A 141,171-nucleotide genomic window follows, 5' to 3' on the forward strand; every position below is an offset into this window, starting at 1 on the left:
GGCAGGGCACTCCTTGCGCGCATCAGCACTGCGCATGGGTCAGCTTCGCACGGGTCAAGGAGGCCCCGGGTTTGAACCGCGGACCTCCCATGTGGTAGACGGACTCCCTAACCACTGGGCCAAGTCCATTTCCCTAAAAGCAACTTTAAAAAAGAAAATGAGAGTACCTCTTTTGAGAGACTTCTTGTTAAAAATGGAACTGCAATTTTAAAAAATTTATCTGATCTGTTACTGCTTCTAATAATGGCTGCATATTACTGAGCACTTACTATGTAGAAACCCTTAGAATATATAATCTAATTTTATTAATATATTATCTAATTTAACAACCTTATGAGGTAGATTTATTACCAATTTACAGATTAGATAATTGAGGCTTAGAGAATTAAAGTAGCTTGTCGAAAGTCACTCACCTTGAAAATGCTTGAAATAGAAGTCAAACACAGGTTAGTCTGACTCTTAAATCTCTGCTTTTAACTATTATTGTATACTGCCTCTAAGGCACTTCTTATGAAACATACTTGCAGGGATGCTTTTTCTTCTGCAATTTAATTTGGCAAATGACATGTTTCCAAAGAATCAGCATTAATTGGTCTTTCCTGAGCTTCTGAGGCCCATTTTGCAGGCATTTGGAAGCTGCCACAATAAGACTATAATTCCAAAGAGGATTTTTACTTTTTTAAAGTTTAGAATTTGTCAATCTTATTTAAAATGTGTGCTTTTTGTAACAAAATAAGACTATAATTCCAAAGAGGATTTTTACTTTTTTAAAGTTTAGAATTTGTCAATCTTATTTAAAATGTGTGCTTTTTGTAACAAAAATAAACAATACAATTTTCCTCCCCAAATACATCTTTCCTCCCCAAAATGCCAAGTTTAAAAATATGCTAGCTTTCTAAAAATTCTTTTAGAAGGCCATTTGAGATGGAATTGACATTGGTAAGAATGACAAGTCTATTGCACAGCACTTAAAAGAGTACAGCTCTGAAGTCAAGCAGCCTTGGTGCAAATTCTGGCTTTGCTCCTTTCTAGCAATGAAACCTTTGGTCAAATAATTTTCCTTTGTGCCTTAACTACCTCACCTTTAAAATCAGGGTTAATAATGGTACCTATCTCAGAGAATTATTGTGAGGATTGCATTTTAAGTGTTCATTAAAAAGAATACACAGGAAGTATAATGACAAATGCTGAATTTGAATCCAGTCTCTTCCACTTGCTGGCTGTGTGAATTTGACCAAGTTGCTTAACTTCTTTAGTTATCTGGATTGTTGTAAAGGATTAGAGACAACATGTAAAGTCCATGGCACAAAATAAGCTCTCGAAGATTATTGTTGGGGAGCGGGTGTAGCTCAGTGGTGGAGCACCTGCTTCCCATTTAAGAGGTCCCTAGTTCGATTTCTGGTACCTCCTAAAAAATATATATTGTTAGCCTTTATAGTAGACATAGAGGCTTAATATGGGTGAGATTGAGGCAGGTATATGGGATAAAATCAAGAACTGCTGATTCAAATATGCTCTGTAAAATTGATGTTTGACATGGGAGAACTACCAAGAAAGTCAGAAGATGAAATTTTTTTTTTTTTGTAAGATTTATTTATTTATTTAATTTCCCCCCCTCCCCTGGTTGTCTGTTCTTGGTGTCTATTTGCTGCGTCTTGTTTCTTTGTCCGCTTCTGTTGTCGTCAGCGGCACGGGAAGTGTGGGCGGCGCCACTCCTGGGCAGGCTGCACTTTCTTTTCACGCTGGGCGGCTTTTCCTCACGGGCGCACTCCTTGCGCATGGGGCTCCCCCACGCAGGGGACACCCTTGCGTGGCACGGCACTCCTTGCGCGCATCAGCACTGCGCATGGCCAGCTCCACACGGGTCAAGGAGGCCCGGGATTTGAACCGCGGACCTCCCATATGGTAGACGGACGCCCTAACCACTGGGCCAAAGTCCGTTTCCCAGAAGATGAAATTTTGAGTCCTGGTTCCATTATATACTGGAACCTGGGTAAATTGCTTAAATGTGTACCATTTTCTTCATCTGCAAGATGAACATCAGCACAATAACTGCCCTGCTACCTGCACACAGAGTAATTCACTTAGTATGTAATTCACAAACCATAAAATTCACCCTTTACAATGTACAGCTCAGTGGTTTTTAGTATATTCACAAAGTTGTGCAACCATCACCACTAATTCCAGAATATTTTTATCACTCCAAATCAAACCTTATACCTATTAGCAGGCACTCCTCATTTCTCTCCTCCCAGTACCTGGTAACCACTTATATACTTTCTCTCTGAATTTGCCTATTCTGGACATTTTATATGAATGGAACCATATAAAATGTGATCTTTTGTGCCTGGCTTCTTTCGCATAATGTTTTCAAGGTTCATCTGTGTCATAGCTTGTTATCAGTACTTCATTCTTTTTTATGGCTGAATAATACCCATTATATGGATATACCACAGTTTGTTTATCCATTCATCAGTTGATGGATATTTGGATCGTTTTCACTTTTAATAATTATGAATAATGCTGCTATGCACATTCATGTACAAATTTTTGAGTGGGCACACATTTTCAATTCTCTTGGTTATATATACCTAAGAATGGAATTGCTGGGCCATATGGTAAATCTATGTTTGACTTTTTGAGTAATTGTTTTCCAAAGCTGCTGCACTTTTATAGTTCCATCATGAGGGTTTGCATTTCTCCATCTCCTTGTCAGCACTTGTTATTATCTTTTTAATTCTTGCCATCCTAGTGGGTGAAATGGTATCTCTTGGTTTTGATTTGCATCTCCCAAATGATTATGGATGTTGAGTATCTTTTCATGTGCTAATTGCCATTTGTATATCTTCTTTGGAGAAACAGCCTATCAAATCCTTTGCTCACTTTTAAAAATTGGGCCATTTATCTTTTCATTATTACTGAGTTGTAAGAGTTCTCTATATATTCTGGCTACTAGTCCCTTACGGACACGGGTTATTTTGACTATTATATGATATAGTAGGTGTGGAAGAGGATTTAAAAGTTGTAAGAGGTGACACAAAAAAATAAAATAAAATAAAGGCGACGATAAACAGCGAAGAGAAGGAACTATGAAGACCCCCGTCTGGAGCAAGCCGGCTAACGCGTCCCTGGCACCGCAAGCGCAGCCGGGTACCCTCAAGTTCCCACCCCGACTCCACCGCGCCCCGCCCTCCGCCCTTTGACCCGCACAGTTTCCGGTTGGGGACGTGGCTCGGGGCCGCCATCTTGGCAGGAGGCAAAGCGGCAGCGGCTCCTGTCAGGGGGGCGGCAGGTCCGGAGCGGCCGGTGCTCCCCTTCCCCTGACCCCAGCCCTAGCCCCAGTGGAGCCGGAGCGCGAGGGCGCCCCCCACCACCACCCTAACCATGGTAAGATCCGAGCCGGACCCGAACTCCTGGGACCGGGCCTCGCTCGCTCCCTGTCCCTGCCGGACGGCTTGATCCTGGGTCCAGGGGAGCCCCGCCCCAGGGCCTCGAGCCAGGTGCTTCTCTGGTCTCGGGGAGTCGTGTGGCTTCTCCCCGTCCTGCGCTCGGCCTCCTGGGAGACCCGACTCCATTCCCTCTGTGGTTGCGCCCACCCGCCGGCCCTACCGGCTGGATTCCCTCCTCTGTCCCTACGCGACTCCTAGGACGGGGCTGGGGCTGGGGCTGGGGTCTTAGCTCTGCCAGAACCTCGTCGAGGATGTCGCGGACCTTGGCGCTAATGTTCAGCCGGTTCCGTGAGCGCTTCAGCTCAGCAGGATGGGTTTCTTTTCATGGGGTTCCCTTCCTTCTGTATTCTGACATCCTGGGTGTTGGGGAGACCTTTGGTGTTCGAAATCGACATCCGTGTTGGGCAGGACTTTTTCTTTTGTTTGTTCGAAAGGGGGAAATGGAGGCTTAGAGCCGAGAAGAGTAACTTCCAACACTAATTTTAGGACCCAAGCGTCCTGAAATCTGCTTCGGTAGTACTTGCGTGTTATCTAATCGTCAGTTTTGAGTGTACGCTGTGTACAGGGCATTGGGAAGATGTGAGCGAGCTATGGAAGAGACAGGGTTTCTGACTACAAGGAACTTCTTGTTCAGGTGAGGTAAAATGTGTGTGTGGCGTATCGTAATGAGATGTGTCCTAGGAGGACAGGTAAAAAGAGTGGGTCGTACTCTGAGACCTCTTACATTGCCTTCAGATGCATTTCTTTGTGGTTGCATTCATTGTGGCGATGGGAAAAATTAATGCAGGTGAGGCCAAAACACAGAATTGCTGCTGACTCCACTAAATGTTACTTTACCACTACCAATTCGTGAACGTTCCTGAAGTAGGAAAAAACTGTCCTTTTCAAAGGAGCTAATAATACATTTTTTAGTGCACCTTATGCCTTTCAGTCTTTTGAATAATGTTCTTCTTTTTTATTTTATTTTTGCCAATAGATTAATAATTTGATTAAACGTTTTCCTATTTGCTTAGAAGATGATAATGTAATTTGATGCCAATCATTTTAAATGTGGTTGACAACCTTTTGGATGAGAACTTCGATGGTGGAGGCATTTAAACCAATAAAAATTGTTTTTTTTCCAGTTTCAGATATATAAACTGCATCAAGTGGTGTGCCTTTTGCAACTTTAGTGTTAGAAATAAACTTTCCAGAAACTTACTTTTTCAATTCTGCTAGGAGGCATTTCGATAGTGATTTTTAACACCTTTACCTTTTACACACTGGAAGTATCCTTAGGGCATCTTAGAACATCATTTTGAAAAATAACTGTTTACTTTGTTAAGGAAGTTGTGGGTTTACAGAACAGTCATGCATAAAATATAGGATTCCCATATACCACTCAGTACCAACACTTTGCATTGGTGTGGAACATTTGCCACAATTGATTATAGCACCTTTTTATAATTGTACTATTAATTAAAGTCCATGGTTTAACTTAGGGTTCACTGTGTAGTGTAGTTCCATGGATATATTTTTTTTAATTTTTAGTGTTAGTTATATGACCATATAGACAATCTATCATTTCTCCTTTTAATTGTACTCAGATATATATTTCAGTGCTGTTAATTGCATTCACTATGTGCTGCCATCACTACCATCCATTATCAAAACATTTCTATCATCCCAAATAGGAACCTTAACTTCTCATTCCCTATCCCCACCCAATCCCCTGGTAACCTATATTCTAGATTCTGACTCTATGAGTTTGCTTATTCTAATTGTTTCAAATCAGTGAAATCATACACTATTTCTCCTTTGTGTCTGGCCTATTTCACTCAGCATCATGTCTTCAAGGTTCATCATTGTCCCATGTATCAGGACTTCATTTCCTTTTTATGTCTGAATAATATCCCATTGTATATATATACCACATTTTATTTATCCACTTATCAGACACTTGGTTGTTTCCATATGTTGGCCATTGTGAATAATGCTTCTGCCATGACTGTGGGTGGACAAATATTTGTTCGAGTCCATGCTGTCAATTCCTTTGGATATATGTCGAGTTATATAGTAGTTCTATGCTTATTGTTCTGAGGAACCACCAAACTGTTTTCCACAGCAGCTGTACCATTTTACATTGCCAGCAATGAATGAATCTTCCTGTTTCTGAGTTCTCTCCAACTCTTGTTATTATTATTTTTTTAATAGCAACCATTTCAATGGGTGTGAAAAGAGCATATCATTTTATTAGCAAAAGTAAAGTATAGTATTATATAAGCCAAATACAGGTAATCTTCATAAAAACTTCGCTAAAAGATTCTTGGATCTTTTTATATATATATAAAGATTTATTTTATTTTATTTATTTCTCAGCCCCCACCCCACCACCCCATTCCCCCCATTGTCTGCTCTCTGTGTCCATTCATTGTGTGTTCTTCCGTGTCTGCTTTTATTCTCATTAAGGAGCCCCAGGAACTGATCCTAGGACCTTCCTGAGTGGGAGAGAGGCGATTACTCTCTTGTACCACCTCACCTCCTTGTTCTGCTATGTCTTCTTATTTTCTCTCCTCTGTATCTCTTGTTGTGTCATCTTGCTGTGCCAGCTCTCTGTGTCGGCCAGCACTCCTGCCTGGGATGGCTTTCCCATGCAGGGTGGCATTCCACGCAGGGCGACACTCCTGCACAGGGTGACATTCCCACGTGGACCAGCTTGCCCTCATCATCAAGCTCTGGACCTCCTTATATGTAGACGGGAGCCCAATTGGTTGCGCCACATCCATTTTTCCCAGAACTTAAGTATTTTTAATTCATCGATAACTGAGGGATGGCAAGGCCCTTATTGAGTGATGCTTTTGTTGTTTTGACCTATGTACATATATACAGTTATATCATGTTTAAGTATGTATATATTTCTCACTTATTTGGGACTTGGCATAATAAAGATACCCACAGATTTGTGTATTCTGGAGAACAACTTAACTCAGTACACCTTACTCTGTAGAGTATAAAACATTGGTACTATTTCTGTGTAATGTTTTGGTGCCCAACCTCTTTACAGAGGGATCCCTGGAGAGTCAAAATGTCCAAATAGGGTGAAATTTTTGTTAGACTTCTTTGGTCTAAAAGTTGTATCAAACTTCTAAAAGTTTAATTGTGAGACAATAAATTTCTGTTGCTTAAAAATAAAGGAGGGAAGCAGACTTGGTCCAATGGATAGGGCATCCGCCTACCGCATGGGAGGACCGTGGTTCAAATCCCAGGCCTCCGTCCCATGTGGGGCTGGCCTGTGCGCAGTGCTGATGCGCACAAGGAGTGCCATGCCATGCAGGAGTGTCCCCCACGTAGGGGAGCCCCATGCGCAGGGGAGCCCCATGCGCAAGGAGTGCACCCTGTAAGTAGAGCCACTCAGCGCGAAAGAAAGTGCAGCCTGCCCAGGAATGGCACACACGGAGAGCTGACACAACAAGATGATGCAACAAAAAGAAACACAGATTTCCGGTGACGCTGATAAGGATAGAAGCAGTCACAGAAGAACGCACAGTGAATGGACACAGAGAGCAGACAACTGGGGGTGGTGGGTAGAAGGGGAGGGAAATAAATAAAAAATAAATCTAAAAAGAATAAATAAATGAAGGAAAGAAAAATACAAAAAAAAAAAAAAAAGAAGGGAAAACACTTCCAAAAGCTGTTTTTTTCCTCAACAATGTATTATAGAATTTTCAAATATATAAAAAAGTTGAGAGAACTTTACAGTGAACATCCAAATAGCCACCAGCTATATTCTATAATTAGTTGTTGTTTTTGTTTGTTTTTGTTTTGAGGTACCAGGGACTAGGGATTGAACCTGGACCTCATATGTGGGAAGCCAGCATTAAACCACTGAACCACATTGGCTCCCCCGAGTTGGTTTTTTCGTTTGTTTTGCATGTTGTTTGTCCTTGTTGTTTTTTTAGGAGGCACAGAGAACTGAACCCTGGACCTCCCCTGTGGGAAGCAGGTGCTCAACTGCTCCAGCTACATCCGCTCCCCCTATAATTAATGTTTTGCTAGTTTTTTTCACACATCTACTCTTTCTGTTTTTTGTTTTGTTTTTTCCTTAGTTTTTTTTTTTTAATTTTCTTTTTTTAAATTGTCTTCTCTTTTTTTGATGAATTACAAATTAAGTTGCAGATATCAGTACATGAAAGTTGATTTTGAAATATAGATGTTCCATTTGCCTTTAGTTACAGAAGTAAACTCAAAATGTCCTAGGCTATGTGGTCCCAATGGATAAATGAACAAATGCAAATGGGCCTTAAGATGACTTCGTTATAGAATGAAGTACCAAAAAATGGTGTGTTTTGAATTGAACTTTTTCTTAGTATTCTGCAAATTAAAGAGAAAATATTTTTAACATTTGTCTGATGTTATAGTCGGTTCTTTTTCTAAATAAACTTAGGTTTTGAATGTGTAAGCTTGATATTCTGTAAAATCTACTTATTTACAGTGCACTGTTCTTTTCTTACTAAGAATAGGCAATAAGTAAACTTAGTCACATTAAGTATAAATGATCACAGTAAATTCAGTTCCAAAAGACATTAGTTATTGGAAAGCTAGATTTGGACCTTGTATGGCTAATCTTACATGTGCTGGAGGAGAAACTGAAATCCTACACAGTAATAACAGGTCCCAGTAGAGGGATTATTATTACATCTTTGTTTTTTCTCCCTTTTCATATTCAAAACAAGATCTACCACAAATACTGTATTTTTTTTATGTATCTGTTTTTGATTGTTGTTTAGAGGACAACAAAGAATGAAAACAATTTTCTTGAGTTAACATTGTTTTGCCATCTGCTTATATCTCTAAAAAGGAACTTTACTGCAGAAAACTGAGAACAATGATGTCATCTTTTTTTTTTTTTGAGCACTTGTGGGTTTACAGAAAAATTATGCAGAATTGTGATAACTTTTCATTTTTGCTTCAGTTTCAAAATAAATGGCTTTGAGATCTTTAGAGCATAAAGAGGCAAGAACGAACATTCTGCCTAAGATTCAGTCCTTACCTTTATCCAGTCTTGTTTGTTCATGATAAACTTTTGTTTTAGAACAGAAGCTTGTGTGGGCTTTAAAACCCTCACTTAAAAAAAAAAAGAAAAAGAGAAAAAAATAGAAATAAAAATAAAATTAAAAACAAAGGAAAAAAAAGAACAGAAAAGGGGGGAAACCCCCTCAATACATTTTTCTTCCAAGTTTCAGGTTTGTTTGTGGACTATACTCTTCTCTCTGATTTTATCTGTAATTACTTCATATAAATAAAAAAGACAAAATAATCCTCTGACAGTTGTAAAAACTAGTCTTCATATGACCATGAATGCTATGTATATCATCATTATGAAGAAGAAAGTAACTGGTTCATTCTAGAAGGGAAGAATACTGAACCATTTAGAGGTTCAAGGGAGACCTTGACTTTTTTCTTTAGAGAATTGTGCACATGTATGCTGAATTACCACCTGTCATTCTTAAATCTCTCTCTTACGCATATGAACACACAATTTGTTTTGGTTAGGCGATTTGCCTTCCAGCAGTTTAAAATGTGAAAATATGGTTCCAAAGTAGATGTAAGCCATATTAGAGTAGTAGCTTTGAAATGAAAGTATTTTGTATTTTCTGTTGCTGTGAAGTTTTCAGAGAATTATAAAATCTTTTTTTTATTTTAAAAACAATTTATGTCATTCATACATGAACATAAGTATATAGTAAAAATTATGAATTTACAAAACAGACATGCATAACATCATATAGACTTCCATCCCCACCACCAATACCTTGTATTGTTGTGAAACATTTGTAACAAATTATGATAGAGCATCTTCAAATATTAGTACTAACTATAGTCCATATCTAACATTTGGTGTATTTTTCCCTCAACCCACCTTGCAAAGGTACTTTTGTTTCATATAAACTAAGTGGATATTTTAAGAAGCAGTTAAGTAACTTACCTAAGATCCCATAATTAATGGCAGAGGCAGGACAGAAATCTAATTCTCTAGGCTTCTTTACCCAAGGAACTTGCTGATCTATGTGGTTAAATCTGAGTAGAGACGGTTATTTAATTCAAAAACATGGCTCAAACTATGGTAAGTATTATTAAGAGAAAAGTTGTTAGACAAATTTCATCTTAATGGTGGGTTTATTTTTATTTCTTTAAATCTTCAAGAGATCATCTAACTTTCCTCAGTTTTCACGTCTATGAAAAAATCAGGGCCTCCTGAAAACTCTTTTTAGGTCTAAAATGTTCTTTTTCAAAATTAAAATTGAATTGAAACAACTTTGTAGAAGTCATACTTAATCTTTCCCAAAGAAAATCACATGAAAATACAGTAGGGAAAATTGTTTAACTTACCTTTTTATTGTGCACTAAATTTTTTTGTTTTTTTTCCCTCTCCCTTCCCACAGCCCCCTCCCCCCATTTGTCTGCTCTCTGTCCATTCGCTGTGTGTTCTTCTCTGTCCGCTTGTGTCAGCGGCACCCGGGATCTGTCTCTTTTTGTTGCGTCATCTTGCTGTGTCAGCTCTCCCTGTGTGCGGCTCCACTCCTGGGCGGGCTGCACTTTTTTTTGCGCTGGGCAGTTCTCCTTACGGGGCACACTCCTTGCATGTGGGGCTCCCCTATGTGGGGGCCATCCTGAGTGACAGGGCATTCCTTGCATGCATCAGCACTGCATGTGGGCCAGCTCCACATGGATCAGAAGGCCCTGGGTATAGAACCCTGGACCTCTCATGTGGTAGGTGGATGCCTTATCCATTGGGCCAAATCTGCTTCCCACTACATTTTAATAATTTAAACATTGGTAAACATAGATATAAATATAAAGAGAAACTATTATTTTGAGTCTTTTAAGAAAGTCATGTTATTTTAGGATAGGATAAGTTTTTGTTATTCAGAAGTGACTAGACTTTCCAACCATGTTATTAACTGTAACATAGTGAATAGAGAGCTCTATCAGCTGCATGGACTGTGATGATTGTGGTGTCCTGGGGTTTTGAGGTTTAGAGCCAGGCTTTATTTTTCTTTTCTCATTTTATTTTTTTTTTAATTTTTTTTTCATGTATATAAATTTTTTTTTTATTTTCTTTTAAATGTTACATTCAAAAAATGTGAGGTCCCCCTATACCCCCCACCCCACCCACGCCACCCCTCCCACATCAACAAACTCTTCCATCATTGTGGCACATCCACTGCACCTGGCGAATACATTCTGGAGAACCGCTGCATGGACAGTGGTCCACTTTGTAGTCCACACTCTCCCCCAGTCCAGCCAGTGGGCCATGACAGGACATGCAATGCCCAGCATCCGTCCCTGCAGCACCACCTAGGACAACTCCAAATGCTGAAAATGCCCCAACACCATATTTCTTCTTCCCTCTCCCGACTATCAGCAGCAACCATGTCCACCCTCTACACATCTCTACTACAATTTCTTCTCTTACTAATCACAGTATTTTCCCAGCAGAACACCAGTAAGTCCATTCTAATCCATACTCTATTCCTCCATCTTGTGGACCTGGGATGGCTATGTCCAGTCCCCCTCTACATCAAGAGGGGGTTTATATTCCACATGGATAATGGATGCAATTCTCCTGCTTGCAACTGTAGTTACTCTTGGCTCCCTGATGTGATGGTTGACCCTCTTCACCTCCCTCTCAGCTGGTAAGCAGGGTAAGTCCAAGAAACCAGAGGGTAGGAACTCCAAGTCTGCTGAGGCCCAGGGCCTGGCCGTCACATGAACAGTTAGTTCAGAGATTCAGGTCTCCTGAGTATACACCAACCCAAACACCAACCAAAGGTCCAGTAAAAGTAACAGAAGAGGCATGTGTGAAAGGTTATATCTGAGTCCAACTCCATCACACTCAGGAACACAAACTCCAAAGTAGGGCCAACTAACATGGCCCTGAACTCCAGAGCCATCTGCTTTGACCATAAACCTGTGGGTCTCTGCAGCCCTCAGGAGAATCAGCACCTGGGTTTCCATCTACCTTGGCTGTCTCTGGTACCCTACTGAGGCATGCATAAGCATCACCCCCTGATGACCTCCTGACTCTTTTTTGGAGAGAGCCAGGCTTAATGTATGACACTTTGGTCCTACCTGGGAGCTTTATTTTGCTTGAATCTGGGTAAAGGAACGACTCACACAGTCAACAATATAAAAAAGACCTGATCACTTTACCAGTCTCTGAGTCCTGAATATTTAATTTAAATATTACCCATGCATGTATACATATAGTTGCTGCTGTTCCTTTCTTTTTCTAGATAACTTTTGCTCTTGAATATTCTATTTACTTTTTACCTACAGCATGAGAACTTCTGGATCTAGGAGCATTGTTATTACTTCTCATTTCTCTCATCCCACTTTATCATTTTGTCCATGGGGCTTTTGTAATTATCCAGGTAGTCAGTCTCCTCTTAGTCCAACTTCCTTCTTCAGGCCCAATTTATGGCTGATCTCAGATGCATTTAGGAATCAGATAAGCTTAGGGCTACTGTTAGTTCTCTTTGTTTGTTAAAGGATTTCAACGTATATAGAGCCTAAACTGGAAATCCATCAATGTTTTTTTTTTAAGATTTATTTTTATTTATTCCCCTCCCCCCTTTGTATGCTCTCGTGTCTGTTAGCTGAGTGTTCTTCTGTGCCCTCTTGCACCCTCGGTGGCACCAGGAAACTGCATCTCTTTTTTGTTACCTCATCTTGCTGTGTCACTTCTCCATGTATGCAGCGCCTCTCTGGGCAGGCTGCGCCTTTTTCACGTGGGGCAGCTCTCCTTGCAGGGCACACTCCTTGCGTATGGGGCACCCCCACGTGGGGGCGCCCCTACATGGCACAGCACTCCATGCGCGTGCGACAGCTCTGCCCGTGGGCCAGCTCGCCACAGGGGTCAGGACAGCCTGGGGATCGAACCCTGGACCCTCCCATATGGTAAGGGGATGCTCTGTCAGCTGAGCCACATCCACATTCCTCCAATCAATGTTTAATATTCTTATTTCTTTAAGGAGATGCACTGCAAAAGACTATCCCTTGCTGCCAACATGTTGTTCCCGGGTCTTTTTTTTTTTTTTTTTTAAGATTTATTTGTTTATTTTATTTTATTTCTCTCCCCTTCTCCGCCCCCCCAGTTGTCTGTTCTCTGTGTCTATTTGCTGCGTGTTCTTTGTCCACTTCTTTTGTTGTCACCGGCACCAGAATCTGTGTTTCTTTTTGTTGCGTCATCTTGTTGTGTCAGCTCTCCGTGTGTGTGGCACCATTCCTGGGCAGGCTGCACTTTCTTTTGTGCTGGGTGGCTCTCCTTATGGGGTGCACTCCTTGCGCATGGGGCTCCCATATGCGGGGACATCCCTGCGTGGCATGGCACTCCTTGCACGCATCAGCACTGCGTGTGGGCCAGCTCCACACGGGTCAAGGAGGCCCAGGGTTTAAACTGCGGACCTCCCATGTGGTAGACCAACACCCTAACCACTGGGCCAAGTCTGCTTCCCTGTTCCCAGGTCTTTTGATTCAGTATCTTACATATCTTACTCCTTCCTATCTGTTGTACTGCCCAGAAAAACTACTTAAGTGATTTCTGGGCTTCCAGTCTCTTCATATCCCTGTGGCAGATGCATTGCTGTCAGAATGGTCTTCCAAAAACAGCACTGATCATGTCTCTTTGTTACTGTACTCCTCACTCACTGGCTCCCCACTCCCTGTAGGATAGAATTCAGCTGTGCTAAAGATTTCTCTGTATCTCATACAGGCTCATGTTTTCTTGCTTGGGAACCTACTATTTTACCCTACTGTTGCTTTATCTACATAGTCAGTTCCTCCAATTCATCAAGCGTAATTCAGATGCCATTTTTTCCATCAACTCATCCCTGAGTAAGTTTTGGTCTTTTGAGGAAACACTCTGGCTTGCTGATAATTCCAGGACAATTTCATCTCTGAAGGGCTTGTGGTATTATTATTTGTGTACCAAAAATTACAGGAGACCTTGTCCTTATTTGAATAAATTTTTTTTTCATCTCATGCTGTTATTTTTTTAATGAGATAATTGTGAGCTTACAAAACACATAATGTACAGAATTCCCATACATTACCCCACCACCAACACCTTGCATTGTTGTGGAACATTTGTTACAAATTACAAAAGAACATCATCAAACTATTATTTCTCAGTGTCACTGGGCCCCAGAACCTTGGAGTCATATCTCCCAGGCACAGTTTCCACCCACCACCCGCAATGTAATTGTCTTAACATTTTTTATTTGAGGCTGTTCATCAGGAAGCCCCATAATTCTGACCTTTAAATGGAAGAAAGGGAAGAAGGTCCAGATAGGAGGACTCTTCCTCTGAAGGCATCCAAATATTGAAGCCATACTAAAACAGATAGTGCTGCTAAAATCCCCAGGGACGTGGGTTATAGTGTTGTTATCTGAAGCGGGGCTAAGACGGTATACCAATTTACTTGCTGATCCTATTTTAACTATAAACAAGGGGGATACAGGGTCTCCTAAATTAATACATATAGTATTGCTAACTGTGGTCTATTGCTTATATTTTTCCATAAACCACCCTATTATTAAGACCACACATTAGTACTGTATATTTGTTATAGTTTATGAGAGAATGCGCTCATATTTGTGTTATTAACCACAGTCCATTATCCACCACATGGTTCACTGTGGTATACATTCCCATGTCTTGTACACTCCAGAGTGTACACTCAGTGGCTCTTATTTGTCATCACAGAGTTGTACTCGGTAAATTTTAGAGAATTTTCCTTACTCTGATAGAAAAAAATCCCATACCCCCCTGATATTGACCCTTAGCATTGACATATTACCTTCTTTGACAGTCATGCAAGAATATTATAATATTGTTGTTAACTGTAGTCCCTAAGTTACATTAATTGTATTTTCCCCATGTATCACCACATTCTTAACACCTTGTAATAGTGATATACATTTGTTCTAATTCACGAAAGAACATTCTTCTAGTATTTTTACTATAAACCACAATCCTTATCTACCACCAAATTCACTTTATTACACAGTTGCTAGATTATTCTCTAGCTTTCTTTCAAATGATGTTTACATCCCTAGACTACCCCTTTCAACCACAGTCACAATTATAAATCAGCATTGTTAGTTATACTCACTATAATATCACACTCTTTAAAAAACAGGGAGTCAGGGATTTCTTCTGAGAAATAAGGATTATAACTTTTCTATATCCTTATTCTTTTCCTTAGATCCTTTACTATCTTCAGTAGAGCTTTTTGACTCATGCTTGGATGATGGTGAAAGAGTCATTTCTTAAGTACAAAAATATTTTTAAAAGCATTTTGATTGTATTTGGATTATTTAACCTAGCTCATTTGCAACTCTAAAAACTGTCAACTCTGATAATTGTTAATGCTTTATACTTCTCTGAATGTCTAAATATTTTCTCATCTTTCGTAAGGGGAAAAAAACAAGATTCTTCCCAAGAGTATTTATGATTTAGGACTACTTAAAAAAAAATCACAAAATTTTTAATTATATACAATATAAAAGTTGACTTCAAGCTAGGATAATGAAGGTAAATCTCAGTGTAGAGTGAAAAGATAGGATCTCAATAGAATCAGAAACATAAACAGAATTTTTATTACTCCTTTAAATCTGCTTTTTTCTGAACTTAGTGTTAGATTTGGGAAATGGAGCTGGTAATAGTATTCTCTCTTGAAATTTCCCATGAGAACACTGTCTCATGTTCATTGAAAGTAAACGAAAGTAAACTGGTCAGTAAAAATATGTTCAATAGAGGCAATTTTTTGTGCAAAGTATAAAGTAAACATTTTTCTCATGTAAATTGTTTTACCTCACTTTTTATAGGAAATAAGGCTGATGGTAACTGTCTCCCAGACACCTTCATTACCTATTCTTTTTTTTTTTAAACAGATTTATTTATTTTATTTCTCTCTCCTTCTCCCCCCCCCCCCCCCGCCCGCCCCAGTCGTCTGTTCCCTGTGTCCATCTGCTGCGTGTTCTTTGTCTGCTTCTGTTGTTGTCAGCGGCACAGGAATCTGTGTTTCTTTTTGTTGCGTCATCTTGTCGTGCCAGCTCTCTGTGTGTGTGACACCATTCCTGGGCAGGCTGCACTTTCTTTCACGCTGGTCGGCTCTCCTTACAGGGCGCACTCCTTGCGCGTGGGGCTCCCCTGTGCGGGGACACCCCTATGTGGCAGGGCACTCTGCGCGCATCAACACTGCGCATGGGCCAGGTCCACACGGGTCAAGGAGGCCCGGGGTTTGAACCGCGGACCTCCCATGTGGTAGATGGATGCCCTAACCACTGGGCCAAGTCCACTTCCCCTTCATTACCTATTCTTGATGGATAAGGAAATTGATTTCATGTTCTCCTATAATTACTATAAAACTGAACTTGTTTTTTTTCTTCAGGCTTCTCCCCCAAACTGCTCATGAGTAGGGGGATAAGTATTATTGTTTCTGTAAAGATGAGAAGCCTGATCAGCTGGAGGTTGATATTTCAGACATTGTATTCAGCATTGTGATTTCTAAAATGTGTAAATAATCTTTTTTCTAATTGTACTTGTGAACTCTTGCATCCCTGCACTGAAGAAACTGTTAACACTGTACTTAATTCCCTTACTTCTAAGCTAATGGCATATGAGATCCCCCTTCTTCCTTTGGTGCTTTATTTATTTTGTTCAGTGAAATGCCAGACTCTGAAAGAAGGCTGTGGGGTCTTGATCACTGTCCACTGTCAAAAAACCTGTGTGCCACATTAGCTCAGTTAGATTTTTATCTTATAGATTGTTTGCATATCTAGGGTAGAATAATGCAGAACGGTAAGGTTAATCAGAGAGGAGAAGATAAGTTTAAATGTACTAGCTTGATTCCATATTCTAGGTGGAAAGGAAAGGCTAAGGGCTTCTTATAAACCTTTAATCTGTCTGGTCAGAGCTCTGTTTTGGCTGTGGAAATCTTTGTTCTTTTTTTTTTTTTTTTAAAGTTTAAATTATTCTTTACGGGTATGCCAAACAAGAAGTAGCCCAGTTCTGAGTCAAAGGAGACCAATCAATGTACGTGCGGGAAGCACATGTGGCTCAAGTGATAGGGCTTCTGCCTACTGTATGGGAAGACCCAGGTTCAATTCCTGGGGCCTCCTGGTGAAAAAGAAGGAGAAAAAGCTTGCCTGTGCAGTGAGCCAGTGCCTGCGTGGCAAGCCAAGTGTTTGTGTAGTGAAACGAGCGTTGTGCGGCAAGCCAAGTGCCCGTGCAAGGGCACACATGGTGAGCTGAGTGCCTGCATGGTGATCCAGTGCCTGCGTGGTGAGCTGAGTGCCCGCACGGCAAGCTGAGTGCCCGCACAGTGAGCCAGGGCCTGCCCAAGTGAGTCATGCAGCAAGATGATGACGCAACAAAAGAGAGACAAAGTGGAGAGTCAAGGTGAAGCACAGCAGAAACCAGGAACTGAGGTTGCGCAGCTGACAGCAAACCTCTCTCCACATCAGAAGTCCCCAGGATCAAATCCTAGAGGAGAAAAAATGAGAAGAGAAGACAAAAAGAGAAGTAGATATAGAAAATCACACAGCGAATGGACACAGACAGCAAAAACAGTAGGGCAGGGAGAGCAGGAGAGGAAAAATAAATAAATGAATAAATCTTAAAAAAAAAAAAAAGTATGTGTAAATTCGGGGGAAAATAAATTTCTTTATTTTCCAAAACATGTTATTAGAAAACTTGTTTTCAAAAAAAAAAAACCTTTTTCTTTAGGTAGATTATCGAGAAATAAAAATAATGTCTTCATTTTCCTCAACTTTACTTTAGCTTTGTCTTGTGAATTACGTATTATAATTAAAAGCAGTGAAATAGAGTTTGAAAGTCAGCATTCTGTAGCCATGTCACTAAATAATTGGACTGTCATTCTATGAAGTATAATATCCCTTTCTCCTGGGCTGTTGGGAAAACAGATGTGAAAAAGTGATTAATTACTACTTATTTATACGTAATGTTCCTGGCAGGTGCTGTTGGCAGCAGCGGTCTGCACAAAAGCAGGAAAGGCTATTGTTTCTCGACAGTTTGTAGAGATGACCCGAACTCGGATTGAGGGCTTGTTAGCAGCTTTTCCAAAGCTTATGAACACTGGAAAACAGCATACGTTTGTTGAAACAGAGAGCGTAAGATATGTCTACCAGCCTATGGAGAAACTATACATGGTCCTGATCACTACCAAAAACAGCAACATTTTAGAAGACCTGGAGACCCTAAGACTTTTCTCAAGAGTGGTAAGAGTCCTTTAATAGGTTCTAGTTTTTTGTTTAATGGTTTTACATTTTTTGCATGAAACACTTTTTCCCTTAAAGCAACTGATGCTTCTTTGTTTGCAGGCTTCTCCCCATCCCAGCAACTTATTGCTACTGTTCCTCATTCATCCAGCAAACATTTATTGCATGTCCTCCTAGACTATAAGCATCCCTAAAGAGCATATGGATACTACTCTTTCATTTTCTAGTTCTTTCATAGTTATTCTCATATACCTCTGTGGTTCTGATACTTGTTTGGTCATGTGTTTTAGATAACATAGTCAAGGGCTTACTGATACAGACACACATACACACACACACACACACACACACACAGGACTTTATGCCAGTGAGAATTATCTTGCTTAGAATTAAAACTCCAAAGACCTAAAAAAGGGATTCAGATTTAATGGAATTTGTGGTACTTTAAAGGATAAGACTTGAAAACATAGCTGTTGATAAATTCTGTTCTTTTCCATTTCTGTCCATGATTAGATCCCTGAATATTGCCGAGCCTTAGAAGAGAATGAAATATCTGAACACTGCTTTGATTTGATTTTTGCTTTTGATGAAATTGTCGCCCTGGGATACCGGGAGAATGTTAACCTGGCACAGATCAGAACCTTTACAGAAATGGATTCTCATGAGGAGAAGGTGTTCAGAGCAGTCAGAGAGGTAAATAGGGTTTTCTTTGGGACTACTGCTATTTGCATCCTTCTTTTAGGCTTTACTAGTCTGATTTCCCTGTTTGTACTTGTTAATGTAGACTGTCCTCAAAGCCTCATCCACGTATGTCTCTTCTCGTAGACTCAAGAACGTGAAGCCAAGGCTGAGATGCGGCGTAAAGCAAAAGAATTACAACAGGCTCGAAGAGATGCAGAGAGACAAGGCAAGAAAGCACCAGGATTTGGAGGATTTGGAAGCTCTGCAGTATCTGGAGGCAGTACAGCTGCCATGATCACAGAGACCATCATTGAAACTGACAAACCAAAAGTGGCACCTGCACCAGCCAGGTATATTCTAGTGTTTTACAGGGAACCCTGGATGCCAGATGAAAGCTGTAAGCTTGTGTCTTTGGAGTGATACCTGATTTCTGGGCAAGCTGTAAATGAGTGGCTTTATGAAGTAAGATGCAAAATTAAATTTGGCCACATGGGGATAAAGGAGATCTCTGAATGTGGTTGTTTTTCCTCTTATATAAAAGAGATTTCTTCTACAAACTATGCCACGACCTCAATTTCCTGAGAGTTGCCTTTTTTGGGGAAGAGGAGAGGATATTTAACTGTTTATGGAACATGGATTTTTAATCTTGGTATTCATAGATGGATTTCAGAGAGAATCTGTGAAAACCTGAAATTATATGCAAAACTTTGTTTGTACATGGGCACATGTAACTGACTGGAAGGTACAAAGTTTTCATCAGATTATGCATGCTTAAAGTATACCTTTGGTCTTTCGGTACTCGAAGCTTACATGTTGATAGTGACAGTCAGCTGGCAGTTTGGACAGGATTATATATTTGGCTATGACAGCCTGATTATCCTCCAAACACTAGGAACCTTAGGTTCTTCTCCTTCATATTTTTCATAAAGAATAGCTTTAGGGAAAGCTTCAAGGATATAGGGTCATTAATCATTGTTTTTTGTTTGTTTGTTTATTTTAATTGTGTCATGTATATTTTCTTATTTTGTATTCTTTAATTAGGCCTTCAGGCCCCAGCAAGGCTTTGAAACTTGGAGCCAAAGGAAAGGAAGTAGATAACTTTGTGGACAAATTGAAATCTGAGGGTGAAACAATCATGTCCTCCAGTATGGGAAAGCGTACCTCTGAAGCAACCAAAGTACATACTCCACCTATTAATATGGAAAGGTAAGTAATAGCTTTCTCAGTAAGAACAGAGCAGATAATTTTTTAAAAATCTTATTTCAGTGTGCTATGAATTCTTTCTGTATATTTTCATTTAACCTATATTGCTTTAAAAGAATTATTCATGGCTAATAGGTATGGCTTAAGCAATTGGGCTCCTGTCAACCATATAGGAGGTCCAGGGTTCAATACCCAGGGCCTTCTTGGGAAGGCAAGCTGACCCATGTGGCGAGGTGGCCCACACAGAATGCTGCCCCACGCAAGGAGTGCTGCCCTGTACAGGAGTGCTGGCCCATGTGGACAGCTGATGCAGCAAGATGATGCAACAAAAGAGACAAAGAGGAGAGATAATAAGAGACACAGCAGACCAGGGAGCTGAGGCGGCTCAAGAGATTGAGCACCTCTCTCCCACTCTGGAAGGTCCTAGGATCGGTTCCCAGAGCCACCTAATGAGAATACAGGCAGACACAGAAGAACACACAGCAAATGGACACAGAGCAGGCAGTGGCGGGGGGGGGATAAATAAATATGTCTTTAAGAAAAGAAAAGACTTATTCAGAATATATTCTAGTATTAACATAGATCCTTTTTTTAGAGCTTGCCCTTTATCAGGTCTCTGCTGGCTTAAACAAAAATAACTTGTCTTTATGCCTAGTTTATACCTTGTCCTTTAAAGTAGACTTGAATTAGGGGCTGGAGCTATGATAACAGCCCTACTCCACCCCACCCCCAATATTATGGCATGCCTTTTTCTACCCTTCTAATTAAACTTCAAGAAGAACCAATCTACTCCAAAATTTATAAATATCACTAATAGCAAATTAACATTATCTTTTGCCTTTTAAGTATTTGAACTCAGTGTAGAATATTTTTGATTTGGCTTTTATCTCAGGGCTGTGTTGCTGGTTGGTAACATTGTTAAGTTGTAGTTATCAGGTTCACATATTCATGACTCAGATTTCTTGTCTGGAAGCCCAGACCTTCTATTGTTTCTCATGGTTTTGAGGTCAATGAAAGATGAGTCTGGAAGAATACCTCTATCAGATGAGCTTGAGCATAAAAGAGGAGTTTTTACTGTTTGTTTATCCTGTTTTGTATGAAATGAACAGGGTTACATCAGGATAAATCTCTTGAATTGCTAAAGCTCCTGTGCTATTTATTCCTAATGACTGCTTTGAGTAAGAAAGAGACTTGAAGCTGTTGTACAAAGATGCTGGAGACCATCACATATTAGGGAGAGCTTGAGACTCTCTCTAAATGATGAAATACCTGTTGAACACAGACCAAACTCGTGAATGCAAAATGGGACCCTGCATTGCTTTAAGATATACTCCTTTGTGGTGTATCTTGTCTGATGCTCCCCTTTCTGGGAATACCTAAAAGGTTGGAACAGAGAACAGTAGAATGCCAGAATATTCTTTGCAGCATTGCAGTTCACACACCTAAAAATAGTTTTAATATAAGACAGGTCAGAGTGAAAATGTGGATATCTTGTATTAATGATTGCCCATAGCAGCAAGACTTTTTATTTTACTTTTATTATTAAGTTATGTATGCATACTTCAAATTTCAAAAGGTTCAGGAAAAAGGACAGTGAAGTCTTCTTCCCATCCCTGTTCTCTAGACATTGAGTTTCTCTCTCTGGAGGCAAACAATATTAATCTTTTGTGTGTGTGTATACTTCCAGAGGAGATAATCTGTGCATAGACAAGTGAAAGCATGTATACATATTCTGTTTTTCCCCTTTTTATGCAGAAATGGGTAGCATACTAGACAATTCTCCAGTTGCTTTTTCACTTATTTTACAGATAAGATTTTCCTTATTTGATGTTATAGAGGTATGACGTGTAAATGCAGTATTTAATCCTAGTCTGGATCCTGTAATACTATAACAGACATTATTGGCTAAGCTGACACTGTTGGTAGAGTAAAGTATTGTATTGGTGTAAATTTATGAAGTTGATAACTACTGACTTTCAAATGGTTCAGGAAAAATATTCATACATGTATTATAGAGAGAGAATGTGCATGCAAATGATAAGACAAATGGGATACAATTTTAACAATAGGTAAATCTGGATGACAGTTATACATGTATTCCTTGTATAATTTTTTAGGTTTTGGTTGTTTTAGTTTGAAATCATTTCTCTCACATACACATACCCTCTTTTAAACTGTTCCCTAGGGAAGCGGACTTGGCCCAATGGATAGGGCATCCGCTTACCACATGGGAGGTCCGCGGTTCAAACCCCAGGCCTCCTTGATGCATGTGGAGCTGGCCCATGCGCAGTTCTGATGCGCAAGGAGTGCCCTGCCACACAGGGGTGTCCCCCGTGTAGGGGAGTCCCACGCGCAAGGAGTGTGCCCCGAAAGGAGAGCCGCCCAGTGTGAAAGATGGTGCAGCCTACCCAGGAATGGCGCTGCACACGGAGAGCTGACACAACAAGATGATGCAACAAAAAGAAACACAGATTCCTGGTGCTGCTGATAAGGATAGAAGCAGTCACAGAAGAACACACAGCAAATGGACACAGAGAGCAGACAAGTGGGGGAGGAGAGGAGAAAAAAAACAAAAACCAAACAGTTGCCTAGTATACAATTGTTTGGGTGTACCTTTATCTATTTAAGTAGCTCCCTATTGATGAATGTTTAGGTTGTTCCCAAACTTTTGCTTCACCAACTATTCTTCATTAAAATAATTTAGTATATTACTTTGCACATTTGAGCATTTATCTTTAGGATAAATTCTAGAAAAGAATTGCTGGATGAAGGGTCTAATACTTTATATTTTGATAGATATAGCTAGAGCAGCTTTTTTAAAAAGTAAATTGTTCATAGTTAATCTACCATTAAACCCTGGAGAAAGGGAATTCTGGTTTCTCTCTTTTTAAACAAATGTATTACTTTTTCCCTACAGTGTGCATATGAAGATTGAGGAAAAGATCACATTAACCTGTGGGCGAGATGGAGGATTACAGAATATGGAGTTGCATGGCATGATCATGCTTAGGATCTCAGATGATAAATTTGGACGAATTCGTCTTCATGTGGAAAATGAAGATAAGAAGGGAGTGCAGCTACAAGTATGTAGAGGCTTTTTTTTTTTTTTTTAAGGTACCGGAACCTGGGGGTTGAACTGGGACCTCATGTGGGAAGCTGCTGTTCAACCACTGAGCCACATTGGCTTCCCTGAGTTGGTTTTTGTTTTGTTTTGCTTGTTTTTTTAGATTATTTATTTATTTCTCCCCCCACCCCCCTTTGTCTGCTCTCTGTGTCTACTTGCTGTGTGTTCTTCTGTGTCTGCTTGTATTCTCTTTAGGCAGCACCAGGAACCAATTCTGGAACCTTCTGGAGTGGGAGAGTGGTGCTCAGTCTCTTGTGCCACCTCAGCTCCCGGGTCTGCTGTGTCTCTTATTATCTCTCCTCTTTGTCTCTTTTTGTTGCATCATCTTGCTGTGCCAGCTCTCTGCTTGGGCCAGCTCACTGTGCGGGCCACCCTGGACCTACCATATGGTAGGTAGAAGCCCAATCACTTAAGCCACATCTGCCTCCCCCTGAGTTGGTTTTTTCATTTGTTTTGCTTGTTATTTGCTTTAGTTTTGTTCAGGAGGCACTGGGAACCGAACCTGGGACCTCCCATGTAGGAGGCTGGTGCTCAAGGGCTTGAGTCGCATCTACTTCATGTATTGAGGCTTTTGCTGAGGGAGTGTTAAGATTTTTCATTTACCTAGTATAGTCTTTCTTAACTGGAGTTCCTCAGATGAACCACAGAATACAAAATTTTTTAAGTTATGACTAGTGTCATTCTAGATGCATAGGAAAGAAGTCAATTTATTACCTACAATAGAAGCCTGGAAGCATTAATTCTCCTCCCAAGCCTGGTTGATAGCAGCAGTATGAGAATGGCCTTCCTCCTGCCCCCCAAAACCCTCTCCCAAAGTGTCCCAAAGGTAGACACTGTAATATTCTATACCACATTTATTTTCATTATGGCACCCCCTAGGGAGCCATTTTTTCCTAAACACCTCCCCATGAAATTTCTTTTTCCCCTTGAAATTTTAATACCATGAGTATACAGTACATAATTATGTACCATATGGATGTCTTTGCTTTATATATTAAAACATCAGTGGTTGGTTTTTTTTCCCACACACACTTCCAAGAACCAATTTCCATCCCCATTGAGAATGCGTGCTCTACTACCATCCGTCCATTAGTTTTCTTGTTCTTGAGTTTCATATAAATGGAATTATACAGTATGGACTTATCTGGCTTCATTTGTTTAACACTGCTGACATTCAAATTGTTGAATGTAGCAGCAGATTTTTTGTGGACTGGGGGAGAAGGAGGGCAGTTAGGTTTTTTTTAAATTTTTATTCTGGTAACATATATACAATATAGTATTTCCTATTTTAACCACAATTCTGGGGGCCAGTTACATTCACAATGTTGTGTTACCATTATAGAATGGCATTTTAATACTTTTTTTTCCTAAAGGAAGTACTGGGGCTTGAACCCAGGGCCTCTTATATGGGAAGCAGGTGCTCAACCACTGAGCTACACCTACTCCCCTTTTTAATACTTTTGATGCTGGAATTTAATGAAAGCTCGTTTTGAAATCTAATAAGTGATTTCATATTTACAACAAAAGATGCAGAGAGATGTTTGTCTTTTTTACAAAGAGTGAAATAATTCATTTAGGATATTGCTTGAAAAATAGTTTTTAAAACAACAGGTGGGGAGCAGGTAGCTTAGTGGTTGAGCACCTCCTTCCCACATACAAGGTTCAATCCCCGGTACCTCTTAAAACAAACAAACAAATGAAAAACTCTGCTGTCATTGGAGAGCAGACGTAGCTCAGTGGTTGAGCACCTGCTTACCAAGTATGAGATCCCGGGTTCAATCCCTGGTACCTCCTTAAAAAAACAAGGGAGTAGATTAGCTCAGTGGTTGAGTTCCTGCTTCCCATGTATAAAGTCCTAGTTTCAATTACCGGTACTTCCTTTAAAACAAAAAGTTTTTAAATTTAATGAGGGGGGCATTTTATTTTATTCTTATCACCTAATTTTTGTTTTTCAGTGTACTTTTATTTTAAAAGGATTATGACACTAAATTTGCCCATTCTACTACTGGTTAAACTAACAGTTATTTGTTTTGTTAACTGAAGGGTAGTAGCTACTGATAAATTTGAAAAGTGCATAAAATCCTTACAAAGTAAATATATATGTTCCAACTATTTGGATATATATGAGCCCTCCTTATCTTTATATTTTGTCACATTTTATGTAGTTGGTTAATATTATACCTCTTGTCACAGGTACATAGGGAAGAGTTTTAAGAGTGTCGCATCTTTTTCAGAAGACTTTGAAGAAAGGAATTCTTTATTCAAAATCAAGAAGAATTGAAATTTTTTTGGTATTCTATTTCAGATGTTTAGATCATGCTTTGGGCCGTTTAAGACCAAAGGGGATTTATTTCCTGTCCTATTGTTTCTGAACTTCAGAAGTTACTTTCCTTTCCCAATCTCATTTCAGACCCATCCAAATGTGGATAAAAAACTTTTCACTGCAGAATCTCTAATTGGCCTAAAGAATCCAGAGAAATCATTTCCAGTCAACAGTGATGTAGGGGTGCTAAAGTGGAGACTACAAACCACAGAAGAATCTTTTATTCCACTGACGAGTAAGTGTGTCTGGTCAGGTCCACTAAGCTAGTCTGCACTGACAACTAGAAAAACTGACTCGTAAGCTCTTATCTCCATTGCCACAGCAAAATTATTTTTGGCAAAATTACTTTCTTTTAAAATGGACTCGGTGCTGCATTTTTAATATTTTAATCATTAGCTTTAATTTTTAATGGCTTTAATTTTGACGTTATTTTTAATATAGTTTACATTAGCATGTTTACAGCCTGCAGCTATCAGCATCAGTTTACCATCTTAACTTTACTCCCCTCATTTTCTAACATTCTAGTGTACCTGCTTTGCTTTTCTCCTCAGTTAATTGCTGGCCTTCGGAAAGTGGAAATGGCTGTGATGTCAACATAGAATATGAACTACAAGAAGATAATTTAGAACTGAATGACGTTGTTATCACCATCCCACTCCCGTAAGTGGTGTCCTTACATAATCCCTTTCCCTACATTGGGCCTATAGAACTGGTCTTTTGGAACTTGTTTTGGAGGCAGCATCTAGCTGCAATCAATGCTAAGAGATTTGCTCTTTAAAAGCCATTTGTGAAAGAAGCAAACACAAAGGCTTATATAACTATGTTATTCCATTATGTGACATTCTTGAAAAGATAAAACTATATGACCAGAAGCAAATCAGTAGTTGCCAGGACTCACGAAATGCAATGGATGTATCATGATGATGGGGGAGAGTGTTGCTGTGGGGGGAGTGGTGGGGTGGGGGCGGTGGGGGTGAATGGGGACCTCATATTTTTTTAATGTAATATTTTTTAAAAAATGAATTAAAAAAAAAAAAAGTAGTTGCCAGGAGGTGGAGAGGAAGACATTTGGCGGCAAAGAGGGTAATGGAAATGTTCTATGTGGTGGTGCTTAAAGTCTGCATACATTTGCCAAAATGCATTGAACTGTGTACTTTAAAAGAGGTGGATTATGACATAAAAATCAAACCAAACAAAAAAATCAGTTATCATTCTGGAGCTGTGTTTACAGATTTTGGTCCTAAATTCATTCATGTAGTAATGAAGAGTTCCTGAAGGAGGAGCTACTTCTCAGTCAAACTTTGTTTTGTTTTATAACTCAAAGAAATTGAGTCTGTCAGGCTGTGAATATTTCTTCTTCAGTTTACTCTCTAAAAACTTTCAGTTAAAGATGATAGTATGTTTTCAGGGCAACTATCGATTCTTGCTTTGAAACAAGATATCTACATTAGTTGCAGTAAGGTTTTTTTGTATTTTTTTTCCTTATTCGTTTTTGTTGCAGTAAATTTCATAAGTTTTATTGAGGTGTAATTGACATATAAAAGGCTATACATATTTAATTTGTACAATTTTATAAGATTTTTATTTATATACGCCTATGAAGCCGTCACCACAGTCCAGGTAATGAACATATCCGTCACCCGCAAAAGTTTAGTTTTAATAAGTTTTTATTGTACACTTAAATGGTCTACTTACTAGGAGGACGTGGAAATACTCTCTACCTTAAGTTTATCTCCTGAGTAGCATTTCCGGTGCGTGTTCACCACTGTTACTTCACCAGTGAATCCTAGCTCCTCCCCTCCAACTCCCTCCCGTGATCATTATGTATAGAGTTTAATTATGAATGCCACCAGTAAGCATATTCTTTGTGGATCGTCACTGTTATATTGCTCAGCTATTATTGCAGGGAGGATGGTACTAATTTAATTTGTAGTTTTGTTCCCTTTTTGATAATTCAGGCCTTTATATGGCCAGGTCTGATTTTAGCTATTCTTATTTCCACTTTTAAAAATATGCCTAATTCATTATGTCTTTTCATGGAATGATCATCTTATTCATCACAGTTTGGTTATTCTTTTAGAACAATAGATGGCTACCTTGAACTATTGTAGGACTTGGGCATTGGTGACAGGTGTAGACTTTGTCAAGATTTATTTTACCAGACTATTTTTAGGATACCACAAATTATTGGCCTCTTCATCTACCCTATAATTATGGTTTATAGTGGTTTCCTGTGTCTTAGTTCAGTTTTACAGTAGACTCTAGAAGAGACCCTAAGACCTAAGACAACATTTTGGTCCATCATCTAGAATTGATAAAATTGGAAGGGATCAGAATCAGAATTAGAGCAGAGAAGGAACATATATAGAACAGAGACCATAAAACTGATGGGAAAGAGTTAATAGCCTTATATCACCCTTAAATTTTTCTTTATCTCCTTTATTTACTCTGTTCCTAATACAAGCATTGACTGTCACTGGTAAATTAAAAGATGGTAAATTTAGAATGTGTAGGAGTAGGTGACACTGCCTGTCAGCTGTGTGTGGGGTGCAAAGTACATCCTAACTAGCCCTGGTTGTCTTGTAGATTAAGGATAACTACATTTCTCTCTTACCATCATTTTCTCATTTTACTCAGGGATAGTTGTGCTTTCACTTACCAAATGAAAGTCCACCTGTTGGAGTGTAAATAAAATCCACTGGGGTCAACTACAATAAGTTTTGAAACATTCTAAAAATCTTCTGAAAACAAATCCTCTCAAAAGCCTAAATTCACCTCCATTCTAATCACTGAATAATATACAAAATCCCCCCTACACACACACAGTTATCAGCCTGCTTTTTTCCCATTGTCACCTGGAAAAAGAGCTCTTTTGAAGTTAAAAATTCCTTTTTGACAGGGAAACCCAGCAGTACACTACTGGTGCAGGGTTTGTGGAAACACATCCTGCTTCACAGACTTGTCATTCTCAGTCCCCTGCTAGTGTCCACATCTAGTCCATAAGTTGCAGCAGCTCACAGGAATATCTTCCAAGTACCTACTGTTGCATGTGTATATATCTAACCAAATGTTAGGAGTTTGATCCATGAAGTTACTGGGAAGCCTAATTTTTTCTAAGACTGTTGAACAGTGGACAGAATTTTAGAGGAGCAATCAAAATTTGGAGCTGGTTTTCCTGTGTGGAGTTCTTCTATTTCTAGATGTTTCTCATGCCAGGTCTGGTGTTGGTGCACCTGTGATTGGTGAGATCGATGGCGAGTATCGACATGACAGTCGACGAAATACCTTGGAGTGGTGCCTGCCAGTGATTGATGCCAAAAATAAGAGTGGCAGCCTGGAGTTCAGCATTACCGGGCAGCCCAATGACTTCTTCCCTGTTCACGTTTCCTTCATCTCCAAAAAAAATTACTGCAATATACAGGTACCCCATTTTAATAGAGAGCATATATGGGGCAAGTAGGAGGACAGATGACAAGTAGAAGCATGGCTTTTGATCAGAGCAAAAATCAGAAAAGCTGATATCCCCTGTGGATTCCATCTGTAACTCATTGTATAATCTTGGTCAAATCCCTCATGCTTTACCTCAATTTTCCTCTCTAGATCAGAGTGAAGAAATTGAATATAAGTACATGTAAAAGTACTTAAGAATTATGCAAGTTTCATATACTCTTAGTTACTTATTTTTTGTTTTTTTTAAAAGATTTATTCCCCCCACCCGTTGTCTGCTCTCTGTGTCCACTCACTGTGTATTATTCTTCTGTGTCCGCTTGCACCCTTGCTGGCACTGGGAAACTGTGTCTCTTTTTTTGTTGTGTCATTTTGCTGCGTCAGTTCTCTGTGTGTGTGGCGCCACTCCTGGGCAGGCTGCACTTTTTTTACATGGGGCGGCTCTCCTTGCGGGGCACACTCCTTGCATGTGGGGTAACCCTATGCGGGGGTGCCCCTGAATGGCACAGCACTCCTTGCATGCAGCAGCTCTGATCATGGGCCAGCTCACTACATGGGTCAGGAGGCCCTGGGTATCAAACCCTGGACCCTCCATATGGTAGGCGGACACTCTTACCAGTTGAGCCACGTCCACTTCCTACCTATTTTTTTTAATCTCGTATATTTTTAAAATTTATTGCCAAAACACCAAACACAAGATTTTATAATACCTTGTCACTTAGTTTGTACCCAAGGAGTGAACAGAAGTTTTTAATTAGAAGGCAAAATTAAGTGCAAATAAATCCACAACAAACATGACATTCCAGTACAAATGGAAACGAATTTTGGATTATTTATGTCACAGCTTCCCTTCATTAGTACAGATAATCATGAGCCAGTTCTATTGTAAGCCTTGTCCTTTACACGGGCAAAGCAGTGAAATGTGTGAACTGTTCCTTTGGCTCATTTTTTAACTCACTGTTCCTTCCGTTTTTGAAGTTATATTACCAAAACCCAGCTTACATTGTTGTCTTCTTCTCTCATTTTTGATTTGCTTGTTATTCAGGCACCATCTTGTCTTGCAGATGGTCTCTGTCTTCCCCATTAAGTGATTGGAAAGTGTCAGCTTCCTCCACTGGATAATTCCAAAGAGCAGTTTTCTCTCTGTCCTTCCAGTTATTGGCATAACCCCATCAGTATTGGGAGTCATATTGTTGAACCCAAGGCATTTGGTAGAAATGGATACAATTTCCTGTTTGGGACCATTCCAAGAGTAGGAATTTTGCTTTCTCAAAACCTTGTTATGGCTCTCTGCCTAGGGAACCCGCAGCAAATCTTGGTGTATATTTCTGTCTTTCTCTCCCTTTTCTCAGCAAGCTCAAAAATACAGATCAGGGATTGGGAACAGAGGTAGCTCAAGTGATGAGGTGCTTCTCTCCCACATGGGTGTCCCTGGGTTTGTTTCTCGGTGCCTCCTGAAAAAAGAAGACGAGCAGACAGCAAGTGCAAACAATGAGGGGGTGGGGGACAAATAAATAAATCTTTAAAAAAATATGTCGCTCAGTGGTTCAAGTGTTGCACTGGTGCCTTTACAGGCACTACATGGCTGTTCACATTATATAGACTAATTAATTAAAATGGATTTATTTCATGTTTTTAAAAAAGCTTTGTAAGTATAAAGAAATGACTTATACCTAGGAAGTGTTTATGATAGAGCAGCTTAGTGGGGCATTGGACAAGACACTGAGAGCAAATCAGACAAATAATGTTGAAGAATTATTGAACATTGTATTTTGGGTCAAAATGTTATTGATCATCCTGACAGGTAAGAGTATCTGTATTTTGTAGATATTCTAGGGCAGGGCCTGAGCTCTGGCCACTCATTCTGGACCTTTTACTTAATATTAACAATATTAATATTAGTACTCTCGGCATTTCATCTCTCAGCAAGTTTTGTTTTGTTTTTTTAAAGATTTATTTTTTTTATTTATTTCTCTCCCCTTCCCTCCCACCCCCCTGCCCCGGTTGTCTGTTCTCTGTGTCTGTTTGCTGCATCTTCTTTGTCCCCTTCTGTTGTCAGCGGCATGGGAATCTGTGTTTCTTTTTGTTGTGTCATCTCTCCAGTGTGGGCGGCGCCATTCTTAGGCAGGCTGCACTTCTCTTACACGCTGGGCGGCTCTCCTTACGGGGCGCACTCCTTGCGCATGGGGCTCCCCTACGTGGGGGACACCCCTTCTTGGCACGGCACTCCTTGCGCGCATCAGCACTGCACATGGGCCAGTTTCACACGGGTCAGGGAGGCCCGGGCTTTGAACCGCAGATATCCCATGTGGTAGATGGACGCCCTAACTGCTGGGCCAAGTCTGCTTCCCTCTCAGCAAGTTTTGTTCTGAAGTTTTAACCCATTTAACAGTTGTCTTTTCTGTCTAGTGAGCACATTAATCATGCGGGTAAGGAAAGAGTGATGCTCTGTGAGTTGCAGTTCAGAATTGCAGGCTGGGGAACAGTAAAAATTGGCATTCTCCCTTAGGTTTTCTGTATTTCTTTACCTCTCCGTCCCACTGACACTGGAAACATTGATTTCTTAAGCCTAAAAGTTAAGCTTAGATATTTTTTAGTATTTTTTAGTTACTTTTAATACTGTTTTCAGGGAATTTGATCTATTCTGTAATGAGAACTTAGCATTTTGGAGACTCATTCTCCATCTGGTTTTAACTTATTCTTTGTATGTTTTCCTAGGTTACCAAAGTGACCCAGGTAGATGGAAACAGCCCTGTAAGGTTTTCCACGGAGACCACTTTCCTAGTGGATAAGTATGAAATCCTGTAATACCAAGAAGGGGAGCCGAAAAGGAAAAATTTCAAATTAATAAAGAAGAAGCCAACAGTGGCTGAAGAGTTTTTTCCAAATCTACAAGCCATTGGAGACCCTTTTTTTCTGATACTGTGCACGTTTCTCTACGCGCAAGAACCCTCAACTCACCCCCAGTGTTTCAGTGTCATAGAGACATTCTTTGGCAAAGAAATGACACAAGCATAAAGGGAAAGGCTGCTGATTTCTTTGGCAGATTTTACTGGCCAGTGAAAGAAAGCGAGCTCTCCAGAGAATGACCCGGGTTAAATATCTTCTCTGCCTTTGCCTAAGCTGCCCTATATTTTAATCCCTAAATATAGTTATACTTTCTTTGTTTAAAAAAAAAAAGTTTACTCTGCAGAAGATTTTAAATTTCTAGATTTCTTTCTTTTACCTTCTTTTTTTTTTTTTCCTATATTTTTAAACAAGCACTGGGATCACCTATATAGAAGCATTGCATTTGTTTGGCATTCCTGGCACGAGTTGATCTAATCCATCCTTGATTTTTGGACTAGACAAGTGGACTCCCTAGAGGGTAGGGGCATCAAGAATTTAAAAGATAAGGATGTCTTAGGACCTTTCCCATACCCTTTCTTTTCCTTGGCCAAGTTGTTTTCCTTTCAGGCCTGTTCCTCCAGTTAGAACATCACTGTGAATTCTACTTGTGTCTAGGAATTAAAGACAGCTGAGAAGCAGCTGTCAAATGGCACAACCCCCATTTCAAGATGCCTGGGAGGAGAATCGTCTGGTTAGGATTGTCACATCCACAGATAATCGTGTCTGCTACTGGTGCTATCCAAGCTTCCAGTTCTCCACATTTTGGGTACTTCATCTAAAACAATAGCTCACGGTCTTTGTGATCCATTCACATTCCTTGAATTCACCAGCTCCTTTTTTTCTGGTTACACTATATATTATCATTCCTGTCCTTTTTAGCAGAGACAGGATTATGATTTTGGAGCCTGTGGGTTAGTGAGTCTTTTTGCCAATCCCATTGGTCTGAATTATTGAGGAGATTCCATTTCTACTACTAGGTTTTTAGCCAGCCCAGCATTGCACTAAATAGGGTTGGTGAAAAGTTGCTGCCAGGCTACAAGCCACGTCAGTAAGAAGAGGCAGACAACAATAAAGGTATAAAGGACCTCCTGTGCCTATAGCTGGTTGGAGAGTACCACTCCCATTCTGAACAACATCTGGCCTTCCCTGCAAAGAGTATATTGTACTTGAAGCAAAACAGTCACTCCCTACTGGCCGTTGATGGAATTGTTTGCCAAAGAAATTTCTGGCCTTTCCCTTTCCCTTAACTCCCATCAGGGAAGAATCCTTATCTCTAGCTAGGTTCCATGTGAGGTTTTTTTGAAGAAGGGGGCTAGGACAAGAAATCTGTCATGTAGTTAACTAGGCAAGAAATATTAATCCAGTTTTTGAGAGTTACTTGTCCATATGATTTTTTAAAAGTTCAAGTTTAGTTTCACAAAAACTTTTTTTTCCTGAAATTACTTTTGGGGTAATATTTAAAAAATGAGAGACGTTTTGTAACCCTGTAAAATACATAGGGAATATAACATTCCAGTGTACACAAAGAAGGCAAATTCTTTAATCAAATAAAGAGTATTATAAAATGAGATGTTTGTAAGACTGTTGACTCATACCTTGGTGTCTGCTTGCTGATTCAGGATGATGTAACGGGATCTAAGATTAAAAATTAATGGTAAGGTTTTTTTAAAGAGCAAATAATCTCTGTCAGAGTATTCATTGCCTTTCCCCATACTATAGGTATTGTGCCTCCTAGTGCATTTTTCTACTTTAAGCTGTCGCTGATGGCATAGATGTAGAATTTGACACTACTTAGGACATTTTAGTGGATTGTTATAGTTTGGAGTCATAATTTTTTCAGGGGCAGTTATGCAATCAGAAAAATGAGGCTTCATCTTTAAAAAATAACAGTTGTAGGTGTTACCTTCGAGCAGGAGTTCTTAAACTTTTTTTTCCACAGACCCCTTTGCCAGTCAGTTAAAAACCATGGACCCCTTACTAAGACCATGCTATACTGTGTATTTAATAAATATATCACACCTGTACCAAAACATCCCCACAAGATAATGTTTTTTTGAATTTCAGTTCAAGCTCATGGACCCCTTGTTAAGAACCCTTGCCTTAGAGCCTACTCTTCCCCAGTAAGTTAGTGATCCCCCAGGCGTGAGTGATGTATATCTTTGGAATTGATTAACCTCTCAGAAAAGTCGTCTTCCTCCCCTTTTTATGCTTCTTTATTTAACTTGAAAAACTTGAATGTTACAAATTGGGAAGCAAACTAACTCCAATGAATAGTACATGTTTGAAATGAAGTTTTTATTTTAATGGTGAAAGCAAAGATTTTGTTTGTTCTTTTAAGAGAACTAGAAAGTAGCTAGTGTAAAGTTGCCAAAGTGGCTCACCTTTCTGAGGCTGTAACCTTAATCCAATGAAATGAAGTACACCAAAACCACTTTGCCACACCTCCTGACTAGATGCTAATTCCTCCAGGGCATCAAGTGGGCCTTTTGTTGGCCTCTTGGGAGTAAGAGTAGCAGAATAGCCAGATCTGACAGAGCATCCTGTTTAATGTAGGGGGCTGTGGTTCCTGCACTCTATTAATTCCACATATAGAAGGTCAGGAACAGACCTCCTCTGTGGAAGTTGCTTTTTTAAAAAAAAAGATTTGTTCACCTAGTCACAGTAGTTTCAAACCCCAAATCTATCAACCATGTATCTCTGGCAAGAGAAACTGCCCTCCAATTAACTTAAAATTGTTCATACTGGGTAGGATGTGGGAGATTTCCTGGGGTCATATAGCATAGCCTTACAAGAATCGCCACATCTGCCAGGGCTCATAGGAGGAAGATAGAAAAAGCCCTCATCTTCAAGAAGATTAAAGTCCAAGCAATGACTATACCTGCCTACAAAGCCTTTTAACCTAAGGTAGACAACTACAACCAGTGATAACTCAACATGGGTCTTAATGAGAATGGGGAATGGGTTTCTGACTTGTGGGCACTGGAGGAAACTCGAAGCAAAAACTCAGTTGATTCCCCTTTACTAAGCACATCTCTCCAATTCCAAGCATTCACTCCTCCACATTCTATCTCTTCTTGCCCCCTTTGACAAATAGTTCATATTTGAATTCTAGAGCTGCTTTGAAATTCCTAGATAATCTACCTGTAGGTTTGTTCCTGTGTATTGCTATTACCTGAGGGCAGACAGCATCTAACATCTTAACATGGGGAGTTAATGACTGATGTGGAGGTAGGCCCTTTCGACACCGAGCTGTTTCCCTACTCCTACAAACTAGAGGCCAGTCTATCAGGCAGTTTTTAGAAGCATGGGCCAATCCCTCCTTCCCCTGCCCCACCAAAATAAGAAAGGTGTTTTGTCCCGCTGTTCATAGAGCAGGGGCTAGTGTTTATTTGGGGCTTAGTCCAATTCTGGAAATCTTACAATGACATCTTCTGTACTCTGTGTGATCTGGGTGACCAGGAGATAGGCAGTTTCAAAAATGGAAAGTTTGGTGATGGTGGCACAACAATGCAAATGTAATTAATACCACTTAATGTATGTTTAAAAATGGTTCAAACGGGAAATTTTGTGTTGTGGCCACAATAATTAAAAAAATACATTAAAAAAAAAAATTACAAATTCAAGGCAATGAGAGAAATGGAAATAAGTCTTGTTTCCTATTCTTTTGCTCAAATGGATGTCTGTTCTTTTCAGCTCATAGGAAGATCCTGAGCCAGGCGGGTAGACAAGACCAGTTTTCTGTCCTACTCAAATTTCCTACTCAGCTTAAACGCATCTTAGCTTTGGGTGGGGGTGTGGATTGTATGATTTCTAAGACAAGTTGAGAAGACAGCTTCTGTTCCCTTGTGGCTGCTGAAGCAAGGTTTGAACTTTTTCCCAAGTTGGATGCAGTAAGGAATTACTTGGCACCGTTGGCTGCCTCCACACCTATACTAATGGTGCCTGAGCCCAGAAGCCAGAGGCCAGAAAGGGATAGCTTGTATGAGCAATAGTCCCCTCTTCCTAGAGCTGGAAGGAGTACACTTTGAGAAGGACAGAGGTGAGAAATGTGCCAGGGCAAAAGCAGGAGGGGTGTGGAAATCTACTGACATTCAGAGCCAAGGGCAGAGAGCCTTAAAAAAAAATCACTCTTCCTTCCACACCCAGTCTTTGCCCTCTCCCCCCTGCTTCCACTTCGGAAAGTCTGAAGCATGCCTGCAAAGCTGTTTTCTGCTTTCTTCCCTTCTCTTCCTCCCCCTTTCCTGAGCTCCCAGCTGCTCGACCTCTTGCGTAACTGTGAGAGAGCACTGAATTTTTTGATGGGCTCCAGATGTGGAGCTGGGTGGGGGTGGGTGGGGGCGGTAGGTCTTTAGTCCCTTGAGTGCGCTAACTGTGGGAACACAGAGCCCGGACTCAGCGGGAGAGAGGACACTGCACAGAGCCTTTGTCATGGGGTCAGCTGGTCCCTGGGTTGGAGGACAGTGAGAAGCTGGGTGCTGTTTCAGCTCCTTACCTCAGCATCAGCTGCCTTGTAGCAGACTTGGCTATTCCCTGAAATTTCTCCTGACCAAGAAGGAAAAGAGGAGCTGGGGGTTGTGGAACAGATGTATGTGAAAAATATTGGGCTGGGATGTACCCCAATCTGAGCCTCTCCACTCAAGTGTTGGGACTTGGCACATAGGATACAACAGTTTGTTTATTAGAAGAGACTGAAAATTACTGTGAACTGCCTCATGAAAGGTGGCCAGAGTTAAAATATGCTCATGAGCCTCAAACAGTATGAAGAGAAGGCATTGAGACTGCTTTCCCCTAAACCCTGTGTTTCCTGGCACACACACCGTAAGCTGGAGTCTGATTGTTTGACCTCTGTCAGCTTCAGCAGGTAGCAAAGAGTACCCTTTCCCTTCCCCCTTCTTGCCCACTGCCTAGCTCCAGCCGTGGGAGGCCCCTTGCTTTATGCTGGCTCTGTCAATGAGTGACCAAAGATTCCAGCAGTTCAGCCTCCTGCTGTTCCTGGGTTAGGGAAAGAGGACACAAATTAAAGCCACTGAATCAGAACAGGACTCGTCCATCCCAAAGAGGACAAATTATTTTCTGCTATTCACCCCAGTTGAAATTTCTCCCAGCCTGGGGGTCTTTCTGCACCTTCCTTAAATGAGGAAGTCTCAGGGGTCCCTGTAGAGCAGGTTAAAGAGGTCCAGTCTAGCTGAGTTCAGCTCCCTAGAGCCTTCCCATTCCGTCTCCCCGGGGAAGAGCTGGCTTTGCAAGGTAAGGATCCACTGTCAGCATTGGATTTCGGGGGTTGACATGGAGAATGATTTCAACCAGGGTCAGTCTCTAGGCTGCTTTTGGGTTTTTAGACTCCCTTATCTTCCTTATTATCCTCTACTCCTACAGAGACCCAAACTACTATAGGATGGTGTGCTCAACTGTATATCATGTGGCTGTTTTCTACCTCCCAATCTGTAATCCAGCAGGTCTTTGGTGTGGGTGGAACTACAAGGGGACAAGATGATAATTCCATCCAGCATTCCTGGGTGTTAGAGTTTGCATGGCATTTTTTACATGTCTTCTTATATGTGCCAATCCTTAGAAAATCTGGGAAACTTGGTGTGTAGGATTATCAACCCTGTTTACAGATCTTCATGGTAGGGTTTGGAATAGGGTAAGAAGGGATGACAGCGGAAAGACCTGGAGCTCCTCAGTAGATGTTCTGGAGGGAATGGTTGAGAAGAGCATGTTGTAGGGACTGTGACTAGAGGGTTCGCTGGGAGCTGATAGAGGATTCAAGCATCTAAGATTTTAAAAAGAGCGAGAGGGGCTGTCAAAAACACCCTCTTGGAAGAGTGTTAAAGCTGGGGGTGGAGGGTGGTCTAGGAGAGTCCGAAGGGGAGGCCGGAGTGGGATGGCAGTGGAGAGCCCAGCTGCAGAGATGAACAAAGCAGGCGCTGTGCAGGCGGGGGGAGGTGCTGCTGTCGGAAAGGGTGGGTGGGGGGACCTTGGGCTCCAGCCCCACAAGGGCGTCTTCTCTAGCTGGCCCAGCCGACGGGACCGGGAATGGGGGCGGGGACTAGCGGGGACGGGGGGGCGGGGAGGCGGGACCGGCTCGCTCTCCTCCTCCTCAGCGGGCTCCCAGGGAAAAGCCACAGTGTCCTGCGAGCCTGAGGCCGCGGCGGCGGAGGCGGGCGAAAGGACCGGCGCCTCCTCCCCGGCTCCCACCCGAGGTAAGAGCGCCCTCTCCCACGACGCCCGCACGTCTTCTTGGCTGCGTGGCTGGGACTAGGTAAGGGGACGTTCCAGGGGCCTAGCGGGAGCCCCCAGATCAGCTCTGGGCAAGGGAGACCGGAAGAAACCCATGGAGGAGGAGAGGGCGCCGCAGGTGGGTGCGTGGGACCCGAGGGGCTTCGTCGGGAGTCGGCTCGTCGGCTTCCTGCGAGCTGCTTGCCTGTGCCCTCGGCTGCACCGCCGCCAGAGGGGGCTGTCGCGCTCTCCCCCGGAGGGGCGCCAATCCTTGTCTCACCAAGACGCTCGTGCCCCTCCGGGACCCAGACAGCCGGGAGGACACTCGCGGGTCCTTGGCCCGCGCCCCACATCTCCCCCCCTCCCGCCGACGGCAGGGCGGAGAGCCCGGAAAGGAGAGGGGATCCCGTGGGGCGCCAGGAAGGGATGCAAAGTCCGGCTGACTCGGAAGCGTGGGTGCCGGGGAAGGGCCCTTGGGGTCCAGGAGCTGGGAGGAACATTGGGGGCCACTCGGGCGCCCTCCTCCAAGGCCCCGCGTCTTTAGGAGTGAGGGAGGCGGAAGGAGAGAACCTGGAGGAGGGAGCCCAGGCTCTCGCCCCGCCCGCGCGGTGCGGATTCGAATTCCTTGCGGAGTTCCCCCGGGCGGGGGCTGGGCCGAGTCAGCGGGGCTCCCCCGGCCTGGGGAAGTGCGCGCGGGCGGCGGCGGCGGCGCGGGGTTTCGGCGGCGCCCGCAGACGCTTCCGCCGAGGCTGAGGCGGGCGCGAGCGGGGCTCGGCCCGGCGGGGAACCAGGGCGCCGGGGCGGAGCTGCATTCTGGGCCCGTTAGCTCAGCGGTCCCGGAGGCTCCCCGAGGCTGACTCACCCGCCGGCTTCCCCCCCGCCCCGCAGTTACACGCAGGCACAACCTCCCCACACACGTCAGGCATCCCACACGGAAGCCACGCACAGAACCCCCCTCCACCACCCACGCACGCCCCATAACGCCTCCCGCACATGCATCCCCGACACACCGCTACGCGCCACCCGTGTGAAAGGCTGACACACACACCTGTCTCAACGCGCACGCCACGCATGTCACACGCCTCACTCGCACGAGGCCCACCTCACACGCAGCCCCCCACGCACACACGGCCCTCCCCCTCAGACACGCAGCCCACCCCTCACACACGCACCTCTGCACTCCCATAACCCCCGTCACACACGCGGCCTCCCACCCACACCCCACGCAGGCCGCCGCTCACACACGCACCCCCCACGCACACACCCCATCCACACTCCCGCGGCTTCTCTACACAGGCACACCCCGTTCGCACACGCACACCTTGCTCACATAAGTAACTCCCCCTGCTCACACGGCCCCCCCACGCAGCCCCCCTCACGTCTGTGGCCCCCACCCCGCAGCTGTCCCGCAGGGAGCGGGCGGTGTCTGTGCGACCAGCCCCTTTCCCCGACCGCACAAACAAGGGGCTCCTTCTCCCAGCCGAGCCGAAGAAAGGGCGCTTGTGCCGCCGTCCCGGGAGGGCGCGGCGGCCCCACACTGCGGCCCTGTGTCCCCGCGGAGGCCCAGGGCGGGGAACCTGGGAGGGGCACCTTTCCGGCACAACCCCCGCCCCCCCATAAAAAAATCCAACCCCCAAACTACACTAGGTCTCTCTGCTCGGCCCGCTGTCCTCTCTCCCCTCTCGTCCTCCCTCTCCAGGGTCCCTGGTCTGCCCTCAGTCGCCCTCCTTTTCCTTCAGCTCCCCCATTTCGCCTCGGTTTCCCCTTTCGCTTCCCACAGCACGCCCCACTTCTGCTCGGATCTCCCCTTTCCCCGTCTTCCCGCTCACCTGAGGACCCCTCTGCCCTCAGTCTCCCCTCCCCACCATCGTATCCTTCCCCAGTTCTCCCCCCCCCTTCTGACCGCAGCCTTTCCCTCCCCAGCACTCATTCCCCTCCTTCTCCCTCAGTCTGCTCCCGTCCCCTCCAGATCCTCGTGCGCCCCCGTCGCCGCCCCGTCCCTCGGTAGACCCCTTTCTCGCAGCCTCCTTTTCCTCCTCCTTAAGTTCGCCCCGCCCGCCGGACCCTCGGCCTCAGTTTCCTTCCCTTCCCGGCTCCTTCCTCTGCCGGCGGCCCTTCCTTCGGGGCGGATGTGCGCGGGAAAGGCGCCCGCGGAGAGCGAGAGCGGCGCAGCCCGGCCCCAGCCCCGCAACGCCCGGCGCGCGGCCTCGGCGGGCTCCCCGCGGGGCACAGGTGAGGGCCGGGGCCACCCCGCCTGCTCTCGGGGAGCGCCCAAGCCGCGGCGCCGCGGGGGGCCGGACCCTTCATCTTGGACCTCTGGGTGCAGAGCTTGGGGGCCCTTCCCGGGCCTCTCTTTACCCTCACTCGCGCGCCAGTACCCCCAGAGGGGCGTCCTGGACGGTCCATTGGGTCCAGAGGGCCGGAGGCGCCCCGGCCTCGCCGCACACGGGGGCCCTCTGGGTGCCGGACGCCGAGGCCCTGCCACCCTGCGCCCGAGGCGGCGCGAGGGCATCTGCGCGCCGGGTGCGGGAGGGTCCCGACGCCGCGCTCGGGGGCCAGGGCCTGGAACCGGGCTGACCGCGGCGCTCCGGCTCCGCGGCCGCGGCCCTCGCGCCGCAGGGGCCTAATTTTGGCAGCGGGGCGGGGCCGGGTTTCTCAGAAGGGCCGCGGGGGCAGGGGCAGGGCAGGGGCTGGGTGGGTAATTACAGCCCGCGGGAGTGGGCGGCAGCCGCGCCTGCCGGAAGCGGGGCAGCCGATGGGGGGCGCCCCAGAGCTCGCCCCAAGCCCCAGGGTGGGGTCCGGGAAAAGGGCGCCCCAAGGTGGCGGCTTTACGCAGCGAGTTTGCCAAAGCACCGCCTGAGGGCTGGTCAGTCCAGTGTCTCTTTCCTCTTTACCTGGGTTAGGTTTCTGAACTGGGATCACAGCTTCGCACCTTCCAATCTCTACATCTTTTCTTATCGTCTCGTCTCTCCCTACACCTCTCTCCTTATCTTTCCTTCTCCTTTCATCTCCTTATTCCCTTCTCTCGTCTCCTCTAATCACTCTTGTTCCCCATCAACCTTATACCTTGACAAACTTTATCACCACTTGAAGTTCTTTGGTGTAAATAAATGAGCTCCTTCCCAGCTGCCTCTCCAGGCTAGTAGTAACAATACTTCAGTTTGACAGATGAAGAAATTGAGGCCCAAGCAAGTGGGGTGACTTGCTCAAGGTCAGGAAGCTCAGTAAGAACTGACATTTTTGTAGTGATTTGCACTTTACAAGTGTCATTTCATGTGATACCTGAATCATCTTTTTTTTTTTTTTTTAGTTAGCTTGAGGTATAATTAACCATAAATTTCACCCAATTTAAGCAAACAAATATTTATGAGTGTGCAACCATCATCCCAATTTAATTTGAGAAACATTTCTATCATCTCAAAAAGAAATCTTGTGCCCATTTGGGTCATTCCCCATTCCTACCCCCAGCCCTAGACAACAATGAAACCATCTATTTTCCATCATTATTCCAGTCTCATAGGAGAATGACCTGATGCTCAGAGAAGTTAAGTGACATGTCTAAGATCTCACAGCTAATAAATAATAAAGTCAGGGTTAGAATTCAAGGCTCTTGCAACCCAACCTAAAGCTCTGCACAAACTCCCTATCTCCAACCCACTTTCTCTTGCCTCTCCTCCCTGAGTGGAGGGAAGCAGCACAGCAGCTTCTGATCCTGGGGATTCTTTCCCACGGCCAGGGAGGTGCCAGGCTGACTTGGTGTAGGTTAATGTCCTTTGCCTTCCCTCTTCCCAGGCACCCTTGGGGTGGGCCCCAGGCCCTGTTTGGCCTCTCTTCTGCCAGCTTGGGTGGAAATAGTGACGGACATGATGCTGTCCAGGCCCGGAAGGGTGGAAGCCGGGAGGGTAAAATTAGTAACTACATGGCTGAGGCCCGTGGGCCTCACTGCCAGGGTCGGACACTGCTTGGAATCCTGGCTCCTGCCCCCACTTCCTTTCCAAGTCACCTGGTAGGTGGCTGGAAGAGAAAGATGGAAGTAAATGCTGCTCACCTGGGTCGCCCCATACCCTCAGCCCACTCTTCTTAGCCTTCCCCAGGACCATTTTGGCAGCAAATAGGAAGATTTTTAACCTTAGGAAGGTGGCCAAGAGATGGGCATGTAGGCACATAAATGAATCTTCCATACATTTCTCAGGTACCTAAGATGTGAACCAGGGAAAGGAGATGGGGGGGAGGGGAGGTCACTGCCATTCTGGAATTTATTGTACCCCCGGTTCTAAGAAACTAAGCTTCCTATGGCACCAGGTGAGGCTAAGAACCCAAGAGTCCTATATTCTCAGTATTAGTCACCACTGAGTTTTTCAGCTGATTGGGTTGGGGTGGGGTTGCTTTCTGGAGAAGAGAAGTGCAGGAATCGAGACGTAGAGATGGCAGGAATGGCTGATTTTCCCCTGTTGTGTCTCCTTTAAGAAAACATCCTATTGAGACCCCTGGGAAAAGATTCGAGAGAAAGGAGAGGGAGCTCCTGTTTCAGCCCTGCCACCCACCTGGGGGCCTTCTTGCTACCAGTGTCCAGAGAGGGGTCCCCTTGATTCTGCTTCTCCCACAAAGGCAGATTTCCTGTTTAAGGCTCCAGATAGCTGAGGGTCGTTAGGCTGCCAACACCTGGGTTCTGGATATCATAGGCCAAGAAAGCACAGAAATGCAGGTTGGGTCATTCAGAGCTTTTTGTGTTTAGGGTGGCAAGAGCCAGGATGGTGATGGTATGGTATAGTATCCATGGTATGGCTGACAGCAAGGCCCTGGGACACTCCTGAGTTGCCTCTACAAGGGTGCTGGGAATAATGGTGACCGGTGCTAACTGCCACAGAGCCCACTCTTTCCCCTTTTCTACCCTGTCCTCCCCTCTTGACCTGCTCTCTTCTGTGTCCCCAGGAGCTCTGGAGTCCCAGGCAGGACCATGGATGCTCTCAGTAGGAACCAGGTAGGCCCTGGACACAAGACCCAGGCCATGGTGCAGGTAAGTGGGGTTGCGGCCGGGAAGGAGGGTAGGGGGGACTGGTGTGGGGGGCTCTGGCAGCGGGTAAGGGTGGGTTTGACTCTTCTACATGCCCATGGTTCCAGCACAAGGATGAGAACAGCAGTTCTGCTCTTCTTTGCCCTTCCCCAAGTCCCAAGATTATTAACAGCTCAGTCTTTATCTAAATCAGGTTAATTGGTTCACCCAGAAAATACCCTCTGAAAGTCAGGAAGTGGCTTACAGACTGACCCTGGTGGCAACACTCTCCTCCATCCACGGCCCCATGCTCCCTTGTAATTTAGTTTAGCAGGGGCAAGTAGTGTCCAAGGGGATTAAACTTGATTGGCCCTCTTGAGCCCCTTCCCCCTTATCCAGCACCTCCCTCCCCCCACACACTTACTTTCTCCTGGTCTCTGTCTTCATAGACAAAAGGGACAATTAAGCCAAGACTTGAGATAAATCCAGGGGGACCAGTTAGTGGCCTAGATTCAGATCTAATTACGATTTAGTGGAACGTTGCCATGTGCAAGACGCTGTGCTAAGCTGTTCAACACTGTCAGAGTCCTTTGGAGAGGGGCAAGGGCTGGAGCAAGTGCTGGTGTGACTGGGACTGGCGTGGTAAGGTGCTGGCCTAAGTGTCTAATGATGCTCATCTCTCATCCCTACTACTTGAAGAAAGGACCTTTGGACCTGATCGAGACAGGCAAAGGGCTGAAAGTGCAAACGGACAAGCCCCATCTAGTGAGCCTGGGCAGTGGGCGACTCAGCACGGCCATTACCCTCCTGCCGCTGGAGGAAGGTGAGTCTGGACAGGGCATCCCACCTGCTTCGCCTTGATCCTTGTAGATTTTTCTGCCCTAGAAGTCCAGCTTCTTGCACGTGTTAGGATCCCTCTTCTGTGCACTGGCAATGTTTGCCTTCCCCAAATGGGACTCACCCTACCAGCTTGCTTCCCAGACTTTTTTAGTAGATAATTCTTTGACTGGAATTGAAGAGCAGTTTAGAAACAAGGAGAAGAGTGTAGAGAGAAACAGGAGAGCACATTGCTCTTAGCAACCAGTGTGTCCAGGAAAAAGGGGGCTCCACTCCAGGGCAGTGTGTGGCACGGGAGAAGGCGCCCGCGGAGAATGGAGGGATGGCTGTCAGGGCAGGCCTCCCAAGGTAGGGCCCTGGCACAGCCCCCTTCACCTTTCAGCTTCTGCCCTCCCTCTCTCCTCTCCTGGGTGCACTTGTTGCCTGGGTGATACTACATTCCTCACATTCTCCAAATACCAGTCTCAGGGGCTCTGCCAGGGGGAGGGGCTGCTCTTGCAGAAACACTGAGGGGAGAGGCTACACTGAAGGGAGAGGGAGTGAGGGAGGGGAGGGTTACAGGTGGCAGAAAGGAGGGAGAGAAGAAGGAGAGGAGGACTTAGAAGAACCAAGGGGAAGAAGAAAAGGACTTCAGGAGGGGGAATTGGGGGGACTAAGGGAAGTCTGCAGAAAAGAGGTTCCTCTCCCTTCCTACATCTTGCAGAGTCTGGATCCTACTATGCCCTCTCGGCTTTCCCACGCTTGGGCCAGAGTTTTCTCTGCCTGGGAAGAGCTTCTACCACTTGCCACCTGGACCATGCCCTGAGGCCCACTAGGGGAGTAGGAGATGGAAGTATACTTCCATTGTGGCTCTGTCCCTGCCTTCTCAGCCTGGGCCACCCTCTGACTCAATGTGCCTCCTGTCTCCAGGCAGGACAGTGATCGGCTCTGCAGCCAGGGATATCTCACTGCAAGGTCCGGGTCTGGCTCCTGAGCACTGCTACATCGAGAACCTGCGGGGCACCCTCACCCTCCACCCTTGTGGCAATGCCTGCACCATTGATGGGCTCCCTGTCCGGCAGCCCACCCGGCTCACTCAGGGTAAGGTTCAATGGCCCCAAATGGAGGGGGCTTTTGTTTAGAACCTTGTGCATTTGGGGTGCAGGGGAAGCCTACTGTAGTGGTTGCCATGGTAACTGTCTCAGGTCCATCTGGATGTGCCTAAACAACATCCCCAACCCCTCCAGCCTCCAGACCCGTCTTCACCTGCTTTTCACCCCCACCCTGCCACCCCACACGTGGAAAGGGGAGAGGTTCTGATTCCTGCTCTGCAGGGCATGGGGGGTGGTGTAATGGTGGTTCACGGAGCTTGACGGAGGCAGCAGGGAGAGGGGAACAATGACATTGTTTCACGATGCCAAGAGAGCGGTTGTGAATATCTGGGGGATGGGGGAGAGGACAATGCCCCAGAGGGGGATGGGGCAGGGGCAAACTCTTATGGCAAAACCTGAGGACATGGCCCTCCTGTCACAATACTGTTGACAGCAGCTCTTGGGTCATGAATATGGTTACCACCTGTTTCCCAAAGCCACAGGCCATTATTCGCAGAAGGTAGTTCTAAAAACTGGGTTCCTGTAGTTACTATGGTTACCAGGCAGGCAAAGAGTTGGCCCAGGTGGTCCTTTGATGGGCCGGTTGTGTTTGCCCTGGAAACAGGGTTCACAGCACCAGTTCGTAGAGTGAATTGGCAGGACAGGAGTGAAGCAGATTCTGGTCCTACCTGAGGATAGGGAGGTTGGGGGGAGGGGCAGTAGGTGGGGTTAACTCTGGGCTCAGCCAGGCTCTAAGCAGGAGGCCCAAGGGTGCGGTATTGTTTTCTGGGGACTCCTGCTGGCTGGAAGCTCCTTGGCAGCTGCAGTCCCTACTTCCCTCCACTGAGCCCCCTCTCCTGCTCACACCTCTCAGGGCCTTTAAATGCCACTCCATTCAAAGCAGACCCAGGAGGCTATTCCTTTCTTCCTGCCCCTGGTAGAGGGGGGCAACTGACTTAGGGAGGCAGGTCTGACAGTGGTAGCAGGAAGGCCCTTGACGTTCCCAGGGCTTCAGGGTCTGTGACTCTGGGTGAAAGGAGAGACCCCCATAAACTGAGGCCTTGACTGTGATGCCATCTGCTGCACTATGGTTCTTCTCAATCTGGAAGAGAGCACCTTCCCCAAAATTTGAATGAATGTACCCGAGTAGAAGAGCAAGGAGAGGTGGGGGCAAAGGTCAAAGAAGGCTGGAGAACATTCTTACACTATGTGTTGTGAACAGGATGGATAAGCTGATGCTCTACATCCCCCTCTTGTCCAGTCTTCTCAGTGCATCATTTAGCTCACGAGGAGAGGAGGCAGAAGGCCTGGGGCCAGGGTGGAATTCTTAGGCATTTCCTGTGGCCCCAGTGACCCTCCACTCTCCCCAGGCTAGAAGCCCACCCTGCCAAATATGTCGTCTCCCACTCTCTTCTGACGCTAAACCCCTTCCCTTTTTCTCCCCACCACCCCCAGAGCCTTCTTGTCTGGACTCGCCTGTCCCAGAAGCTGGGCAGCCTGGGGAGGGGTAGGCAGAGGCACAAAGGAGCGGGTGTTCTTCTCCCCAGCCCTCCCCCTCCCCTGGGCTCCAGGAGCTGAGGGTTTCCTTGTCTCATCTCTGGAGCAAGGCACCAAGCCCAGCCCTGCCTGGCCCCACTCCGGACATTCTTGGGAGTGCGTTTCCCTGGAAACTGGGTGGCTCGGGGGTGCATGTGCTATCTCTGTGTGTCTGTGAAACTGGAGTGTGTTTATGTATCTCCGGATGTGTTTGTGACTCTGGGCTTGTTTGTGTCTTTCCTTGTGTTTATGGATCAGCCTGTTCAAGTGGAGGGTGGGGTGAACTTAGGACTGCTGGTACCAATGTCTGTATGTGTAAGCCTCTGAGTACGTAAGAACTCACCAGCCACTGGCCTATCCATGGGCGTATGTGCAAGGGGATCATTTTCCCTGCCCACTGCCCCTAATCCAACCTTGTAGAGGGGACCCTCCTTTTTTGAAAAACAGAGGGCTACACTGGGAATCACAAGGGCCCACTCCGACTGGACCAGGCCCTGGTTGCATCATTCTGGGCATCATGCCCAGCTACAGACAACTCGGAGGGGAACCCTTCACGAGCAGCAGAGATGGCAGTGACAGGCTCTTCCTGCAGCAATATGCCTGGGTGGGGGAGGGAGGAGGCAGGCAGAAAGCAGCTGCCAACCTTTTGCCTAGAACTATGGACCCGTGAGGGTGCCAGGAAGATCCCGATTCCACCCGCTGGACCCATGTACCTTGGCATCCACGGTGCCCTCTCCTCTACAGAGCGAGAGAAGCTGGGAATAGACCAAGGAAGGGAGGCGGAATCTCAGTCTGGGTCTAGGTGGCCCCACCCTGGAACCCTGTGCCAGACCACATGAGAGTTCTGGGAGGGGACTAAATGGGGGAGGATCCAGAAAGCCACACACTCAGGGACCAGGCTGTCTAGACAGTAAGTCCCCATCCACTCCTGGCCGTTGTCTCCACATTCCCTTCACTCCCTAAGCCCCTCATTGGTGGGTAGGGACTTGTGTGAGGGTCAGCAGGGGAGGCTCCCAGAGGGTGACTGCAGCAAGGATTCCTGGGCTGTCTCCCTCTGGGCTCTGGGTCATCGACCTCTTTCTCTCCTACCCGATTATCAGTTATCCCTTCTGTAAATTGGGAGTGAGGCCCCAGTCTTCCTTTTATAAGACAAAAAAAGATTTGACCAATAAGGCTCCAAGGAAGAAGCGAAGAGGTAAAGGGGAAGAGGCTCCTGGCTTCCCACTTCCTTGTGTCTGCCTCCTGCCCTGTTTCTCCCTGGTGGGCATCCTCCACGTCTGTCTGTGTCCATCCAGCCTGCTGTCAGAGTTTCCAGACTGATGAATCATTCTTCCTGAGGAGATTATTACAAAAAGGCTCCCTGCCCCCTGCATTTTGCATTGGACTCTATTTGGCTCTTCCCTTTCCTTCAGAAGGAGAATAGGATGATTTGCACATGTGAGCGGTCAAGTGTGTGAGCATGGACTCTGGCGGTGTGCAAGGCTGGGGTAGGAGGATGTTTAGCAAGGGTGGAAAACTGGTCTGATTATCTCCCTATGAAAGTTGACTTTTTATTTCAGTCTCTCCAGGAACCAAGTGAAAGGACGTCTGTGCCTTAGTGAGTGTGTAACTAAGAGGGGTTGGCACGCATGGGGATGTGTGTGTGAGAATAGAGGGTATGAGAGACAGCGTGTTTAACTGGGGTGCTTGTGTGACTCAGAGTAGACACAGCCGAAGCAGTGCTGTGTGACTGAGCAAGTGTCTGAGTGTGTCTGAGAGGTACATGGGGCCGAGTGCATTGCTGAGCAGATACCTGTGTCTCAGAGAATGGCACAAGTCCCATCAAGTTCTAGTGTCCGGGGGCCGGTTCCCTGCAACAGAGGAACTCTCTGGGGCTGGGTGGTAGGTATCTGCCTGGCTGGGAACCTTAGCCTGACGCGGGGGGCTCCAGAAGTAGGTGGCCGTATTTCTAGGATGGGGAGAAAGCCCCCTTGCTGTGACTGGGAGGAAGCAGAGCTGGCTTCCAGGAGCCCCCAGGTGGTGGGTTGGCTTGGAAGGAGCAGTGCCTGGGTCCAGCCCGGGTTGGGTCGTGGGGGTTTGGGCCAGGTGTTTAGGATGGAGACAGGCGCTGGTTTCCACGTTCCCCCCATTGCAAAGAGCCAGAATTACTACGGCCTGAACGCCCAGCCTGAGGGTGACCCTGCCACCGGAGCAGGCTGAGGGCCAGAGCTGGACCCCTGAGCGTTCCCCGAGGTCCCCTCTCCCTGAGCCCAACCTCAGTGTGTAGATAGGGACTCCAAGGCCAGAGGGTGCGACTGGCTCAAGGTCACACAAGCCAGTAGGGGCAGCGCTGGCCCCAACCCAGCCTCGGGGTCCACTGATTTCCTACCGCAGAAGGCTCAAGGGAGACCGCTGGCCTTGCCTTCTCCTCACCGCGGTCTCCTCACCCTCTGGCCTCCGCGTTTTCCGCCCACGGTTCCCGGCCTCACCTCTCTTGAACCTCTGCTCGGCTGCCCCACTTTCCCCCCTGGCCCTGGCGCAGACTCCCTGCTGGCGCCCTCCTGCCCTCCTGCCCCGCCCTCGCCACCCAGCTCCTCGCTCCTCTCCTCCATCACTTCCTCTTCCCCTCCTCCCTCCTTTGTCCCTCCCTCCCTGGCTCCCTTCCTCCGCGGTGGCGGCGGCCCCGCCCCTCCCCGGGCGGGCTCTGGCGGCGGCTCGCTGCCTGGTGGCTCGTTCGCAGCCTGGAGCCGGCGGCGCGGAAGGTCGGCCCTGCCCCTCAGAGGCCCGGGCGGCCCGGGGACTTGGAGGGCTCCGGCCCGCGGAGGCGAGCGCGGGGCGCAGGGCCGGGCTTGGCGGTGAGTCCTCAGCCCCGCGCCGTGCACCCCGCAGGCGGCCGCGCGTGCAGGAGCCGGGCTGGGAGGGGCGTCCTGGGGGGTGGGCGCCTGCAGAGTGGACGGGGGCCTCGGCCCCACCTTGAGAGTTGAGGCTGTGAGGCTCGCTTGTGTGTGTGCCCCGTGTGTCCCGGGGTCTGCGTGGGGACACTCCTTAGCGGGCACACCTCAGGATCCGCCTCCCTTGGGGATGGGGGACATGCTTAGGACGAGGGGAGCCCCGTGACCGAGAGGGGTGTCCCCCGGGAAGGGCCGAGGTGCTTGCTCTTGCCCTCCCCTCACTGGCCCCCCCTCCCTTTGGCCAGTCCATTCTGTTTGTGTGGCCAGCAGGGCAGTGAGTGTCTGAGCATGCCTGTGAGTGTGCTGTGTCTGGGTTTATTTCTCTGAGTGTGTCCATGCGTGAGTCTGTGAGAGTGTGTTTGCCTGTGTGTGGGTTTTCCGCTCTGCATCTGTCTGGGAGAGCGGATCCACCCGCTCTTTTGACCCATTTCCCCTTCCAGATGTGAAGCTCCCACACACCTGCACAGGAGTGGGTCCTGACCTGAGCCCCTCTGGGATCAGGGGGGCACAGACTTTGACTTTGGCTGGATGGGAAGAGTTCCTTGGTTTTCCCAGTGGGCGAGCTTAGGGGGTACTGGGCGGGAGTGGGCAGGGAGGAGATTTCATCCCAGAAACTGAGGCTGGCCAGGCCCCTGGGGCAGTGGGGGCCAGCGTTGGGGCAGTGCCTGGGCCCCTGAGTGCAAATAGAAAGTTAATTTGGGCAGAACAAGAGCTGGGCGGCTTTCAGTCCTGCTGCCCTCCTGCCCGCTCTATGCTCTATTAATACGGTCCCGGTCCCGGGACCGCTGCCTGGCATCACCTATTTATAGCCCAGAGGCTGTGTGGCCACACCCCCTATGCTGGGAGGGTGAGGGGCAGAGGGGGTTGCAGGGAACTCATGACTACAGGGTCCTCTGAGACGCCCACAGCCTCCTTGGGTGACCCTGGAACTCATGGGCTGGAAACTACCCATAACCTCCTTTCCTAGCCTGGACTGAGTGGTCAGGCTTCTGAACTCCACTGCCTCCCCCATCATATAAGTGACTTTGTCTAGACCCTGCAAACGCCTCAATAATTGGCTTTTTAAATGCCTAAAAGTGAGAGGGAGGGACTCTTTCTGAAACAGCTGTGGCTGTAATTAGGTGACGGTGTGGTTGGCTACCATTTATTCCAGTTAGGATTACTCTGGGATCAGCTCCTCTGGTGCCTTGGCAGGAAAGGTCTCCCCTCTCCCAGCCACCCATCAGCCTTTAGAATTGATGGTGCCCACCTGCCTGGGAGGCCCTGAGGGTGTGCCAAGGTAGTGGGTGGCTTTATCCACTGTGAGTGCTGCAGGGTTTTCAGCCTGCTGGGCTCCCCATCCCGTGGTAATGCCTAGAGTCCCAGCGACTGGCTCCTGAGCTCCTCAGTTAGGGGCCCGTCAAGGTACCGTGTGGCCTGGGATGCCCCCTGTCCTTGCATCCTGCCAAAGTTGAAGCCTCAGTGTCAGGAATGTAGACTTCCCTGTCAGTCTCAGTTCAGACTGGCATGAAGCTTGAGGTGCCAAGAGGCACCAGATTGGGCAGACAGGAGGCTGGGGGCAGGGGGCCAGGGGTGTGGACAGACTGGAAAGTTGGGTGGTAGAGAGCACCAGGGCTCTGGCTTCTCCCAACATAGCATCTTTTTTGCAGGAGCCCCTAGCTCCTGGTGTGGCAGGGAGGAGGAGTTCTGCCAGCCAGGCTCAGGCGCCTGTGGGCACACCTGCTGCTCTGAACACTCCTGGTGCCCCTGGCTACGTTTTCTGGCTCCCACAGCCCCCGCCCCTTTCCTCCGTGCGCTCACACTTCCTGGGCAGGACTGGGCTTGTGTCTCCTGCCTGGGAATGTGCTTATCTGGGGCTGGGCGCAGTGGCCTAGGCTTGGCTAGATTCTAGGGGAAGATATCAGACCATGGGGGGCCTTGTCAGAAAGAAAAAGGGCAGTGGTTGCCCCTCAGACTCTCAGCGAGAGGACAGCTCTCAGGCCACGCAACAATAAGTCAGAGCCAGGAAGCAGACTGACCTTGATTTTCCCCTGCACCCTACCTCCAAGCTCCTTTTTTGACCTGGAATTTGCTGCCTCTCAAACTGACCCTTCCACCCGAGGTGCAGATAGACGGCTCACAGGTACAGGCTGAGCAGGGCGGACATGGGCAACCATGTTCTCTGAAGAGCCTTCTCCACACACACTGTCTTATTAAACCTGCAAGGGCACTTGTGTTGCCCTCATTTTTCTGATGAGAGAACGAGACTGAGGGAGAAGAGACTTTACCCACAGATCTCCCCACCAGTAAGAAGAGGAGTCAGGACCAGGGCTCAGGTCTGGGGCTTGGCAAACCGGTGCTCTTTCCAGTCTTGCCAGGTCTGTGGAGCCTCGGAGGTTCCGATCTCAGCCCAGGTGGGGTCCCTGGAGAAATCCTTGGGAACTGTGTGGACGCTTGGGTGCGGGGGTGGGGGACAGCTCTCTGGAGCCTGCGGTGAGCAGGCTGGTGCTGTGGGTGAGGCTGCAGCAGCCCTGACCTACCCTTCCAAGCTTTTGCTCTCTCCGCAGGCTGCATGTTGTGCCTGGGTCAGTCCACTTTCCTCCGCTTTAACCACCCGGCTGAAGCCAAGTGGATGAAGAGCATGATTCCGGCAGGGGGCCGGGTGCCTGGGTCCCCCTACACTCCCGGCCCTGGTAAGTCCCAGTTGGAGCAAAGGGTCGGGTTAGCGGTGCCCCTTGCCCTCCCAGTTCAGTCCTCACCCATGTGGCCAACTTGGAGTATCAGGGCTGGACAGTCCCCGTGGTCTGGGCGCACTGCCACCTGCCATGGGCCACTGGTGGAGAATGCCGGGCAGTCAGGCCACTGGGAGAGATCCAAGGCAGTGCTGCTTGGCTGGAATTGGGGAATCATGTGCCCATGGGATGGAGGGCTCTGCCAGCCTGTGCCCCCCTATCTGGGAGATGCCGCCCAGTGTGTATGCCTCTGGGCCTCTTGTGTCACCACCACGGAACCAATCACACTTTGGCCTCACCCTCGAAGGTGGCCTGCAGGGAACCAATCACACTTTGGCCTCACCCTCGAAGGTGGCCTGCGGGGAAGTAGGAAGCATTAGGTCGGACCCCCAGTAAGCCCTGCTGGGTTCCTGCCTGCTAGCGACTGTGTGTTAGGCCCTGCCTGCCTTCGGGCCAGGCCAACTGATGATTCACTGGGGCAGCTGCAGTTTGTGTGTAAATTATTGAGCCACAGGGGAGAGTTGGTGATTGTCCCAGGGAACCAAGACAGCTCCTCCCAGCCCAGCTGCCTGGGGGGTGGGATATATAGATCAGGAGGCTGCCAGTGGGCCTGCCACCCAGACTTTGCACTGGTGTTCAGATGGCTGTGGGACGACTGGGGCCAGGAGCCCCTGGTGCTGGGGCACGTGGGCATATGTCAGGCACACCTAGCAAGTAGCATCAGTGACCTAAACACATGGTCTGGGGATCTGAGGGAAGGGGGTCACCAGTACCCATGGCAATCTCTGACTGTGGTCCAACCCAGGCCACATAATTTTGGACCCAAAATCTGTCTTGCAAAGGCCATTCCTTATTGTCTCCCTGCCCCTGGGGCCTCAGAAGTCTGAGTTTGCAGTACACTTCCCACTTAATTTTACCCTTCCCTTCCCAGCCTCGTCAAGCTGCTTGGGGGCAGTGATTGCAGGGACTCCTGTTGGTTGACTAGGGTTGTGACAGGGCAGAGGCAGGCCCTTGCTGACGTGTCTTAATGGGATAATTGGCAGCACTGAGCTGCACCTAGTTGCTGGCCAGCCTGACTTCCAGGAACCAGCCATTAACACCAGACCCCTCCCCTGTCTCTGATTGGACAAAGCGGTGCAGCACAGCCCCTGGCCCAGCCCCGGAGGCTTTGTTTTATTTTCTGGGCCTCTGGCTGCTGTAGTGGGAGGCCCTGATAGCCCCTTAGACTGGGAGCCCTGGGAACCTCTGGCCAGCTCCACGGCAGGCGCCCATCCCCTTTGCATGATGTCCCCCTGCCCTTCTGAGGGGGTTGGGGAAACCAAGGCAGAGGAGGAGCCTAGTCTTGGGGTGAGTCCAGCATCATTGCTAGCCCTAAGTCATAAAACAGCCAGGAGGGCTCTGCCCACCCTTTTGCTTTTCAGAAGAGGAAACTGAGGTGCACTGAGCAAGTGACTTGGTCAGGTTGCACACAGCAGGTCGGCGGCAAAGCTGGTGCCAGACCCAGATCTCCTGGTTTCTCCAGAGCTTTTGCAGCTACACCATGCTAGGAGGAGGGGGAGCCCCTACTTTTGTCCATATGCAGATCCCCAAAGTCAAAGACCAGGGCCTAAGGCCGCTTTGCTCTTTCCTTCAGCAGAATCAGAAAGCCTGGTCAATGGGAACCACACCCCACAGTCGTCTGCCACCCGGGGACCCTCGGCGTGTGGCAGCCACAGCTCCCTGGTGAGCTCTATTGAGAAGGATCTGCAGGAAATCATGGACTCACTGGTGCTAGAGGACCCCGCAGCCCCTGGCAAGAAGCCTGCGGCAACCTCCCCACTGTCGCCGATAGCTAATGGTGGACGCTACCTGCTGTCCCCTCCAACCAGCCCCGGTGCCATGTCTGTGGGCTCCAGCTATGACAACACCTCTCCAGCCTTCTCTCCACTCTCCTCACCAGCCAGCAGTGGAAGCTGTGCCAGCCACTCTCCCAGCGGGCAGGAGCCAGGCCTTTCCGTGCCCCCACTGGTGCCCGCCCGCTCCTCCAGCTACCATCTGGCCCTGCAGCCCCCACAGTCCCGTCCAAGCGGTGCCCGCTCCTCTGAGAGCCCCCGTCTGGGCAGGAAAGGGGGTCACGACAGGCCTCCCAGCCCTGGCCTCCGGGGTCTGCTGACAGACAGCCCTGCAGCTACTGTTTTGGCAGAGGCCCGCAGGGCCACCGAGAGCCCCCGGCTGGGTGGGCAGCTGCCTCTAGTGGCTGTTAGCCTGAGTGAGTACCCAGCTTCCGGTGCCCGCAGCCAACCCACCCCCATTCCTGGCAGCCCCAAGTTCCAGCCTCCAGTCCCTGCTCCTCGCAACAAGATTGGCACACTTCAGGACCGCCCTCCCAGCCCTTTCCGTGAGCCACCAGGAGCCGAGCGGGTGTTGACCACCAGCCCCTCACGCCAGCTGGTGGGCCGAACATTTTCAGATGGGTCAGCCACCCGCACCCTGCAGCCCCTGGAGAGTCCCCACCTGGGCCGGCGGGGCCTGGACAGCATGCGAGAACTCCCTCCCTTGAGCCCCTCTCTGTCCCGGCGGGCCCTCTCTCCTATGCCTGCCCGGACCACCCCAGATCCTAAGCTAACCAGGGAAGTGGCAGAGAGCCCCCGGCCCCGGCGCTGGGCAGCCCACGGGACGTCCCCAGAGGACTTCTCCCTGACGCTGGGTGGGCGGGGCCGGAGGACACGGAGCCCCTCGCCCACCCTGGGAGAGTCCCTGGCACCCCGCAAGGGCAGCTTCAGTGGCAGGCTGAGCCCGGCCTACAGTCTGGGCTCGCTGACTGGGGCTTCACCCCGTCAGAGTCCCCGTGCGCAGAGAAAGCTCTCCAGTGGGGACTTGCGGGTGCCCGTGACCCGCGAGCGGAAAAACAGCATCACGGAGATCAGCGACAATGAGGACGACCTCCTGGAGTACCATCGGCGCCAGCGCCAAGAGCGGCTCCGGGAGCAGGAGATGGAGAGGCTGGTGAGTGGTTGCCAGGCAGGCTGCCTGCTGTCCACGATGGGGTCTCTGCCAGGGCCTGGGCCGGCCAGCTGGCAGAGGAGAAGGACCCTTGGACAGGCCCTGGACCTCTCAGGCTCCCCCACCTCCATGGTACACCTTAATGACTGAGATTCTAGTGCCAAAAAAAACTTCCTTTGAAGTCTCTAAGGCCTTGTTTTAAATTTACGCTAATTGTAAAATTTATTTTATAGCACAGCCTTGCTCCCTCCCCCTGTGGTGCCTTCATTTGCTTGTTTGTTTTTGCTCATTATTTTGTGCTTGTTGTCTGCTCATTGTTTTGTTTTGTTTTTTCTCTTTCTTGTCTGTTTTACTGGAACCGAACCTGTGTGGGAGGTGGTGCTCAACTGCTTGAGCCACATCCACTCCCCAGCATTTGTTTTAATGTAAATATTAAGTTTGACGTTATTTACCTGAGCACACTGAAGCTCTAGGAAAGCACCGCATTTGTGGCGAAGTCCTGCTCCTCTCGGTTGGAGAAGCGTATCTCTGCCTGAGGACCAGAGACAGAAATGGGTTTGTGTGAGGTCACAGAACAAGTGCTGGCAGAGCAGGACTTGGAGCCCAGAACTCCTGTCTTTCTGACTCTGCCTGAGGCTTGTTCTTTAGAAAAGCCCCTGATTCGCTTTCTCACTTCTCCTTGACCTCTACAAATGGGCGGTCCCCCCTCGCTCTGCCTAAGGCAGGGCCATCTGGGAATGTGGGTGCAGGAAGAGGAGAGAACAGGGTGGGCAGCTGGGTGGTTGTGGCTGTGTGAGCCACGTGCATGCATTTGGGTGCAGGCAGGACCGGGTGTGGCTCTGGGCAGCTGTCCTGGAAATGGCATCTGGCGGGTGGGGGCCAGGATTCCCCAGATAGTGCAGGGAGCACAAGGGGCTCTGGGCAGTGTCTGCATGCTCGAGCACACATGCATGAGGAGAGTGGACTCTGCTCCCCCCTGTGCTCTCCACTGACAGCAGAGGAGGGAGGGGTGCTTGGAGGGTGGGAGGACAGGAACCCTGGGATTGGTTTGAGCAGGAGAGTCAGAGCTGAGGAGGTTTGTCTGTGGTCAGGGGGCAGTATTAAGGGGCCGGGGCAGATTGGGGTGAGGGTGTGGGACAGTGTGTTTGTACTGGATGGGGAGAAATGCTATACTTTCTCTTCCATATTTTTGTCTTGGCCCAGAAGAGAATGCTTGGTCCACCCTGAGGTCTCTTCCTGGAGAGGGCCAGTGAGCGTGGCACAGACAGAGTGGTGGGCCCAGTCCCTGCCCCCTAATTCTTCTATTCAGCCTCCCACCCCTACCCTCACCCACAAGCACACCCCTCACACCAGCCCTGACCTGCCCCAGCTGCCACTTTAAGCCCTGGAGGCTGCCTGCCCTGCCCCTCCCACTTCAAAGGGGCTGCTTATCTGGGTCCTGGGGCGGGGACACCAGCCCAACCTCCCGCGTGCTGAGGCTGGGCTCCCCCGTGGACTTTTTGCCATGGAACTGGGAAGGCGGGAGGGAAGCCCGGTAAGTGGGGGTCATGGCCAAACTGGAGGTGGGAGAGACCTGAGCAGGTGGAGGGAGCCTCCAGGTGTGGGGGTTGAGAGGGTGTGGGGGACACAGACCTGGCATGTCTGTATATCTTTCTGTCCCTTCCGAGGCCCCTGAGCAGTGGGTGGGAGGGTGTGGGGGGAAGGCAGGATCAAGTGGCCTGGCCTTCAAGGCCTGGCAGCCACCTGCCAGGGAGTTTCTGAGGACTGCTTAAGAGTGACCTGAGCTGAGGTGGGGGCAAGGAGGACTGTGTCTTGGGGTCTGCCTCACACCTCCATGAGTGTCTGCGGCTGGATGTGTACATGCTTCTGAGTGTTTTTTGTGTAAACCTGTGTGTTGGGTCCCTGTGGGCCCACAGATGTATTTTCCAGCCCACCTGACTGTAGGCTAGACCTGGTGTCTGGGTGTGCTGGGTTGGTGTGCATATTGTGTCCTGGTGATCTGTGAGGGTATGCTGTGTGTCAGTGCCAGTGGGGGAGTATCTCTGTGTGCCCTGTGCCCGTGGATCTGTGTGTCTGTGTCAGGAGCACCTGAGTATTTATCTGTATCTGGTTGTATGTCCTTCATGTACCAGTGTGTGTTCCTGTGTGTCCAAGAGGGAACCTATTGTGGGAGAGAGTGAGAAGGAGAGGAAACAGGAAGATAGGAGTGGCTGGCCACGTGGACAGGTGGCACAGCTGCCTGGTTCCTCATGCCCACTTGGGGCGTGCCCTCTTCCCTCTGCCTCTCTCAGACCTTAGGGTTGGGACTCTGACCTAATGCTAAGCCCTGAGCCCCTAGTGTCCTCGTTCCCCCTCCTGCCAGGACACTGCCTGCCTCTAGCCTTGCCAGGACCTGGCCTTGTCCCCCTCACATCCTGCCCCCTCCTCCCCACCCCTCTTGCAGGAACGCCAGCGCCTGGAGACCATCCTGAATCTGTGTGCTGAGTACAGTCGGGCTGACGGGGGCCCTGAGGCCGGGGAGCTGCCCAGCATTGGGGAGGCCACCGCAGCATTGGCACTGGCAGGCCGGAGGCCCTCCAGGGGCCTGGCAGGGGTTATTGGGGCCACTGGGCGGAGCAGCGAAGAGCCTGGAGGTGCCAGTCAACGCTTGTGGGAGAGTGTGGAACGCTCAGATGAGGAAAATCTCAAGGAGGAGTGCAGCAGCACTGAGAGCACACAGCAAGAGGTGGGACGAGGTGGAGGGAGGGCAGGGCAAGGGGCCTAGGGCTGGGGTCGGGCCTGCTAGGAGGCAGAGGAGGCTGGTGTGGGAGGCCAGGGCCCAGTGAGGATGAGATGACAGCCGTATCAAGTTTGGGAAGAGAGTGAGTACTAGAGGTATAGAAATGGGGAGACAAGGGAGTTTCCCAAACTATAAATATGCTTTATGTTGGCCTTTCCTTGGGGCCCCATACAGGCCTCCATTTAATGGTGAAGCTTTATTCCTTTTAGCCGAGCCCTTATTGCTCCCCTGGGGGGAATTTGCCTCCTATCTCAGTCCAGCTACCCCTTCCAAGTGCCCTTAGGAATGGGGCTCCAGTCTCAGTCTGATCCGGGAAGGCTCTAGGCTTTCCCAGCTAGTGGCTTCCCTGTCCTCCAGCATGAAGACGCACCTGGCACCAAGCTCCAGGGAGAGGTGCTGGCCCTGGAAGAGGAGCGGGCTCGGGTGCTGGGCCGAGTGGAACAGCTCAAAGTCCGTGTGAAGGAGCTGGAGCAGCAGCTGCAGGAGTCCGCCCGAGAGGTGAGCTGTGAGGGCCCTGGCCAACGCCCCACAGGCAGAGGGAAGGGTCCTAAGAGGGGCCTGTGTGAGGGGTGTCAGAGAGGGCCTGAGTCCAGCTGCCTTGACTGGCCTGGACATGGGCCCCATGTCTTTTCCCACAGGCTGAAATGGAGCGGGCACTTCTGCAGGGGGAAAGGGAGGCAGAGTGGGCTCTGCTGCAGAAGGAGCAGAAGGCGGCAGATCAGCTGCAGGAGAAACTAGTGGCCTTGGAGTCGGGCATCCAAAAGGAAAGGGACAAGGTAACCCACAGCTGGCCTGGTCCAGTGCTGGGTACCACTGGCCTGGGAGAGGAGGAAATGCCTACTCTGGGGTCCCTCACCCTGTCTACCCTGTAGACCAGGAGGTCTCTGTGCCCCTCCAGGGGCAGGGGACCTTGTCCTCTGCAGAAGGTACCAGCTCGAGGGTACTGCCAGGGGCTGGGCTGGTGTTGGGGGCTCCTCTGTCTGGTTCTCTGTGCTCCCTCTGGGTGTCTGGGTACCTGCCATTCTGGTCCCTTCATGGCCCTTCTAGGAAGTGCCAAGGCCCCTTCTTGGGCAGTGGGCACTGCCTGAGGGCACTAGTGTGGTTCCGGTTTGGTTTTCACCATCTGGAGAAGGTCTCCCTTCAAGCATGACTCAGGCGTTCAGGACGTGGTCTTTGGGAGATGGCCCTCAGGCATCTGCTTCCCCTGAGCCTCCAGGATCTGCAGCCTCCATTCCAGATGGTCCCAGCTCCTGCCCCTGCCCCTTTCAGATTTTGTGCCACCCTGCAGGGGCCGCTCTGTCCCACAGGGGCCGTGCCAGCCATGCCCAAGATGCCCAACAACGTGCCAAAAGCTCTGAAGTGGAGAGAGGCCATCTATTTCTGGATTTGACAGTATTTTTTCCAAGAATTTAATTTTCCTGCTGGATTTTTTGAGAGGATCTTTTCTCTGCCCTCAATTTTGAAGCTCTTAAAAATTCTTTGACCCTTGGTTTTTTGGAGCTTTGGCTCTGGCCCCCAAAACCACACTCCCAAATTCTGTGCCAGATTAACTTCACGCTTGCCAGCCAGGCCTGCACTAACTCCCCTCCTCCTTCTAATCACTGTCCCAGGCTCTCTGCATGCCCCTAACTGCCAGTGCCTCCCAGGCAGGGCTGGGCAATGCCTGCCCCCGCACTAACTCATGGGCACCTCTGAGCCTCTCCCCTCTAATGCTGCCACTGCCGCCTTTTCTTGGTGGGGGACCCCAGGGTTTTGATCAGAGAGGAGCAGACTGGGGTCACAGCTCAACCCTCCCGATTGGGGCATTGGCAGGAGGGGTGCAGCACTGGAGGAAATGCTTAGCCGAGGGGCTCCTTCCATTTGGAGAATCCTGGGCTGCTGCCTCCACAGAAGGTTGGCAGTTTTCTGCACAGCAGGGAGAGGCAGGCTGTCCTCTAACCACCCCCACACACCCTCAGCCTCCTGCCTTCCCCCTTGGGCCAGAGGGGTTTGGAGGTCTGGCTGTGGTGGCATGGCCCGTGGGGGGCTTGGACAGGAGCTTTCTGCCAACACAGTGTCAGCCCTTCTTGGCTCTCCCCCCAGCTTCCCAAATCAGATACCCCAACCAGAGGGTGGGACTGGGTAGGCCTCCCCCTGCCCGTGAACCACCCAGAACCCAGGATGGGGAAGTGCCAGGACCCCAGGCACTCTTCGGGTGGAGGGGTGGGTGGGAGCTGGGGAGACAGGGGTCAGCATAGGTGCTTACTCCTGGGGGTGAGCTCAGCTGTTCAGAAGGCACTTGCCCAACCTCATCTCTCACAGAGCTGGGATTGCCATAGGCCTAGATTTTGCCTTCTCCCTAAGCCCAGTTCTTTGAGGTGGCAGGGGTGACGGTGCGGGTGATGGCGGCACTGGTGGAGGTTCACTCAGCTTCCCTCCCCAGCCCCCAGTCCGTGGCCCCACTCTGGCTTGGGAATCAGTAATCACAGTTCTCCTCTGCCTGTCCTCCGGAGGGTGACTCACCAACTCCTCCCCTCGGCCCCTTCCCGCCCTCAGAGGTGTCATCTCGCCCCAGACAGAGCCATCCACCTCCGCTCTGTACCCACTCCTGGGGCTCCTGTTACCATGGCAACGGCCTAACTAATTGCAACCCTCATCCCTTCGAGGTTGGCCTGCTGTGCCAGCCCCCACCCCTACCATGGGTAGGAGGGGAGGGCGGCCGGCCGCAGGGGCTGGGCTGGGGTCCCCTCCGCTGCATTGCTGTTGCTTTAACATCCTCACCTCCTGATTCACCCCCTGCCCCTGGATTTAACCCTCACCATCCTTACCCTTTTCCCCAAGGTTGAATTTTGGTCTCTGGGTAGCGAAAGAGGGGGGAGGAAGAAGAGCTAAAGGTTCCATGGTTGTGATGTGGAACCGGCTTTGGCCTTGTCTGGCTCCGTCAGGAAACGACCGGAGGGTCTTAGGACCTACCCCCTTCTGGCTGAAGGGACTCCAAGAGACCAGAATTTCTGCCTTGCACCCTCTCCCCTGTTACTCCATCCTGCACCTCTCGGGTCCTGTCCTGACCCCTCCACCCCTTGCCTCCAGCCTCGAGTTCTTTACCTCTTTCCCCCTGCCTCACCTTCCCTTTCTATTCTTTTCTGCCTCATCTCGCGTTTATTCCCTTTTCCACACTTCCTCCTACCCCGCCCCCGCCTCTCCGGCCCCGCCCCCGCCTCTCCGGCCCCGCCCCGCGCCTCTCCGGCCCCGCCCCGCGCCTCCGCGCCCCGCCCCCGCGGCCCGAGTTGAGGAGTGTGTGTTCTCTCTCCCCTGTGCCCCGCCCCCTGCCCCTCCCGCCGAGCAGGAGAGGGCGGAGCTGGCCGCGGGACGGAGGCACCTGGAGGCCCACCAGGCGCTGTACGCCGAGCTCCAGACGCAGCTCGATAACTGCCCCGAGTCAGTGCGGGAACAGTTACAGGAGCAGCTGAGAAGGGTCAGTTTCACCAGCACCCCCTGCCCCGGCCCCCGCGGGCCACGCGCCCAAGAGAGAAGAAAGGAGCGCGGTGGGACGGGACCACCTGGCCCCTGCAGTACCTGCCGGACACCAGGGTCGGTGCTGAGGCTTGGAGGGGACTGGGATGGGCTGGAGGGGGGGGTCAGTCCTCTCCTTCCTGCAGCTGCTCCGGGGCAGTGATGCCAGTGAAAGGAGCAAAGCCAAGCGGAGGAGAGGGGCCTGGGTGGGGGCAGGTTCCTTCCCCAGTCCCCCAGGCCCAGCCCCCCCAGAACCCACATCTCTGATGCCTGGCCTTCCAGGCCCGGAGTGGCATTGTGAGCACTGCAACCCCTTTTGTCACTGTCGTTCAAGGAGGCAGAGGCCCTGGAGACGGAGACAAAGCTCTTTGAGGACCTGGAGTTCCAGCAGCTGGAGCGGGAGAGCCGCGTGGAGGAGGAGCGTGAGCTGGCCGGGCAGGGGCTGCTGCGGAGCAAGGCCGAGCTGCACCGCAGCATCGCCAAGAGGAAGGTGGGCCCCCGCCCCCGCCAGGCTGCAGCTGATGACTTGGGTTGCAGACCCAGTCCATGTCCTCACACAAGTTTATTTCACCTTTCTGAGCCTCAGTTTCTTCTGCTGTAAGATGAAGACTCAACAGCACTCTCCTCTGCGGGCTGTAGGGAGGGTAAATGAGCGGACATCTGTGAAGTACGTAGGATATGATGGCAGTAGGCACTCTGCCAACCACAGCTGCTGTTAGACCCCCTGACTCCCCTCAGTCTTCCAGTGCAAAGGAGATTCAGCTCACATGCTGAGCTGGGCATTGTCTGGGCAGGGAGGTGAAAGATGGAGGAGGAGGCCAGGAAGGAGGCTTCCTCCTGCCCTTGGAGAGCTCTCTGATGGAAGTGCTGGGACCGATCAGAATCTGGTATTAGATCTAGAAAGAGCATCCATCTCAGTTCCAGCCCTGGCTCAGTGCTGGCTTGACTAAGACCGTTCACGGTTGTCTGAGATATAAAACAAGGGAGCTGGTTGTCCTGGCTGGGCATCCGTGGTTGTTTGCTTCTCACCTTGGCCAGACTGGGCACAGAAACTGACCAGATGATGGGGCAGGTGTGTGTGTGTGTGGGGAGTGGGGAGTTCAAGTCAGGGGAGGCTCCCTGGAGGAGGCTCACAGAAAGCAAGGGTAGGGAGATGTGGGGGAGGAGAATGGGAAGGATGGCCTGGGTGCCCCCTGCCCTGTGGCTGAGCCATGCATGTTCCTGAACACACATGCCTGCGTGTGCAGTTTGCCTGGCAGGACTGAGTATGTGGACGGTGAGGGAAGTGAGATGGGGGAGGGGAGTAAAAGAGTAAGTTGGAGAATGGACATCTAGCCTGAGTTTGGGGGTGAGTGGGGAGCCCCTGAAATTTCCCCAGTGTCCAGATCCCTTGCTGCTCCCCCTGAGCTCTTCTTCCTCACAAATGCATCAGATGTGAGGCTGATGAAAGGAAGAAAACTGACATTCCTAAGCACTGGGGTGTGTTCCCAGTTGGCTCATGCCGTCCTTGCGATGCTGTCAGGTGGCAGGTAGGGATAACCTGACAGGCAAGAAAACTAGGGTGCAGAGAAGCTACATGTTTGCCCCACGCCTCCTAGCTTGTAAACTTCAGGGTCAGAATTGGACCCCGCCCCCGGGGCTACTTGGCCAAGCCGGTGTTCCTTCCACGTACTGCACTGGCGCGTGGGCTAGCCCTTCTCTGGCCTTTTTCTTTCCTTCTTGAGGGGGTTCAGCGGGAGCCTAGTGAGCCAGTCCTGGTGGGTACGAGCTCCAGGGGGCTTGGGAGGGGTCAGCCGCAGTGGACTCCTGTTCCCTCTTCCCACACTCTCCTCAGCCGCTAGGACCCAGGGATCGCTTGCTTCCCCACACTCTTCCTCACAAGCCCTGCCCAGCATCTGTTCCCTGGCCCCCAGCGTCCCTCACAGGTTCTGTATGCCCTGGTGCCCCGTATTCCTCTGTCCTCTCCATTTTGGTCCTGGGTGGTTCAGAGGATGGGCCTAGGCATTCGGTAGATCTTGCTCTAGGCCTAGCCTGTACCACTTACTAGCTCCCAGCAGGTTAATGTCCACATCTGTGAAATGGGTATAAAGGCATCTGCCCTCATAAGACTGTGGTGGGGATTAAACAAGGGAACAAGTGCCCAGCTGCCCAGGCTCTTAGTAAGTGGAAGCTCTTGCTGTAAGGATCACCGCCTTTACTGCCTGGCCTGCTTGTCTTCACTGGGGCTGACCCCAGATTTAGGATAGCTCTCTTCTTCGTAACTTCCCTCCCTCATATCTTGTTCCTGAGGGTGGTGGCTTAAGGCCACCTCTTTCAGGAAGCCCTCCTGGCATTAACCCAGCTCATCCTGCCCAGCCCCCATTCTTCCTCCTCACTTATTAGTCTTTTCGTTTCCTTTTAGCACACGATGGTTGAACCCTTTCCTGTGCCAGATTCTGTGCTAAGGCCTGTTGGGGATATGGAGACCTAAAGGACACCAATCCTGCCGTTGGATCTTAGGGGTGGGATGGGGAGGGCAGGGGAGACAGCTAGAGCCACAAGTGACAATAATACAAGGCAGATGGTGACACGAGATAAAAGAAGCTCATGGAGCAAAGAAACTGAGCGGGGATCAGGGAAGGCCTTGGAGAGGAGGTGGCATTAGGACTGGTTTGGAGGACAGGCAAGCGCTTGGAGGGTGGGTAAGACGTGGCCCTTCTGGGCTGAGGGAACAGCCCTCGGAAAGCCTGGGCGTGTACGCTGCATGGCACCTGGCTGAGCTGAGAGAACGGGAGGGCTGAGGGCGGGCAGGGGTGCCGAAGTGCAGGACCAGTTACGGGGGCGCTCGAAGGCTGGTCGTGCTGTATCCTGTGGGCAGTGAGATGCTGTTGAAAGTTTTTGAGGTGAGGAGTGACGTGATCTTACTTTGGATTTTAAAAAATTATGCAAGTTAAATAGATTCTTTCTAGAAAGATTAAAAAAGTCAGATAAGAAAAAAAACACAAACCAGGTTCAGATGTCATTTTAGGAAGGTACTGAGACCGCAGGCAGGAGACTGGTGAAAAAGTCTCAGGCAGGAAAGCAGAGGGCCTGGACTTGAAAGGTGCAGTGGGGCTAGAGTGGGGCAGAAAGAAACGTTCAGGGAGAACAGCTTTGGACCCAATGGCAGTGGGAATGGAGGAGGGAGGCGGCAGGGGTTTGAGTCCCAGCTGGTGGGCCTGGTGGTCCAGGGGTCTCTGGTGGAGAGAGGGAAGGGGGTGAGGAGAGGAGCCCACCAGGCAGTGTTCCTGGGGCGAGTTGGAGCCAAGCAGAGTCCGGTGGAGTCCCTTCACCTAAGCACAGGGCGTCACTGGGCAGGAGCCGGCCTCTCCCCCCAGGGCCTGACCCACCCCCCTGTCTCCTCCAGGAGCGCCTGGTAGTTCTGGACAGTCAGGCTGGGCAGATCCGGGCCCAGGCCGTGCAAGAGTCAGAGCGCCTGGCCCGGGACAAGAATGCCTCCCTGCAGCTGCTGCAGAAGGTAGCCTCGGTCACGTTGGCGTGGGAGGGGGTGGGCTGATGGGGGAGGGGGTGCAGGGGGGTTGGAGCAGAGGTCTCCCAGCCATGGGGGCCCCCTGCTCACGCAGTTGCCTCTCCTGCCGGCCCTCCCACCTCTCTCTGACTTCCTACCACTCTGGGCTTTGCAGGAGAAGGAGAAACTGACTATGCTGGAAAGACGATACCACTCCCTCACAGGGGGAAGGCCTTTCCCAAAGACCACTTCGACCCTCAAAGAGGTAGTGTGGTTGGGTCAGCCCTGACTTCAGGCGTGAGGGGTGTCCCGGGAAGCTTTGGACCAGTGCATGAGGATGGGACATCTTGAATTGAAGAGATTTGCATAGGAATGGCCCTAAGGTCTGAGATGTGACCCTCTGTGGCTACCAGCTGCTGCTTTTCAGTTGCGTTTCTGGTTCCCAGGAGTCCACTGGTCATGTCACCATGGGTGGCTGAATTTATCTGGCGAGGCTTGGGGACATGGGTGGGGTGGGGACTGCTTGGAGGTTTGGTCAGACCTGGGCTAGGCCAGGTAGACCCACCTTGAGGGGAGCTTGGGGATCTAGGGGTCCCGTGCTTGGGGTCTCGTGGGCTTCAGTCTGGAGCCAGGCTCTTGGCTCAGAAGTGGGCCTGGAGGCCCCATAAGCCATTCTTCCCCAAGTCTGTGCTGCCTGATGTGTGAGCTCCAGCTAGGACAGGCCCAGTTTCCTGGCCTCTTTCCCTTCCTCCCTCTCTGCACAAGCCCTTTAGGCTGGTGGGGTGGCTGGGCTGGGTGGGAGGGCTGAGGCCCTCACCGCATCCCCTCTCTGTAGGCTGAGCTGCTCGCCTCCGGGTCCTCAGAGCTGGGCCTGGCAGCTGAGGCTCTGGACCCGTTCCTGGGGTCTTCTCAGGCTGGGGCCTCCTCTGTCCCCTTAATCCCACCTGCTTCCACTCAGCTCTGCCCCAAAGCGCAAGAGGTAATCACAGCTCACTCCCTGTGTGCTCTGCTGTGCCCTCTGCCTGCCTGCTGAGCTTCTGCCTCCAGCTCCTTCCCAGGGCCTACTGAAGGGGCGTGGCCATAGTCCCAGGATCCGGGAGGGTTTGTGTGTGTGCTGTCCCGCGTTATCTAGGGTGTCTGGGCAGCCCATGCATAATGACAGTGTCTTTGCATATTAATTTGCATGTATTCTGCATGGTGTTCACTAGTTCCCACAACACACTGGTCCTTCCTAGCCCACTTGCTTTTCCCATGATCCCTGGAGCACATCTCTGGAGCTAGGCCTGGAGGAGCACCCGTGGGGCAGGCTCAGGATACTGTACTTCAATTCCACACCCATTTTGGAGGGCCTCCCATGCCCCCAACGTCCCTCAGCAGTTGAAGGACATGTGATGAATGTGACAGTCCCTGGCCTCCAGCCCACAATCTAGTGGGGGTTGGTATCAGCACCTTTCCAAGTACTAACGCTTGGGCAGTGGGCCCAGTTTCCTTTCTCAGGACCCATCTTGCTCAGGCCCTAGTGGTGCCGCCTCCCCAGCCCACATTCCCAGCTCTTGCCCTGGTAGGTGGGGTGCAGGGGGATCCTGGGAATGATGTACTGATGCTCGATGCTGCATGCGAATCCCGCACTGGGATGCCCAGGGGCTGGAGAGAGGCGGGGCCCTGGAAGTTGGGTTCTGATTCTTAAGGGACTCTTGGAAGCCCCTCCCTCAGATCTTCCTGTGCCCCCCACCCAGGGAAAAAGTGATGGGCCTATTAGGGTCTGCCTGGGGCAGGGACCAGGTACCAAGGCTGCCCCCACAGCTCTGTGCAGCCTTTGTGGCCAGCTGAGCTCCTCACCCCTGCTCTGGATTTTATGTTGACATGGAGTGATGGTCGTGTGGCCTGGCGTGGAGTTTGGGGTGTTGGGTACCTGGTTGAACCCTGTTAACCTCTTCTCTGCCCATCCCACCCCATTCCACCGGGTGCCCTAGGAGTATGTGAGCCTGGCAGAGGTTCTCCAGCTGTGCCCCCGCTTGGACCCCTATGCTTCTGCCTCCTCCCCTGGCGCACTCGCCCAGCCCCTGCCTGATAGTGAGGTACCAGCTACCGAGTGTGCCCACCTATGCCCAAGGGCCTCCTTGTGGGTACCCTAGTCTGCCCCTCAGGGGTGGGGTGGGGAAATATGGGGGGCTGGGAGTGGTTTCCTCTCCTCTTCCCCAGGGCCCCGGGAGCTCTCCGCAGCTCCCAATGGCTCAAGGAGGGCTAGGCCCTGTGCTCTAGATGAGGGCATCGTGCCCAGAGGACTCCTGCTCTCCCAGCCTCTGCAAGCTGCCTCTGCTCTGAGCTTCCTACCCTGGGCAGGGCCACCTCTTGGGTGCCAGTTCTGTTGACGTCTTGTATTCCCTCCTGCGTCCTGGCCTTCCCCCAAGTACGTGACACTTGAGCAGCTAAAGGCGACATGGGGTACCTCACCCGTGCCCCCAGCCCCTGCACCAGGCCTGCTTCCCTGGGCCTCTGTCTCCCGGGACCTGGTCCCCACCACCTGCCTTCCTCCTGTGCTGCCCTCCTCTTCTTCCTCTACTTCCGCGGTGCCTTCACCCAAGGTTGGTCATCTGTGTGTTCTTGCCACCCTGCCCCACTCCCAATTGGCCCTGTCTGTGTGTTTTGCCCCTGCTCACCGGCTTCTCAACTCTCGGCCAGCCAAGGGTGCTTAGTGCCGTGGGCTCGGGCTGGCTGGCATCCTGCTGGCACAGCATGTGTCGATGGTCTGGGAGATGTGCCCCGACGGTTTCCCTTTGCCCTCAGCACATTCACAGCAACTGTTTGCTCACTGTTTATCTCTTCCCTCTCTTTATGTTCTCTCTTCTCCCTTCCTTCTTTCCCTTCTCCCCTCACCCTCCTGCCCATTTCCCTGATACGGCCTTCCTTCACCCCTCCTCTAACATCCTCCTTTCTTCCTCTGGCCTCCCTTTTCCCCTCTTTTCCTTTTCCGTATCCTCACCTTTGCTCTCCATCCTTCCCCTCCTGTCCTCCCTGTTCCTCCCCACACCCCCTCCAGATGGAGAAGCTGCTGCTCCCTGCTGTAGACTTAGAGCAGTGGTACCAGGAGCTGATGGCCGGGCTGGGGGCTGGCCCCGCTGCCGCCTCCCCTCGCTCCTCCCCCCCGCCTCTGCCTGCCAAAGCTTCCCGCCAGCTGCAGGTAACCCCTTCCTCTTTGCCCACCCTCTCAGGCCTTGCTCCTTTCTGCTCTGAATACCGTTTGCCAGTCCCTCGGCTACACAGCACCACTTTGGGTGGTAGGGGTCAGCCTGGCCAGGGTGACAAAGGCCTCTGGACTCAGAGGACAGCAGAGAGGGTCTCCCCACAGCAGCCGTCCTGGCAGCCTCCGGAGTCCCGGGTGATTTAGCTGTCCACTGGAGGGGGCATCTGAGCAGTGTTCAGGTTGGAAGCTGTTTGACGCTTCTTGCTAGGTGAGGCCAGGCAGGCTCCCTGGCTGTGGACCTCTCTTTCCTTGGCAGCCCCCCACCCCAAAACTCTCATTCTGTCTGGGACCCTCACATGCTTTTGGGCCTGTCACAACTACAACTAGTGTGTCCTGGGAGAACTGCCAGCGTTTTGCTCTCCAGGTCTCCCCAGGATTGACACTTGAGGGGCAGGACAGAGGGGACAAAGACCCTTGAAGTGAGAGCTCTGAGGACATGCCCCAGCCCCCTCAGCTGCCCAGGCAGGCTTGGGCCTCCCTGAGCCTGCAGCAAGCTGCTGACCGTGGTGGCAGAGAGGTGCTCGGACAGTCTACGATCCCACCACCGAAGACCTGCTCCTTGAGGGACGGCACTGCATAGCTCTGGCCTCAGCTGAATGCTGTGGGAGGATGTGATTCATATAGCATGTGTGGTGCCTCTACTTTGTGCTCAGCTGGTTAGCCTTTCACCTGTTTGATTCTTTTAATCATCACCACAGGCCTTTGAGGAAGATGATGTTAAATCTCTTCTTACAGATCAAACACTGGGCCCAGAGAAGACAAGTGATCTTATCTTCATACAACTGGGCAGTAGCAGAGCCTACGCTGAAAGTCAGATTTCCTGACCCACAGACCATACTGCCCGAATGTCAGTGCTCCGAGGGAGCCTGGCAATTATTCATTCTAGCCCTACCCACTCCTTCCTTTTGCAGATAAGGAAGCCAAGGCCATGCAGCCTGTTAGTGGCAGAGCTGGGACCAGAAGGAACCCAGGCCTTCCTTCTGCTGGTGGGCCTTGCGCCTCTCTTCCCGATCTGAGGCCCAGGGCTGGGCCAGGGATTGGCCCAGGGAGGCCAGCACAGGAAGGAGGCTTGGCGGCTGCCAATAGTGTCTGTCCGTTGGGCTGGCACAGGAAGCTCAACGCTGCTGGCAGCTAGAGACAGACGGCCATCGAGGCCTGGTGCCAGGCAGCAGTTTGGATGCCTCAGGGTGGAGGTGGGGGTGGTGGCCAATGAGGGCCCCGGAGGTCACCGGGCAGCATCTCTTCCCTCCAGGTTTATCGCTCCAAGATGGATGGTGAGGTCACCAGCCCCTTGCCCCGGACCCGCAGTGGCCCCCTCCCCTCCTCCTCTGGCTCCTCCTCCTCCTCCTCCCAGCTCAGCGTGGCTACCCTGGGCCGGAGCCCGTCTCCGAAGGTCTGAGGACAGTGGGAGGGCTGCATGTGTGGTGGGGGTGGAGACGGAGCGCCCGTGACACCCTGCAGAGAGGCCACGGCCACCGGGGAAGCCTTGGGGGGAGGAGAGACTTCCGAGCCCCAGGCCCCAACGCCCCTCCCCTCCGCAGAGTGCGCTACTTGCCCAGAACGGCACGGGCAGCCTTCCTCGCAACCTGGCAGCCACGCTGCAGGACATCGAGACCAAGCGCCAGCTGGCCCTGCAGCAGAAGGGTGAGTGGCTGTAGTGCCAGCCCACCGGCCTCTCCATCTTTCCAGGGCCCACCCATGCCCACACATTTCCCAGGGTGCTTTTCTTTGAATTGGGACCCAGGCAAGAGCACAAAGGATTTAGACTTCCAAATTCTGGAAATTTATCAAAGGACTTCAGGACAGCTGACCTTTAAGGGGGATAGTACTGGCCTCTTTCCTAGAGAGCCCAGCAAATAGGAGAAATGTGAAATGCTTGTTGACCTGAGTAGAGCTGGGCATTGCCCTGCTTGGAGGCAGGGGGATGGACTTGACCTCCAGAACTGGTTTCCTAACACTGGTTCTGGGAACCCCCCGCCCCTCCCATATGTTGGCTTTTTGGTTTTTTGAAAGCCCATGTCTGTGCCTCTCTCTCCTCTCATCCCTCTGTGTCTCTCTACCCGACCCTCTGTCCGGGGCCCCCACACCAGTCGACTTGCTTCCTGCCGAGCCCCTCCCCACCGACAACCCAGCAGGTAGAGCGTTGGTCATCGAGGGCATTGCTTTGGCCAGGCAGCTCCTGCCCAGGGTTCAGCATGATGTGTCCCGCCCAGGGTTCCACCGCCTGCAGATAGGCCCCCAGGCTGGGCTGGGTCGGGGCGCCCGGCTGGCCTCATCCCCTGGAGCTGAGCTCTTCTGCCCTCAGCTCGGCCCCTCTGTGTCTCTCCCTCCCTTCTCTCCTGCTGTGGTTGCTCTTGCTTCTGCCTTGCTCTGGGCTCTGCACTTGACCCCTGGGCGCTTGTGGGCTTCTGCCTTCCCCAGCAGGCAGGGTGGTGCATGTGTCCTGCCTGCCTGGCCAGGTTGTGAGCTGGAGCCACTCAGCCGACATGCTGCCCAGGTTTGGTGCCCTGTGTGGGCTCAGGGTGCAGAAAGAGTGCTTAAGCCAGACTGTGGGCCGTGGCCAGCTGTGCAGGCGACTGAAAGAAGTGTTGCAGAGTAGCTGGGCCTTGGCGCTGTGGGGCTTTGGGGAAGCTGGTGGGCCTTGGGGACCGCCCTGTTAACCTCTCCCTGCTTGCCTCCTACCTCTGTCTGTGATGTTGCCAGTGTCCTCTCTGTTGCCAGGTGGGTGGGGTGCCACTCTGACCCCCGCATGTCCCTCCTGCAGGGCAGCAGGTAATTGAGGAGCAGCGGCGGCGGCTGGCTGAGCTGAAGCAGAAAGCAGCGGCCGAGGCGCAGTGCCAGTGGGATGCCCTGCACGGGGCAGCCCCCTTCCCGGCGGGTCCCTCGGGCTTCCCCCCCCTCATGCACCACTCCATTCTGCACCACCTGCCAGCGGGGCGGGAGCGTGGCGATGAGGGCGAGCACGCCTACGACACGCTGAGCCTGGAGAGCTCGGACAGCATGGAGACCAGCATCTCCACGGGGGGCAACTCGGCCTGCTCCCCCGACAACATGTCCAGGTGCCCGCCCTCCACCCATGCCCGCAGGGGCCCTCTCTGCCCTCTCCCACCCTGCCGAACCCACCAGGGCCCGCTGCCTCCAGCAAGCGCCTCCTCAGCTCCTTGACGCACCCGCTTTTCCCCATCCCTCCCCCAGCGCGAGTGGTCTGGACATGGGGAAGATCGAGGAGATGGAGAAACTGCTGAAAGAGGCTCACGCGGAGAAGAGCCGGCTCATGGAGTCGAGGGTGAGGCTGATCTGCGCCCGGAGGCAGGAGGCGTTAGGGGGCCTGGGCTGTCCAGAGCTGCCCATAGCTGTGCTTCATCCCAAGCCCTTCTACCCACATGATCCTCGCAACATTCCCTTGAAGTAGAAAACATTTTTAAAAGTTTGTATTCCCCAAATGGGGGAGGGAGGTTTGGTGAGATTACAGCTTTCACGGCTCTTGGGATAAGAGAGAAGGCAGCACAGTAACCATGGCCCAACCCTGAATTTCCTTTATGAGAACTTCCAGTCTTCACGTGTTTACTTCTGTGGGCTTTTGGGCAACCATGGGAATTTTGATTCCTTTATACCTACGTGGCAAGTCATTCCTCTTGGGAATGGTTAAGAAAAGTGGGAACTGGGCTTTGAGGTACAGGAACAGAAGAGAAGGCAGATGCCTGAGCCAGAGGGGAGCCTCGGGGAGTTGGAGGGGGCGGTGGGAAGTCACATCTCCACATGGGCATGGGCTGGGATGCAGGACAGAGGGACCCATGGTTTATCCCGGCAGAGCCAGGCTGAGGAGTCCCACGCCTGGGGAGAAGGCTCGATGACGGGTCTGCAGAAGCTGTTCTGTCTCCCCCCTCCAAGCACTCTGCATCCCTTGAGACGAGAGTGGGACTTGGAGTAGGAGTCAGCAGCTAGAGGGGCTGAAACCAAATCCACTAGATGACGGATCAACCAGAAAATAATGTCCCTTAGCCTCAGAGCAGGGCAAATGCACACGTGTCCTTTGGGAAATACAGGGGAAGGTGGTTCTGCTAAGTTTTGAGGTAGGAAAAGATGGCAAATGAAGTAACAGTCTGAAGGGCATTATCACTGATCACGACACATGAAATGTCACCAAACTGCTCTGTGTTTAATGATTTGTCTTAAGGACTTCTAAAAACTTTTTATAATGACTTTCATTCTTTTTTTTTTTTGAAGATTTATTTATTTATTTAATTTCCCCCCCTCCCCTGGTTGTCTGTTCTTGGTGTCTATTTGCTGCGTCTTGTTTCTTTGTCCGCTTCTGTTGTCGTCAGCGGCACGGGAAGTGTGGGCGGCGCCATTCCTGGGCAGGCTGCACTTTCTTTTCACGCTGGGCGGCTCTCCTCACGGGCGCACTCCTTGCGCGTGGGGCTCCCCCACGCGGGGGACACCCCCGCGTGGCACGGCACTCCTTGCGCGCATCAGCACTGCGCGTGGGCCAGCTCCACACGGGTCAAGGAGGCCCGGGGTTTGAACCGTGGACCTCCCATATGGTAGACGGACGCCCTAACCACTGGGCCAAAGTCCGTTTCCCTATAATGACTTTCATAAATTCAGTTGTGACCTCAGTCTCCAACCATGTTTTTCCCCCATAAAGTTTCAAGTTCAACTACAGATGTTTCTAAATCGTGATTCAAATGGCCTAGACTTAGTGATTGGAAAGGGCTACTGAATTACGTTAGCTGTCAAGAAGAGCTGCTTAGGGAAACGGACTTTGGCCCAGTGGTTAGGGCATCCGTCTACCACATGGGAGGTCCGCGGTTCAAGCCCCGGGCCTCCTTGACCGGTGTGGAGCTGGCCCATGTGCAGTGCTGATGTGTGCAAGGAGTGCCCTGCCACGCAGGGGTGTCCCCCGCGTAGGGGAGCCCCACGCGCAAGGAGTGCACCCGTAAGGAGAGCCGCCCAGCGCGAAGGAGGGAGCAGCCTGCCGAGGAGTGGCGCCGCCCACACTTCCTGTGCCGCTGACAACAACAGAAGCAGACAAAGAGACAAGACGCAGCAAAAAGACACAGAAAACAGACAACCGGGGGAGGGGAGGGGAATTAAATAAATAAAAATTAAAAAAAAAAAAAAAAGAAGAGCTGCTTAGATAATCCATGTTCTAGGAATTCAGGTAAGAATTAGTTAGAAGAGGTTTCTTCCTGCTGCAGTCAGTGATGGGAATTTACAAACATAATCTCTTTTCATTTTCACTACTGTCCTAGGAGTAGGCACTCTTACTCCCATTTTACTGATGGAGAAACTGAGTCTTCGAGAGCTGAAATGGTTTTGTCAGGGTCACAGAGCTCCTAGTGCTGGCAGAGCCTTCACCCTTCACCAGCAGTGCCCTTAGTGAGGGTGGGCTCTGTGGATGATGCCTTGTCACGCCTGGTTGCCCTCGGATGTGGGTGCCCCCCATGGCGCTACCAGTCTTGAGGAGGGACGGCTGCAGTTGACACCTGGCTTTGGTGGCAGGAGCGGGAGATGGAGCTGCGGCGGCAGGCCCTGGAGGAGGAGTGGCGGCGGCGGGAGCAGGTGGAACGGAGGCTGCAAAGCGAGAGTGCCCGGAGGCAGCAGCTGGTGGAAAAGGAGGTCAAGATGCGGGAGAAGCAGTTTTCCCAGGTGAGGGGGTGGGTGGGGTATGGGGGGTGGTAAGCTTGAGAGTGAGGATGTGGAGGACTAGGGCTATCCCAGGGTACCTCTGCTGAGCTGTAAAACCTGTTCTGTTCCAGAAAAGATTGCTGTTGACGTAGCACAAGGAGGTTTCCTCCTGGGACTTGGCCTTGTTCAAGTCAGTGTGTGTGTGTGCGGGGCAGGGGTTATTGTGAGGCTGTAGGAGACCACCTTGCAGACATCCAGAGTCAGGGCAACAGGTGCGGCAGACCGCCAGAAGCGAGAACCAGAGTCAGGGATCAGGGTGGCTCCCCTTCGCCTCCCTCAGTGTTTGTGGAGCCCCTTAATCTGCTTTGTGAGTCTGCTCCCTCCCGCCACCCGCCTGTGCACGCTCCTTCGTGACTGTCCTGGCCCTCACCCCCCGGGACTTGTGGGCTCCAGGACCCCCCATCAGCCAGCAGATGACCTCCCTCTGACTTCTGGTTTTCATCTCCAAGAGAGAATTGCATTAGTGTCTCCTTAGGGCAGAAATCCATCCTTGCACAAAAACCAGTCTTGGGCTTCTTCCTTCCACTGTAGACGTGAGCAGGAAAGTTGAAGGTAGAAATTGAGCTGTGCAGGGACATCTGCCCTGTGCCCGGTCCCCTGTGGCAGCCTGGGGGACTCAGCTAAGCGTCCCTTCCTGTTGAGCTCCCCACAGGCCTCCCCAGGGTGGGGTTCCTGTGGGATCTACCCCCAGCAGTGACCAACGATCACAGCTCCCTGATTTCCCACAGTCCGGCAACACAGATTCTAAGTGGTATGCTGCCCGGATTGGGTTTGGAAATCAAGGAATAATCAGAAACTGTGAGTTTACCTCTGTGGTTGGAATCGTTACCAGATGCCTTGTTTCCCTTTCGTGTCTCAGCCAGGGACCACACTGGGACTCTGTCCTCTACCCCTGTCCCGAGGTTCAGGGAAGGCGGAGGGCCGCCAGGGCCTGGTGCAGGAGGGTGGGGGGCGAGGGGAGCTGGCCTGTCTTTAGAATACCTCCTAGAAGGTATGCATTTTGTTTTTTCTTTAAAATTTTGATGTCTCTCCTGGAAAAGGAAGGTAGAAAATATTCCAGTTGACTGAGAATTCTAGATAGTATCAGAATTTTTGAGGCAGAATAGACCTTAATGAGTATCTAGTTCAAAGCCTTTGTTTTACATTTAAGGAAACTGGGGCCCAGAGAGGGGATGCGATCCAAACAAGGTCCCACAGGGAGCCAGAGAGCAAATTTTTTACTGGGCTTTTCTTCCAGAGCATGCTCATATCTGGCCTCTTGTGTTACTCTGTTTGGTGCTGGACGGGGAGGGAGAAGACAAGGGTGGCTCTGGCTTGGTTGCAGATGGGGAAGCCGAGGCACGGAGCCATTAAACAGTCTGTCCAGGTCTGGGTAGAGGCAGCGCAGGCATGCCAGGTCTCTGTTTTTGCCACCAGTCTGGTGTCACCCTGAGTGACAGCCACAGGGTTAGGGTGAGCTGACGTTCAGGCTGCCGGGAATTCAGGACTGAAGCCACGGGGCCTGGACGGGATGAGTAGGGATGGGAGGCGACTCTCCTGCCCCTGCCCTCTGGCTCCCAGGCACGGCCCCTGACCCGCTACCTGCCAATCCGGAAGGAGGACTTTGACCTGAAGACCCACATCGAGTCGTCAGGCCACGGCGTGGACACCTGCCTGCACGTGGTGCTCAGCAGCAAGGTGCGCACGAGGCGTGCGGGGCCGCGGGGCGGGGGAGGCCCGTGGTCAGAGGCGCCGTGCCTGGGTCCACCTGGGGGGCTGGCCCGAGGTGTGTTGGTCTCCCCCCCAGCACAGGGCTCAGGTGACGGCCCCCACTAAGTGGGCCGCCCAGGACAGAAAGAAAGGCTTTAGGGGCTGTGCATTTGGGTCTTTCCTTCCTCACTCCTCCTTCCCACCAGGTCTGCCGGGGCTACTTGGTCAAGATGGGCGGCAAGATTAAATCATGGAAAAAGCGCTGGTTTGTCTTCGACCGGCTCAAGCGCACCCTTTCCTATTACGTGGGTGAGTTCCCTGGCAGCCAGAGCCAGGACCCCCTGGGCTTTGTCTCCTGGAAAGGGGCCAGGGGCTCGGGCTTCGCCTTGTTCTCCCCTGCGGGTAAAATGTACGGGTGCACCTGGTTCACCGCCATTTCTTTGTTCATTCATTCACTCGGCAATGTCACCACAACTAGTAAGTGCCAGGCACAGTTCTGGGCTCTGGGGATAAGCAAGATAGCCGCAGCTCTGACCCTCGGAGCTTACTTTCAGGGAGACAGTGAACAGAGTGAAAATGAAGCGCGACGGGTAAGCTGATGGGACACCCGAACACCCATGCGCTGTGGCGTGGGGGGCCCTCGGGGTGTGTTGGGCTGGGGACTGCACCCTGGGGACATCCCCTGTCACCAAGTCTCTGGGCAGTGCCAGGAAAGCTCAGGGTGACCCAGGGACAGGTTCACGGCGCCCAGCTCCCTCAGCTCTCCACCCCAGCCTCCAGCTTCGTCTCCCATCCCTGTGCGCTCTCTGGTCTTTCCCACTTGGAGCAAGGGATACTGGGTTATAGCCGGGCAGGGGAAGCTAGGGTACTGCAGGAGCATCCTCTCCTGACATCCCCGTGGCATAGAGCCACAACGTTTTCTTTCTTTCTTTTTTTAAAGATTTATTTATTTCTCTCCCCTTCCCCTCCACCCCTGTTGTCTGTTTTCTGTGTCTATTTGCTGCGTCTTCCTTGTCTGCTTCTGTTGTTGGGAGTGGCACGGGAATCTGTGTCTCTTTTTGTTGCGTGATCTTGTTGTGTCAGCTCTCCGTGTGTGCGGTGCCACTCCTGGGCAGGCTGCACTTTCTTTCACGCTGGGCGGCTCTCCTTATGGGGCACACTACTTGTGCGTGGGGCTCCCCTATGCAGGGGACACCCCTGCGTGGCACGGCACTCCTTGCGCGCATCAGCACTGCGCATGGGCCAGCTCCACACGGGTCAAGGAGGCCCAGGGTTTGAACCGCGGACCTCCCATGTGGTAGGCGGACGCCCTAACCACTGGGCCAAGTCTGCTGCCCCAACGTTTTCTTTCTTGCTCCCAGTACATGTCCACTGTGGGTGGGGTGGAGCTTCCACTCCACTATCAGTGGTCTTCAGAGCATGCTTTTCTAGAACATTGCTGATCTCAGTGTCAGAAGGAAAAGACAGGCCTGGCAGATCTTAGATTAGCACTGAATGCCCCAGCCGGGAAGTCTTCCTGTAGTCTTCCCACAGCTCTGCTGGGAAGAAATCTATAAGCCAGTCACCCAGCCACAACCCTGTTAGGAGCCTGCAAGGGAGGAAAGCGCTGGAGTGTTTGGTGCTGGAGATGACCAGGCCTGGAGTGCCCTGTTTAGCCCTCTAACCTGATGCTTAATCAATGCCACCCCCTTCAGGAAGCCTTCCCTGACTACCCTGAGGCCTGGATGTGGGGAGGCAGGAGAGGCAGAGGCATAGGTGGGACTCTGAAGGGAAGGGAGAAGCAGGCCAGCAGGGAAGAGTGCACTTGAGGGGTGCTGATGTTGAGGTGCCTCTGGGAGGTCCAGGTCAGGGGTGGCAGTAGAGTGAGAGTCGAATCTGTTGGAATAATAATAGTAATAGATCATATTTTTTATTGAGCATTTATTTGTCTGCCATGCTAAGCACTCTCCATGCACCATCTCATTAATCTTTATAATAATCCTGTGGGGGAAGCATCCCCATTTTACAGAAGAGAAAAAATGAGGCTCAGAGAGGTTAAGTTAATTGCCCAAGGCCTCGCAGCTCCTAGGAGACAGAATCAAGACTGACCCTGGACACTTAGACTCCAGAGGGGAGAGAAGGGCCACACCCTGGGCCAGCCTCCCCTGCGGGGAAGGAGGAAGAGGAGGGCCGGCAAGGGGAGGCAGGAGGCCAGCACCGAGACGGACCCCGTGCCAGGTGCTGGGCTGGCCTGGACCAGCGGGACTGTGCTTAATGAAACAGAAGGAGACCAAGTTCAGACGAGGGGCAGAAACGGGGAGGGAAGCCCGCCAGGGGAGCAGACGTCGCAGTCCCATTCGACTAGGATGGGAGCCCGTGGAGAGGAGGGTTTCCGTTGTATGGGCGCCGGAGCCAGATTGCACAAGCTTGAAGGTGGGTGGGAGGAAGTAGAGCCGGAGCTGCGCGGGCTACTGTTTCCAGCGCTGGAAGGCGGGAGAGGACGGGGCTGGGTGGGCGGCCGGGGCTGAGCGGGGGCTGCGGACACAGGCCGGAGGTGGGCTGGGAAGGGGTTGGGTCCCCGTCCCAGGAGAGGTCAGAGACGGGCCTGGGGCCGTGCCAGTGCCCTGGGTGTGCCTCAACTGTTCCTGCCATTTACCTGTCCTTCTCCCTGCCCTTCCCTTGGCCCCCCCCCCCATGGAAATGCCCCCTCCTAAGGGCTTCAGTTAAATACCCCCCCTCACTAGGAGGCATTGCCATGTCCTCGGAGCTCCTGCATCATACAGGGGCCGTCCTGCCATGGGACAGAAGCCCAGGGGTGCCAGGGGGAAACGCAGATGCCACATACTGTGTGCCAGACGCTGTGCCGAGTACGCTGAGTGTGCGCCCCCACGAGCTGCTCAGGATGACCGGGCACGCGAGGGCTCGCACAGAGCTGCCCACGCCCACGGCGTTACGGGGAGCAGGCGGCAGGCCGTGTCCCAGGCTGCCTGGCTGTGTTTTCTTCTCCACTGGCTCGTAGCTTCGTGCCTAACCCCAGAGCCCAGGACTCACTGCTTCAGTATCGATGGAGCACCCGCTGTGTATCAGACACATGCTGGCTTTGCAGGAGGGAGACCTCTGAACGGAGGAAGGAGGGTTCAGGTTCGGCGTGGTAATTTCTAAGCAGAGGGACATTCACGCTGTGGGAGCACCAGAGAGTACAACTCTCCACGGTAGTGGTGCATTTGCCGTGGGTTTTGAGGATCAAGTAGGAGTTTGCCAAGGGGACGGGCTAGAGAAGCTAACCCCAGCATACACAGAGTTCATGTTGAGGGGCCGGTGAGAAGGTCAGCCTAGCTGGAGAACTTAGGGCTGGTGCTGGGGAGGGGTGGGAAGCAAGGCTGGAGGGGCGTGGTGGCACCAGTGGGTCAACAGCCTTTGCTTCTTGATAGGGAAGCAGCGGAGAAGTGTGAGAGCTGGGAAGGAGCAGGGCTGGATTTGCCTTCGGAAGGAAGGGGCGGGGCGACACGGGCAGGAGGCTGTAGTAAAGATTCCGGCACCTGATGACTCAGGCCTGAAATGACAGGGGCTGGGGTGGGGGCAGGAGGAGGGTCGCTGGGGAAGTGCACACTTCCAGCCTGACCTTTCCTTTGTGACTCAGGCTGCCTGTTAGGGATGTCAGCGGTGGTGCACCGAGCAGTGCTTGCCACGAGACGAGGTGACCAGGCCCTGTCCCCCCAGCCCTGAACGGTCACTTCCGGCTGTGTTACTTGGCTGTTTTCTTTCTGCCACCCTGCATTCAGGCATTATGGACTTCCTTTCCTTTTGTCAGGCTGGAGTTGAAGAAGCAAGTGCATTCCTAGGGCTCAAAAATCAAAACATGTAACAAGGTCTAAATGAATGATTCTGCAGCCACCCCTCCCCCATTGACCCCTTACTCCCACCCTTGTAGAGAACCACTTTCACTAATCTCTTGTGAATCCTTCTAGCATTTCTTTAGAGGAGAGGCACTAATGAAAACATCTCATTTCCCCCTCTTTCTTACCTTCTTTTCCTCCTAATATATCTTAGTGATACAATATTAGATATACCTCTATCTAGATATTTATATGGGGATATATTTTCATAGATACAGTGCTATATCTTTACAGGTATTTCTTTATCATTCTATTGAACAGCTGTATTGTATTCTATCATGTGGCACACTGTAATTTATAAGCCAGTTTTCTGATGGGTACTTGAGTTGTTTCTAGTCTTCCATGATTACAAATGATGCTGTGAAGAATAATCTTGAGAATCTGCTATTCTGTACACTTGTGAGATAAATTCTCAGAAGCATCCTTGTTGGGTCAAGGGGTGAATGTGTTTCTAATTTTGAGAGACAAAGGCAAGTTGTTCCTAAGGGGCTTACCAATTTATCTTCCCACTCATCATTTATTAGATTGCCTTTCTCTCCACGGACTTACTCAGAGTGCATTGTCAAACTTTTATTTTTGCCATGCTGATGGGTGAGAAGTGGTATCTCCACATAACTCTGATTTACGTTTCTCATTGAGTGAGGCTGAGCATCATCCAGGTGTTGGGCACTGGTTTGAAGTCCTGGGAAGCTGGGACCATTGCCCCATTTCCCAAATGAGTAAACTGAGGCCCCCAGAGACCGTTGGTGTTGGAGCCTGACCCAAGGCCCGGCCGGCCTCCTCAGTCCAGCCCTTCTCCGCTTTGCAGACAAGCATGAGACGAAGCTGAAAGGGGTCATCTACTTCCAGGCCATCGAGGAGGTGTACTACGACCACCTGCGCAGCGCAGCTAAGGTCAGGGATGAGGGCACAGCCGTGGGGCAGGGTGGGCCCGGGGGGGTCTCTGGGAGCAAAGGCCTCTAGTCTGTCTTCTTGAGAGGCTCTGACCCAGTCCTGGTTCTCTTTGTAAACGTTCTCTTCCTCTTTCCCTCTCTCCTCCACCAGAAGAGGTTTTTCGGCTTCACTGTGGTGACCGAGGTACCCCCCCACCCGTAACCACAACTACCGCCCATTAACGCCTCCTCGGCCCCCAGCCCCTGACCCTTGACTGTCCTCTCCACGCCCCCTGCCCTTCCCGCCCAGGCTGTGGGAGGAGAGGGCGTGGGGTCGGAGAGCGGGAAGCTCCGGGGGGCTCGGCTCCCCCGCCCCCCCTGCCTCGCAGCAGGACATCGCCCAGTGAGGATGGGGCAGAAGGGGGCAGTGCAGAGGGACGGGTCAGAGGGGTGCCGCGAGTCCGCGGAGACCAGATTCGACAGAGGGGAGGAGATGACCAGGAGACTGCGCCGAGCCAGCTGCCTCGTGCACAGCCCCCCATGCCCAGGGCTGCAGTGCCCGCCCCACCCTGGTTTCTGTGCCTCTTGGGTCCCTGAGGCCCACCCCCTCTTTAGCTTTCTCCATCGGCCTCTCTTCTTTTGCTAAGAGGAGGCTCTGGTCCTCCCTGGCACGGCCCCTTGGGTCAGTGGAGCATGGTCCTGACCAGGTCCTGCCACGGTCCAGAGAGGCTCGGAGACCTCTTACACCACAGACTGCCTTGGTGTAAGCGAGGAGCAGCTCAGCCCGGGGACCCCCATAGCCAGGGGGGGCTAGACCTTGGCCTGCTGAGGATCAGCCCCAAGCCCCAGGACTGCCCAGATCGAGGAGGGGCCAGGGCGGGTGGAGGTGATGCTCCTGGGCACCGGGGGGTCGTGCCCGCCTCAGCCCTTCCTCTCTCGCCCCACAGAGCCCGAACCCCGCCCTCACCTTCTGCGTGAAGACCCACGACCGGCTCTACTACATGGTGGCCCCGTCCGCTGAGGCCATGCGCATCTGGATGGATGTCATCGTCACTGGGGCCGAGGGCTACACGCAGTTCATGAACTGAATGCCGTGGGCCCCCCCGGACGCTCGGGCCAGCCCCGGGGCCCATGCCCAGCCGCCTTCTGCTCTGCTCGCCCTGGAGACAGAGGCCCACAGTGGACCCCAGGCCAGAGGCCCCTGGGAGGGGAGAGTGTGCCTGGGGCTTTTGTACAAGACTTTTGTGATGTTCTGCAAGGAGCTTGGTTCTGTGAGTCTCAGCTCTAACCACGAAGAGAACCAGCCGGAGGTGGGGCTCTGCCGCCTCCCAGAAGCCCAGAACCTGTGGGAACCCTCCAGAGCCCCCCGGGCTGGACAGGGCGGTGGAGCTGGCACGAGGGGGCCTCTCAGCTCTGAGCTAGCAGCTGCTCGCCCCGGCCTTGCAAAGGATACAATATGGTACCAGAATCTGCCAAAGATCCCCTCTTGCTTCAGCCCCCCTTGCAGGGACCGTGGGGGCTGGGCAGAGCCACGTCAGGAGTGGGGTTAACAGCTCAGGTGGCGTAGTTCTCAAATCCCACTCTATGCTTTCGTTTACCCTACATTTATTTTTTCTATTTTGCTCAAGGGCAGAGAAGGCAGTTTGTCATCTTTGAGGTCCCCTTGTGCGGACCCATCACCGCGATAGCCACAGACTGCTTCATCGAGGTTCCGCCCAGCGGCCGGGCTGAGCCCAGCCCACCCCTCCAGCCTGAGGGCCCCTCTGAGGGTCTGAGCCGTCATCTCTCCAGCCCAGGCCATCAGGCTTCTCGCGGGGGGAGGGACTGCACACCTCTACCTGCGCCTGCCTGTGTCTCCAGTCCCTGGTGTACCGCCTGCGGCCCCACCCAGCGCCTCCCTCCCACTCGTGCCTTGCTTAGAGCCAAAAGGGATGAAGCCGGGAGGTCTAGAGACCAGAGGAGCAGATACGGATGGGAGAGGACGCCAGCAGGCTCCTCGGGGCGCGCACAGGCTCCGCAGAGGCTGGCAGGGAGAGAGCGTGGCTCACGTGCTGCCTGAGGAAGCAGGAGAGGGAGCCGCAGAGGGCAGGGCTGAGGCCCCGGCCGCCCTCCCGCCAGCCCTGGAGGGTGATGGAGATGGAGAGCAGAGCCGCCAGGCCTCCAGCCGCCTGGCCTCCGCCCCGCACGCCTTAACACTACGCCCACCTCCCCTGCCCTTCCCAGCGCTGGGGCCCACGGTTGCCTGGGCCCAGGCTGGGTGTTTTTCAGTATTTGTAAGCATTTCAGCAGAACAATAAAGCATTTGGAGTATGTCCGTGTTTGGGGGTTCAGGACATGTGGGGTATGGGCTGGGCACTCGCGGGAGGGGGGCTGGCTGTTGCCCCAAAGCAGGATTTCCACCCTATTCCAGGTTCCATTGTGAGCACAGGACTTGCCGGGGAGCAGGAAGGGCAGGGGGTGCCTGGGGACGGAGGAGGAAGAGGCAGGAGCTGGAGCCGGATGAGCAAGTGACGGCAGGGGGCAGTGGGCCGGTCACCGCGACAGGAGGCTGAGCAGGAGGCCGGGCAGGAGGGCAGCCGCGAGGCAGGGGGGCTCCAGGAGAGCCGCCCGGGTCCCTGAGCGCAGCCGGTCGCCGTAGCGGTCCAGGAGCATCAGGACCACTCCGTTGGTCCAGCCAAACCCCTCCTGGAGAGAGACACGGCCTGTGGGCAAGACCTGGGGGGAGCCCCCGAGCCCTTGGGGGGGGTGGGATCTCTGTCCAGGGTGTCCCTGCCCCGCCCAACCCCAGGGCTGCCAAGGAGTCGGCTCAGGTTCCTCCCCATGGACATACGGGTGAGGAAACTGAGGCCCGGGAGGCTAGCAGAGCTCTGCAGCTCCCTGTGGGGTTTGCCAGCTCACCCGGTCCACTCACCTGAACTTCATACTCCCCTCCTCCACCCGGACGTCCACCGCTGCTGATGTTGTACTGGGGACAAGAGGCCGAGCCGTGGGGTTGGCAGTGCCTGCACCCCCCACCAGGCCACGAGAGGAAGCAAGGACTGGAGGCCCCCTTGGGAGGAGCTGCTCTGGCCTGCAGCTCCTGCCCCTGCAGTGCCCTAGAGTGGCCACTGGGCGCCGCCACTGGCCCCGGCTGCATGGCCCTGGGCTTCCCAAAGCCCGACAGGTGCCCCTGCCCCGCCAGGAAGGTGGCCCGGTGCGCTGGGCACAGGCAGGCTCACCTTCTCATACATGGCCGAGTTTTGAGAGTAGACATCAAAGTTGGTGCGGATCCAGTTCTGGGCCAGCTGGAAAGCCACTTCCTGGGTCCGGGGTGAAGGTGACTTGGCCAGACCTAGACCCCAGCCCAGGCAAGTCCCTGAATCTCTGTAGCCCTCACCCCTGGGTGAGAAGGAACCTGTGCCTTCCTCGACCCAAGGAGGGAAACAGCCCTGGCTTAGACCTGCCTGGAACCACAGGTCAAACCTCTTAATCCAGGACAAGGGTTGTGGGGAGAGAGCGGGTCTGATTCCGCTGGCCAGGTGGCAGTGGATGGAAACGTGTGCTGAGCGGGAGGCTGAGATTCCAGATGAGCCGGAGAAAGCGTAAGTAGCCCTGAACCCTTTGTTCCCGCCTCCCCTGAACCTCGGAGGAGACCCCGGGGGAGGAGGTCCTGGGTTCTGCCCTCCCCCTGCTCCCTACCTCTGATGACCAGGTCCTGCAGGGGGGCCCAGGCATTGGGGAAGTCCCACTGCTGGCCTGTGTTCCGGAGAGAGGCTGGGATCCCATGCGTGTAGGACAGGATCTTGTTATCCTGGAAGGTTCCAGACAGTACTGTGGCTGTGCGTGGTGCTGGACATGGAGCCAGGTCCCCTCCCTGACCGCTCTCTGCCTGGCTCACTGCTTCCCGTAATCGGGACCCTCAGGCTAAGAGGGAGGCGCGGCGCAGGAGGGGGTGGAGCGGGCCACAGAGGGCTTGGGGTCAGCTGGGGCGTGGGCAGTCCTCCCCCTGGGTGCCAGACCTGCCCCGCTCTCCCCCTTACCTCCAGGTATTTCAGAGCCTTGTCCACAACGGCGGGGTCAGAGAAGCAGCCGGCCCAGAGAGGAGCCAGGTTGGACGGGTAAAATTCTTGGTTCTTCTTCCCGTTCTCAAGGTCGTAGTCGAACCAGGCCCCTTTCTCCTCGTCCCAGAGGATGGCGTTCAGGGCGGCCAGGCGCCGGGTCCGCATATCTCTGTACTTCGTGGCTTGGGAGTCATTCCCTGCGGCAGTACCGCCTTTATTTAACCAGGCAGCCAGGGACCCTGCCCTCGGGCCCCGCCACGGGAGGCCTCCTCTGGTGCCCTCCTCCCCAAGGGGCGAGAAGTGCCGAGGACCAGGGGGACACACCTCCCTGGAGCCCACCCCCCTGGAGCCCACCCCCCTGCGCTGGGGGTCCCAGAGCCGATGGCACAGCGCTGGCCTGGTCCCCGGGTCCAGCCTCCTGGGGACGCTGGCTGTGCGGATGCCCCTAGTTCTCAGCAGGGTTAAGGGGCAGCTGTTCGGGGAGAGGGAGTGGAGGGAGTTTGGATGTGTGCACTCAGGTGTCCACACCAGGTCCTAGAGACCCCTCCCAGTAAGAATGGGAGGGACGGGCTCCGGGAACATGGCACGACTGTTAGTGTGGCTTGCTCGGGCGTGGCCGGGCAGCTGAAGGCCCTTCGCCCGGCTCCCCTCCTCCCTGCCCCCGCCAGGGTGCTCACCCAGTCTGGAATAGAAGTTGCTCATCAGCTCCTCTGCCTGGCACAGGAAGGCGTTGAGATCCACGGGCACCAGTTTGCTGGTCCGGATGCTGCTGAGCGAGTCGGGGTTGGCGCCGCCCACGAACCAGCGGGAAGAGAAGTCCCAGCCGGACTCGGCTCCGGCCTTGAGCTCTGCCCACAGGGCGTCCCGGGCGCCTGTGAGGACGGGAGGGGTGGCAGGCCAGGGCAGCAGAGGTGGCCCGGGCCCCGAACCCCCGCAGGCGCCCCGGGACCCCCCCGGCACCCCCTCACCTTCCGGCAGGGTGGCCGCCAGCTCCGCATCTTTGCTGTAGGCCTCCGGCCTGGCAGGGAGGAGGGGGCGGCTGGCACCGGCAGGCTCCAGGCCCCCGGGACTCTGCGCGGGGCGTTGGGGGCGGTCCCCAGGCCCCACTGGCCGCCACTCGGCTCGCGGCCACCCCTGAGGGCGGCGTCACCCGCCCTCCTGCCGGGGGCTGTCCAGATGCCCAGGCCAGCAGGCCGGGCTGCGCAGTTCTCACCTGGGTCCCCCGTAAGGGACGTAATAGCGGTTCAGGACGTAGGTCTTTCCGCCGGAGCTCAGGGAGATGTTCCTTTTCTCAGCCCAGAAGTCCAGCTCCAAGGCTAGGGTCCCGACGTGCTCCCTGGGGAGGCGCCGGGACCACTCAGCCCAGGGACGCCCCCCGCCCCGGGGAGAGCTCGGGGAGCCCCCTGCCCTGCCCCTGCCCGCCTCCCTGGACGGGCCGGACCAGGGCCGGGCGCCCGGCGGGCCGCGAGGAGACGCACCGCAGGAAGGCGGTGTCGTTGGTGTGAGCCACGTAGCGGTCCATCATGAGCGCCAGCAGCGGCGGCTGGCTCCGCTGCAGGTAGTACACGCGGCCGCCGTTGGGGACGTGGCCGTAGCTGCCGGGAAGGGGCCACTGAGCTGCCTCCGCCCGCCGCCAGGGGAGGCCCAGCCCGCTCCGCCCCGCGCAGGGGGCCCCCCGCGCCCTGCTTACGTTTTCACCAGCTCCAGGAAGTTCTGCAGCATGCCCTTGACCGTCTCCCGCATCTCCGAGAGCAGCAGGCCCTCCAGCACCCAGTAGGAGTCCCTGGGGGAGGGGCGGCTCAGGCGCCGCCCTCCCCCCCAGCCCCACACATCCCGCTCCCACCCCCCTGCACCGCCTCTGGGTGCCCCTCCACTCCCGGCCCCCGGCCCCCCAGGCCTCTGGGTCCAAGTCGCTCACCAGTAGTAGAACTCGACAAAGCGCCCGCCGGGCACTATGAAGGGGTGTTGGGAGTAGATGAGCGAGAACTGATCAGGGTGGGTGAGGACCTCGGGCTTCATCTGGAGTCGGGGAGACGGGGTATGAGGGGGCCGGAGTCCCCACGAGAGCGGAGGCCGGAGGGGGCCCTGGCAGCCCTGGGCTCTGGGCCAGGCCGAGCAGGTTTACGTCGGCTCTGCCTCTGCTCAGACCGTGGACTGGGCAAGGCCGGGGCCGCTGGGAACCTTGGTCTCCTCCTCTCCCATACGATGGCCCCAGGGTCACAGCTAAGTGAGATGGTGGGTCTAAAGTCAGCGGGTGTCCAGGGAACAGCAGCCATTATTGTCATCCAGGTGGGTGGGGGGCAGCGTTCCCTCTCTCCCTGTCTCCTGTCCCCACTTCTCTGCGGCACCCCCAAGCCAGGCCTAGAGGATCAGTACCTCCCCCTCCCCTTCTCTGGTCCAGTTGAGGGGGATATGGATGAGCGAGGCCGAGGGAGAACAACAGCAGCAGCTGGGGGCCGGCCAAGGACACCCATCAATATCCCCCCTTGGTTTTCAGTAGAGGAAAGGTCAGCCTGTCTCTCTTTTTTTTTTAATTAATTTTTTCATTTTTTAATTAAAATTTTTTTTCTTTCATGTTTTTGAGGAGATCAAGGCTTGGGTTTGGTCCCGTCGGGCGCGGATGCCCCTAATGGCTCGGTGAGCTGGGCAATCCAAGCTAGCACAGGGCACAGAGTCGTGCCAGCATGTGCCTGCCCTGGGGGCCAGCTCAGAGGAAGGAGCCCTGCGCCATCACCCTCGCCCCCGCGCTCGCTGGCTGTGTGGCCTTGGGAAAATCGCAGGCTCAGAGCAAAGGGCATAAAAAGAGCATATCAGACTTCTGGGCATAGGGCTCGGCCACACTCAGCTGTAGTAATTATTATTCATAAGACAAAGCGCTAGCTCGAGGAGCTCAGGGACGAAAGTCCAGCAGGCGTTTGAACAATTACCACGTGATGTCGTTGTTGTGGCAGCCCGGAGGCGGTGGACAGGCTAGATTTGTCTGGGAGGAGGCTGGGGAAGGCTTCCTGAGGGGGTGAGGAGGCAGAAGTAGACATTCCCCATCTCCCTCTCAGAAAGTCTAGGGAAGCAGATTTGGCTCAACAGATAGAGCGTCGTCTACCACATGGGAGGTCCGCGGTTCAAACCCCGGGCCTCCTTGACCCGTGTGGAGCTGGCCTACGCGCAGTACTGATGCGCGAAAGGAGTATCGTGCCATGCAGGGGTGTCCCCCGCGTAGGGGAGCCCCACGTGCAAGGAGTGTGCCCCGTAAGGAGAGCTGCCCTGTGCGAAAAAAGCGCAGCCCACCCAGGAGTGGCGCCATACACACGTAGAGTTGACGCAGCAAGATGAAGCAACAAAATGAGACACAGATTCCCAGTGCCACTGACAACAATACAAGCAGACAAAGAGGAACACACAGCAAATGGACACAGAGAGCAGACAACGGGGTGGGGAGGGGGAAGGGGAGAGAAATAAATAAAAAATAAAGAAATATATATTTTTAAAAATAGAAAGCCTTTCTAGAGCTCTTCGGTGCAGGGATGGGGTGGGGGTGCTGAGACCAGCTGAGTTCTCAACACGGGGCTTGGCTCTGCGCTCTGGTTCAGCCTTGGCATGTCCCTTCCCAGCTCTGCTCGGCCAGGCCAGGGACCAGGCCTGGGACCCTGATACCTTCTTTCCCAGCTTCTTCCAGAGCTGGTGCAGTTGTCCCGCCCAGGCACGCAGCTTGGCGTCTGAGATCTTCTGCAGGATCGGGGGGCTGGAAGAGGGCAGGTGCTCAGGGAGGCGCCCCTGCCAGGCGCGGCCCTTCACTGCTCCCTCTCCAGGGTCATACCTGTCCACCCAGTCGGCTGGGGTCCAGGGCTGCAGCTCCTGCCCGGGGGCCTGGAAGTGCTCCTGGATGAACGTCTGCAGCTGCTGCCGCGGGATGCTGAGGTTGTGTGCCTTGGCCAGCTCTTGGAAGCTCTGCAGGACTTGGCCTGGAGAGCAGCGGGGGGAGGAGTCGGTGGCCCCCTGAGCCCCTCCCGGAACCAGAGGAGCCTCTCTGCCTGGTCTTGCTTCCTGCCATCTTTGGGCGGAAGATTCAGGAAAAGGGGTGGGGCAGCGGTCTCACCTGGAGCTTTGGTCAGTGGCATGTCCACAAAGTGCTTGTCGTCCTGGTAGAGCTTGGCCATCTGAACCTGGTGCAGGAGCTCCCCATGGCAGTAAATCTCGCTGCAGAGACAGCCGGGGGTGGGGAGTGAGTCAGGGTCCCACCGCCCCATTCGGGGAGAAAAGAGGGCCAGAGTCTGGGTCAGGGCATGTTCCTGGGAATTGGACAAGGGCTTGTTTCTGTGCATGTGTGGGGTGGGGTGGGGGACAGTGATGAGCAGAACTCAGCGAACAAGGAGGGTCTTTGTGCGGTAAAGGACCTAGACGCTTGTCCCAGCCCACCCGGGCTGTTCGTTTGAAATAGTATGGAATACGTGGCGGATGAAAAGAAATCGCCACTTTAATTAATGACATGTTAGGAGCTTGAGTGCTGGTCCAGACAAATTCTCTGTACAGTAGACCCGGGTGGACCAGAGACCCGGCTTGTGGCAAAAGCTCGTGAGTGCCACCCAGTGGTGATCTCTGGGATTTTGCACCAGAAAATTTCCAGACACAGTGGTATACTTGGGATTTGAGAGACAATTACCAGCTTGCTCCTGAGTGCTAGTTGAAGCCACCCCTACGACAGAAAGACAGAAAATAATCTTGAAAATGGAAAAAAAAATCATGTCTTGGGTGATGTCAGAGAAGCACTCTAATAAGGAAAGCAGTGCCCAAAAGAGCTCCATAATAAAATGGAAATGGTTTATACAGGAACATGCTGCCTGGGGAATGCAAGCAAGTCCTCGCTGCATTCACAAGCAGGTAGCCTCTTTTTATCTAGGGCTGACTTTGGAAGTACGTGAGGAGCAGCTGGATCCTATTGCCCCCTAGGTGGTACCCTATGAAAAGCTCTCTGCTGACAACAGAGAGCTGCTTGGTTTACAGATGGCAGCTCCAGAGTGAAAGCATTCTGTTTGGAAAGCCATCTCACTATGACCAAATGGTGGGAAAACCTGGAAGAAGGAAAGAACAAATCAGTGCAGTGGGCTGAATTGCATCCTCTTTTCTTTGCAGCAAGGGGAGAATTGAACAATGACAAAAACCCCCTCCATTTGGGTTTTTACTGACTCATGGGTGGTGGCCAATGGCCTGGCAGATGGGTGATAGAAAAGACTATTAAAGGGATGCCGATACTGGGCATAACCCTACAGAAATCCCTACAGGAATTTAAGTGGTGCATTAAAGTAAGACATGGCAATGACCATCAGAAGATGCCCCTTCTGGGACTGGAGGGTCCTTAGAACCTGCGAGTGAATATCTTGTTGTTCTCCCTTGACATGGCCATCAGGGTCTATGCAATGAGTAGGCATGAAGGAGCCACAATAATGCAGAGGTGAACCGATAGCTGACAGATCCATCTCGTGCCCTCTGAGGCACAGAAAACTGGCAAGAGAGACAGAGACTGTGGATGGCTCTGGGGAAGTTTCCCCAGGGCAAGGGACAACATCAGATTGAGGCCAGGAGCCCCGGAAGCCTGCAAACGGGTCCTGACATGAACAGACACTTACTCTGGACTTGGCTTTGCATAACGGGTGGCAATAAATGTTCAAACTACTATGAAAGGACTGGAACGGAAGATAACGAACCAATTTGTACTGCTGAGTTACATTTCCTCACACCAAAGGAAAGGCTTTTCAACCCATAGCGTCCAGCAATGGGCAACAAGATATTGCATCAAGTGGACACATCATGTTGCATGTCCTCCTCAGAGGACTGGTTTGATAGAGAATTGAACAAGCTATTGAAAATTTTTGTGTAAAATGGGGGGAGATAAAGGCATGCATGGCTTGCTCACATACCTTCATGAGTGTGTACTCACACTCAGTATGGGGAGGGGCAAAGGCAGAGTCCCCACTTGTTAGATTCCTCCACTGTGCTGGGGGATTTGGAGAAGAGGGGGTGGGAGAGGATGGTGGGTAAGACTACACAACTCTCTCCCTCATCACCTCCACTTGCTTGTTCCTACCTGGTACAATGGACCTAGGTCCACAGCTTCTAGGCAAGAAACAGTAACTATACTGTGTTTGTCAGGGTTCTCCAGGGAAACAGAATCAACAAGTGCTATCTGTCAATAGTATGGGATTCTATAAGAATCTCTCATGCAGCCGTGGGGGTGCACAAGTCCAGGTTCTGCAGGCAGGCTGCAACCAGGGGCTGCAATGAAAGTCCAGTGAAGGTTCTTGACAAGTTCTGGGGGACGTTGGCTGTCCAAAGACAGGCTGGGGAATTCTCTCTCAAGGCTGGAATCACTTCCCCTTTTAAGGCATTCAACTGATTGGGTTAAGTGTCACTCATTCCTGATGGCAAGCTCCCTGATGGATGTAATTATAGCCAGCTATCTATGATTTACCACTGCAGTAAAGTGGTGAGTTAAGTCCATAAATGCCCCTTGTATTTCAGTTAGCGCAGTGCTTACTTGACCCAACAACTGGGCATAATTACGTGGCTGAGTTGACACAATAGCCTAACCATCACATATGCCTATAAATCTTTATGTTAGAATCTCTGAGGACCTGATGGGGTGGTTGTGCCTTCACTCATCTGTCAGGATGCAGCTGTTTTGACAAGTGGTTGAGCTAGCCTGCTAGTTCTGTATCTATGGAACCCTACTCTAGGGTTCGGGTTGAGGGGAGGCACTTGTCTTACTGCTGGCAATCTGGACCAGCACAGTGGCTGAATCTAATGTCCCTTCTAAAGGTGGAGAAGTTTGGATAAAAACCAATGACAATTGGAGACAAGGAGGACTGGTAGCAGAGGGTAAAGGAGTAAATAAATGGGTTGTGCAACAAAGGAAATCCAATATTACTTTCATTACGAGCCTTGAAAGAGGCTCGGAGCAAGAGCCTCTTAGTGTCTTTTAGTACGTTTATACCAGATGCATGAAAGGGTGAAACCATATGTTTGCCAAGACATCTATTCCTTTAAGAACCTGACAAGGTTGAATGGCAGGCTGCAAACTTTGCATCACTCTGGGAGACATTTTGGTCACATGATATAGTGATAACAAGACCAATTGTGATTATTGAGTAGAACTCTGTTTATGGTACCAGTATCTGTTCATTCTTATTTTCCAGGTTATATGTACTACAAAGAACACGACTTGGGAAGGAATTTCTGGAAACTACACTTTACCAGGCCATTGGATTTTGTGTTTTACAACTTTTGGCAGACTAATCACTATATAACTATAAATCTTGGTGATCAAATGGTTAGAAAGGGCCCTGATTATAATGGACAAAATATAGCAGTGGCATACCTGACATGCCATGGTACTCTGTGAACAAATACATATCACCCTTGTTTTTGTTGATGCACACCTATTAAACAGAATAGACGATGGGTTTTTGATGGGATTAAAGCAGTAGGCATCACACTATAGTTCAAATTCCAATGGGGGAATGGCCCCAAACTGAGATGAGGAAGGCTAAGGAGGCCTTATGGCACACTCAGAGTAAACTATATCTAAGTGTGGCGACCACTCACCTAACCCTTGTATGGGGGGACACAACATTTTGGGGTACAAAACATGTATCCTAACTTCACTCAGCCCATTAGTATATAATGGTCACAGCACACATGAGGATTAAAGATTGGCCAACAAGACAGAAGAGGACTTTTGGAGAGACAGGGAAGTATGGGCATTGTGGGACAAGCTGAATTTGCTTTTAATGAGGAGAGGCAGTCAGAGGAAAAAGATTTATTAACTAGAAGAAGCAGATTAGAAGGAGCTCTCTTGCAGGAGGAAGGCAAGGGATGGGAGTCAGCCTGGAAAGGTGGCGATGCTTTAGTGAGGTGAGTCAGACAGAGTCAACACGTAGAGCTGAATAATGCTGGTGTTGGGAAAGGGCCCTGACCCAACAGGGACTCTTGACTGTTCTAGTAAAGATGGAGGCCACGTTCCCGTGGGGTCATGTCCCTCCCTCCCAGCTGCTGAGGTGCAAAGGGTCCATCTATGAGGATCTTATGGTCCCTGTGGCAGTGTGATACTATTGATGAATTCCAAAAGAAATATTGGATTATGTTTGTAAACCGATCTTTTCCTCTGGGCATATTAGATTATATTGGATTCATGGGTTTCCTTGATTATGTAATCATGTAAACCTCTTGTGCCAGTAGGGCACTGAGTCCCCACCATCAAAGGGTGGGGACTCACAGATAAAAGGCATGGAAAAGGACAGAGTTGAGGGTTCTTAATGTTGGAGTTTTGATGTTGGAGTTTGATGCTGAAGTCTTAAGCTGGAGCCCTGGTGAAAGAGACAGAGCGCTTCACTTGATAGTCTACAGCTGACCTTGTGGAGAGAGGCAAAGCCTAGAGAGCCTCATAGTCTACAGCTGACCTTGTGGGGAAAACAGAGGAGCTGAGCCCAGAGGAACCCAGGAAGCCTGAACCCTGGCAGATGTCGGCAGCCATCTTGCTCCAACACATGGAAATAGACTTTGGTGGGGGAAGTAACTTATGCTTATGGCCTGGTATCTGTAAGTTCCTACCCCAAATAAATACCCTTTATAAGAACCAACCAATTCCTGGTATTTTCCATCAGCAGCCCTTTGGGTGACTAATGCAGTCCCCCAAACCTATGGAAGAACTCTGGGGGCACCTGATGTGTACTGACGTACTTTATTTGCCTTCATCCTAAGAAGAGACCAGAATGAGACACATCCTGTAGTACAGTTAGCAGAGATAGGAATTATTCTGAATATCATCCATGTCCTCCCAATAGGAGAGGTTGGCCCTGTCCTATAATGGCACACAGTAGAAACCCATCTCAGTACAAGCCTCTGAACTAAGACAAGGTGACTGGCTTAGCCTCCAACTGAGTTGTAACTGAGAAATAACTGAATTGTGGTCAATTGTAATGAGACCTAGTGTAATATTAATAATATCTGATAGGTGAGCAAAGAGTTGATTCTGTTGAGAAGGCATAGCAAATGTCTCTAGTTCCTACTAATTTGTTCTGTAATAGAACTGAATTATACCACAACCATATATGGTATGGTGTAACATGGGCATTGTTGGTGATATTGAACTGCCTTATGTAAATGGCAGTTTACATAAATGTAAAATACTGATATCGATGATCAAATGTACTGGGAGTTTGAATAAAAGCCTCCCAGTGGAAAATGGACTGGCCTGAAGAAATGGATTTGGCTAATTTCTATGCTAAATAGTTCCACAGAAGTTTATCATAAAGTACAAACAGCAGCAGATCAAGGAGGAAAACGAGTAATTGAATTAGCACACAAAAATGAAAATATATGCAATGGCTTTATAGAATGGATCGTTGTTTCTGTAAATCTGTCCTTACCCCAAACAGGGTCCTCCAAATATTAGGCATAGTTATAGTGATACATTTGCTGTATCCATTATATAAATGCTATTCTAGGGAAGAAGATGTGACTCAAGCAACTGAGCTCCCATCTACCACATGGGAGGTCCCCAGTTCAGTTCCCTGTGCCTCCTGGAGTAGACCAGCAAGACAGCGAGCTGGCATGATGGGCAGGCATGGCAAGCTGACACAACAAGATGATGCAACAAAGAGAGACAAAGAGCAAAGACAATGAGAGACACAACAAACCAGGGAATTGAGGTGGCTCAAGCGACTGAGAGCCTCCCAAAGAGAAGATGAGCAGACACAGAGAGCACACAGCTCATGGACACAGACAGAGCAGACAGTGAGCGCAAACAGTTGCAGGGGAGGGTGGAATAAATAAAATAAATCTTAAAAATAACACGTGCTATTCTAAATGTAGATGCTCAAATTCGATGGGTTTGCTGTAAAAGAGCCTAGGCCAAAAGCCAGGAGGATGGCTTGGGCAGCAAAGGGTTGACATGGCAGATTTGGAGTATCTAAACCCTTTGTATTACAAAGAAAGGTCTGGCTCATGACCAGCTTCTGGGAGACAAATGTGAAATCCCTTAAATACCCTGACTGATAAGAGTATCTCTGTTTACCTAAGCCTTGGACCAGGCCGGATAGTTTATGCTTACAATGCGATTTATGCTAGGGTCTTGGGTCGTGCGCTATCCGTTTCACCTCTGGGGAGGCTGGAGACAATGTAACTAGGGTTGGCCAGGCAGGTGCTCCAAGCCTACACAAACAATCCCCAGTAAATACCCCAGGCTCCATGGCTGGGATAGCTTCCTTGGTTGGCAATATTTTGTGTGTATTGTCACACACAGTGTCTGAAAGGATTAAAGGCTGTTCACATAAATCCACTGGGACAGAACAACCAGAGGCTCGCACCTGGTCTGTCCTGGACTCTGCCATATGTACCTTTTACCTTTGCTGATTTTACTCTGTATTCTTCCACTTTATTAACCGTAATTTTGAGCATAACAGCTCAAGTTCTGTGAGTCCTTCTAGGGACTCATTGAACCTGAGGGCGGTCTTGGGGACCCCTAACACGGTCCTCTTTCCATACATTTGGCAGCCAGCCTAATGCTTGACAAAGACTTATTCAAACAGCCTCTCTTAGAACTCACATTACAATTACTAAGGACCTATGAATTATCCTCAATACATCTGTTTCCTTCATATTCCACATTGATCATCAAGTCCTATCAATTCAGCCTTCAAATTATATTTCACATTGAATGGCTTCTCACCATCCCCAGTACTACCACTGGACCCCAAACCCTGATACCCTCTTCCCTGGACACCCTTCTGCAAAACCCGTTGCTCCCATTTCTGTCCCAGCCACATTGGCCTTCTTCCTGGTCCTTGAAGGTGGCCTTGGAGCCTCTGCATTATAATTTCCCTGTCTGGACAGTGTTCTCCCAGATCTGTGCACAGATAATTCCTTCCACAATTCTGCTCAAACGTCATCCTCTCAGAGACACTTTTCCTTCCCAACTTAAACACTCTCTGCTCACCCCCACAAGTTGTCCCCTAACTCAGGTTTACTTAAAAAAAAACAAACTTTTTATTTCAAAATACTTTCAAACTTATAGGACTGTTACAAAATAATACAAACCCTATATAGAGAACTACAATATACTCAGATCCACCAATTTTAACATTTTTCCAGATTTTTTATTTTATTCTAGCTATCTATCCATCATTCTTTCAGTTCATCTATCTATTCATCTATCTGTGTATCTATCAATCCGTTCTCTGAACACTTGAATGTATTTGTATACATCATGCTCCTTGAACCCTTGTACCTTTCCTAAGAACAAGGATATTCCATTTTTGTCAAATGTCCTCATATGAAAATAATGTCCTTTAGAGGCTTCTTTCCATCTCTGTTCAATCCCATACAGGGTTATATATTGCTTTTAATTGTCATTTTCTCTTTAGTTCCTCTTTCTTTTTTTTCTTTTTTATTGTGGGAACATATACAACATAAACCTTCCCATCTAAACCATTCCCAAACATACCATTCAGGGGGCTTAATCACATTTACTAACTTGTGGTACACTCACCAACTTTTATTATTATAACTTTTTCCCATTTCCCCAATCAGAAACCCTACACTCATAACGCATCAACTCCCCACTTCCACTGCCCCTTGTCCCAGTCACATGTACTCTAGTTTTTGTCTCTATGAGCTTGCATATTCCCTGATATTTTCTTTGTAGTTACCATGGGGCTTAAATCTAACATCCTAAATCTGTAACAATCCCAGATTGCTTTGGTATCAACTTAAATTCAATAGTACACACAAACCATGTACCCATAGCCCCACATCCCCTCACCTTTATGTAGTTCTTGCCACAAATTACGTATAAGTGAAAAAAACACTGATTTCTCATTACATTTTATGATTTGCCTTTTACATCCTGTAGGAAGTAAAAAGTGGAGTTACAAACCAAAAATACATTAGTACTGACATTTATATTTATATGTGTTGTTACCCTTACTGGACATCTTTATTTTTTCATGTGGCTTTAATTTATTATTTATTTCTTTTTCCTTTAAACCTGAAGATCTTTCTTGTAGCATCTCTTGGTGACAAAATCCACCAGCTTTTGTTTATCTGGTAATGTTGTAATCGCTCCCTCATTTCTGAAAGACTATTTTTGCTGGATATAGAATCATTAGTTGGCAGTTTTTTGCTTTCATTATCCACTGCCTTCTTGCCTCCATGATTTTTGATGAGAAGTCAATAATCCTTTTTTTTTTTTTTGAGGTACCAGGGCTGGAGATTGAACCCTGGAACCTTGTATGTGGAAAGCCAGTGCTCAACCACTGAGCCACATCACCTCCCCAGAGTTGGTTTTTTGTTTGTTTGTTGTTGCTTTTGTTTTGTTTTGTTTTTAGGAGGTACTGGGGACTGAACCAGGATCTCCCATGTGGGAAGTAGGTGCTCAATCTCTTGAGCCACATCTGCTCCCCCTTAATTTTATTGAGGTTCCCTTGTATATGACATGTTGCTTCTTGCTTGGAGCTTTCAGAATTTTCTCTTTATCTTTGGCATTTGACAGTTTGATTATAATATGCTGCAGTGTGGGTCTATTGGGTTTATCCTGTTTGTAATTTTTGTGCATCTTGGGTTTGTATATTCATTTCTTTCATTAAATTTGAGAAATTTTCAGGCATTATTTCCTTGAACAGTTTCTCCACCCCTTTCTCTCTTTCTTTTCCTGCTGGGACTCCCACAATGTATATATTGGTATTATTGATGGTGTCCCACTGGTTCCTCAAGCTCTGTTCACTTTTTTAAAAAAAGATTTATTTTATTTTCATTATTTATTTCTCCCACCCCCTCATGTTTACACTTGCTAGGTCTGTCTTGTTTCTTTAGGAAGCACTGGGAACTGAACCTGGGACCTCTGGTGTGGGAGGGAGCTATCTAATCACTTGAGGCACCTCCATTCCCTGCTTTGTTGTATCTCTCATTATGTTTTTCTTCTTGTATATCTTGTTATGTCATATTGTTGTGTCACCTTGCCATGCCTGCCCATCATGCCACCTTGCTGTCTTCTTTGGGAGGCACCAGGAACTGAACCAGGGACCTCCCATGTTGTAGGTGGGAACTCTATTGCTTGGGCCACATCTGCTACCCTCTGTTCACCTTTCTTCATTCATTCTTCCTTCTGCTCCTCAGACTGGATGACTTTAATTGTCTTATTTCAAGTTCATCACTTCTTTCTTCAGCCAGCTCAAATCTGCTGTTGAACCCCTCTAGGGAATTTTTAATTTCTGTTACTGTGGTCTTCAGCTCTATTTGTTTCCTTTTCATAATTTCTATCTCTCTATTGTTATTCTCTTTGTGTTCATCTATGGTTTTCCTGATTTTCTTTAGATATTTACCCGTGTTTTCCTTTAGTTCTTCGAGCATGTTTAGTACCATTTTGTTAAAGTTTTTGTCTGATCTGTCTCAGGTCTGGTCCTCCTCATTGATGGTTTCTAATGCTTTAATTTTCTTTTTTGCCTGGTCCATTGTTTCCTGTTTCTTTGTATGTTTTATAATCTTTTTTTGAGATGTGGACACTTTGCTATTTTAATGTGTTATTGCTGGAATTTAGACTCTGAGGCATCTGTTGCATAAACTTGCGTCCAGTTAGTGTTATGCAAGAGCATTTCTTGAATGCCAGGAGCTAACAAAAAAGAAAAGGAGGAGAAGGAGGAGGAGGTGGAGAAAGAAGAGAGGGAAAGAGAAAGGGAAGGGGAAGAGAAAAATAAATATTTCCCAGTCTTTGCAGATTGATCTGTGGAAGTGCTCTCCTTCAGGGCTTAGCTATACAATGAATGCAAAAGCATAGGGGTCTCTCTGATCCTTGCACATGGCTTGTCTTAGGCCTGTGTGCAGAAATGCTCGTGTGGTCCTAGTAACGCCCCCATTTACACGGATACAAATATCTCCTCTTGCCTAGGAAACAGTTTCCTCACGGTCCTGGGTACAGAATTATATGTCCTACAACCTGCAACCCCTTGCCCCAGGCAGCAAGACCTGACTGGTCTCCCCCAGAATTCTGTGGGGGAGTTCAGTGAGCTACCTTCTACCTGCATGCCAGGCAAGTTCTGGGACGTTGAGCCCCTCGGGCCACCACCAGTCAGGCCAGACACGCATGCGCCTCGTGTGTGCATGAGGGTTACTCTGCTCCCTGCAGAACCAGGTTCAGGGATCTGTGCACTGAGGGTGTGGGCTGGCTCTGCACCAAGGCAGTGAAGTAGGGGGAGGGCATCACGATATCCTACCTTTTTATTTTTATTTTTAAAAGGCTTTATTTATTTATTTATTTTTAAAAAATTATTTCTCCCCCCTCCCCAGTGGTCTACTCTCTGTGTCCATTCACTGTGTGTTCTTTTGTGACCACTTCTATCCTTATCAGCAGCACCGGGAATCTGTGTTTCTTGTTGTTGTTGTGTCATCTTGCTGTGTCAGCTCTCCGTGTGTGCAGCACCACTCCTGGGCAGACTGCACTTTCTTTCAGGCTGGGCAGCTCTCCTTGTAGGGCATACTCCTTGCGTGTGGGGCTCCCCTATGCGAGGAACACCCCTGTGTGGCATGGCACTCCTTGCACGCATCAGCACTGCACATGGGCCAGCTTGCCACATGGATCAGGAGGCCCTGGGTTTGAACCCTGGACCTCCAGTGTGGTAGGTAGACACTATCAGTTGAGCCAAATCTGCTTCCTGAGCATTTCTTTATGTATTATTATTATTTTTTGTCATTTATATTTCTTCTTTGGACAAATGTCTATTCAAGTCTTTTGCCCATTTTTAAAAATTATATTATTTATTTATTTATTTTTTAATTGTATTTTTTTGAAGATACAAAGATCATGGGAAGCAGACTTGGCCCAGTGGATAGGGCGTCCATCTACCACATGTGGGGTCCGCAGTTCAAACCCCAGGCCTCCTTGACCTGTGTGGAGCTGGCCCACGTGCAGTGCTGATGTGCGCAAGGAGTGCCCTGCCACGCAGGGGTGTCCCCGCATGGGGGAGCCCCACGCGCAAAGAGTGCGCCCCGTAAGAAGAGTCACCCAGGGCGAAAAAAAGTGCAGCCTGCCCAGGAATGGTTTCGTACACACGTAGAGTTAATGCAGCAAGATGATGCAACAATAACAAAAAAAAAAAGATTCCCATGCCACTGACAACAACAGAAGCAGACAAAAAGAAGAACACGCTGCAAATGGACACAGAGAACAGACAACTGGGGCGGGGGGGGGGGGGGAAGGGGAAGGGGAGAGAAATAAATAAAATAAATAAAAAAACACAAAGATCACAAAAAAATGTTACTTTAAAAAATATAAAGTTCCCATATACCCCACACCCCAACCCACTCCCTCCTCCCACATCAACAACCTCTTTAATCATTGTGACACATTCATTGCATTTGGTGAATACATTTTGGAGCACTGCTGCACCACATGGATAATAGTTTACATTGTAGTTTACACTCTCTCCCAGTACTTTCAGTGAGTTATGGCAGGATATATAATGACGAGCATCTGTCCCTGCAATATCATTTAGGACAACTCCAAATCCTAAAAATGCCCCCATATCACATCTCTTCTTCTCTCTCCCTGCCCTCAGCAACTACTGTGGCCACTTGCTCCATATCAATGCTACAATTTCTTCCATTACTAGTCACAATAGTTCTAGAGTAGAATACCAATAAGTCCACTCTAATCCATATTTTATTACTCCATCCTGTGGACCCTGGGATGATAATTTCCACTCCACCTCTATATCGAGACGGGTCTTAGATCCCACATGGTTAATGGATGCAATTCTCCTGTGTACAGTAGTTGGCACTCTTGGTTCCCTGGTGTGGTAGTTGACCATCTTCACCTCCCTGTTCGCTGACCTGGGTAAGTACAATGAACCGGAGAGTAGGAGTTGCAACTCTGCTGAGTCTCAGGGCCCAGTTGGCACATGGCCAGTCCAGAGATTTAAGTCACCCAATTATATACCAATCTTAGTGCCAACCACAGGTTCAGTAAAAGTGACAAAAGAGGCATGTGTAGAAAGGTCACAGCTGAGTCCAACTCCATCACACTCAGGAACACAAATTACAAAGTAGGGCCCACTGACAAGGCACTGAACTCCAGAGCCATCTACCATGACCATAGAACCTGTGTGTCTCCATAACCCTCAGGAGCACCAGTACCTGGGATTGTATCTACTTTGACTGTCTCTGGGATCCTGCTGAGGCATGTGTAAGTGTGACCCCTCTGATGACCTCCCAAGTCTTTTTTGAAGACTCTTAGCCATATAAACTCATTTGTATTTACCATCTCCCCCTTTTATTAAAGGTCTTTTTCTTTTTTTTTTTTTAAAGATTTATTTATTTATTTAATTCCCCGCCTCCCCTGGTTGTCTGTTCTCTGTGTCTATTTGCTGCATCTTGTTTCTTTGTCTGCTTCTGTTGTCATCAGCGGCACGGGAAGTGTGGGTGGCGCCATTCCTGGGCAGGCTGCACTTTCTTTCACGCTGGGCGGCTCTCCTTACGGGGCTCACTCCTTGCGCGTGGGGCTCCCCTACACGGGGGACACCCCTGCGTGGCGCAGCACTCCTTGCACGCATCAGCACTGTGCATGGGCCAGCTCCACACGGGTCAAGGAGGCCCGGGGTTTGAACCGCGGACCTCCCATGTGGTAGACGGACGCCCTAACCACTGGGCCAAGTCCGTTTCCCTAAAGGTCTTTTTCTAGCTGCATCACCAGTTAGCGATTGGTAGTAATCCCTCAGCGCCAGGGAGGCTTATACCCGGGAGTCATGTCCCTCACTGGGGGGATGGTAATGCATTTACATGTTGAGTTTGGCTTAGAGTGGCCACATTTGAGCAACATGGAGGCTTTCAGGAGGTAACTCTTAGGTACCCTTCAGCTTTAGGTCTAGTTGAAATTTCAGGCACACAGGCTAATAAGCATAGTCATCAGTATCAAGGGCTCATCATTGGACCATCCTTCTTCACTGGTCTTTGCCCTTGCACTTGGGGGATTGTTGCTGGTCTATTGGGGAATGTGACAGAGCTTCCCTGGCTAGGAACTCAGCACTCCCTCAGTTGTCATTTGCAACTGTAACTACTATGAAAATACCAAATGAATATCTGAACATTTTTATATATCCTATATACACGCCCTGGAGAACTCCCTCCCAAACATGTGTCCTCCACTGATAACACCCCACACCAGTGTTCCTCTCCTGTCTTAGTTGAACCTCTCTGTGGTCCGAAACTTCTTAAAAAATGAAGCCTAATATATTGCCAAATTTGATTAGTAGGAAGATGAAATAGTAATGATAGGTTTAAAGATTAGAAGTAGAATACATACTAATTTAGAAAAACTAAAATAGAGTAAAAAATAAATTGGGGTATTAAAAAATGAAAAATATCATAAAACTTTGTTTTTGATGTTTTGCCTTTTATCACTGTAATAACTGTTGCCCTGTATGTACAGTGGCAAGAAAATTTATTTTATTTTATTTTATTTTATTTTAAAATATTACATTCAAAAAATATGAGGTCCCATAAGAAAATTTCTTTCATTCCTTCCTTAGTGTTTACATCCTTTTTTTTGGTAATTTTTAATTTTGTCTTCAAAAAAGTTTTAGACCACAGTAAAGTCACATATACAATATAGGGGACTGCCATATATGCAATATCAAGCCCTTTCCCCCGTTCCCCAGCAAGGATTTTTTACATGTTCATGCTATATTTGCTGTAACTGATGTACAGATATTGAAACATAGCTATCAAACATGGTTCCATTTGGGTTTACATTATGGTTTATATTTTAGACTGTACAATTTTCTAAATTTTTAGTTACATTATGGTTTACATTTTAACCTATAGACTTTATACATTTTTGGTGAAATTTAACATGTCCTATATCCATCATTGCATGACCTTGTGGAGCTCTTCCATTGCCCCCCAGTTACCCTGCTTCCATCTATTCTATTCCTCTCTCCCCCTCCCCTCAGGGCCCAGAGTGACAACCAAGCTTCATTGCTTGAAGGACTAGATTCACAGATACTTGCAACAATGCTGAGGGCTTGACACATTAGACTGTCCTACCCCATTGGGAGCCATCAATTCTCTTGAGAGACACAATTCTCTATATTTGAGAACATCAGGCTCCCCAGGATGGGGGTACACCTTCCTACACATTGTATGGGTCTCCACCCAATGATGTAACATACTATGACAAGATGAGCACTCAAACACTCCCTAGAAGCCTGCCCCTGTGCCAGATGCCCCCCTATTAAGCACCTTAAACAGGTAACCCTTCCTTATTATATTTTCTAAAGAGTTTTCTCAACATTATAGTTTCAGCCACATACCTGACAATCTCCCATGTTCATCTGTTCTCCCCAAACCTCCCCCCATACATAACTTTCCCCTTTTTTTAATTGGGTCGTTTGTCTTTTTATTGTTGAGTTGTAACATCTCTTTATATATTCTGGATATTAAGCATTTATCGGATATGTGGTTTCCAGATATTTTCTTCCATTGTGTTGGCTGCCTTTTCACCCTCTTGATGAAGTCCTGTGAGGTGCAAAAGTGTTTAATTTTGAGAAGGTCCCATTAATCTATTTTTTTCTTTTTTTGCATGTGCCTTGTGTGTAAGGTCCAAGAAACCACCACCTACTACAAGGTCTTGAAGATGTTTCCCTACATTTTCTTCTAGTAGTTTTATGGTCCTGGCTTTTATATTTAGGTCTTTGATCAATTTTGAGTTGATTCTTGTATAGGAAGTGAGACAGGGGTCCTCTTTTGGTTGTAGATATCCTGTTGTCCCAGTACCATTTGTTGAAGAGACTGTTTTGTCCCATTAAAATTAACTTTGTAGATTTGTCAAAAGCCAATTGACTGCATAGGTGAGGGTTTATTTCTGAGTTCTCAATTCTATTCCACTGATTGATGTGTCTATCTTTATACCAGTACCATGCTGTTTTGATGACTGTAACTTTGTAATATGTTTCAAGGTCAGGCAGTGAAATTCCTCCCACATTGCTCTTCTTTTTTAGAATGCTTTTGGCTATTTGGGTACACTTTCCCTTCCAAATGAATTTGGTAATTGCCTTTTCTAATTCTGTAAAGTAAGCTGTTGGGATTTTGATTGTTATTACATTCAATCTATAAATCGCTTTGCATAAGATTGATATCTTCATGATATTTTTTCTTCCAATCCATGAACACAGAATGTTCTTCCATTTGTTTAGGTCTTTTAAAATTTTTTTTTAGCATTGTTTTGTAGTTTTCTGCATATAGGTCCTGTACTTCTTTGGATGAATTAATTCCTAGGTATTTGAGTCTTTTTGTTGCTATTGAAAATGGAATTTTTCCCTTGATTTCCTTCTCAGATTGTTCAGTACTAGTGTATGTAAACATTACTGATTTTTGCATGTTGATCTTGTATCCTGTCACTTTGCTGAACTCATTTATTTGCTCAAGTAGCTTTGACGTGGATACTTCAGGATTTTCTCAGTACAGGATCATGTCATCTGCAAACAGTGAGAGTTTTACTTCCTCTTCTCCTATTTGGATGCCTTTGTTTTTTTCTTGTCTACTACCTAGAACTTCTGCTACAATATTGAATAACAGTGGTGACAGTGGGCATTCTCGTCTTGTTCCCGATCTTAGAGGGAAACCTTTCAACCTTTTCCCATTGAGTACGATGTTGGCTGTGGGTTTTTCATATATGCCTCTCATTATATTGAGGAATTTTCCTTCTATTCCTATCTTTTGAAGTATTTTTATAAAAAAAGAATACTGGGTTTTGTTGAATGTCTTTTCTGCACTGATTGAGATGATCATGTGTTTTTTTCCTTCAGTTTGTTAATATGGTATATTACGTTGATTTCTTTTCTTATGTTGAACCAGCCTTGCATACCAGGAGTAAATCCCACTTGGTCATGATGTGTAAGTCTTTTGATATGCTGTTGGATAGGATTTGCAAGTATTTTGTTGAGAATTTTTGCATCTGTTAATTAGAGAGATTGGTCTGTAAGTTTCTTTTCTTGCAGAATCTTTATCTGGCTTTGGTATTAGGGTGATGTTGGATTCATAAAATGTTTTGGGTAATTTTCCCTCTTCTTCAATTTTTGGGAAGAGTTTAAACGGGATTGGTATTAATTCTTTTTTTTTTTTTTAAGATTTATTTATTTATTTCTTCCCCCCCACCCCCGGTTGTCTGTTCTTGGTGTCTATTTGCTGTGTCTTGTTTCTTTGTCCGCTTCTGTTGTCGTCAGCGGCATGGGAAGTGTGGGCGCCGCCATTCCTGGGCAGGCTGCACTTTCTTTTCACGCTGGGCGGCTTTCCTCACGGGCGCACTCCTTTGCGCGTGGGGCTCCCCCACGCGGGGGACACCCTTGCGTGGCATGGCACTCCTTGCGCACATCAGCGCTGCGCATTGCCAGCTCCACACGGGTCAAGGAGGCCCGGGGTTTGAACCGCGGACCTCCCATATGGTAGACGGACGCCCTAACCACTGGGCCAAAGTCCGTTTCCCGGTATTAATTCTTTTTGAAATGCTTGGTAGAATTCACCTGTGAAGTCATCTGATCCTGGACTTTTTTTTACTGGGAGATTTTTGATGATGGATTCGATTCTCCTTAAATGTGATTGGTTTGTTAAGTTCTTGTATCTTGTAGGGTCAATGTAGGTTGGTTGTGCATTTCTAGGAATTTGTCCATTTCATCTGGATTGCCTAGTTTGTTGGTATATTTTCTTATAATATCCTCTTATGATTCTTTTTATTTCTGTGGGGTCAGTTGTAACTTCCCCCCTTTTATTTCTGATTGTATTTATTTGCATTCTCTCCCTTTTTTTCTTTGTTAGTCTAACTAGGGGTCTGTCAATTTTATTGATCTTCTCAAAGAACTAGATTTTGGTTTTGTTGATGTTCTCTATTATTATTTTTTTCTCAATTTCATTTATTTCTGCTCTAATCTTTATTATTTCTTTTCTTCTGCTTGCTTTGGGATTGGTTTGCTGTTCTTTTTCTAGTTTCTCTAGTTGTTAATTTAAATCTCTGAGTTTAGGGAAACGGACTGGGCCCAGTGGTTAGGGCATCCGTCTACCACATGGGAGGTCCTCGGTTCAAACCCCGGGCCTCCTTGACCAGTGTGGAGCTGGCCCATGCGCAGTGCTGATGCGCGCAAGGAGTGCCCTGCCATGCAGGGGTGTCCCCCGCATAGGGGAAGCCCACGCGCAAGGAGTGCCCCCGTAAGGAGAGCCGCCCAGTGCGAAAGAGTGCAGCCTGCCCAGGAATGGCGCAGCCCACACTTCCCGTGCCGCTGACGACAACAGAAGCGGACAAGGAAATGGACACAGAGAACAGACAACTGGGGGAGGGAGGGGAATTAAATAAATAAATAAATCTTAAAAAAAAAAAAAAAGAATTGGCACTTATTTAAAAAAAAAATAAATCTCTGCGTTTAGCTCTTCCTTCTTTGTTAATATAGGCATTTAGGGCTATAAATTTCCCTCTCAAGTCTGTCTTCCCTGTATCCCATAGGTTTTGATGGGTTGTGTTCTCATTTTCATTTGTCTCAATATATTTACTGATTTCATTTGCAATTTCTTCTTTGACCCACTGATTACTTAGGAGTGTGTTGTTCAGCCTCCACACATTTATGAATTTACCTTTTACCTGCCTATTATTGATTTTCAGTTTCATTCCACTATAATTTGAGAAGTTGCTTTGTATAATTTCAGTAATTTTATATTTACTGAGATCTGTATTGTGCCCTAACAGGTGGTCTATCCGGGAGAAAGACCCATGGGCACTTGAGAAGAAAGTATAACCCGCTGAATTTGATTGCAGTGTTCTGTGTATGTCTGTTAGGTCTAACTCAATTATCATATTGCTCAAGTTCTCTGTTTCCTTGTTGATCTTCTGTCTAGCTGTTCTATCTCATGACACGAGTGGGGTATTGAAGTCTCCAACGATTATTGTAAAGATGTTTATTTTTCCCTCCAGTTTTGTCAGAGTTTGCCTCATGAATTTTGGGGCATCCTGGCTAGGTGCATAGATATTTATGACTATTTTATCTTCCTGGTAGATTTCCCCTTTTATTAATGTATAATGGCCTTCTGTATCTCTTATAACTTCTTTGCATTTAAAGTCTGTTTTGTCTGATATTAGTATAGCTACCCGTGCTCTTTTTTGGCTGATGTTTGCATGGTATCTTTTTCCAACCTTTCACTTTCAGCTGGTTTATATCTCTGGGTCTTAGGTGGGTTTCTTGTAAACAACATATGACGGCTAATGTTTTTTTATCCATTCTGTCAGCCTGTATCTTTTGATTGGGGCGTTTAATCCATTCACATTCAATGATATTACTGGAAATGTATTATATACTTCCTCCATTTTATTCTTTGTTTTTTTTATGTCCAATTTTTTCTGTCTTTTTACTTTTTTTGGTTATCCTTCCTGCTCTTCTTTCTTCTATACTCTCCTCCAAGCCTGTCTCTCCTGTCCTTTTCTTTCAGGTTCTAAGGCTTCCTTTAATATTTCCTGCAAACGTGGATTCTTTTTTGCAAACTCTCCTAGGTTCTGTTTGTTTGTGAATATTTTATACTCACCATCATATTTGAAGGACAATTTTGCTGGACAAAGAATTCTCAGCTGGCAGTTTTTCTCTTTTGGTATCCTAATTGTATCATAGCACTGTCTTCTCACCTCCACGGTTTCTGAAGAGAAATCTGTGCTAAGTCTCACTGGGCACCCCTTGTATGTAATGGTTTGCCTCTCCCATGCTGCTCTGAGAATTTTCCCTTTTCCTTGGCATTTGACATTCTGAGTAGTATGGTCTTGGAGTAGGTCTATTCAGATTTATTCAGATTGGGGGGCGGTGTGCTTCTTGGACATGTAAGTTCATTTCTTTCATGAGAGCTGGGAAATTTTCAGCTATGATTTCCTCAAATACTCTTTCTGCCCCTTTTCCCTTCTCTTCTCCTTCTGGAACTCCCATGACACGTATGTTGTTGTGTTTTGTGTTGTCATTCAACTCTCTGGGTCCCTGCTCAATTTTTTCCATTCTTTTCTCTCTCTGTTCTTTTCAGTCTTCAAATTTAGCTGTTCTGTCTTCAGTATCACTTATTATTTCTTCTATCATTTTGAGTCTGCTGTTGTATGCCTTGAATGTGTGTGTGTTCTTTTTAAAGATTTATTTATTTATTATCCCCCCTTCTCCTCCTCCTGCTCTGCTGTTTTTACTGTCTGTGTTGTCTTCCCTTCTCATTTTCTGTCCTCTGGGATTCACCAGGATTCAATCCTGGGGATCTCTGCTGGGGAGAGAGGTTCCCTGTCAATTGTGCCATCTCAGTTCCTGGTTTCTGCTGCACTTCACCTTGACTCTCCCCTTGTCTCTCTTTTGATGTGTCATCATCTTGCTGCGTGACTCACTTGCACAGGCACTGGCTCACCATGTGAGCACTCGCAAGGGCCCTGGCTCGCCACGCAGGCATGCTTCTTTTCTTCTTCTTTTTCACTAGGAGGCCCCAGGGAGCAAACCCATGTCCTCCCATATGGTAGGTGGAAGCTCTATCACTTGAGCCCTCAAATGTGTTTTTGATCTCACCTATTGTGTTTTTCATTCCCATGAGCTCTGTCACTTATCTGTTCAGGATTTCAAATTCTTCTTTGTACTAGCTCAATGTCTTCTTCTTCTTTTTTAAAAAAATATTTATTTTTTATTTATTTCTCTCCCCTTCTCCGCCCCCCCCCCCCCCCGCTGTTGTCTGCTTTCTGTGTCCATTCTCTGTGTGTTCTTCTGTGTGTGTTTGTATTCTTGTCAGCAGCACCAGGAATCTGCGTCTTGTTTTGTTGCTTCATCTTGCTGCATCAGCTCTCCGTGTGTGCAGAGGTTTCCTGGGTAGGTTGCACTTTTTTCGCACTGGGCAACTCTCCTTACAGGGTGCACTCCTTGCGTTTGGGTCTCCCCTACATGGGAGACACCCCTGCATGGCACGGCACTCCTTGAGTGCATCAGCACTGCACGTGGGCCAGCTCCACACAGGTCAGGAGGCCCTGGGTTTGAACCCTGGACCTCCCATATGGTAGGCGATGCTCTATCAGTTGAGCCAAATCCACTTCCCCCTGAATAATATTTCATGGTATGTATAAATCACATTTTATTTATTCATTCATTGGTTAATGAACACTTGGGTTGCTTCCATCTTTTGGCAATTGTGAATAATGCTGCAATGAATATTGGTGTACAAATATCTGTTTGAGTCCCTGCTTTCAAATCTTTGAGAGTATACCTAGGAGTGGGATTGCTGAGTTATATTATAATTCTATTCTTTTTTATTTTTTGAGGTACCGGGGCTGGGGATTGAACCTAGGACCTTGCATGTGGGAAGCTGGTGCTCAACCACTGAGCTCCCTTGAGTTGGTTTTTCATTTGTTTGCTTGTTGTCTGCTTTTCTGTTTTTGGGAGGCACCGGGGACCAAACCTCAGACCTCCCATCTGGGAAGCAGGTACCCAGCTGCTTGAGCCACATCTGCTCCCCTATACTTAGCTTCTTGAGGAAACACCAAACTGCCTTCCACTGTGGCTGCCCCGTTTTACATTCCCACCAACAATGAATGAGTGTTCCTGTTTCTCTGCATCCTCTCCAACACTTACAATTTTCTGTTTTATTAACAATAGTCGTTCTACTGAGAGTGACATGGTGTCTCATTGTGGTTTTGATTTTCATTTCCTTAATGGCTAATGATGTTGAACATCTTTTCATGTGCTTTCCGGACTTTTATATATCTTTTTTGGGGAAATATCTATTCAAGTCTTTTGCCATTTTATAAACTGGTTGTCTTTTCATTGTTGCATCGTAGGATTTCTTTATATATTCAGGATAATTAAACCCTTATCAGATGTGTGATTTCCAAATATTATCTCCCATAGAATAGGTTGTCTTTTTTATTTTTTTTTAGATTTATTTTTTATTTATTTCTCTCCCCTTTCCCCTTTCCCCCAGTTGTCTGATCTCTGTGTCCATTTGCTGTGTGTTCTTCTGTGACCGCTTCTATCTTTATCAGCACCACCGGGAATCTGTGTGTTTCTTTTTGTTGTGTCATCTTGTTGTGTCAGCTCTCCGTGTATGCCGCACCATTTCTGGGCAGGCTGCACTTCCTTTTGTGCTGGGCGGCTCTCCTTACGGTGCTCACTCCTTGTGTGAGGGGTTCCCCTACGCGGGGGACACCCCTGCATGGCACGGCACTCCTTGCATGCATCAGCACTGCACATGGGCCAGCTCCACATGGGTCAAGGAGGCCCGGGGTTTGAACCGCAGACCTCCCATGTGGTAGGCGGATGCCCTATCCATTGGGCCAAGTCCGCTTCCCTAGAATAGATTGTCTTTTTTTAAAAAAAAGATTTATTTATTTACTTATTTCTCTCTCCTTCCCCTCCCACCCCGGTTGTCTGTTCTCTGTGTCTATTTGCTGCGTCTTCTTTTGTCCACTTCTGTTGTTGTAGGCGGCACAGGAATCTGTGTTTCTTTTCTGTTGCGTCATCTTGTGTCAGCTCTCCTAGTGTGCGGCACCATTCCTGGCAGGCTGCACTTTCTTTCGCGCTGGGCGGCTCTCCTTACGGGGTGCACTCCTTGGGCGTGGGGCTCCCCTACGCGAGGGACACCCCTGCGTGGCACAGCACTTTTTGTGCGCATCAGCACTGCATATGGGCCAGCTCCACACAGATCAAGGAGGCCCGGGGTTTGAACCACGGACCTCCCATGTGGTAGACGGACGCCCTAACCACTGGGCCAAGTCCGCCACCTAGATTGTCTTTTGATTTTAATTTTGATAAAATCCCATTTATCTGTTTTTTCTTTTCTTTTTTTTTTTTTTTTAAAGATTTATTTATTTATTTATTTAATTCCCCTCCCCCGGTTGTCTGTTTTCTGTGTCTTTTTGCTGCGTCTTGTTTCTTTGTCCGCTTCTGTTGTCGTCAGCGGCACGGGAAGTGTGGGCGGCGCCATTCCTCGGCAGGCTGCTCCCTCCTTTGCGCTGGGCGGCTCTCCTTATGGGTGCACTCCTTGCGCGTGGGGCTCCCCTACGCGGGGGACACGCCTGTGTAGCAGGGCACTCCTTGCGCGCATCAGCACTGCGCATGGGCCAGCTCCACACGGGTCAAGGAGGCCCGGGGCTTGAACCGCGGACCTCCCATGTGGTAGACGGACGCCCTAACCACTGGGCCAAAGTCCGTTTCCCTGTTTTTTCTTTTCTTGCGTGTACTTGGGGTATAAGTAACCATTGCCTAACATAAGGTCCTGAAGATGCCTTCCTATGTTTTATTCCAGGAGTTTTATAGTTGTGGTTCTTATGTTTAGGTACATGATCCATTTTGACTTGATTTTTGTATATGGTGTGAGGGAGGAGTCCACCATCATTCTTTTGCACAAGTACATCCAATTTTCCCAGCACCATTTATTGTACTTTCTCCATATTTTCCTTTATCTCCTTGAGCATATTAAGAATCATTATTTTAAAGTCTCTGTCTGGTTAAGTTTAAAATCTGGTCCTTAGGAAGGAGCTGTGGCTCAAGTGATTGAACTCCTGCCTACCCCATGGAGGTCCCAGGTTTGATTTCCAGTGTCTCCTGGAGAAGATGAGCAAGAAATTGAGCTGGCACGATGGACTGGCATGGTGAGCTGACACAAGATGATGCAACAAGGAGACAAAAGAAGGAACACAGTAAGAGAGACAACAAAGCAGGGAGCGGAGGTGACTCGAGTGATTGAGTGCCTCTCTCTTCTCTAAGGAGAAGATGAGGAGACACAGAGAGCACACAGCAATGGACAGAGAGAGCAGACAGCAAGGACAGATATCGGGGAGGGGGAGGAATAAATAAAATAAACCTTAACAAAAATAAATAAAATCTGGTCCTCTTTATGGATGGTTTCTGCATTTTTATCTGATCCCTTTGATGGGCTATCATTTCCTATTTCTTTGTCTTGTAATCTCTTTTTGCACACTGTACATTTTAATGTTTTAGAGTGTTAACTCTGGGATTTAGTCCCTGGGTCTCCCTTAAATTTGCATACAACTAGTGATGTGACAGAGATTTTCTTAGATGGCAGGAGCTAATCAAAACCAACAAACGAAGGCACAAAGCATCTCTCGCTCTTTGGAAACTGGCTCTGCTTTGGCTGGTGGTCTCCTTCAGAGCTGAGCCCTCCTAGCAAGACCAGGCCAAGGCAAACGGGAGGCGCTGGGTCCTCTCTGCGAGCCTGCGGGGAGCCTGCTGCTCCTGGGCTTGCCAGAGGCCCCAGGAACTCCCCATTTAGTTTACAGGAGTTGGGGTGAATGCCGCCCCGCTCCCTTCGACGTAGACCTCCTCCCCTCCCTCGGTGCTCTTCTGAGTGACTTCAGGCAGGCAGTCCTTTGCCCCAGGCTGCCTGCCAGCGGCCTCTCTCCCCTCAGGACACACCCTGGGAGGGCAAGTCCAAGACAGAGTCCCCCAGCGCAGACTCTCGGGCTTGCACCCAATAAATCAGCACCGACAGGGTCAGGCCTTAAACCCGGGGGCTCTTTCCAGGCCCGCAGGCCCCCCCTCACACCCAGGCTCAGGACACTGGGGGGAAGTTGCAAGAACAATCCTGAGAGCAGCCCTGAACCGGCCAGGGATCTGCCGGAGGGAAGGCGGTCTCGGGAGGGGCTCTGGTCAGCGGCCATCCCCAGCCGTGGGCAGCGCCATCCTCCCCAGCCCCGGGGGTCCCGTGCCCGGCGCAGGGCCCGCTGTGAGGGGGGCGCAACGTCCTTCCCCTCTGCCCCTCCCTTGCCCTCCGCTCCCCTCCTCTCACTTCCTCTCCCCTCCTCTCCCTTCCCTTCTTTCTGAAGGGCTGACCACAGAACTCGAGCTCTCCTCTCAGCCTTCTGGACCCCAGCGTCCCCCTCTTTCCCACCCTTACCTCTCACAGGGCGGGGACAGGGCCGCCTGTTGCCCCAGGCAGGGCCCCAGCAGGAGCAGCAGGCACAGCTCCCGGGTCCTCCCTGCCATGGCCGCTGCTGCCTGAGACTGATTAGCAAGTCCAGGCACCCCTGACTTCTGTAGGGCACAGCCTGGCTCGCCCGCCTACCCAGGGCAGCCAAAGTTCAGGCCGTGAGGCGTGGCCGCCTGAGGCCCCAGGCTCCCAGCCTGCACGCGGCCTGCGTGCCCCCCTGCTCTCCCACAGCCCAGGGCACGGGCCAGCCCCCCACCCCGGTCACCGGCCCCTTTTCCTCCTCCTCTGTGTCTCAGTCTTAACTGGTGCCACCTGCTCAGGACCTTCCGCGCAGCATCGTGTGGTGGGGGTCCCTGAAGGCCAGGGAGAGGATTCGGCCACACGTCTAGGCACTGATGCCAGTTGCTGGGTGCCCCAAGACCTCCGGCCTCGGGAGGTCAGCTTTCCTTTGACATTTCAAACAGAATGGCCTGAGCTTCTGTCCCAGGCGTGGGGCTTCATACCTATCTACAAGGAAGTGCTTATGGCTATTGTGAATTCTGCTGCTATGAACACTCGGGTCTACCTTTTTTTATTTCGGTGGACATAGGTTATTTCTCTTGGGTATATGCCCAGGAAAAGAGCTGCTGGGTCAGATGATAACTCTATGTTGAATCATTTGAGGAACTGCCAGGCTGTTTTCCTAAGTGGCTGCACCAGTTCACTTTCTAACCAGTGGTGTATGCTGGGTTTGCTTTCTCCACATCCTCATCAGTTTGTATTATTGTCTAACTTTTTCATTATACCAATCCTAGTGAATGTGACATGGTATCTCATTGTGGTTTTGATTTGCATTTCCTTGATGACAAAAGATATGGAACATTTCCTCCTGTGCTTATGAATGATTTGTCTATCTTCCTTAAAGAAATGCCACTCTCTTCAGATCCTTTGCCCATTTAAAAATTGGATTTTTAAACTATTGAGTTATAAGAGTTCTTTATATATTCCAGATTTAGATCAAGTCCCTTATCGTATATTATTTGCAATTTTTTTCTATTCTGTGAGTTGTCTTTCCACGTTCTTGATCGTGTTCTTAGATGCAAAAAATACGTTAATTTTCACGAAGTCCAATTTCTCTGTTTTATCTTTTGTTGCTCATGCTTTTGGTGTCATATCTAAGAATCTTTTGCCAAATCCAAATTCATGAAGATTAATCTCTGTTTTCATCTAAGGGTTTTGTAGTTTTAGCTCTAATATTTAGGTCTTTGATCCATTGGGGTTAATTTTTTTATATGGTGTGAGATAAGAGTCCAACTTCATATTTTTGCATATGGACATCCCTATTGTCCTAGCACCATTTGTTGAAAAGACTTTTCTTTCCCCCATTAAATGGTCTTGGCTCCGGGATCAGTCTGCCAAGGGGGTGCTGATGGAAATCTGTTGGCTTTATGATGGGTATTTATTTGAGGTAAAAGCTTACAGTTACAAGGCTGTAAAAAGTCCAACTCAAGGGTGCTTTCTCACCAAAGTCAGCCGCCACATGTTGCAGCAAGATGGTCGCTGATCCCTGCCAGGGTCTCCTTCCCCCCGGGCGCCCAGTCCTCTCTCTCCTGGCATAGGGCTCGTTTCTTTCCCAGCCTTCTACATCAGCCTCAGCTGTTCTGGTTTCTTTCCCAGCCTTCTACATCAGTCTCAGCTGTTCTGGTCTCTTTCCAACATCAGCTGCAAACTATTAGGCAAAAGGCTCATCTCTCCCTAGGGAACTGGAGGATTGAAAAATGACATAGCTCTCTTTCTTCCCATATGTCTTTTTATTTTTTTTTAAGATTTATTTATTTCTCTCCCCTTCCCCCCGACCCCGGTTGTCTGTTCTTCTCGTCTATTTGCTGTGTCTTCTTTGTCCGCTTCTGTTGTCGTCAGCAGCACGGGAAACTGTGTTTCTTTTTGTTGCGTCATCTTGTTGTGTCAGCTCTCCGTGTGTGCGGTGCCATTCCTGGGCAGGCTGCACTCTCTTTCACGCTGGGCGGCTCTCCTTACGGGGTGCACTCCTTGTGCGTGGGGCTCCGCTACGCAGGGGGCACCCCTGCATGGCAGGGCACTCCTTGCGCGCATCAGCACTGCGCGTGGGCCAGCTCCACACGGGTCAAGGAGGCCCGGGATTTGAACTGCGGACCTCCCATGTGGTAGACGGACACCCTAACCACTGGGCCAATTCCGCCGCCTTATGTGTTTCTTTTTGTTGCGTCACTTTGTTGTGTCAGCTCTCCGTGTGTGCGGCGCCATTCCTGGGCAGACTACACTTTCTTTCGCGCTGGGAAGCTCTCCTTCCCGGGTGCACTCCTTGCGCGTGGGGCTCCCCTACGCCGGGGACACCCCTGCGTGGCAGGGCACTCCTTGCACGCATCAGCACTGTGCATGGGCCAGCTCCACACAGGTCAAGGAGAACCTTGGACCTCCCATGTGGTAGATGGATGCCCTAACACTGGGCCAAGTCTGCTTCCCCTGTATTATTATTATTATTATTATTATGCCAGGCCATGCTATCTTGATTATTGTTGCTTTGTAGTAGGCTTTGAAATCGGGAAGTGTGTGTCCTCCTATTTTGTTCTTCTATAAGATTGTTTTGGCTATTCTGGGTTCCATACAATTTTGTGTGATTTTTAGAAACAGCTTTTCAAATCTTCCAATCCATGTACATGGAATGATTCTCCATTTATTTAGATCTTCTTTAATTCCTTTCTATAATGTTTTATAGTTTTCTAAGTATAGGTTTTGTACATCTGTTGTTAAATTTATTCCTAAGTATTTATTCTTTTGATACAATTGTAAATGGAATGGTTTTGTTCATTTCATTTTTGGATTGTTCATGTAATTGTATAGAAATACAATGATTTTTGTATATTGGTCTTGTATCCTGTAACCTGGCTGAACTTGTTTTCTAATTCTGGTAGTATTTTAGTGGATTTCTTAGGATTTTCTATATACAAGATTATGTTATCTGCAAATAGAAAGAGGTTTACTTCTTCCCTTTCAATCTGGATGTCTTTTTCTTGCCTAATTGCTCTGGCTAAACAATATCGAATAGAAGTGGTTAGAGTGGACAGTCCTGTCTTTTTCCAGATATTATGGGGAAAACATCCAGTCATGACATTGAATAGATGTTTGCTGTAGGTTTTTCATAGATGCCCTTTATCAGATTGAGAAGGTTCCTTTGTATTCCTAGTTTGTTGAATAATTTTATCATGAAAGTGTGTTGGATTTTGCCCAATGTTTCTTCTGATCTTTTGACATGACCATGTGATTTTAAAAAAATCATCTTGATATGATATATGTCATTAATTAATTTGCAAGTATTAAACCAACCTTGCATTCCTAGAATATACCATACTTGGTCATGGTGTATAATTCTCTTTTTATGGCCTGAAAATCAGTTTTCTCGGATTTTCTTGAGTATTTTTGCATCCATATTCATAAGATATATGGGCCTGTAGTTTTCTTTTTTTATGATGTCTTTGAATGGTTTTGATATCAGGATGATTCTAACTTCATACAATGAATTGAGAAGTGTTCTTTGTTGGGGAGGGGGGAAGAGTTGTGAAGAACTAGTATTAATCATTCTTTAAATATTTGGTAGAATCAGTGGTGAGTACATCTGGGTTTTTTTTAAAGATTTATTTTTTATGTGTTTATTTATCCCCTCCCCTTTGTGGCTTGCTTGCTGTCTATTCTCTGTGTTCATTTGCTGCACTTTCTTCCGTGTCTCCTTGTCTCCCTTTGTTGCGTCATCTTGCTGCATCAGCTCTCCATGGGCGCAGGCTGTCAGTTCTCCGCAGGTACAGGCCAGCTTGCCTTTATAAGGAGGCCCTGGGATGCGAACCCAGGGCCTCCCATATGGTAGATGGGAGCTCAATCGATTGAGCCACAGCTGTTTCCCTGTAGGTAGTTTTTGATTGCTGAATCAATCTTTTCATTGATTATAGGTATATCCTGATAGTCTATCTTTTCTTTCTAATTCTCCCAGTGATTTCTCTTTGACTCAGGGTTATTTTGGAATGTGTAGTTTAATTTCCATATATTTATGAGTTACTCAGTTTTTTTCTGTTATTGATTTGTTTTTTTTTTTTTAAGATTTATTTATTTCTCTCCCCTTTCCCCCCCACCCCAGTTGTCTGTTCTCTGTGTCTATTTACTGCGTCTTCTTTGTCCGCTTCTGTTGTTGTTGGCGGCACGGGAATCTGTGTTTCTTTTTGTTGCGTCATCTTGCTGTGTCAGCTCTCCATGTAGGCAGCACCATTCTTAGGCAGGCTACACTTTCTTCCGCGCTGAGCAATTCTCCTTACAGGGCGCGCTCCTTGCGCGTGGGGCTCCCCTATGCGGGGGACACCCCTACGTGGCAGGGCACCCCTTGCGCGCATAAGCACTGTGCATGGGCCAGCTCCACATGGGTCAAGGACGCCCTAACCACTGGACCAAGTCCGCCGCCTGATTTCTGTTCTTAATCCATTGTGATCAAAGAACATTATTTGTATTTCCATGTCTCATGTCTTTTTTTGTTCCTCTATATCTCTTTCCTGCTTTCTTTCACATTAAATGAGTATTTTCTAATAAAGTAATTAAATCTCTTTAATGATTTTTCAGTATATTTTTTTGAGTTTAAAGAAGTGGTTCCTCTAGGATTTATATACATCTTGTCAGAACAGCTTTATATTTATAGTAGTTAATTCCAATGAGATATAGACACATTTCTCCTGTTATAACTCCATTTCCTTTCCCCGTTTTGTAGTAGTATTTTTTTCTATGTGTATTATTATATATATTAATGTTATAAAATCCAACAAGACATTGTTATTATTACTTTGCCATCTGTTTTCATTTCCTTAGCAATTGCAGAATTGCTCCTATCCACTTTCTGTGCTATTATTGGCAAATATCTTGAAAATATATTACATGTCTATATGTTAGGCCCGACAACACATTATGTAAATATTATTTTACACAAGTGCTTTGTAAATCATTTAAGAGAAGAAAGGAGAAAAAGATTCACTTACATTATCTTTCTTTTTTTTAAAGATTTATTTCTCTCTCTTTCCGCCAGCCCCCGTGTTGTCTGCTCTCTGTGTCCATTCGCTGTGTTTTCTTGTGTCTGCTTGCATTTTGCATTCTTGTCCGTGGCACCAGGAATCTGTGTCTCTTTTTATTTGTTGCATCATCTTGCTGCATCAGCTCTCTGGGTGTGCGGTGCCACTCGTGGGCAAGCTGCACTTTTTTCATGCGGGGCGGCTCTCCTTACTGGGTGCACTCCTTGTGCGTGGGGTTCCCCTCTGCAGGGGACACCACTACATGGCAGTGCACTCCTTGTGTGCATCAGCACTGCACATGGGCCAGCTCACCGCATGGCTCAGGAGGCCCTGGGTTTGAACCTTCAACCTCCTATGTGGTAGGCGGATGCTATATCAGTTGAGCCAAGTCCGCTTCCCACATTGCCTTTTATAATTACGTTTTAACTTTTACCAGTGCTCTTTATTTTTTCCTGTGGACTTGAATTACCATCTGGGCTTACCTGCTTTAGCCTGAAGAAGTTTCTTTAGTATTTCTTCTATGGCTGGTCTGCTGGCAACAAATTCTCTCAGGTTTTGTTTATCTGAGGATGTCTTTATTTCACCTTCATTTTTGAATGATGGCTTTACTGGATATAGGATTCTTGGTTGACAGGGTTTTTTATTTTTCCTTTCTTTGAACACTTTGAATATGTTATCTCGCTGCCTTTTGACCTCCATTTTTTCTGCTGAGAAACAGCTGTTAATCTTATTTGGGTTCACTTCTAAGTGATGAGTCATTTTACTCTTGCTGCTTTGAAGATTTTCTCCTTAGTTTTGATTTTGAGCATTTTTCAGTGATGTGTCTCTTTGTGGATCCTATCCAGAGCTCATTGAACTTCAGGGCGGTGTAGGTTATTGCTTTTCAATAAATTTGTAGTTTTCAGCCACTATTTTTTCATATGTCTTTTCTGCTCCTTTGTTCCTCATGGCCTTTTAGTACTCCCGTTACCATATATTGGTGCACTTAATGGTGTCCCTTATTTCTCTGAAACTCTTTTCATTTTTCTTCATTCTTTTTATTCTCTGTTCTTCAGATTGCAAATCTCTATTGATCTTTCTTTAAATTCACTAATTTCTTCTTCCAGTTCAAATCCAGTGAATTTTTCATTTCAGTCATTGTATTTTTCAACTTCAGAATTTCATTTTGATTCATTTTTATATATTGTTTATCTTTTAGCTGACAGTCTCTGATAGTGGCTACACCAACTGTTCACCTCCACTAATTGATGGCTAATTGGTCTAACTTAAAAAAAAAATTCCCTGGAAAACAAATTGAAGGATAGTTCTAGAGGTTAGTATTTGACATTTGTTCAGACCCCAGGAAGGGTATTGCCAATTGTCTTCTGTCCAGTTCACTCCTACAAACCAGCCAGATTACAGTTTAGCCTGTATCTTCACTGAATCTATGAATCTCCTCATGCACCACCTGCCAGCTGGTCAGCAACATGGCAATGAGAGCAAGCACAACTATGACATGCTGAGCCTGGAGAGCTCAGACAGCATGGAGACCAGCATTTCCATGGGGGAAACTTGGCCTGCCCTCCAGCTATGCCTGCTGGGGCCAACTCTGTCCTCATAGACATGCTGTAACCCACTTGGGCCCACCAGCTCCTCCAAGCACCTCCTCAACTCTTTGACACACCACTTTTTCCTGTCCCTCCCCCAGTGTGAGTGGTCTGGCTGTTGGGAAGACGGAGGAGATGGAGAAGATGCTGAAAGAGGCTCACTCTGTGGATCTCCCTGGACTGCTGTCAGCCTCTTTGAACCCTCAGCTAAGCTCTAGGACCCATGCCCAGTCACCTTCTGCTCTGCTCGCCCTGGAGATGGAGTCCCAAGGTGGGCCCCAGGCCTCATGGAAGCATTCCCAGAGGCCCCTGGGAGAGGAAAGCGTGCCTGGCGGGGTTGTACAAGGATGTTTTTGTGATATTCTGTAAGGCGCAGAGTTCTGTGAGTCTAGCCTTTAGTCCTTTAGCCAGGATATGAAAGGTGGGGAGAGGGCTCTGCTGCCTCCTGGGAGCTCAGAACCTGAAGTAAACCTCAAGGCCCACCCTGGACAGGGCTATGGAGCTATCATAGAGGGGGCCTCTCAACTCTGAGCTGGCACCTGCTCCCCCAGCCCTATAAAGGACACAAGATGGTACCAGAATCTTCCAAATAGCCCCTTTTGCCTCAGCTCCCTTGCAAGTGCCTTGGTGGCTGAGCAGAGCCACATCCAGAGCAGGATAACAACTCAGGTGACATTATTCTCAAATATTATTCCGTCTGTTTTTCCTTTCTTTTAAAATGCATTCTTGTTATTATTCTTCTGCTTAAGGGCCAGAGAAAGCAGTGGGTCATCCTTTGAGGCCCCAGCCCCTCTAGTTGTTGCAGACTCATCATGATGGTCATCACAGAGACTGTTCCATCACCATGGTTATGGCCCCTGGCCCTGGCTCAGTGTCCAGCCCACCATTTATTTCAGCCTGAGGGCCCCATCTAGGGTCTGAGCCATCATCTCTCCAGCCCAGGCCAACACGGCAGGGGAAGGGACTGCACAGCCTGTGGCCTCCACCTAGCCCCTCCCTCCCACTCGCGCTTTGCTTAGAGCCAGAGGGATGAAGCCGGGAGGTCTACAGACCAGAGCAGACATGGCTGGGCGAGGGCGCCACGAGGCCCAAGGGTGGTAAATAATTAACCTTGTCCAAAAAGAGGTCTGGCCTTTGCTTTGAGATCTGAGAGGTAATCTCTAAGCCCTTTGAATGTCCTGCCTGATTAATGTCTTTTCCACTTGGGGACTTTGAGCCAGCCATGTTAACAACAATGAGATTAACAGTGGGGACTTTGGTTACATGGTATCAATCTGACTTCCAAAGGGGGTAGAAACTCAGGCCAGCCTTGCACACAGTTACCCATGTCTGCAAGACATAACCCCAGTAAAAATACCACTGGACCCCAAGGCACAGGTGAGCTCCTGGTTGGCAATACTCCATGCATATTGTCACCCATTGTTGCTGCAAGAATTTAACAATCCACAACCACTAGGAGACAATAGCTGGAAGCTCTGTGTTTGGAACTTTCCTGAACTCTATCCCATGAGCTTCTTCCCTGCCTGATTTTAATTGGTGTCCTTTCACTGTAGTAACACATACCTGTGAGTATAACAGCTTTCTGGGAGTTCTCTGAGTCCTTCCAGCAAATTATCAGTCTTGAGGGTGATCACCAAGCTATGTACACTTTTGAGGTTCTGCCCAGGCTGGCAGGGAAAGAGGGTGGCTCAGATGCTCCCTGAGAAGGCTGAGCAGAAGAGGGAGCCGCAGAGGGCAGGGCTGAGGCCCCGGCCGCCCTCCCGCCAGCCCTGGAGGGTGATGGAGATGGAGAGCAGAGCCGCCAGGCCTCCAGCCGCCTGGCCTCCGCCCCGCACGCCTTAACACTACGCCCACCTCCCCTGCCCTTCCCAGCGCTGGGGCCCACGGTTGCCTGGGCCCAGGCTGGGTGTTTTTCAGTATTTGTAAGCATTTCAGCAGAACAATAAAGCATTTGGAGTATGTCCGTGTTTGGGGGTTCAGGACATGTGGGGTATGGGCTGGGCACTCGCGGGAGGGGGGCTGGCTGTTGCCCCAAAGCAGGATTTCCACCCTATTCCAGGTTCCAGTGTGAGCACAGGGAGCAGGAAGGGCAGGGGGTGCCTGGGGACGGAGGAGGAAGAGGCAGGAGCTGGAGCCAGATGAGCAAGTGACGGCAGGGGGCGGTGGGCCGGTCACCGCGACAGGAGGCTGAGCAGGAGGCCGGGCAGGAGGGCAGCCGCGAGGCAGGGGGGCTCCAGGAGAGCCGCCCGGGTCCCTGAGCGCAGCCGGTCGCCGTAGCGGTCCAGGAGCATCAGGACCACTCCGTTGGTCCAGCCAAACCCCTCCTGGAGAGAGACACGGCCTGTGGGCAAGACCTGGGGGGAGCCCCCGAGCCCTTGGGGGGGGGTGGGATCTCTGTCCAGGGTGTCCCTGCCCCGCCCAACCCCAGGGCTGCCAAGGAGTCGGCTCAGGTTCCTCCCCATGGACATACGGGTGAGGAAACTGAGGCCCGGAGAGGCTAGCAGAGCTCAGCAGCTCCCTGTGGGGTTTGCCAGCTCACCCGGTCCACTCACCTGAACTTCATACTCCCCTCCTCCACCCGGACGTCCACAGCTGCTGATGTTGTACTGGGGACAAGAGGCCGAGCCGTGGGGTTGGCAGTGCCTGCTCCAGCCTCCCTCCCCGCCCAGGCCACGAGAGGAAGCAAGGACTGGGGACCCTCTTGGGAGGAGCTGCTCTGGCCTGCAGCTCCCGCCCCTGTAGTGCCCAAGAGTGTCCACTGGGCGCCGCCACTGCCCCCGGCTGCATGGCCCTGGGCTTCCCCAAGCCTGACAGGTGCCCCTGCCCCGCCAGGAAGGTGGCCCGGTGCGCTGGGCACAGGCAGGCTCACCTTCTCATACATGGCCGAGTTTTGAGAGTAGACATCAAAGTTGGTGCGGATCCAATTCTGGGCCAGCTGGAAAGCCACTTCCTGGGTCCGGGGTGAAGGTGACTTGGCCAGACCTAGACCCCAGCCCAGGCAGGTCCCTGAATCTCTGTAGGCCCTGTCCCAGGGTGACCAGGAGCCTGTGTCTTCCTCGACCCAAGGAGGGAAAGAGGCCCGAAGCCCAGTCAGTCCTGTGGGGCGGGCGAGCAGAATATCAGCCTGTTTTACAGAGGAGGAAACTGACGTCAGAGAGTTGTGTCAGTAGACTTGGAGAAAGTGAAGTTTGCAGGAGGCCACAGGCTCACTGAGGCCAGCCCCTCCTCTTACGGAGAACCACACTAAGGCGACAGAGGAGGAGGCTTGGCCACAGTGGGTGAGCGGTGGAGGAGGTAGGGCGGGGTGCTGGGTGGGTTTGGGACACCTGCTTCTCCAGGTGCCTTGCTGTGATGGAGCAAGCACTCTCCTGGAGTTCCAGACCTTGTTCCTGGCCATCCCCAGAACAGAAGGGACCCCAGAGGGCTAGGAGGCAGGCAGGACCCTGCAGGGAGTCGGGGCAGGGCCTGCAGGGAGCGCAGTCGGGAGGTGGGAGAGCTGTGGGCTGGGCAAGAGGGGAAGGAGGGCTGACCCCATGTGACTTGCTTCATTGAGCTCGGCCACTGGCAGGGCCTGCACGTGGCAGCTCTGCCCTCTCCTCCCAGCCTCAGCTTCCCTCCCCCTACTCCTCTGCCCAAACCTCTACCACCTGCGGATCGAAAACCCCTATTTTAACCCTCAGTTGCCTGAGAAATGGGGCTGGGGATGAGTCAACAAGGGCCGGCTGCACACACCGAGAGGCTCCAGAGAGCTCCCAGCCTTCACCTGTTTCTGCATTTCTGCAGATGGTAGCAAGTTTTGCAAAAAGGGAGTGGAGGGTGCCCCACTCCCTGCCCCAGCCTGCTGCAGCTGCTTATGGGGCCTCTGCACCCCCAGGCTGCGCAGCCTCTTGTTCTCACCTCAACCACAGTGGCTTCCTCTCCTCCCCTGGGAACAGGGCATGGGGCCAGGGCTCCTGCCACCCCCAGACTCCTGGGCATCTCCCTGCCAGCCCAGGAATTCCACTGCATGGCCACGCAGGTTTGCCTGATGATCAGCCAAAATTATGGCAGCCAGGTGACCCCAACTCAAGCTGCACGCCCTTCTCCCACGCAGGGCCTGCGATCAATGGAGTTAGCCCTGTTTGCAAAGCTCTCAAGAGACGTTTTACATTGCATCCATCATCCAAGTGGAATCTAATCCCCCTCTCGATATAGAGGTGGAGTGGCCATCACCATCCCAGGGCCCACAGAACGGAGGAATAGAGTATGGATTAGAGAGGACTTACTGATATTCTATTCTGGAACTATTGTGATTAGTAATTGAAGAAAATGTAGCACTGATTTGGAGAAAGTGGCCATGGTAGCTGCTGAGGGTAGGGAGTGGGAAGAAGAGATGTGATGTGGGGGCATTTTCAAGACTTGGAGTTGTCCTGGGTGGTGCTGCAGGGACAGTTACTGGACATTGTATGTCCTCCCATGACCCACTGTGTGGACTGTGGGAGAGTGTGGGCTATGGTGTGGACCATTGACCATGAGGTGCAGTCGTGCTCAGAGATGTATTCACCAAATGCAATAAATGTCTCATGATGATGGAGGAGGTTGTGGTTATGGAAGGACTGGGGTGAGGGGGGTGGGAGGTATATGGGGACGTCATATTTTTTTAATGTAACGTTAAAAAAATAAAGACAAAAAAACCCACAACTAACCATTAAAAAAAGAAGAAGAAACTAAAAAAGAGATGTTTTATAAGCAGATCTGGGAGAGGGGTGGAGGACTTGACTGAGTCTGTGTGCCCCAGGGCAAGGCACTCCACAGTTCTGGGTCTTTTGCATATAAATTGAGGACTTCACTTTTTAAAAAATAATTAATTAATTTTTAAATTTCTCCCCTTCCCCCCTCCAGTTGTCTGCTCTCTGTGTCCGTTCACTGTGTGTTCTTCTGTGACCGCTTCTATCCTTATCAGCAGCACCAGGAATCTGTGTTTCTTTTTGTTGTGTCATCTTGTTGTGTCAGCTCTCCATGTGTGTGGCACCATTCCTGGGCAGGCTGCACTTTCTTTCGCGCTGGGCGGCTCTCCTTACGGGGCGCACTCCTTGCACGTGGGGCTCCCCTATGCGGGGGACACCCCTGCATGGCAGGGCACTCCTTGCGTGCATCAGCACTGCTCATGGGCCAGCTCTACACGGGTCAAGGAGGCCTGGGGTTTGAACCACGGACCTCCCGTGTGGTAGACGGATGCCCTAACCACTGCGCCAAGTCTGCGGCCCTGATCTTTCTTAATACATTTACAAAGCAGGTACATCATCCGTGGGACAGGCTGAGCATGTGATGTATTTATTCAACTTTGATTTCAAGGTGAAGCTGCAGACCATGTGAAGGGCTGAGAAAGGGGCCACAGGAGACACAGCTGTGACCATTCCTAGTCCCAAGTGCTTCGCCTCTGGCCCCAAACTTGCACCCCCACAGTGGGGCTTAGCGGACCCACTATCCTCATAGCTCACACCCTAACTGATTTCAGGAAGAACTACCAGGTTCCTTCTCAATATGTATTCTCAGGGTGGTAAAATGACCTGTGAAAAAGGGGAAAAAAAACAAAACAGTTTATTTCCTAGGGTCCCTTCAGCTAGGGCGGTGTCTTCGCTTTCCAAGGCTGCTATGACAAACACCATATCAAAACCGGTTGGCTTGAACAAGAATTTATTGGCTCCCATTTTGGAGGGGAGAAGGCCACAATCAAAGCCTCAGCAGATGGTGCCTTCTCCGAAGTCGGCTGCATTCTCCTGGTGCTTGGCCATCATCACTCTCTGCCTTGTGACATGGCCATCTGTCTTCCTCAGTCTCCTCCTGTGCTTTGACTTTCATGTCCCAATTTCCTTTGCTCATAGGACTCCAGTCATACTGGATTAAGACCCATCCTGATTCAATCTGGCATTGTCTCCGAGGATCTTCAAGAGTTCAATTTAAAAATTAGTCCATATTCATAGAACTGGGGTTAGGACTTGAACATGGCTTATGGCAGACATGACTCAACCCCCAAACAGGTGGCCAGGGACCTAAGATGTAAGTGGAAGTCACTGAAAGAGGGTTCTGGGAAAACTCTTTAAAAGGGGAAGGGAAGTTGGCTTTGTTTTTTTGTCCTTTGCCTTTTTCCCCCTCCTTCCTGCCTTGAGCATAGATGAGATGCTTGGAACTATAGCAGCCTTCTTGCAACCAAGAGGCATTAACCCTGAAGCCAAAAACTACATGCTTAAGATGGCAGAAAGGAATGAAAGAAAGGGAGGGGTCTTCAGTGGCACTTTGGTGTTACAACATCGGCCCTGAACTCCTGTCGTATGAGAAAAACAAACTCCATAGTTGTTTAAGCCACTGTTTTTCAGATTTCTGTGGCTTACAGCTGAATGTCATCTTTAACAGATCCTTCTGAGCTCTACTCATCTCTTCTTTTTTTTTCTTTTTTAAAGATTTATTTTTTTACTCAAATGTGGCCACTCTCACAGCCAAACTCAGCGTGTAGATGTGATGCATTCCCCCCAGCGTGGGACACGACACCCGGGGATGAGCCTCCCTGGCACCGAGGGATCACTACCACATACCAGCTGAAGAAGCAACTAGAAAATGACCTTGAATTAAAGATTCAATGCGGAACAGCAGAATATACCTGTCTACATATAATAACATGACTTCGGGAAGCGGTTTGACCTAATGTAAGGGGGAAATGGAAAGGAGAAATGAGATTATAAGGCTGTGAGTCTCTAAAAAAGAGTCTGGAGGTTGTCAGAAGGAATACCCCTATGTACAACTGAACAGAGTCTAAGAGACAGATAAGGTAGATACAACCCCAGGTATTGGTTCTTTTGAGGGATAAAGAGACCCACGGGTTCTATGGTCATGGCAGAAGGGGTTCACTGCCATGACAGATGGCCCTTCTTTGGAGCTGGTGTTTCTGCGTGATGGAAATGGACTCAGAGGGGATCTCTTTTCACAAGACTTGCATGCTACTTTATTGGAATTGTAGTTGGTGCTGAGTTTAAGATATATGTAGGGGATTTGAATCTCTGGACTGATAATATGACACCCAGGCCCAGAGCCTCAACAGACTTCAGCTCCTACACTTTGACTTATTGGACTTACTCCACTCAGCTAACATGGAGTTGAAGAAGGTCAACCACCACAACATGGAGCCTAGAGTGTCTACAACTAGAAGCGGGAAGAGTGCATCCAGTACCCATGTGGAATCTAAGCCCTCACTTGACATAGGTGTGCAATGGACACAACCAATCCAATGTCCACAGAGGAAATGTGAAATGGGTGTGGGAACAGTAGCCATGGGGGCTGCTGGGTGTGGGGAACGGGAGGAAGAGATGAGATGTGGAGGCGTTTTCGGGACGTGGAGTTGTCCTGGATAGTGCTTCACGGACAATTACGGGACACTGTAGATCCCCCCAGGGCCCACTGGATGGAACGTGAGAGAGTCTGGGCTATGATGTGGACCATTGACTATGGGGTGCAGTGATGCTCAGAGATGAACTTACCAGGTGCAATGGATGTATCACGATGATGGGAGAGAGTGTTGCTGTGGGGGGAGTGGGGGGCGGGGGCGGTGGGGTTGAATGGGACCTCATATATTTTTTTTAATGTAATTAAAAAATAATAATAATAAATAAATATTTTTAAAAAAAGATTTATTTTTATTTATTTAATTCCCCTCCCCTCCCCCGGTTGTCTGTTTTCTGTGTCTTTTTCCTGCGTCTTGTTTCGTTGTCCACTTCTGTTGTCGTCAGCGGCACGGGAAGTGTGGGCGGCTCCATTCCTGGGCAGGCTGCACTTTCTTTCGTGCTGGGCAGCTCTCCTTTTGGGTGCACTCCTTGCATGTGGGGCTTCCCTACGCGGGGGACACCCCTGTGTGGCACAGCACTCCTTGCGCGCATCAGCACTGCGCATGGGCCAGCTCCACACGGATCAAGGAGGCCTGGGGTTTGAACCGCGGACCTCCCATGTGGTAGACGGACACCCTAACCACTGGGTCAAAGTCCGTTTCCCTACTCATCTCTTCTTGAGACACATTCTGGTCAGTACATTTCCCTTCATTCCCATTAAATTTCTAGCCATGGTCTATGGTCCCAGTAACATTGTAGTACTCCTGCCTGCCTGACCTCACCCCAATCCAGCTCCTGGTGAGAAGAGTAGATCTCACTTTAGCATTCAAATACACATTCAGGAAGAGGGCAAAAAGATAAGTGATGATGAAAGAAGCTATCTCTTAATACATATAACCAACAAAGGACTAATCTCCATATTAGTCAGATATTTTTCTTTCAGAGAGAAAGGAGTGGGTAGAGAGAAAGAGAGAAAGATGCTAACAACAGTAAGAATCAGGAAGATAACCCAATAGAAAAATGGTCAAAATCTTAAACAGGTACTTTAAAAAAGAGGAAATGGTCAATACACAGACAAAAAGTTAATCACTCTCATTAGAAATTTTGAAAATGCGTATTAAAACCACAACAAACAACATCGCATTCCTACCAGATTAGCAATGATATTAAGAAGTCTGAGAATACAAGTGCTGACAAGGATGTGGCGCAAAAAGAATTCTCACATGCTGCTGGAAAGAGTATAATTTGGTAAAACCACTTTGGAAAAGAGTTGGGCACTTGAAAAATTAGAGTTGGAGGTAAACCTCTGAAAAACAGTTCAATGTTCTTAAAATTGAAGACAAACTTATTCTATGATCCACCAATTTTCACTTCTGAGATTATAGCCTAAAAACTCCACAGGAGTGCACCAAGAATACCTATCACATGAATAGCCACAGCATAACTACAGAAACCGGAAACAAGTGACCATGGATAAATAAAGGTTATGTCCACAGAGTAGAATAAGAGAAATAGAAATGAAGATATAGTTACACAGTTACCTGAATGAATCTTACAAACACAGTTTCAAGGGAAAAAAGCTACACACAAAAGAATCACATAGTGACTCACCCTGCAGCATGCTCACACGCCAAGTCTAGGACTACGTACTCTTCTCTTGTTTTCAATAAACTCCTTACTCCCGTGCCTAAAAAAAAAAAGAAGAATCACATAGAGTATGATTGCATTCATACCAAATTCAGATGAGACGAAACTTAACTACATGATGAGGCTGGACTTCAAAACTCTAAAGAAAAGCAGGGAAGTGATGATGAGAGAAGTCAGGAGGTGGTTACTCTTGGGAAATGGAGACTCTTGTTGGAAATGTGGAGCTGCGAGCATAACAAGCATGTCTGCCTCAGGTCTCCCAGGGACGGACGAGCAGGTGACGCTGAACGTTAAGCACCTTTCTCAGAGCCCAGGGCGGTCATCAGTTTCAGACCCCTGGGATTTCCCATCAGCTCTTTTGTGCAAACAGTTCCTAGAAGCGGTGAGGCCAAGATGGTGTGTGATTGTCTCCTGGAAAATGACACATCCAGCTTCCGGGGTGCTGGCAACAGTCTGTTTCCTGAGCGGATTGCCAGGGGCAGCTCTGTTTACAATGACCTGTCAAACCGCCCTTTTTTTTTTAAAGATCTATTTTTTATTTATTTCTCTCCCCTCCCCCCGCCCCCGTTGTCTGCTCTCTGTGTCCATTCGCTGTGTGTTCTTCTGTGTCCACTTGTATTCTTATCAGCGGCACCCGGAATCTGTGTTTCTTTTTGTTGCATCATCTTGTGTCAGCTCTCTGTGTGTGCGGTGCCATTCCTGGGCAGGCTGCACTTTCTTTCGCGCTGGGCAGCTCTCCTTACGGGGCGCACTCCTTGCGCGTGGGGCTTCCCTACACGAGGGCACCCCTGCATGGCACGGCACTCCCTGTGCACATCAGGACTGCACGTGGGCCAGCTGCACACCGGTCAAGGAGGCCCGGGGTTTGAACCATGGACCTCCAATGTGGTAGACGGACGCTCTATCCATTGAGCCAAATCCGCTTCCTTAAACCACCTTTTAACTCTAAAGGGACCGCAGTCCACAGACCACCCTCACTTCTGACACCACCTGCAAGCTTGAGGGCCTCCGAGACCACCTCAAGTTCAATAATTTGCTGGAAGGGCTCACAGAACTCCCTGGAACCTGTTACACTCGCAGTTACGGTTTATTGTGGGGAAAGGGTAAAGATTACATTTAGCCGAGGGAAGGAGTGCACGGGGAGGTCCAGGAGAGTTCCCAACACAGCCTCCAGTCACCTCATCCCGGGGTGTCGGGGGCAGTGTTACTTCCCACATCAGTGGGTGACAATATACACAGAGTATTGCCCACCACGGAGGATGCCAACCTGAGCCTTGGCATCCAGAGTTCTTACTGGGACTCCATCCCCAGGCACAACTGACTTCCCACATGGCTGATCTGGGGCTCCAGCCCCTTGGAGGGCGAGCGGTAGGAGCTCAAACAGCGTGACCCAAGGTCCCACCGTAAATCTCATTGTTCTCCTACCTGGTGTGGCCGGCCCCCATCCCTAAACAAAGACACTCCAGTCACATGCGCCTTCATCCCAAGGGCTTAGAGGTCACCTGCCAGAGGCTGAGGGTAAAGCCCACACCTCTCTTTGGGCAAAGTCAAGTGCTCTATATACACCGCCACACACATTTTTCGCACTTTCCTGTATTACGCTGTATTTCATAATAACATAATTCTAATTGTTAGAGACCGCCAGCCTATGTGTTAGGCCCTCTTTGCTCAGGAGGTGAAAAGGCACCTGTGTCTGGACTGGGGCCTGGAGAGCAGCACCCAGCCCGAGAAGCCAGCCTGTGATGCAGGCTGTGGGGTGGAGGAGAAGCAAAGGGGCGGGCAGGTCTGCGCTCTGACTGCCCCAGGCAGCTCTAACCCAAGGCGTGTGCGGTTCGTTCTCTTAGAACAGCCGCACACCTGCAGATAACCAGCTTCTGTTGTGGTGAGAAATAGTGTAAAAAAAAATAAGAAAAAGGAAGGCAAGGAACAAGCCTCTTCTTTAACGTGCCAGTCCTTCACTGCGGTGAAACCTCTATAGTCCAACACCTCCCACTCACTTTCCCCAGTCAGTGCCACCCACGGCTACAGGAACTCAGGCACCAAAGGGGCCGCTGCCCTGATCCACAGAGCCCGGTGGATCTGCATGATCTCTCACCCCTTTGGCCACCAAGACAGAGGCCCAGCTGCTTGAGATCCTGAGCACAAATATCAGAGAAGCAGACCCTCTTTGGAATCCTGGTTCTGCCACATTTGGTCTCTATGGATGCTGGCAAGTCATTTTATCTCTTTGAGCCTCAGTTTCCTCATTTGTAAAGTGAGGATAATACCATCTCTCTTAAAGGGTTATGGTGACGCTTTGAGACGATGCATTTCAGGTACGCAGATGGTCCACCAAGGGTAGCAGCTGTTTTGTTAATGGGCAGAGACATCCTGATTGACTCCATTTCAGCAACTGAGGTGACCAGGGGACCTTTCCTGCCACTCCACTGTGCAGGTCGCAGGCCACAGAGTGGACACGTTCCAGGGGCTCGAGAGAGGACGTCCTTACCAGCCCGTTACCACAGAGCTCAGGGCCGGTCAAGCCCCTGGATGGCACATACCCTTGGTCCCTTCCCTTGTTTCCTATTCCTGTTGAGTCTTTTTATTACTTTTTCTAGTTTTTTTTTTTTTTAAAGATTTATTTTTTATTTATTTAATTCCCCCCCCCTCCCCTCCCCCGGTTGTCTGTTTTCTGTGTCTTTTTTGCTGCGTCTTGTTTCTTTGTCCGCTTCTGTTGTCATCAGCGGCACGGGAAGTGTGGGCGGCGCCATTCCTGGGCAGGCTGCTCCCTCCTTCGCGCTGGGCGGCTCTCCTTATGGCTGCACTCCTTGCGCGTGGGGCTCCCCTACGCGGGGGACACCCCTGTGTAGCACGGCACTCCTTGCGCGCATCAGCACTACGCATGGGCCAGCTCCACACGGGTCAAGGAGGCCCGGGGCTTGAACCGCGGACCTCCCATGTGGTAGACGGACGCCCTAACCACTGGGCCAAAGTCCGTTTCCCTACTTTTTCTAGTTTTATTTATTCATGTACTCATTTATTTGTTCGCTTCATTGGTTTAGGAGTTACAGATGTCATTCCTACTCTTTAGTGCTTGAGTCTACATTTTTCACTTGCACACTGACTTCCAAAGTCCGAAGTTAATCAGAAACTACTACCTGGAAGGTGAAAGACTGGAACCCTCCTCCATCTTAACATATTGTCACAGCATTTAAGGTCCACCTTGGTTTCAGACCCGCAGTTAATCATAACTTTGTCATCATGGTTTTCCACTATCAGTGGTTTTTTTAAAAAAAGATTTGTTTTATTTATTTCTCTTCCCTTCCCCCTCGTTGTCTGTTCTAATGTGTCCATTAGCTATGTGTTCTTCTGTGTCTGCTCGCATTATCCGGCAGAACTGGGAAACTGTCTCTTTGTTGAGGTCAGCTCTCCGTGTGTGCAGCGCAACTCCTGGGTAGGCTGCACTTTTTTCACGTGGGGCAGCTCTCCTTGCAGGGCACACTCCTTGGGCATCGGGCACCCCTACGCGGGGGCACCCCTGCATGGCATGGCACTCCTTGCGCACAGCAGCACTGTGCATGGGCCAGCTCACCACACAGGTCAGGAGGCCCTGGGGATCAAACCCTGGACCCTCCATATGGTAGACAGACGCTCTATCAGCTGAGCCACGTCCACTTCCCAATGTGTTCCTATAGATTTATCCTGATTGCTCACTAATTTGTTTGCTCCTCATTCACTGCTTTTTACCCTTCTGAGGTTAATTTCCTTCTGCTTAGAATAAATGCTTCAGCAGTTCTCTCACTGATATGCTCTTGGAGAACCCTTCAGGTTTTGTCTGGAAATGCCTTTAATTCACCGTCACTTGTGGTGGCCTGTCCTCAGGGATGACGTCAACAGTTTCTTCCATCCCTGTAATGCAAACGCCGCTCTCCCCATCAAGAGGTCGAGGTTACTGCCCCCCCCCCTTAATTCCTGACTGATGCTATGACTTGCTGTGACCAGTAGAATCTGGCAGAAATGACACTGTGCCAGCTCTATGATACGGCTTTGTGAGCCTTGCCAACCCCATTTTTCACCATGGTAGGGCCCAGCCTAGCTGGGTACAGTTGCCCTGCTGGAGAGAAAGACTCCACGTAAAGAGAAGGGACCTGGAGAGGAGAGAGGACAGAGGTGGAGAGGCCCAGCCGGCCCCCAGCCAGCCCAACCCCAGCTCAGCTGAGGCCCCTCACATTCAGTAATTGTGAACGAATAAATGGTGGTGGTTATTGTAAGTTTCAGGGTGGTTTGTTACACAGCAATAAAAAGCTAAAACATCCTTGAATTGTATTTTAGGGGAGTTTGAATTCTGGAGGGAGAGCTGTTTTTTGACAGCGCATAGCGTTGAGAACTCCGCTGACTTCTGTCTTCCCTCTGCTTTCTACTTGTTTTCCTCTGAAGTAATCCATAGGCAATCCACCTCTAAAAACCATCTCTGTCTTCAATATTATGCAGTTCCTCTAAAACCCATTTAGGGTAGGCTCAATTTTAATTATACTGCTCAGGAATTGTGCGTTAGTACTACTGCTTCCAGCTTCTTCTTCTAGAAAAAAAAATTTTTTTTTTTTTATTTTGTTGTGGCAATATATATGTACCATAAAAATTCCCATTTTAACCATTTTTTAAGTATACAATTCAGTGCAGTGGCCTTAATTATATTCACAAAGTTATGCTACCATCACCATCATCCATTACTAAAGCTTTTTCCATCACCCCCAGACACCCACTAAGCAACAGCTCCCCGTTCCCTCCTGCTGCCAGCCCCTGGTCACCTCTAATCTGCTTTCAGTCTCTCTCTGGATTTGCTTATTCTAGATATTTTGTATGTCTTGGCTCGCCAGGCTACTTTGACAAATACCACACAGTGGTTTGGTTTAAACAATGGGAATTTATTGGCTCACAGCTTTGAGGCTAGAGAGATCCAAAACCCAGGTGTCAGCGAAGTGATGCTTTCTCTCCAAAGTCTGTAACATTCTGGTGCCGGCTGCCAGTGATCCTTGCGGCTCTTTGGCTTGTATCTCTGCCCATGTCGTGTGGCAATTCCTTTCCTTTCTCTTTCTCCTGGTGTGTTACTCTTTATAAGACCTTGAGTAATAGGGATCAAGACCCAGCCTCATTCAGCTGGGCCATACCTTAACTAAAATTAACATCTTTAAGAAATCCTATTTCAATGGGTTTCCATTGACAGGAATACAGATTAAGAACATGTCTGAACTGGGGTACATAGTTCAATCTACCACACATGTAAGTAGAATCATGCAATATTTTTCCTTTTGTGATTGGTTTATTTCAGTCAACACAATGTTTTCGAGGCTCATCCATGTTGTAGCATGTACCAGAACTTCATTTCCTTTTACAGCTGAATAATACTCCATTGTGTGTATGTACCACATTTTATTCATTTATTCTTTTGTTGATAAACACTGAGGTTGTTTCTACCTTTGCTTATTGTGACTATAATGCTGCTATCAACATTGCTGTGGAGTTATCTGTAGCAGTTTGATATAATTGATGAATTCCCAAAATAAATATTGGATTATGCTTGTGATGTGAGCTGTACCTGGGCATGATTGAGTTGTGATTAAGGCGTTAGGACTCACAGATAAAAGGCATGGCAAAGGACAGAGTTGAGGGTTTCTGATGTTGGAGTTTGATGCTAAAGACTTAAGCTGGAGCCCTGGGAAGTCAGCTCACAGAGGAAAGAGAAGCTAGCCCCAGGAAGAAAGGAACCTTGAACCCAGAGAAAAGCAAGCCCCAGGAACGTAGGAACCTGGGAAGCCTGAACCCTCGCAGCCGTCGGCAGCCATCTTGCTCCAAATAGACTTTGGCGAGGGAAGTAACTTATGTTTTATGGTCTGGTATTTGTAAGCTCCTACCTCAAATAAATACCATTTATAAAAACCAACCAATTTCTGGTATTTTGCATCAGCACCCCTTTGGCTGACTAATACAGTATCTGATTCCCTGTTTTCGATTTCTTTGAGTAAATACCCAGGAGTGGAATTGCCAGGTCATATGGTAATTATATATTTAACTTTGTGAGGAACTGCCATGTTACTTTTATAGTGGCTGCACCATTTTACCTTAATACCAACAATACACAAAGGTTCCAATTTTTCCACATCCTTGCTGCTACTTATTTTCCATTTTTAAAAAAGTAACCATCTTTGTGGATTGGAAATGGTATTTCATTGTGTTTTTAATTTGCATCTCCTTTATGGCTAATTATGTTGAGCATATTTTCATGTGCTTATTGGCCATTTCTATATCTACTTTTTTTTTTTTTTTTAAGATTTATTTATTTATTTAATTTCCCCCCCTCCCCTGGTTGTCTGTTCTTGGTGTCTATTTGCTGCGTCTTGTTTCTTTGTCCGCTTCTGTTGTCGTCAGCGGCACGGGAAGTGTGGGCGGCGCCATTCCTGGGCAGGCTGCTCTTTCTTTTCACGCTGGGCGGCTCTCCTTACAGGGCGCACTCCTTGCGCGTGGGGCTCCCGCACGCGGGGGACACCCTTGCGTGGCAGGGCACTCCTTGCGTGCATCAGCACTGCGCATGGCCAGCTCCACACGGGTCGAGGAGGCCCGGGGTTTGAACCGCGGACCTCCCATGTGGTAGACGGACGCCCTAACCACTGGGCCAAGTCCGCTTCCCTGTATATCTACTTTAGAAAAATGTCTTTTCAACTCATGTGTCCATTTTTAAATTGGGTTGTTTGTCTTTCTGTTGTTGAGTTGGAGGAATTCTTTATAGGTTCTGAATAGTAAACCCTAATCAGAAACATGATTTACAACTATTTTATCACATTCTGTGGGTTGTCTTTTCACTTTCTTGATAATCTTCTTTGATGCACAGAAACTTTTAATTTTGAGGCAGCTGAATTTATCTATTGTTGCTTGTGCTTTATGGTGTCATATCTAAGAATCTATTGCCAAATCCAAAGCCATGAAAATTTGCTTCTATGTTAAAAGAGTTTTATGGTTTCAGCTCTTATATTTAGGTCTTTGCTCCATTTGGAGCTAATTTTTGTATATGTTATGAAGTAGGGATCCAACTTTATACTTTTGCATATGGTTATCCTGTTTCTCAATACTATTTGTTGAGACACTATCCTCTTGACAAAACTCAGTTGTCCAAGGTGTGTGGGTCTATTTATGTATGGTCATAGTTTTAAACTTCCTTCATTCTATTAATGTGGTATATTACATTGATTTTCTTATGTTGAACCATCCTTTCATTCCTGGGATAAATTCCATTTGGTCATGGTGTATAATCCTTTTAATATCTGTTGGATTCAGGTTGCTTGTATTTTGTTGAAGACTTTTGTATTTATATTCATAAGGCATATTGGTTTGTAATTTTTTTTCTTGTGCTGTAGTTATCTGGCTTTGGTATCAGAGTAATGCCAGCCTCATAGTTCTTTGAAACATGGCTCTCTCTTTGGGCCCTCTCACAGCATGGACACTTACTCTTTCAAAACCAGCTATGGAGAGAGAGTCTCTGATTTTTAAGGAAGATCTGGATCTTCTTTTTTTTGTAACCTTTATTTTTTTATTTTTAATTTTATTTATTTCTCTACCCTTCCCCCTCCCCCCGTTGTCTGCTCTCTGTGTCCATTTGCTTTGTTTTTCTTCTGTGTCTGCTAGTATTCTTGTCAGTGGCACCAGGAAACTGCATCTCTTTTTTGTTGCATCATTTTGTTGTGTCAACTCTCCGTGTGTGTGGTGCCCCTCCTGGGCAGGCTGCACTTTTTTTCATGCGGGCTGGCTCTCCTTATGGGGTGCACTCCTTGTGCGTGGGACTTCCCTATGTGCGGGATACCCCTGTGTGGCAGGGCACTCCTTGCATCAGCACTGTGCGTGGGCCAGCTTCACGTGGGTCAGGAGGCCCAGGGTTTGAACCTTGGACCTCTCATGTGGTAGGCGGTCGCTCTATCAAATCTGTTTCCCTGGATCCTCTTTAAAAGGCTTCCATCTGATTAACTTAGGCCAACCCAGGATAATCTCTCTCTTGATTAGTTCAATTGATTTTGGACCATTTTCTGGTCAAATTCTATTGATCAGAAGCCAGTCATATGTCCCACCCTCACCAAAAGGGAGTGGAGTATACAGAACATGAACTCCAGGGAATGGGAATCATGGGGGCCACTCTAGGGTCTGCCTATCACAATATACTTAAATTTACTTTTTCATGTCTACATGTATTATATTACCATACTTTAAAATTTAGATTTCAAATATTTGGTAGAGACATAAGCAAAATGATGAGGCAGGCAGCTCCAAACACACATCCCTCCACACAAACATAAAAAAAATAAGCCAAAAATAAATAAATAAATAAAGCAGAAACTCTCAAAACCAACTTTATCAGAATTCTGAAAAACAGCCAAAAGTTTACAGCAAATAAGCAAATCCTGAATTTTTAAACAGTCAACTTTTTTATTTTATTTTCTTTTAAAGATTTATTTATTTATTTATCTCCCCTTCCCCCCCACCCCGGTTGTCTGTTCTCTGTGTCTATTCGCTGCATCGTCTTTGTCCGCTTCTGTTGTCAGCAGCACGGGAATCTGTGTTTCTTTTTGCTGCGTCATCTTGCTATGTCAGCTCTCCATGTGGGCGGCGCCATTCTCACCACTGCTTGGCACGGCACTCCCTGCGCGCATCAGCACTGCGCGTGGGCCAGCTCCACATGGGTCAAGGAGGCCTGGGGTTTGAACTGCGGACCTCCCATGTGGTAGATGGACGCCCTAACCACTGGGCCAAGTCCGCTTCCGTAAACAGGCAACTTTAAAGGGTTCTTGGCATTCAAAGACATCTCAGTCAAAACATTGGTTGAACATAAGCTAAAGGAACAGACTTCGATGACCACACATGACAAGGAATACAGTCTTGGCAAAAATCATTTGGAAAAATCACTAAACAGACAGACTGCTACAGCTTTCAATGAGGAGACAAAACAAACCCAGCAAATCATAGGGAGAGAATCTGACTTCCAGAGTCGACACATTAAAATATTCAAATATCCAGATTTCAACCAAAAGAAATATATAAGGCATTAAAGAAAAAACAAAATTGCCAATTCAAAAGTAACAAAATAAGTATCCCTGAGGAATCCCAGGCATTGAAATTACTAATCAAAGATGTTAAGTCAGGGAAGCAGATGTGGCTCAAGCAGTTGGGTGCCCACCTATCACATGGGAGGTCCTAGGCTCGATTTCAAGTGCCTCCTAAAGAAGACAAGCAAGGCAGTGAGCTGATATGACAGGTTGGCACAGCAAACTGACACAACAAAGAGACACAACAAGGAAACACAATGAGAGACATAAGTGGGAGCAGAGGTGGCTTGAGCTTTTGGCACCTCTCTCCCACATGGGAGGCCCTAGGTTCAGTTCCTAGTGCCTCCTAAAAAAGAAGATGAGCACACAGTGAACAGACATAGAGAGCAGACAGTAAGCACAAACAATGGGGGGGGGGGGAGAAATAAAAATAAATTAAATCTTAAAATAAAAATATGTTAAGTCAACTTTTCTAAATAAGGCCAATGAGATAAAAGAAATAAGGACAAAGAATAAAGGAAATCAGGAAAATGATAAATGAACAAAAGAAGGAATTCAATAAAGAGATAAAAATTTTACAAAGGAACAAGACAGAAATTATAGTGCTGAAAATTACAATAACTGAAATAAAAATTCATAAAAGTAGGAAGTGGATGTGGCTCAAGCAATTGGGCCCTCGCCTACCACATGGGAGGTCCCAGGTTCAGTTCCTGGTGCCTCCTAAAGAAGAGCAAGACTGTGAGCTGACACAATGGGCTTCCCAGCAAGCTGATGCAATTAGATAATGCAATGTGATGATGCAATGAAGAATAACTATGAAGAAACACAATAAGAAACACAACAAGCAGGAATGAAGGTGGCGCAAGCCATTCAGCACCTCCCTGGGTTCAGTTCCCAGTGCCTCTAAAAAAAAAAAAAAAAAGAAGACAAACACATAACAGAGAGCAGACAGCAAGTGCAAAACAATGGAAAATGGGGGAGGGGGAAGAGAAAACAAAATAAATCTTTAAAAAAAAAATTCACCAGAGGGTTTCAACACAAGATCTGAGTGAGTGGAAGAAAGAATCAGTGAACTGATCCAGTAGGACAATTGAAATTTTTTAGTCTGAGAAACAGAAAGGAAAACAAATGAAGAAAGGTGAACAGAGTCTAAAGGACCTGTGGGACATTATCAAACATAACAATATGCACATTATGGGAGTCCCAGAAGGAGAAAGAAGAAAAGGAAAGAACATTTGAAGAAATAGTGGCTCAAAACTCCTCAAATTTGATAAAAGACATAAATATACACATCTAAAAAGCTCAACAAATTCCAAATTGGATTAACACAAAGAGATCCACACTAAGACACATTAGAATCACATTTCAAATTTTAAGGGAGTCTTTCAGGATAAAAGGAAAAGACACCGGGCAATAAGTTGAAACATATGAAAAAATAGAGATCCATAGTAAAGGCATGGGTAAATATGAATGCCAGTATTTGTATTCTTGGATTGCAACTCCACTTTAATTTCATACATGATATGAAAATGCATAAAAATAATCTCAAATCTATGTTACTGGACACACAAACTATAAAGATATAATTTGTGATAAGAACAACATAAAGGGACAGGGCAGAGGGGTATAAGAATAGAGATTGTGTATGCCATTGAAGTTAAGTTGGTATTGGGAAGCAGCTGTGACTCAATCAATTGGGCTTCCGTTTATCATATGGGAGGCCCTAGGTTCACATCCCAGGGCCTCCTTGTGAAGCAAAGCTGGCCCACACCCATGGAGAGATGATGGCTCATGCCCACGGAGAGCTGATGGCCTGCGCCTGTGGAGAACTGGCCTAGCAAGATGATGCAACACAGGGGGACAAGCAGACAAGCATAAGAACATGCAGCAAATGGACACAAAGAGCAGAAAGGAAGCAAGCTACAAGGGGAGGAGGGGATAAATAAAAATAAAAAACATAAATCTTTAAAAAAAAGAATTTAAGTTTGTATCAATTCAAGGTAAATTGCTATAGATTTAGGATGTTAAATCTAAACTCCATGGTAACTAAAAATAAAATATTCTAACATTTTAAAAAATATTTTTAAAAATATTGGGGAGGGAAGGTATAAGATATGTGCAAAACAAATGGCAAAATGGCTGAAGTAAGTCCTGCCTTACCAGTAATTATTTTAAATGTAAATGGGTTAAATTCTCCAGTCAAAAGGCAGAGATTGTCAGAATGTATAAAAAAGCATTATCCAACTATATGCTGTTTACAAGAGTCTCATCTTAGATCCAAAGACATACATAAGTTGAATGTGAAAGGATGGAAAAATATTCCATGAAAATTCTATCAAAAATAGAGTTGGAGTTGCTATACTAATATTAGAAAAAAATAGCCTTTAAGTCAAAAATTGTTACAAGAGACAAAGGCCATTATATATTGATGAAAGGGTCAATTAAGCAATAAGATATAACAATTATAACATATATGCACCTAACAACAGAGACTCAAAATACATAGGGCAAACATTGGCAGACTGAAGGGAGAAATAGTTCTACATAATGGTTGGACACTGATGCACCACTTTCAATAATAGAACATTTAGACAGAAGGTCAGTAAAGAAATAGAGAACTTGGACATCATTATTAAGCAACTAGACCTAACAGACCTATCTAGAACATTCCACCCAACAACAGCAGAACACACATTGTTCTCAAGTGCACACAGATCATTCTCCAGAATCATACGTTAGATCACAAAACAAGTCCTGATAAATTTTAAAATAACTGAAATCATCCAAGGCATCTTCATTGACCACAATGGAATGAAGCTACATAATAACAGAAGGAAAACTATAAAGCTCATAAATATTTGGAAATTAAACAACATACTCTTAAACAGTCAGTGGGTCAAAGAAGAATCAAAAGGGAAATTAGAAAGTTTTTAGAGACAAAAGAAAACTATGGGATGTCTATTAGTCTGACAAAGGGGTGCTGATGTAAAATACCAGAAATCTGTTGTTCTTTTTAAAAGGGTATTTATTTAGGGGTGAAATCTTACAGTTACAAAGTCCTAAAGAGTCCAACTCACTGTTTCTTTCTCACCAAAGTTAGTTGCTATGTGTTGAAGCAAGGTGGTCACTGATCTCTGTCTGGTTTCTCTTTCCTGGACTTCCTCTTTCTCTTAAGGCTTTGTGGGTTCAGCTTCCTGCTGATCCTAGCTGTAGGCTGACATAGGGGCTTGTCTTTCACGGCTTCCTCTCTCACAGCTGCAAACAATCAGGCTAATGGCTCATCTATCCCCAGGGTCGCAAGTTAAAAAATGACAGAGCTCTCTCTCTTCCTGATTTCTTCCTGAGTGTCCATTTATATCAGCCCATCAAGGGAGTGGCGACTCTACCTGAGTCACACCTTACTGACGTGGTTGAATCAAAGCCATAATCTTTTTTATTTTATTGAAATATATCATTCATACATAAACAATAAGTGTATAGTGAAAGTTGTGAACTTATAAACATGCATAACATCCTACAGGGCTCCCATACCTCACCCCACCCCCAATACCTTGCATTGTTGTGAAGCATTTGTAACAGATTATGAAAGACCCATGTCAAAGTATTACTAATAACTATAGTTCATATTTTACATTTGGTGTGTTTTACCCCCAACCTACCCTGTTATTATTTTTTAAAATATATTTTTATTATAGAAGTTGTGAACTTAGAAAACAATCGTGCACATGTGTAGAATTCCTGTACAACACCTCTTCACCAACACACCACAGCATGGTAGATAGAACATTTGTTACAGATTATGAGATAATATCATCGGACTATTTTTACTAACTATGGTCCTACAATACATTTGGCATGTTTCCATATCCCTCTATTATTAACACAGTACATCTTTGGCATGATGCAAGAATATTACAGTATTGCTGTTAACTACAGTCCACTGGTTACATTAGTTGAATTTTTCCCATGCTTCCTCACATTCCCACCACCCTGCAATAGGAATGTACATCTCTTCTAGTTCATGGAACGAAGCCCTAATCTTAACAGGTAATTTCATCAAGAACCCTTCAACTGAATCCAATATAGTCAAAGAGTATCTGACGCAGAAGAATAGTTTAGTTTACATACATAATCCCTCTCTTTTTGGGATTCATAAAATAATCTCAAACTGCCACAGGACACATCAAAAGGCAAACTTATTACTTTGAAAATCTATTTCAAAAAAAGAAAAAAGATCCCAAACAATACTTTAACTCCACACTTTGAAGAACTAAAAAGAGAAGAGCAAACTAAACACAAAGCTAGCTTAAAGGGAAACGGACTTGGCCCAGTGGTTAGGGCGTCCGTCTACCACATGGGAGGTCCGCGGTTCAAACCCGGGGCCTCCTTGACCCGCGTGGAGCTGGCCCATGCGCAGTGCTGATGCGCACAAGGAGTGCCGTGCCACGCAAGGGTGTCCCCCGCTTAGGGGAGCCCCACGCGCAAGGAGTGCGCCCCATAAGGAGAGCCGCCCAGCGCGAAAGAGAGTGCAGCCTGCCCAGGAATGGCGCCGCCCACACTTCCCATGCTGCTGATGACAACAAGAAGCGGACAAAGAAACAAGACGCAGCAAAGAGACACAGAGAACAGACAATGGGGGGGGGGGTGGTT

The 141,171-nt window shown here is 49.0% G+C and overlaps 3 protein-coding genes and 1 long non-coding RNA gene across 53 annotated transcripts; 2 read left to right on the forward strand and 2 right to left on the reverse strand.

The window, feature by feature from the left end:
• The first annotated feature begins 3,187 nt into the window (after nt 1-3,187).
• ARCN1 (archain 1) lies at nt 3,188-32,969 on the forward strand. Its single transcript, XM_004456305.4, has 10 exons — nt 3,188-3,387; nt 17,471-17,734; nt 18,248-18,427; nt 18,560-18,765; nt 19,457-19,621; nt 22,536-22,701; nt 25,153-25,300; nt 25,617-25,725; nt 28,282-28,486; nt 31,231-32,969. The coding sequence occupies exons 1-10, from the start codon at nt 3,385-3,387 to the stop codon at nt 31,318-31,320; spliced, it is 1,536 nt and encodes a 511-aa protein (XP_004456362.1). The 5' UTR covers nt 3,188-3,384; the 3' UTR covers nt 31,321-32,969.
• A 4,523-nt stretch (nt 32,970-37,492) lies between these two features.
• Nucleotides 37,493-82,120, forward strand: PHLDB1 (pleckstrin homology like domain family B member 1). 50 transcript variants are annotated; one of them, XR_011647624.1, is made up of 28 exons: nt 37,514-37,604; nt 42,553-42,637; nt 43,313-43,436; nt 44,360-44,530; nt 51,533-51,658; nt 53,331-54,682; nt 57,123-57,404; nt 57,816-57,956; nt 58,097-58,234; nt 60,784-60,912; nt 61,285-61,440; nt 64,336-64,446; nt 64,613-64,702; nt 65,273-65,416; nt 66,849-67,022; nt 67,478-67,618; nt 68,934-69,074; nt 69,223-69,325; nt 69,772-69,816; nt 70,446-70,740; nt 70,877-70,967; nt 73,187-73,333; nt 74,101-74,170; nt 74,933-75,049; nt 75,268-75,370; nt 79,745-79,830; nt 79,981-80,013; nt 80,756-82,120. XR_011647624.1 is itself a non-coding variant. In XM_058289130.2 (27 exons), the coding sequence occupies exons 2-27, from the start codon at nt 42,578-42,580 to the stop codon at nt 80,894-80,896; spliced, it is 4,641 nt and encodes a 1,546-aa protein (XP_058145113.1). In that variant the 5' UTR covers nt 37,514-37,604; nt 42,553-42,577; the 3' UTR covers nt 80,897-82,120. The 50 variants fall into 50 exon arrangements, 34 of the variants coding, with proteins under 34 accessions (XP_058145160.1, XP_058145155.1, XP_058145124.1 ...); XR_011647623.1 differs by lacking the exon at nt 79,981-80,013; XR_011647625.1 differs by lacking the exon at nt 69,772-69,816.
• Nucleotides 82,110-111,952, reverse strand: TREH (trehalase). The gene is made up of 15 exons (XM_058289179.2): nt 111,779-111,952; nt 87,942-88,042; nt 87,663-87,807; nt 87,500-87,587; nt 85,767-85,867; nt 85,539-85,631; nt 85,327-85,443; nt 85,062-85,184; nt 84,817-84,866; nt 84,526-84,720; nt 83,828-84,045; nt 83,487-83,598; nt 83,027-83,139; nt 82,720-82,773; nt 82,110-82,493 (listed from the first exon to the last, which is right to left on the reverse strand). The coding sequence occupies exons 1-15, from the start codon at nt 111,865-111,867 to the stop codon at nt 82,341-82,343; spliced, it is 1,752 nt and encodes a 583-aa protein (XP_058145162.1). The 5' UTR covers nt 111,868-111,952; the 3' UTR covers nt 82,110-82,340.
• An 8,450-nt stretch (nt 111,953-120,402) lies between these two features.
• LOC101444077 (uncharacterized) lies at nt 120,403-121,560 on the reverse strand. Its single transcript, XR_188113.4, has 3 exons — nt 121,324-121,560; nt 121,007-121,060; nt 120,403-120,778 (listed from the first exon to the last, which is right to left on the reverse strand). It is a non-coding gene; the product is annotated as an uncharacterized lncRNA (long non-coding RNA).
• Between the last annotated feature and the right edge of the window lie 19,611 nt (nt 121,561-141,171).

Source organism: Dasypus novemcinctus, chromosome 27 (assembly GCF_030445035.2).
Source record: "Dasypus novemcinctus isolate mDasNov1 chromosome 27, mDasNov1.1.hap2, whole genome shotgun sequence".
NCBI classification, from domain to species: Eukaryota; Metazoa; Chordata; class Mammalia; order Cingulata; family Dasypodidae; genus Dasypus; species Dasypus novemcinctus.

Bases quoted from the DNA above. Each gene is read 5' to 3' on its own strand.
- TREH (XM_058289179.2), bottom strand. From the start codon at position 111,867: ATGGCAGGGAGGACCCGGGAGCTGTGCCTGCTGCTCCTGCTGGGGCCC. The intron at 85,632-85,766 runs GTGAGCGACTTG...CCCCTCCCCCAG, and splicing joins TTTGTCGAGTTCTACTACTG to GGACTCCTACTGGGTGCTGG. The intron at 83,140-83,486 runs GTAGGGAGCAGG...GCTGGGGTCTAG, and splicing joins GCAGGACCTGGTCATCAGAG to GTCTGGCCAAGTCACCTTCA.
- PHLDB1 (XM_058289130.2), top strand. From the start codon at position 42,578: ATGGATGCTCTCAGTAGGAACCAGGTAGGCCCTGGACACAAGACCCAG. The intron at 51,659-53,330 runs GTAAGTCCCAGT...TCTTTCCTTCAG, and splicing joins CCCCTACACTCCCGGCCCTG to CAGAATCAGAAAGCCTGGTC. The intron at 70,741-70,876 runs GTGCCCGCCCTC...TCCCTCCCCCAG, and splicing joins TCCCCCGACAACATGTCCAG to CGCGAGTGGTCTGGACATGG.
- ARCN1 (XM_004456305.4), top strand. The intron at 18,428-18,559 runs GTAAATAGGGTT...CTCTTCTCGTAG, and splicing joins TGTTCAGAGCAGTCAGAGAG to ACTCAAGAACGTGAAGCCAA. The intron at 19,622-22,535 runs GTAAGTAATAGC...TTTTCCCTACAG, and splicing joins CCACCTATTAATATGGAAAG to TGTGCATATGAAGATTGAGG.